This window comes from Notolepis coatsorum (genome assembly GCF_963971535.1).
Source record: "Notolepis coatsorum genome assembly, chromosome: 16".
NCBI classification, from domain to species: Eukaryota; Metazoa; Chordata; class Actinopteri; order Aulopiformes; family Paralepididae; genus Notolepis; species Notolepis coatsorum.
In genome coordinates, this window is record NC_140180.1 from 60,438,688 (window position 1) to 60,582,866 (window position 144,179).

General features: G+C 42.4%; 7 protein-coding genes and 2 pseudogenes across 14 annotated transcripts in view; 5 read left to right on the forward strand and 4 right to left on the reverse strand.

The window, feature by feature from the left end:
• gdpd2 (glycerophosphodiester phosphodiesterase domain containing 2) overlaps window positions 1–11,223 on the reverse strand; it is a 118,467-nt gene extending 107,244 nt beyond the window's left edge. For all 3 annotated transcript variants that reach the window (XM_084332168.1, XM_084332169.1, XM_084332167.1), the window contains exon 1: window positions 11,086–11,223. The gene's annotated coding sequence lies outside the window, so the exon portion shown is untranslated. The remainder of the gene's footprint in view (window positions 1–11,085) is intronic.
• On the forward strand, window positions 11,205–29,248 carry pdzd11 (PDZ domain containing 11). 3 transcript variants are annotated; one of them, XM_084332171.1, is made up of 6 exons: window positions 11,205–11,336; window positions 12,559–12,665; window positions 12,899–13,039; window positions 13,969–14,067; window positions 28,284–28,344; window positions 29,170–29,248. In XM_084332171.1, the coding sequence occupies exons 2-6, from the start codon at window positions 12,573–12,575 to the stop codon at window positions 29,202–29,204; spliced, it is 429 nt and encodes a 142-aa protein (XP_084188297.1). In that variant the 5' UTR covers window positions 11,205–11,336; window positions 12,559–12,572; the 3' UTR covers window positions 29,205–29,248. The 3 variants fall into 3 exon arrangements, with proteins under 3 accessions (XP_084188297.1, XP_084188299.1, XP_084188298.1); XM_084332173.1 differs by lacking the exon at window positions 11,205–11,336 and adding an exon at window positions 12,091–12,143; XM_084332172.1 differs by lacking the exon at window positions 11,205–11,336 and adding an exon at window positions 12,110–12,194.
• A 1,881-nt stretch (window positions 29,249–31,129) lies between these two features.
• stard14 (START domain containing 14) lies at window positions 31,130–37,301 on the reverse strand. Its single transcript, XM_084332170.1, has 6 exons — window positions 36,596–37,301; window positions 36,357–36,504; window positions 34,450–34,553; window positions 33,685–33,802; window positions 33,479–33,531; window positions 31,130–32,338 (listed from the first exon to the last, which is right to left on the reverse strand). The coding sequence occupies exons 1-6, from the start codon at window positions 36,788–36,790 to the stop codon at window positions 32,150–32,152; spliced, it is 807 nt and encodes a 268-aa protein (XP_084188296.1). The 5' UTR covers window positions 36,791–37,301; the 3' UTR covers window positions 31,130–32,149.
• Window positions 37,302–43,923: 6,622 nt separating this feature from the next.
• Window positions 43,924–55,081, reverse strand: rab41 (RAB41, member RAS oncogene family). Of its 2 annotated transcripts, none has more exons than XM_084332520.1 (8): window positions 54,896–55,081; window positions 53,628–53,686; window positions 52,910–52,963; window positions 51,611–51,716; window positions 49,821–49,932; window positions 48,645–48,738; window positions 47,425–47,491; window positions 43,924–46,041 (listed from the first exon to the last, which is right to left on the reverse strand). In XM_084332520.1, exons 1-8 carry the CDS (start codon window positions 54,972–54,974, stop codon window positions 45,977–45,979), a joined length of 636 nt encoding a protein of 211 aa, XP_084188646.1. In that variant the 5' UTR covers window positions 54,975–55,081; the 3' UTR covers window positions 43,924–45,976. The 2 variants fall into 2 exon arrangements, with proteins under 2 accessions (XP_084188646.1, XP_084188645.1); XM_084332519.1 differs by lacking the exon at window positions 51,611–51,716 and adding an exon at window positions 52,493–52,598 and having other exon boundaries at window positions 54,896–55,075.
• Window positions 55,082–57,391: 2,310 nt separating this feature from the next.
• Window positions 57,392–111,477, reverse strand: arr3b (arrestin 3b, retinal (X-arrestin); the record flags this gene model as incomplete). The annotated part of the gene is made up of 15 exons (XM_084332042.1): window positions 57,392–57,408; window positions 69,138–69,187; window positions 71,697–71,720; window positions 71,829–71,909; window positions 75,997–76,134; window positions 76,632–76,704; window positions 78,480–78,564; window positions 78,706–78,841; window positions 78,977–79,053; window positions 79,160–79,219; window positions 90,594–90,787; window positions 90,913–90,957; window positions 91,117–91,177; window positions 100,774–100,804; window positions 111,461–111,477. 15 exons carry the CDS (start codon window positions 111,475–111,477, stop codon window positions 57,392–57,394), a joined length of 1,089 nt encoding a protein of 362 aa, XP_084188168.1.
• Window positions 111,478–115,442: 3,965 nt separating this feature from the next.
• Window positions 115,443–116,420, forward strand: LOC311242979 (heat shock factor protein 1-like; the record flags this gene model as incomplete). Its single annotated transcript, XM_084332043.1, has 1 exon — window positions 115,443–116,420. One exon carries the CDS (start codon window positions 115,443–115,445, stop codon window positions 116,418–116,420), a length of 978 nt encoding a protein of 325 aa, XP_084188169.1.
• Window positions 116,421–125,872: 9,452 nt separating this feature from the next.
• On the forward strand, window positions 125,873–126,733 carry LOC311242980 (heat shock factor protein 1-like; the record flags this gene model as incomplete). The annotated part of the gene is made up of 1 exon (XM_084332044.1): window positions 125,873–126,733. One exon carries the CDS (start codon window positions 125,873–125,875, stop codon window positions 126,731–126,733), a length of 861 nt encoding a protein of 286 aa, XP_084188170.1.
• A 6,981-nt stretch (window positions 126,734–133,714) lies between these two features.
• LOC311242981 (heat shock factor protein 1-like) lies at window positions 133,715–134,694 on the forward strand (annotated as a pseudogene). The gene has a single exon. The product of its transcript is annotated as a heat shock factor protein 1-like (transcript).
• A 1,167-nt stretch (window positions 134,695–135,861) lies between these two features.
• LOC311242982 (heat shock factor protein 1-like) lies at window positions 135,862–136,841 on the forward strand (annotated as a pseudogene). The gene has a single exon. The product of its transcript is annotated as a heat shock factor protein 1-like (transcript).
• Window positions 136,842–144,179: the final 7,338 nt, after the last annotated feature.

Consider the following 144,179-nt stretch of genomic DNA (forward strand, 5'->3'; position numbering starts at 1 on the left):
TTGTTGGAGAGTTGCTTGGACAACCAGATTGGCCTGAGTATCTTGAATGCTACCTCTGCTTTGCTGGTGTGTGCCTCTATGTCCCTCTGCTCCTCCATCTCTGCTGATGATACTCCCTAGATAGGTGAAGTGCTCCACGTCCTCTATGGCCTCTCCCCTCAGTGTGATTGGATCATGTGTTTTTGGATTTAACCTCATGGTTTTGGTTTTTCCGGTGTTGATCTTGAGTCCAAGCTGGTCACTGTTAGTCTGTAACCTATCTGTCTTCTGTTGCATGTGTGTGTGGTTTTCAGATACTAGTCAGTGCAAGGTCGTCTGCGAAATCCAGGTCCACGAGATGGGTAAACAAGGTCCACTGGATTCCTGTCCGTTGATTTTCAGTTGTTCTTCTCATGATCCAGTCAATGGCAATGAGGAAAATCAAAGGAGAAAGAAGACAACCCTGCCGCACCCCTGTTGTGATAGCAAAGGTGTCTGACAGTTTGCCCTTGCAGATCACCCGGCCATTGAAATCCTGGTACATGTTCTTTATTAGGTTGATGATCTTAGAGGGTAGGCCATAGTGACCTAGGAGTTTCCAAAGCACTTCCCTATCTAGGCTGTCAAAGGCTTTTTCAAAGTATACAAAATTCATGTACAGGGAGTTTTGCCACTCAACACACTGCTCGATGATAATTCTTAAAGTAGCAAGGTCTGTGCATGACTTATCCTTCCTAAAACCTGCTTGCTCTTTCCTCAACTGACCACCTAAGGCTGCTTGTATCCTATCTAAGATAATCCTACAAAGAACCTTGCTAGGGACGGACAGGAGCATTATGCCTCTCCAGTTGTTGCATTCACTGAGGTTTCCTCTTTTTGGAATGGTGACCATTAAGCCCATTTTCCATTCTATTGGGATTACCTCTGTATCCCAGATCTTGTTGAGGAGGTGGTATAGAACCTCTGTGGTCGCTTTGGGATCAGCTTTCAGAATATCAGGGGGGATGTTGTCAACTCCTGGTGCTTTTCCAGCCTTCATCTTTTTGATGGCTCTGGTTATTTCATCCTTAGATATCCTCCCAAAGTTGACCTTCAATGTTTCTGATGGGACACTGCCGATCTCTGGTGTTATTAAAAAAAAAATGTATACTTTATTGTGTCAAAGAAAGTCACTTTACATTTAGGTATAGTATGTGTACCCACATACTCATACATAACTGCACATATCCATACTTACTTACACACACACAAATGTACATACGCATATTTTAAATCTTGACACTTTTTTTTATTTTTATTTTTTACCCATCACCCATACAAAAACAAGAGACAAAAACACAAACAAAAGGGTGAGTACCAGTATAGATCCTGGACTGGTATACCTAGTATCCATCCATGGTATACATCTAATATCCATCCCTACTCGTCCCCACATACATATATAAAAAAAAAATTTATAATAATAATAATAATAATAAATAAATAAATTATTAGAACGGAAATAAAGTAAAAAAAATAAAAATAAATAATAAGTAAAAAGGCTTGAATTTTCATTGTAGGTGTAGGCCTAAGGGGTGTTCCCCAACAATTGAGTAGTAGATCAAGATATTACTGTTTCATGTTACTTAAATCCTCTTCTCAAAGACTGATCTGTCTGTCATCTAGTACCTTTCCATAGTTTAAAGAGACCCCATCTTTTTCCCAGCATATTTTCATTCTTATTGATTTTGTAGGTTACCTTTTCCATACTATATATGTCCTCTACAGTTTCTAACCATTTGTTTACTTTCGAGGGTTCAAGTTTTTTCCAAGCTCTTGTTATTTGCTTAAGTGCTGTAGCTCTCAAAATAAAATAAAAGGTATAATTCTTCTTTTTGTAGGTTTTTGGGGCGTGTTCCTAACAGTATATCATGTTTTTCTAGATACCCCACTTTCTCGAACATCTGTTCCATTATGTGTAAAATATCTGACCAGTAGATTTGTATATATATATTTTTTTGTATATGTGTATGGTCAGCATTCTTCTCCCCACATTCCCTCCAGCAGCTGGGATTATTTTGTGCGAATTTGGACATACTCGATGGTGTTCTAAAGCAGTGGTTCTCAACTGGTCTAGCCTCGGGACCCAACATTTTCCTTAGTCATTAAGTCGCGACCCAACAATTTTGATGATTTATGATTTATGTAAAAAAAAATTGCAGTAATACGCAATCTTTCAAAACATGAAATAAACACAAAAAAGTGCAACAAAAGTGCAACTATTGCTAAAAACCCAATGAAATAAAATATATGCTTCTTAGCAGATTTCTTAGCTTAACATAACAGACCTAAATTTGGGGGAACTAATGGGATAACTGGGGTTGCAACAAAAGTGCAACTAGGGCTAAAAACCCAATGAAATAAAATAATAATAAATAATATGCTTCTTAGCAGATTTCTTAGCTTAACATAACAGACCTAAGTTTGGGGGAACTAATGGGATAACTGGGGTTGCAACAAAAGTGCAACTAGGGCTAAAAACCCAATGAAACACATAGAGGAGGAATCAGACTGAGGTTAAAAATATCTGCTTACCGCCCGGCAATCCCATCCATCTTTCTGGCGAATGCACGTTCGTTGGAGGGGAGGATGGACGATTTGAGAGCGAGGGTCCGATTCCAGCGAGATATGAGAGACTGTAACGCTATGTGCTTCACGGAGACATGGCTGAAGCCAGCGACTCCAGACCATAGCGTCTCTCCCTCGGACTCCTTCACCGGCTTCCGAGCGGATCGCACGGAAGCCTCCGGTAAGAGCATCGGCGGGGGTGTCTGCCTCATTACCAACAATGGCTGGGTTAATCCCAAGGAGGTAAAGGTACTCTCCCGTTCATGCTCGCCGGATTTGGAACATCTGGCCATTCAATGCCGCCCATTCCACCTACCCTGAGAATTCACGGCCATCATTTTGACTGCAGTATACATCCCTCCCCAGGCAAACACCGCCAGGGCCCTGGCGGAACTGGCGGAGCATCTCAGCATTCATCAGATAAAACACCTGGACGCAGCCATGATCGTAGCTGGCGATTTCAATCAGGCAAATCTGAAAAAAGTGATGCCATCCTTCTTTCAGCACATCGCCTGCTCCACCAGAGGGGAAAACACGCTCGACCACTGCTACACCCCGTTCAGAGCCGGCTACAAAGCTGTACCGGCTCCGCCACTAGCGGGGGCGACTAGCACGTCCGACCATGACTCCATTTACCTGATCCCTGCCTACAGACAGAGATCACGTGACACCGTCGTGTCACGTGAGGCAAAAAAATGGTCCGACCAATCAGAGGCCACACTTCAGGACGCTCTCGAGGACGTAGACTGGGGGATGTTTCAAGGAAGCGCCAGTAACGTCAGCGAGTTCGCAGACACGGTCGTGAGTTTCATAACATCACATGCCGACAGTATTATCCCCACAAAGAAGTTGCGGGTGTTCCCAAACCAGAAGCCGTGGGTGGATAGTACTATCAGAGCAGCTCTGAAATCTCGCACCACTGCCTACAACCTGCGCAGAGAGTCAGGAAACATGGAGGAGTATAAGGCTACAGTCTATACTCTGCGCAAGGCTGTTAAACTTGCAAAACGGACGTATGCTGACAAAATGGAGACACAAATGGCACAGAATGACACAAGAGGCTTATGGCGGGGACTGAGGACGATAACTGACTACAAAGTCAGCGCCCCCTCAATGGGGAGCGACGACGCCTCTCTCGCGGACAAACTCAACTCTTTGCGTCGGCTGTTGTGGAGGGGGGGGGGCATCCGCGGGGGGACGCTCTCTCATTGTCGGTACACAGTGTGAGAAGAGCATTTATGCAGGTGAACACCAGAAAAGCTGCTGGCCCAGACGGAATAACAGGACGCATACTTAAGTCCTGTGCTAACCAGCTAGCCCCTGTGTTCACCGCCATATTTAATCGATCCCTGGCGGAGTCAGTAGTCCCCACCTGCTGTCTACCATCATCCCTGTACCAAAGAAAACCTCCCCAACATGTCTCAATGACTACAGACCGGTGGCACGCACATCTGTGAGGGGGACACACTCTCTCATTGACGGAACACAGCGTGAGAAGAGCGTTCATGGGGGTAAACACTAGGAAAGCTGCAGGCCCAGATGGGATAACAGGACAAATACTCAAGTCCTGTTCAAATCAGCTGGCCCCGGTGTTCACCACTATATTCAATATATCCCTGGCCGAGTCCATGGTCCCTGCCTGCTTCAAGGTGTCCACTATAATCCCTGTACCAAAAAACTCCTCCCCAGCAGGCCTAAATGACTACAGACCGGTGGTACTCACCTCTGTGGTCATGAAATGCTTTGAGAGGCTGGTCAAGGATTACATCTGTGCCTCCCTCCCTAGTAACATCAACCCATTGCAGTTTGAATACATGAATGGTTCCTCAAGGTTTTGTGCTCAGTTTCTGAAACACCTGTTCCACAGGCCAATCGAAGATAGTAAAGGCTATGGCACATGGCCAGCATCATAGTCTGACTCATTAGGCACACATTAATCTCTTCACAAACTTGGTAAGGTGAAATATGTTGACACTGAATACAAAAGAGATAACTGGTAAGAACCAGGGACGCGGCAACTGGGGGTGCGGCGGGGGCTGCAGCTCCCCCCGCTGGCGGGGAGTGTAACTGCAACTGCAAGGTTGTTTTGGCTTTATTTATTCCATTGTAACCGAGGCTACTCAATGTCACAGAGCGGAGCGGCACTGCAGATTTACCCTACTCTTGGAATTCATTGCCAGATCGTCATAGGGGCGCTGTCTCGATAATGCAGTGTTGTTAACAGCGTGTAGCCGACGCATGAACCGGTTGGGATTCGAATAGACGCGGCCTGGAAGCGTCAACGCGGAACTGGAAATCCGTTGGTAAAAAAAATAGACGCAGTCTGGAATCGTTTTGGGACGCTGAATTTGCAGTAAAGGAATATATATCTGCGGTTTCCCTGGCGTGAACAAGCCAGCAGAACTATCCGAGCCCCCGGGAGGGTGGTCGAAGACCTTTTGCATGTCGGCGATCATGTATGCGGGGAACGAATTGCAGAGGGAGGGCGCAACAGGTGGGGTAAGCTGGGCTGTGATGTGTGCATCAAAACGGTTACATGTTTGTCTCGCACGCTCCGCAGAGCTGAGCGTGAGAGCGCGGTCTCTAGTGAACGAGAGTGTTGGTTTACCAGAGTGGTAAACCTATGACGTTATTATTATATCACTTCTCAGCACACCCTCATAACACGTCTCAGACCCTGTTGAACGCTCTGACTCAATAGTATCCATCTACAGAACGTCAGCCCCAGCACTCTCAGGCCCCACCCACGCTGAATGTGATTTGACCAAAGCAGAGTATACACACAGACAGTGGAGCTGTTTGCAGATAGCAAGCATTTTGACTTGTTGCGTGGTGGCGATGTCTCGCAGACAATACAACTACAAGTATAATTATATAATATATATATTTTATTAAAAATATATATATATATTTAAAAAAAAAATATCAAAAACGATCAATATCTCAGCACCCCCACTTCCCGCGGACTTCCCGCGGCCCTGGTAAGAACTGATGAATGACTGAATCAAGATTGCAACATGTTTCTCTTTCAATTTGAGTAGAGCGGTTGTACAGTACTTTCAACATTTCAAAATGTGAAATGCCTTTGTGACAGCAGATATTCTACTATATTCTTGTGTCTCAATATCATCCACAGCAGCCATGTGCTGCCTTGCAGATAGGGATACGAAAAAATAAAAATAAAAACAACAACAACAACGTGCATTTCATCATCAAAGCGTGCTTCAGCATCTTGTTAGATATAACATTGTAATCTGTTATCTCGTCAAGGCCTATTGAATTTCACCACAACAGGCTTCAGAACAAATCACAGCACTGAAACTGCCCTTACTAAAATAGTTAGCGACCTCAGGCTAAACTCCGATGCTGGCAAAGTCTCAATTCCTGTCCTATTGGACCTTAGTGCAGCGTTTGATACGATTGACCATAATATTCTGTTATTCTGTTTCATTATTGTCTGTGATGAGGCCTATAAGGGTTGTGTTGTCTGCATATTTGTATATTTTGACGGAGTTGTGGAGGGATATGAGCAGGTTGGTGTATAGGGAGAAAAGCCAGGGTGAAAGGACGCAGCCTTGGGGGGCTCCTGTGCTGAGATATAGAGGGTGGGATGTGATGTTGTTTATTTTGACCTTCTGTTGTCTGTTGGAGAGGAAGCTATGGATCCAGTGACAGACCAAAGCCTGATGGTGCAGGCGGCCATCTTATGTTGGTTCAAAGTAATAGAATTTATTTCTAATTATCTGTTATCTTGGGCCATCCCTATCTGTGTTTGATGTCGTCCCCCTGTCTGGTTGTTGTGTGTGTCATTGCCTTTTGTGTCTAGTTGTGCTTATGGTGTCATTGCCTTTTGTGTCTAGGTTGTTATTGATTCTGTGTTTTGGCCTGGCCCTGCTAGGTGTTGATCGTTGTTAATTAGTGTTGGTATTTAGGTGTCTGTTTGTCATCACTTCCTCGTGGCGTCATTGTCTCCTCTACCCTCATCGTACCCTCACTTACTCCGTGTTCCCTTGCCCTTCGTGCCTCTCCTTGCCTTGTTTCATGTTTGTCTGTGCTGTAAGTAGTTTATATATCCCGTTTTCGTTCATCTTTGTTTTCCCGTCCACTTCAGTGTTGTTTTGTATTATTTTGTCGTCCTAGTAAACCTATTTATATTTCCACGTATCCTGCCGTCTCTGCCTCCTTCTTCCCGTTCTGCAAATTGCGTTCTCACCCTCACAGCACCCCCAATCCTAACAGAAATCGATAAAAAAAAAATAACGATTAAATAACGAGATTTCTTGTTCTTGGCACTCAACGCATGGCATGAACTAATGAGATTTCTCGTGGCTGGCACTCAAAGTGTTAAGGGGAGAAAGTTCTATGTTAAGCTTGGAGACAATGTATCAGAGAAACATGACAGCAACTTTGGAGTTGCACAAGGAAGCTGCCTTGGTCCCATTACTCTTCTCGCTAATATGCTGCCCCTCTGGGACATCATTAGAGACCACAATGTATGCTTCCATAGTTATGACGATGATACGCAGCTATATATCTCCGCAGAAACAAATAACACTACAGCCATACAGTCCATTACAAACTGTCTTTTAGCAATAAAGAAGTGGTTGAACAATAACTTCCTAAAGTTAAACGAAAGCAAGACTGAAATCCTATTGATCGGCCCAAAAGCGAAAAGGGAAGTGCTGTATGGAAACCTGGGGAGTCTGACATTATAAAGACTGAGGTTACAAGCCTAGGTGTCATTTTGGACTCAGACCTGACCTTTAAGTCCCATATTATATTAATAAGGCCATGAAAACATCATTCCTTCACCTAAGAAACATAGCGAAAGTAAGACCATTAGTAAATAAAAAGGATGCAGAGACACTGATTCATGCTTTTATCTCAAGCCGGCTTGACTATTGTAATGCACTGTTCACTGGTCTTCCCAAAGCAACCATTGGGAAGCTTCAGCTTATCCAAAACTCTGCGGCTCGATTACTAACTCATACAAAGAGAAGAGAACATATCACTCCAGTCCTAGCCACTCTGCACTGGCTGCCAATAACTTATAGAATTGATTTTAAGGTCCTTTCCCTGACATATAAAGCTCTTAACACAATCTGCACCGGAAACTAGTTAACTCGTTATTGCCCACCATGCGTTCAGCGCCAGAAACGAGTTAACTCGTTTTTGGGATCGTTATTTCGTTTATTCGCTATATCTATTCATAATTCATATAGCTGCAGCCTCTGGTATACCCTTCAGACCCTGTCTGAGCTGGCAGGCGGTCAACACCGCCCTCTACTGCCATGCGGAGCTATTGCATCTCATTGAAAATGGGCTGGTGTGTTTTAGGAGCCGATCTGAGCCAGGCGGGCAGGGTTTAAATACTCAGGCAAGCCAGTTCTATACAACGATGGCATCGAACAGTAACGCCCGTCATTGTGAAACGGTCGGTAGCATGGTACGGACCTCCACGAGCAGTATTTGGAATTGCGATCAGATATTTGGATTATTTCTTTTGCATTACATCAGATACAAGGTAAGAACACTATATATAAATTTGATCGTTGATCTGACATTTATTTCTACCGCGATCACAGCTATCTGTGTGTAAGTGTATGTGCTTATTACCGTTGACTGTGGTGGGGGGGGGGGGGTCATTTCATGTATGCACAACGAGATATAATAATGATAATCTAGCATTGATTTCAGGATGATTAGATAATCAGCCAAAAAATTATAACGTGATGACTGGATTACAGTAAAATGCCTTTTTCTCATCTTTTTCCTGGAATTACTCAAAAGCACCCAAACCATACTCTATTCAAAACGGTATAAAATGGAAATGTACGGATGAAAAAACAATCTGTTTTGGGCATGTTGACTGGAAGCAACTCACTGACAGTCGACGGCGTTATTAGACCCATAGATATAATATAAGATATATTTTAAGCACTCGCAAATGTCGCAGTCTAAAACTATATCCATTGAATAAAGACCTGGCGATGAAGGGGGATCCGCGCCCCCTGCTGCTGGCGGTCAATGTGTTAATGAGCAAGGCCCAAAATACATAGCAAATTCCCTAGTTAGTTATCTGCCCTCAAGAACGGTACGGTCATCCACTACAGGTTTATTAGACACACCCAGAAACCAAAAGAGGATCGGGCATTTGCCAACTATGCCCCAAAACTATGGAACACGCTACCATCCAACACACATCAGGAACGCCAGCTCCATACACATCTTTAAAGGAAAATTTCAAACGTACCTATACAGTCTAGATTACAAATAGTGTACCATGCCTTAGGGAAAGAGAGTATCTTATTGAAATGTTTTTATTAATTTTATGTATTGATCTTTTACTGAAATGTGTTATTTTACTGTGCTTTGCCTATTTGCTGTACTTTTATTACTGTTGTCTTATTAATGTGATGCTTTACATATATACGTATGTTTGTGTACAGCACTTTGAGCTGCATGACATCATGTATGAAAGGTGCTTTATAAATAAATCTTTACTTACTTACTTAGAAATCGGTTTCGTCTGGAGAAGAGAACATATCACTCCAGTCCTAGCCACTCTGCACTGGCTGCCAATAACTTATAGAATTGATTTTAAGGTCCTTTCCCTGACATATAAAGCTCTTAACACAATCTGCACCGGAAACTAGTTAACTCGTTATTGCCCACCATGCGTTCAGCGCCAGAAACGAGTTAACTCGTTTTTGGGATCGTTATTTCGTTTATTCGCTATATCTATTCATAATTCATATAGCTGCAGCCTCTGGTATACCCTTCAGACCCTGTCTGAGCTGGCAGGCGGTCAACACCGCCCTCTACTGCCATGCGGAGCTATTGCATCTCATTGAAAATGGGCTGGTGTGTTTTAGGAGCCGATCTGAGCCAGGCGGGCAGGGTTTAAATACTCAGGCAAGCCAGTTCTATACAACGATGGCATCGAACAGTAACGCCCGTCATTGTGAAACGGTCGGTAGCATGGTACGGACCTCCACGAGCAGTATTTGGAATTGCGATCAGATATTTGGATTATTTCTTTTGCATTACATCAGATACAAGGTAAGAACACTATATATAAATTTGATCGTTGATCTGACATTTATTTCTACCGCGATCACAGCTATCTGTGTGTAAGTGTATGTGCTTATTACCGTTGACTGTGGTGGGGGGGGGGGTCATTTCATGTATGCACAACGAGATATAATAATGATAATCTAGCATTGATTTCAGGATGATTAGATAATCAGCCAAAAAATTATAACGTGATGACTGGATTACAGTAAAATGCCTTTTTCTCATCTTTTTCCTGGAATTACTCAAAAGCACCCAAACCATACTCTATTCAAAACGGTATAAAATGGAAATGTACGGATGAAAAAACAATCTGTTTTGGGCATGTTGACTGGAAGCAACTCACTGACAGTCGACGGCGTTATTAGACCCATAGATATAATATAAGATATATTTTAAGCACTCGCAAATGTCACAGTCTAAAACTATATCCATTGAATAAAGACCTGGCGATGAAGGGGGATCCGCGCCCCCTGCTGCTGGCGGTCAATGTGTTAATGAGCAAGGCCCAAAATACATAGCAAATTCCCTAGTTAGTTATCTGCCCTCAAGAACGGTACGGTCATCCACTACAGGTTTATTAGACACACCCAGAAACCAAAAGAGGATCGGGCATTTGCCAACTATGCCCCAAAACTATGGAACACGCTACCATCCAACACACATCAGGAACGCCAGCTCCATACACATCTTTAAAGGAAAATTTCAAACGTACCTATACAGTCTAGATTACAAATAGTGTACCATGCCTTAGGGAAAGAGAGTATCTTATTGAAATGTTTTTATTAATTTTATGTATTGATCTTTTACTGAAATGTGTTATTTTACTGTGCTTTGCCTATTTGCTGTACTTTTATTACTGTTGTCTTATTAATGTGATGCTTTACATATATACGTATGTTTGTGTACAGCACTTTGAGCTGCATGACATCATGTATGAAAGGTGCTTTATAAATAAATCTTTACTTACTTACTTAGAAATCGGTTTCGTCTGGACATGGCCTTACTTACAATGAAAACGAACACAGAAACATAGCACTTACTTCTCCCACCATCTAATTGCAGAGTTTGATTGATTGATTGGAAATTGTATTAACAGATTGCAGAATGGGTACAATACAGTACGGCTCAATACACACAATTGTTAAGGGGATGCAGACCAGAGAAAGACTTTCGTCTTGTTTACATCAGGGTCCCCCATTTCCAATTCATAATGACATATGACATACACTACAGATATAAAAATCTAATCTAATCATGACATTTATGACATGCAGATGCAGTTACTTTATATATCTATATATAGGATACTCATTTAATACATATTTTTTGGAATATCTAAAAGATGCAAGATGCAGCAGCAACAGTGGGCAGCATGTGCCCACTCCCACAGAAATAACATCGACCCAATCAACCGTGACATACCTTGTATAGCCAGCCACTGGGTCCGGGCTTCTCTTCAAAACCATACACTTTTCTGCGCCTGGTTGCTGTGATGACCACTTTCTTCTCCTTGCCTTTACTTTCTCTCTTACATTCCGTGCTCTTTGAATAGCAAATCCGTGGACGGAATGTTAAAGACTCATGAGTGCGGGGTGCGAGTTTAATGGGTGTGCGAGGCGAGCACTGTGTGCGGGAGGGAGAGTGAGCATGGTGTCCAACGGAATCCAACACAGGTAAAGCAGATTGTTGACAGATTGATGAGCACTGCTCTACCCTACTGGGAGAAATGGCTGGCTTTTTTCTATGAGCAATTTAGCACAACAGGTTGGGTGACGTCAGATGTTATTTGTCGTGTGTGTTGCCTATATGTAGTGAACTCTAAAATAGCTGAGCATTATATGGGAGTTTAAACTGTACATGTGGAAGTTATTAGGACTAACAAATCTCTTTCAGCAAATTATCCTACCTAATCAAGCCATAATCTCGAACACAAAACTCAACCGAAGGCGCTTTCAAATCTTGTTTTTCTCCTCAATTATAATATGTAATTAATAATAATAATAATAATATGCTGATGTAGATGTTCCCATGTGCCTATAGTGTCGCTTAATGTACATTATTTAAAAGCGTTAATGTGCCCAGTTAAAACATGGCTGAGACGACAATTTAATGTAACTATACTTTTATAGTTATGAATACTAATTATTTGTGTTTCATTAAAAATATAAACACGTTTTTTCAGGTTCGGATGTGGTTTATTACAGCCATCTGCTGGCAAGTCTGAAATTCAATTGCATCCCCCCCTTACACAATTTAGCTTCTTCGCCTCTCGTCTCGATATATCTTTTACGCCACATATCTTGTATTTTTGCAGTCTATTTTAAATAGTAATAATAAAAACCAAGTGACGACCATTTGTTAATCATACAAAAAATAAAGAATTGTGCCCGTCGCGTTGGTGTTTGGTGAACTACCCCTTTAGTGTGATTCCAATGCGCACGCGCCATGCGTGGCTTTGTTTTGATCTGTCCGACTGACTGGTGAGGGAGATTGTTGTCATATCTGGCTGCATGTCGATAGCAATGGTGATGGTAATCGTATACCGTCAATTCAGTATGTTATAGCTCAGACTGAGGTAGATAATGCTGGCTGACAATTATCTGTACGGAGGGGATCATCAGCAGACAGCCACAGTAATAGCTGATATATCAAGCTAACGTTAGCATTACGTTAGCCTGCAGGTGTCCATTGAGTCATTATTAGCTAACGTCAATACTAACATCTCTACACGTAAAGTCAATTTACTCTACATTTTCTTGCCAGCTAACAGTCTGCAAGTTTCTTTTCTTTTGTGGATTTGTTTCCCTTGTCTAAAGCTGAGACGAGTTTGTTAACGGAGCTAGCTTGCGAAATTTAGGCTAGCTAATGTGTATTTTTGTGTGTGATTGTTTTAAGATTTAGTGAAAAGCATGGACCAGAAAATTCCATATGATGACTACCAATTGCCAGTGGTGTTCCTGCCTTCGTACGAGAGTCCACCAGCATGGACAGCCCCGCAGGAGGTCTGAGCTGCACCCGATCTGTTCATGATCATAATGACAATGTTGTTGTAGTTATGAAACACAATTGCCACAACTCCAGGAAAAGTTGAAAAGATTTGTTTACTAGTCATATATATTGCATACCATATAAAACGTTGGTTTTATGCCATATAAAACGTTATGGTCGTGGAGATGACTAGGGTCACCATGGACAACATTAGTTCAATAATGTTTTTTTTCTGTGTTGTGTGTAGCGGATCCACCACCCTGAGTACAACAATGAGCTCACCCAGTTCCTGCCACGCACTGTTGTACTGAAGAAACCTCCCGGGGCTCAGCTAGGCTTCAACATCCGTGGGGGCAAGGCCTCTCAGCTGGGTATCTTTATATCCAAGGTGTGTGTATGGCCTCTCAGCTGGGTATCTTTATATCCAAGGTGTGTGTATGGCCTCTCAGCTGGGTATCTTTTTATCCAAGGTGTGTGTATGGCCTCTCAGCTGGGTATCTTTATATCCAAGGTGTGTGTATGGCCTCTCAGCTGGGTATCTTTTTATCCAAGGTGTGTGTATGTATGGTCTCTCAGCTGGGTATCTTTATATCCAAGGTGTGTGTATGGCCTCTCAGCTGGGTATCTTTATATCCAAGGTGTGTGTATGGCCTCTCAGCTGGGTATCTTTATATCCAAGGTGTGTGTATGGCCTCTCAGCTGGGTATCTTTATATCCAAGGTGTGTGTATGGCCTCAGCTGGGTATCTTTTTATCCAAGGTGTGTGTATGGCCGCTCAGCTGGGTATCTTTATATCCAAGGTGTGTGTATGGTCTCTCGGCTGGGTATCTTTTTATCCAAGGTGTGTGTATGTATGGTCTCTCAGCTGGGTATCTTTTTATCCAAGGTGTGTGTATGGTCTCTCAGCTAAGTATCTTTTTATCCAAGGTGTGTGTATGGCCGCTCAGCTGGGTATCTTTATATCCAAGGTGTGTGTTAGTGTGTATGGTCTCTCAGCTGGGTATCTTTTTATCCAAGGTGTCTCTCAGCTGAGTATCTTTTTATCCAAGGTGTGTGTATGGTCTCTCAGCTGGGTATCTTTATATCCAAGGTGTGTGTATGGTCTCTCAGCTGGGTATCTTTATATCCAAGGTGTGTGTATGGCCGCTCAGCTGGGTATCTTTATATCTAAGGTGTGTATGTATGTATGTGTATGCCCTTAGAGTCTGGATATTAGGAACACTTGATTTGATTATATAATATAAAGGTATTATTTAATTTGTCATTGTTAATTTCACATCTTGGTCTCTAACTGATTGTGTGTGTGTGTGATGGTAGGTGGTTCCAGAATCGGATGCCCACAGGGCGGGGCTACAGGAGGGAGACCAAGTGCTTTCTGTGAATGAGGTGGACTTCCAGGACATAGAACACTCAAGGGTGAGTCACAATAGCACTTGTATGTTATTTGTGTTGTGTGTCGTCACCTCATTTCCGTCCAGGGTTCCCGCAGATATGTATAAAGTCTTAAAACGTCTTCAAATATATTTCTTTAAATCGATGCAAGCTGTACATTGTATCAAAAGTTATGAGCTTCATAGGCTTGTTACGAATGTAACTGGGCAACTTGGATAGCACAAGGTCCATGAAACTCTTTATAATGTTTGATACAATGCACGGTTTGCAACTATTTCCATATGAACATATGAAGACACATTTAATTATACTGTGAGCATCCTATTCTGGAAAAGGACATGTATCATGGTTTTTGAAGGCTAACGAAGGATGCAGCACAGTGCTAAGTTTCTCAATACTAAAGTGATCAGTGAAATGATGGTCTGTACTAGACAACATCATGTCAGCCTGGGTTTAAAAAAAAGTTAACCTGTCCTTGAATGAAATACCATACATATAGTACACTGTAAACCCTGTATCTTTAGTCTGTTTACTTTGTTTCTACATTCATCTATTTGAAGAATCCTGCAAGGAATTGCCTTTCCTATTGCTGAATATCAATTATAATCTATCTTATTCTGGGTCTACTTAGGTGCTTCCTATGTACCATAAAATGTTTTCAAAAATGTATACAAGGTCTTTATAGGGTTGCCATGGTCATTAACACATTGGGTGCTAACGATGAATGACGAATTATTGCTTGGTTGCCACCACTCGAATCAATGAGAGGACGAGCATATTTGAGAACGCTTAGACTATATCTTAAATTATGGCTATGGGTCTAATACACCCGTCGCTTATCAATAACTTGCTTGCAGTCAACATGTACGAAACGGATTGTTTTTTCATCAGTACATTTCCGTTTTATACAGTTTTGAATACGAGTATAGTTTTGGAAATTTCTAGAAAGAAAAAAAGATTCTGCAGTAATAGCCATTTATTGGAATACACACAACACGTTGTAATTTTCCGGCTGATTTATGAATCGTTTTCAAATAAACGCTAGATTATTGATAGTATATGTGTACTTATGCACGCTAGAGAAGCAGGCTGAAAAATCTATTATCAATGCCGTGCCTGGCGCTAACATTACGCACACACTGTACACACACAGGAGACACGTTGTGAACGCTGTGAAAAAACTCTGATTAACCCAATACTGGTAAAATAAAGTCCTTACCTCAGATCAGATGTTCTGCAAAAAGATTAATCCAATTCCTGATCGCCATTCCAAATATCGATCGCGTTTATTGATCCAACGTTATACCTCAAAACACATAATCGACGCTTCTTCCAGTGCCCTCAGTGGATGCAATAGTGTCAGGTTACATGCCTCAGAAGTCAAATGTGGAGCCCGGAGTTTTTTTTCTGATGCATTCCCATTGACTCCATTCCAATGAGTGCAATACCATCCGGGAGACGATAGGGGGCGGTATTTGCCCTTTTCGAGCTCAGAGCCATTCACAATGATAACGTGAGGCTGGATGGATGAAAAATGAATGGATATCGCTAATAAAATAAATAACTATTAAATAACGAGATTTCTCGTCATTGGCACACAGCGCATGGCGGCCAACAACGAGATTTCTCATCGTTGGCACCCAATGTGTTAATAATCAACTTAATGACAACATCTGTATTTATTGATTTTCGATTTTCGATGTTTAGTATCCATTTGTTGGACAGTTGGAGTTGATGTTAGGTTCTAATAAAAAAAAATATGTATATATATTTAGTAATAGTATATATAGTAATATATTGAATGGTGATGCCTGTATTGTGATGGTAGCACCTACTGTAGGGATGTGCATAACAGTTATTTTGATAGCCGGCAATCTGCTGTCATTAACCATATATTTTTTTCGCTTTTACTTTGTGGTTCCAAGTGGTCTGCTGTGCACACAATCTGTCAATTTCACATTCTAATTATCTCTCTCTCAACATGACAATTTACATTTATCTAACGTTACCAGACGACATTCATACAACATAGGCTACATACAGCGATCATCCATGAGTTCTTCTCATCATCACACAACAATGCTTGGTAGTTCATAACGTTAGCTAATTACAAATAAAACAGTGTGCTTGCATGGTAACTGTGATTTACTCATCATTTGTAGCAACACTGACTGAAACTCTGAAACTCATGTCCACATTACAGTAGAGTCCCCATCTTCATTTGCTAAATCCGGGGTTGTGTTTCAAGTTTCAAGTTTCAAGTTTCTTTAATAGTTGTCATACAGAAGTACAGAATACTTTTGTACAAAATGCTTCTTACTGTTGCGCTCCAGAGACTGTGCAAGACAAGATAAGTATGAAATAAAAACATAGTAAAATTAGAAGTAAAAAAAAGGTCACAGTGTTCAGTTTAGACATATGTACAATGTTCGATGCAGAATAGACGTAGTTACCATACAATATACAATACTTGCGCGATTGTGTTGTAGTCTTATATTATATATCTTATATTATACAACGGCATGCACATTTCTCGATTCTGATTGGCTGAAACAGTCCATTTACACGTATGTATAGGGACCATTCCACGCTCCTGGTCCCAGGACCCGCCCACAACCGAATCACATCACTCCGCGTCTCCGCCGTGCGGATTCTTCAGAGAAAACAAGATGGCGGACAATAATCTTTAACAAATGGATATGTTGATAGCGTCATAACGACTAAATATAAAGCGATTCTGTCACGGCGAATGTCTTAGTCCTTTAAACAATGTTGGATGATGTAATTGATGGATCGTGAGTCATTGTAGAACAAAAGAAAAATCGCTGATTGATTGATTGATTATTTGCAATTTTATTAAAAATTTCTTCTTCCCCCTGACTGCAGCGCTCACTCTCACACTGTCCGACGCTGGCGTACCCACACACACACACACGCACACATTCACATTCACATTCACATACACACACACTCCTGTCTGCAACGGCGGGGGAGAGTCAGACTGAGAGAGAAGCCGCTGAGTGCTGCGCTGTTTTAAGTGAGCATGGTCTATTGAATTGATTGATTGGTTGATTGCTAATTTTATTACTGTACGCCTGGTTTCCAACTGGTTAAGTTTAGGCCCTCTAAAGTAGGTTTAAAAAAATAAATAAAAAAATTGGGCGAAGAAAACTTTTTTAATTTGTTTTACCTACTTTCTATAGAAGCATCTAAGAATGAAGTTTGCGCAAATAATATTTTGGGAAGGGAGAACTTTGTTTTGAAATAAGTTCCACACGCTAAAAAAGTTCTGCACGTGCATTCCGTTAGTGGTTAAAATAACGTTGCATTTGTTCGGTACACAGCGCGTACTGAACCGAAGGTCCCGCACTGAAACGGTTCGGTACGAATACATGTACCGTTACACCCCTAATTATATTCTACCTCACCATGGGACATGGGAAGCCAATGAAAATATAATGTTTTAGGCAAATTTGCACATATGGCGGTTGGACATGCAGAGACGGAGATTGTGAACATGATGACGCAGACCCACTCTCGCTTCCAAAAAAAGCATGCATACCATTTTGTTAATTTGTCCGAAGCAGCCCACAAAAAAGGCACTACTATGAAAGGCACACTTTAGGTGGCACACAGAATGCACACGCTCACAGGCTCGAGACAATAATGACTGGAAAGTGTAATACACGGGTCATATTCCACAATTTCACAAGCTGCTGTATTGTCTTGATCTTGACATAAAGCCAGCTAGGAGTTTGGGAAAGGTAATGGCACCTGATAGCACTGTCTTGAGAAGAAGGGATACTCGTGTTCCACAAGCAGCTAAAAGCTATCCGAATACAGTGATATTTCACTTTCATTTGTAATTCTACAAGTTAATCTTGGACTTGGCTGGTCAACCTAGCTGCGGTAGATTTAAATCCATCCATAAATAAACACAATCTACCATGGAACCAACACGCTGCACTATTGTTTTGACGTTGGCGTGTTTCTCATGGCTAGGGCTGCAACGATGAGTCGACGTGGTCAATGGCGACCACCATGAAATCTTGTAATTTAATATTCATGACTAATGCATCGTATCGTTACTTATGTTTTGTGGAGTTCCACAAATCATGTGCAACCCAGATTCGGCTAAAAAAAGGGACTAAACACGTTTCGCAATTATGCCACATCAATGTGGAACGCCCTACCCACAGCCGTAAAAAAAAATGTGAATCCCTACCCACCTTCAAAACCGCTCTCAAAGAGCACCTACGGGAGGCTGCTATTCCAAACTGGCCCCCGTAAATGTCTGAACCCACCCCCTCCTAATGTACAGTTCCCTCCCCCTCGTATGTACATATTTACGGTTAGGATCTCTGTTTAACAGTACTGTATATTTGCATATCTTGTATGTCACAAATGTAACAGTACTGTATGTCATAAATGTCATGATTAGATGATTAGATTAGATTTTTATATCTGTATGTTGTGTATGTCATAAATGTCATGAATTGAAAATGGGGGACCCTGATGTAAACAAGACGAAAGTCTTTCTCTGGTCTGCATGCCCTTAACAATTGTGTGTATTGAGCTGTACTGTACTGTACCCATTCTGCAATCTGTTAATAAAGTTTTCAATCTTTCAATCAATCAATCAATAGATCAATCAATGTGCTGACGTTCAAAGTCATACAGTACCATGCGCAACATGTCATCTAACTAGTGCACAATAAATGAATCATGTTCGAAATAACTTCTCTTAAACGACTATTCGTGATTCTGCCTAAAGCCAAGACTCAACAGTGCGCATTTCACTCGCATTTGGTAACTTTAGTTATTGACATCAACTCGTCAACAGTGAGGAATGGAAGGGTCTCTCCTCTCTCTCTCTCTCACTCACTCACTCACTCACTCACTCACTCACTCTCACTCACTCACTCACTCACTCACTCACTCACTCACTCACTCACTCACTCACTCACTCACTCACTCACTCACTCACTCACTCAAAATATTCTATAATAATAATTATTCTGCAATACAAATTATTAAATTTGCTATAAGCTATTCTCCCTCTCTCTTGTGTGTGTGAGTGAGTGTTGTGTGTAAATGTACTATAGGCTACTCTTTTTGATCAATCCCAAATCGATCAGCACTTTCGCACCTACTCCCGAACTACGCATGCGCAGATGGATGAACCTAGACTCCGTGGGCAATCTGCGCATGCGTAGTTCGAGAGTAGGTGCGAAAAAGTGACTATAGCTCAGCCGAGAAAGTGCAGATCGATTTGGGATTAGTCGCTCTGTATTCAGAAGACTCCAACGTATAAAAGTATATTGGATCATGTCTCCAGCACCCCCACAGCTGTAGCTACAACCACTTAATGGCAAGGCTCTCATCCACATTAATTAATTTTCTCCCCCCACTCTCTCTCCCATGAACTCAGAATACTGGTGTGTTGCGGTGTTCTATTGTTTTATTTTTTTATTGTTTTTCTTTTTTGAGGGCACTCCATCCACCCCCCCCCCCCCCCCTCTTTGTGGGACAACTTTATTATTTATTATACATTTTAACTATTTACAGTGCAAAATACAATAAGAAAAATAGTGACATTTCATTGCCATCTCGGAGGGGGGGAACTCAGACTAGACATTGACAAACAAATTACAACTAAGGACAATGAAGGACAACAACGAATACACATGACAAGGGAAAGGGGGAGGGGGGGGCAGAGAGGGGAGTAAAGTAGGGGGTGAGGAGGGGGATTGAGAGAAGGGTGGGTTATGGAGTGGATGGCTCACAGGTCAATCTCATGTGATTAGGAGCCTAGATTATCCACAAGCAATTCCCAGATGCTATTAAATTGTGAGACTTCGATGTGATCCACGGTTGAGATTGTTTCCTGTGATATGTAATTTGAGAGAAGGCCCAACCATTGCCCAGTATTCAAATTTTTTCTTGTCTTTCAGTTTAAGAGGATAGTTTTCTTGGCGACAGCTAGGGAAACGAGCAGGGGTTTGGTGTTCTGGAATATTAAATTGATAGCAGTAGTATCCCCGAGTATTGATTGATTGATTGATTGAAAACTTTATTAACAGATTGCAGAATGGGTACAATACAGTACAGCTCAATACACACAATTGTTAAGGGGATGCAGACCAGAGAAAGACTTTCGTCTTGTTTCCATCAGGGTCCCCCATTTTCAATTCATCAGGACATATATGACATACATGACATACAGATAGTCAGTACTGCTACATCTATACATTTATGACATACCAGATTTGCAAATACAGTACTGTTTGTGATACAGAAGGAGTCAGGAAAAGGGAGTATATACATTTGACGTAGAAACTGTACATTGGAGGAGGTTGGGTGGGGGGGGGGGGTTGGGTACACTGGGATATTGACAACCATACTGGGTAATCTACATTGGAGGTGGTTGGGGGGGGGGCACACTGTATATACAAGCAAAACTGTACATTGAGGGGGGGGGGGGGGGAGACACTGTACAAACAAACAAAATTGTACATTGGACTATTGACAAAACCATACTAGGTAAATGACTGTACATTGGAGGGGGTTGGGTTAGGATATTTACAGGGGCCAGTGTTGAATTGCAGTCTCCCGTAGGCAGAGGGAGGGGGAGAGAGGAATGCTGCAGCTCATGACCCGGGATAGTGTATTGATGACGGAATTCCAGAAGTCTTGAACAGGTGGGCAGAGCCAGGTGGCATGGAAATAGTTGTCTGGGGTGTTGAGGGTGCAATGGGAGCATACATCTGTGCTTGCAAATCCCATTTTCTGTGCTGTGTGATATGTACTCTGTGTAACACCTTATATTGGATTAATTGAAGGTTAGTGTTGTTAGTCATTGTGAATGTGTTAGTGCAAATTGGTTCCCAGGATACGGCATTGGGAGAGAAAGCCAAGTCCTGTTCCCATTTTGTGAAGGGGAGATGGAATGTAGTGTCTGCGCTTGCCAGTATTTTGTATATCTTTGAAAATATTTTCTTCTGTGATGTTATTTTATTCATTGCTAATATAATTGGAGGTGGTTCAAGATAATTTTGTGTAGTGTTAATTTTTTATTTCAAAATGGATTTCAGCTGTAGAAATTGGAAGTGTTGGTCTGTCCCAATGCCATATCCTTCAGTCAAATCTTGAGAAGTGATTAGGCTGTTGTCTGTGAAGATGTGGTGAAGATGAGTAATGCCTTTTTGTTTCCAAGCTGGGATGTATATGGGTGATTTGCCGAGTTGAAAGTCAGGGTTGTGCCAGATTGGGGTGTATTTACAGGGGGTTAGTGTGTTACCAGTGATTGATCACACAAGAGAGAGTGAGAATGGCTTATAGCAGACATAATAATTTTAGAATATTTCAGCTAACTAAGTGAAATATTTATTATCAACAACTATCCAGTTAGTTTTTATAGAGTAACGTTTGGAGACTGGAGAGTGTGTGTGTGAGTGTATTGGGCTCAGCATCCCCTCCTATTCCTCACTGTTTGAGCTGGAGCGAATATGAACCTAACTTCGCCAACTTCACTCTGCTATGAGCAGCTCCAGGATTAGTTTAACTGTTTTGGGACCAGCTTAGTTGACATTAGCAGCTATCGTTAGTTTAGGTCATTGAACATGGAATTTGTAATGTCCTTCCACTGCTTGCTTCTTTTGTCATACGGACACTGGAAAATTACTCCGCTAGCGATGTCTGTGTTGTGGTTCTTCGTTTAGCACCACTTGTGGAGGGACTGCTTGTGTCCACTTTTTAAACCCAAACCATGTACAGATGATGGACGAAGCACCTTTCTTTCAAACAAATTATTATAGTTTGGAACAGGAACACGAGATCTGCACCACACTCGCTGACATCCACTTCACCATTTTTTGAAAATAATGGACCAACTTCTTGACTTACTAGTTTATTATCTTTTAATGGCAGTTCGCTAGCTTTGTGTGTTACATTTGTAAATCTGAAAACGTTTAATTTTTTTTACATTAAAAGAGCCTAAAGGTAGCCTTCTACTGGTACATCCGGTAGAGTCAAATCTCTACCTTGGCACGGATTTCCACCAGTATACCGGTTCAAGTTCTATCTCTGTAGTGTCTTGCATAGTCCACATTTCCTTTTCCAATAGCAGCTTTATGTTCTGCTATTCTCAGTTTATGATTACGCTTAGTTTGTCTTATGTATATGAAAATACCATGGCCACTTTAACATCTAGTAGTCATATGCATCGTACTCTGTGCTCGGTTGATTGAATTATTTAGAACCCGCACACCATGCTCCAAAAATACATTTAATTCAATTTGAAATGATGCATTCATTGTACAAGATATAGGTCAATTGTCCGCCCCCATCAACTGGCTGACTAATCAGGGGTACTAGTGTGCCCTCTAGTGGGCGGAGAAGTATGTTGGGGACATTACTTCATTTTCAAACAATGAATAACAACAATACATAGAGAATAACATTAATCTAGTATCTCCTTTTTAAAAACAAAACAAAAACAAAGTACCCATATATGAGATGCATAGAAAACTTTCCTGTGCAAATTGTACATGACAATTTCATAACCAAATGCACCCTTTTGTGTTTGTACTGTATAGTACAATAAAAATAATAAAGACAAATTATTAGATGTGTTTTTTGGAGTATGGTGTGCAGGCTCTACATAATTCATTTCACTTTAACATATATATATATTATACCTATGTGTCGACATAGAGTTTATTTATGAACTCCTTCATTTTATATTTTGCACCTGTCTGAGGATGATGAAATGTCTTTGTAATATGTGTGTGAGCAATGCGTACACCTTCCACATTTGTAATTGTCATATACCTCCTGAGCCAGCCAATTCATAGAGGGGATGGACTCTCTGTACATGGAAGAAACCACAGCATCTCTGATTTTCCTGCCTCTCAAAGCTAAATCTGGGGCTAGACCCTGCAAATCCTCATACATTTGGATCAGACCCTAAGATATTCCAATGTTTTCTGATATATCTTTTTTTACTTCTTACATGAATATATTCAGAAACAAAGGTAATTGGATTTTCCTTTTGTCTATATGCCCTGCCAACATATTCCTTCCTGTAACCTCTAATTTCCCATCTTTATTATGGTATTCCATTGTGCATTTTAAGGAAGGATTTGTGTTACTCATTAACAAAATTAGTATTTAGAATAACTACACACCCTCCTTTATCGGATGGTTTTATTATAATTTTAGGGTTAGAGCTGCAGTTCTTTTAAATCTTTCCTTTCCACTACACTAATATTCAAATTTTGTGGGGTCTGTCTGGATTTAATCAGCACTTCAATATCTATTTTAACAACCTTACTGAAAGTGGCCAATGTGGGATTAGGTGCTCCAGGAGGGGGTGCTTTAAGGGTAGTTGAACGCATCACTGTAACAATCTACTATCAAATGAAATGCATTAAACTTATTGGTGGAAACATAACATAGTCCATTGTTCAGTACCTTCTCTTGATGTAAAGTTAATGTATGGTGAGAGATTATGTTACAAACTGATTCGCTAGACTAGGAACCAACCCGTAAGGGGATGCTTGTTGGGGAAGAGGAAGGAAGAATAGAAAGAAAACAATAGAGCACTGGCGTATGTTTCAGCAGTGTCATTTCCCCCTACTCGTCCTCTTCTTCCTCTGTGGTGGTTGCAAACGCCAATGTCCCCCCCCCCCCCAAAAAAGGTCTTCTACAGAGGACTCACTGTTCTGGCCCTGGTTACTTGTTTCGTCCTCACTAATCAGCAGGTTAGGTTGTCGTCCACTTTGTAGTCCCCATCGATTTTTTTCCAACAGTTGTCTCTCCTTCTGTCTTTCCAGTCATGGTCAGTTTCTTTCCAGTCATGGAGTTTCTTTCCAGTCATAGATGGTATCGTTCTTGTAACACCCTCATGCACACACTCACTTTAAACATTGACCTTAAACATTAACTTTAAACACTTTATTTTTTTTTAAGATTCTTTTTTTGGCATTTTATTGCTTTATTGGACAGGCCCGGCAGAGAGGAAGGATGGGAGAAGATATGTGGAAGGACATGCGGCAAAGGTCGCGGGCTCCGGGAGTTGAACCCGGGCGTCCACCCTGGTGCCCCAACTTTAAACACTTTTTTAACATTACACCATATTTGATCTATTCTTACAAATTTGGACTACTGCTTCTACCTAACTTTAGCATTTTGTAGGTTTTAGCTTTGTATATATTGTATATTTTGTATAGTGTTTGGTCTTCTTTATTCTTACTTTTTTACTGTATGAAGCACAGTCTCAGGAGGGTCATACAGAACCAAGCATTTCACTATAATGTACATGTACCTTATATGTGACAAATAAAACAAAACTTCTAATTCTAACTAATCTTCCTGTTTTTGAGACTCACCGATGGTTTACATAATTTTTTTTTATCTAGGTACTTTTTCTCCCCATTTTTCTATTTTTCTCCCATCCCCAATTTCGTATTGTCCAATTCTACCCTCCCCTGTCTCGAACGTTGTTAGGCCATGCCTCCCACAAGCCGGCTGCAATGTGGACGAAGCCTTGCATCACATGTCCCCTCCGGTACTCGAGGAGGCAGCCATCGCATCTTTTCACCTGCACAGTGCGATCTCTCAGCGGTGAGGGTCTGCGTAGGAGGGATACGCCGCCCTCGTCGCTTCCTGATTCTACTGCGCAGGCGCACCAACCGACCTGTAGGAGTCCCTGTCCACAACGTCCGATCCCCACCCACCAGCTTCCCACCCCCTAATACTGCCAATTGTATTAGTATGAACGACCAGCCAAGCTGGTAGCAACGCCGAGAGCTGGGCTCGAACCCAACATCTCCTGCGTTGGTGGCGAGCGCCTTGCCCACTGCGCCACCTAGCCGCGCCGATGGTTTACATCTTGTGGTGAACCCTCTGTATTCACTCTGGTGAATAGATACGCCTACCTCCTGGAGGCGTCTATATTAATCCCAGCCGAAGAGTGCAAGAGCGCTTCCTCATTTTGCCCTGATTGGCCCCGGTAACGCCCTCCAAATGCGCATTTTCTTTTTCCCCGCTCAGATGCCGAAATGGAATACATGTATATTATCGCGACGCAGACCAGATTCATTCGCAACGCCATAATGTTATTTCCCTGTACATTGCAACGTTAACACTTTGACTGCCGGGACACGTCTTTTCACGTCTTTGCTGGCCATGCTAAAGTTGCCGGGGGACGCTGTACAGCGTCCTTATATCAATATTTCAAAAATCTGCGATCGGATTCATATTCCCCCTCCGCTGGCCTGAGATCCACCAGCAGGACCCACTGAGCTCTCTGGCGGTTCAGGAGCGCCATCTGGTGGCCGATCGGCGCAATCGCCACACAGGATATTGAATAGAGGTTGTCATGACGACCGTAGTACTTCCGGGCGCTCGCTATGGTTCATGGGACTCTGGCTCGTCACGCTACACGGTGATCGATTGGCAATAACTCGATAAACAACATGATTTGGACGTATATACCATTATACAAGCTGGAGATGGACCGGGTAAAAATATATCCCATAATGATAAAATGTCTACTCGACGATGATCGCCCAACGGCGCGCGGAGACTGGGGTGAGGTTTAGCGTGTAACGTTACCGTCTTAGATACTAACTGCTATTATCAACATTTGACCCACATTAGATGATTGGTATAACGCTGCCCACGGAATTATAAACGCCCCCTCGCCCATCCGGTCAACATCAGATGACGTGTAGTAACTTCTAGAAGTACATCTAGTTGGAATTTTTTATATCGCGCTGATTGCCATCAAACTGTATTTCATCATCAATATAATGCATTTGGGGCTATATATCACGTTCTGGAGAAAGCTGCAGAAAGAGATGAAAACATACTTATACATTAGACCATACTTTACTATGAATATGTGAATGAAAAAGTTTAACGTTGCTACACAATGAACAATACATATAGGACTTTGAATGGGCCCTAATAATGGCAATGTAGCAATAGAATTTAAAAAGTTATAGCCCTGCAAAGAAGGGGAGTTTCTCCATAGACAAATAGCGCTGGCAATCTATGGTATATCATTAATTTAACCCAAGGCAACCAAAGTGTTAACACAACGCAGCTGTCAACTGTACTTTACATATTATCCAAACGAGGACCACATAACGCCATAACACGCCATAAGGTTATTTCCCTGTACATTGTAACGTTAACACAACGCAGCTGTCAACTGTACTTTACATATTATCCAAACGAGGACCACATAACGCCATAACGTTATTTCGCTGTACATTGTAACGTTACATATTATCCAAACACCACATAACGCCATAACGTTATTTCGCTGTACATTGTAACGTTAACACAACGCAGCTGTCAACTGTACTTTCATAACGCCATAATGTTATTTCGCTGTACATTAACACAACGCAGCTGTCAACTGTACTTTCATAACACCATAACGTTATTTCGCTGTACATTAACACAACGCAGCTGTCAACTGTACTTTCATAACGCCATAACGTTATTTCGCTGTACATTAACACAACGCAGCTGTCAACTGTACTTTGTAACGTTATGTTATTTCGGGCATTCATAACGTTATTTCGCGCGACTGTACATTGTAGCCCAGCTGTCAACTGTACATTGTAAGCAATGCGCATTTCCTTTTCCTTCGCCCAGGTGCGCGTGTTTGCAGAGCTAAATATTCAGCAGGACTGCCAGACAATGGGTCACACAGACAGAAATGAGTCAGTAAATAGTTGGCAATAGGAGTTCCAAGTCCATTGATGCTACGTTACGTATTATAGCAGTGTGACATATAAGCCTATGGCGTGTTCTGTGATTAATGTGATTGACCAGCGTTAATGTGATTGACCAGCGTTGCGACCAGCGTTGCTAATATGAACCAAAGGCTTTAATATGGCGCGTTCTGGCATCTGTGATTAACCGTGTTGAATGGGGGTCTGAACCATGCGAGGACCTCATGCGCATGCGCGGCGAGCACCTGGGCGAAGGAAAAGGAAATGCGCATTGCTTACCGGCGAATGGGGAAGAATGCGGAAGCACTCTTGCACTCTTCGGCTGGGATTAATATAGACGCCTCCTGGAGAGCCTTGATCTGGCCAACTGTTGTGGGGTTTTTCTTCACCAGGGAAATAATTCTTCTGTCATCCACAACAGTTGTTTTCCGTGGTCTTTTGGTGTTGCTAAGCTCACCAGTTGGTTTCTTCTTTTTAGAATGTGCCAAACAGTTGATTTGGACACACCTAATGTTTTTGCTCAATCTCTCTTGATTATTTTCAGTTTTCAGCCTAATGATGGCTTGCTTCACTGATAGTGACAGCTCTTTGGACCTCATATTGAGAGTTGACGGTTACATATTCCAAAATTAAAATACCAGACTTGAAATGAACTCTAGACCTTTTATCTGCTCCTTGAAAAAGAGGGAATAACACACACACCTGGCCATTGAACAGCTGAGCACAAATCCATTGTGGGGTACAGAGCCAAAATAATGAATATTGTGTTGTAGGAGCAGTTCAGCAGGCGTTTGCCTGCCCAAAGGGCTGGGGAGCTTCCTGGCAGGTCCTCCAGGGATGTAGACTAATTCAGTAGGTAGATGCCCCGTGCACACCGCTGTCCACCTTTATTTCTTGGTGCAGGTGATGGTAGGAGACATGAGTCATTCAACAAAGAGTTCACTCATTGATGTAACTAATAGATTTGCTGGGGAAAATGTTTTTAATGTATAGGTATTTCAACTGCAATAGAGGTTGATTCTGGCGTTGACATGTCTGTCTCTTCAGCCCCGCGCAGCAGAGCACACTTAGGTCTGATACCATGAACTTACGTCACTCATGGTTCCTCTTGTGCTGGGAGAGTACTGTACCTGCCCTGAAGCAGGAGCTGAAGAAGTACCTCAGAACGGGGTTCTAAGAACTACGATTGGACACAACAAAAAGGGGCTACTTCTGCCAATAGTTAGAACTATGAAAAGGTCCCTCTGGTCTGAAAACACCTATTGATCTGAGCCCCTGTGAGTTCTAAGGGTGTGATCATTTGTCTCCCAGCTCTGAATTCCGTCACCCCCATCCATTTTCTTTCTTTTCAAAATTCACACGTGGGAAAAGAATGACATGAACTGTACAATGATGCATCAGGGTTCTCCTTTACAGTCATTTGTGTGGCAATCCAAAGTCAAGCGTGTGTCTGTGTCGATCTTATGAAGTTTTCTTCTGTGTCTTTAGGCTGTAGAGATTCTGAAGACTGCACGAGAGATTCTGATGAGGGTGCGCTTCTTCCCCTACAGTAAGTATTGCTCATCTTCCCCACTAAGTGGTATCTAGTGGATAACAGCATGGACCATGTAAAGAATGCCTTATCTATTGCCTGGTGTGACATCCTATACTCTGCCAGATCTTATAACAAAAAGGATGAGTAGCTGATGAACAGGCTAAGTAGCTCTGAGGCAGCTTGTTAGGCTTATATTATTATTATTTTACAGTATTGTTTTGGATAAGTTCCATATTGATTGTGACTTTCAGTGAATGTAGAATTGAGACACCAGCAAGCTACAGTATCTATTTGAGCTATACTGCTAAATAGCTAGGTCACCCTCCTTGCATGTATTGAACTGTGGAACAGATATAATTACACCATACACACAGCAATCAGGAGTCAACTGATTATGGGGGTGTCATTTATAGAAATGCTGCTCCTACCACTCTTAAAACCCTGAACACCGTCTCATCATTCTGCCCTCAGATTTATTACTGGTGATAGCTATGATACTCGCCATGATTCTCTGCTGAACTATAGACAGTTTAGGGCTATGATCTTAAACCTCCCTGGTACATTGTGTAAATGTTTTAACGGATTTGTATCTGTGTTTTGCTTTATTTTTTTATTTTTTTTCTATGCCTAATTCTATTGATGTGTAACTGACTGTTCTGATCTTTTTTCTTACCTTTATATTGATCTGTGGTTTAATTATATATTTTAACGGGAATGTTCAACTCGACATCGTTGCAAATAGATTTTCAAAACTGATTTTCTGAGTTGAAATAAAGGTTTGAACTGGTGCTTTGAAAAATGGGCTCTAATAGCCTTTTCCTGTCCCTGTTTCCCTGTCAGACTACCAGAGACAGAAGGAGAGAACCGTCCACTAGGTGGCAGCAGACCATCGGAGGAGAGAGAGGGGGGAAGAGAGAGAGAAATAGAGAGAGAGAGACACACCAACAGAACCTGATGCCCTTGACACGTCATCTTCAACCTCCACAGACTCCAGCCCCCATCCTCTGTGATGGTCTCAGGATGAGTGATCAATGACTAACAAGGCCCATCTATGACGAACAGGTGCCACATGCAAGAATTGCATAGAATATCAACCCATTGCCTGTCCCTTCCACACAGACACCCAGCACCGTGTCCTCCGCTCCAAGGCAGGATGGATGTTATTCCATTATGGACCACTCAAAGTACATATTTGCCTCTATTGTAAATGAGAGCTGCCCTTAATTGACCAATCTCACGCTCCGCCCTCTCTTAACGGAAAGCAACGCTTGTGGTAAGAGGGTCAATAAAAAGGGGCGGAGCTTGGAGATAAATCCATTGGTTTCTGAGGCTTGCTTAAAGGTTTGAATGAATAGAGAGGCTGCACGGTGACTGTTCTGGTTTGATGAAAGGCTCTCTGTTTACATTGGAGAAGCATTGTTTGACATGCTGTTTTTAATTATATGTACAAAATACATTACATTGTAGATTTTAGTATTGACATACAAGCTACTGTAATGTTCACTGACCCTTGATAACAACTGTATGATCTTACTACCCCACACCTGGCTGCAGTCAGAGGCTGTTCAGAAAGGAGATGGAACAAATCCAAGTAATTTCCTATAATTTATCACGTGAGCTACACGAGGCTGGTTTACTGCCCCCCGCCCCCCACACTTGCTGTAGTTATCTCTTGTTGTGTATGAAATATACAGGTTCTGCTTGTATAAATATATTGTGACTTTATAAAATGTACAATGCATTAAGGTCTCGAGTCGACATTGCCTTGATACTGTAAAAATACATTTAAAATAACATCTAGAATATTTTAAAGAACAAACCTTTTGTATCAGACTGAGGCAAATAATATTAACTCGCACTGTAACTTATGTCAGTCGATGGTACTGCAGTACATCGGCATGCAGTCATTTCATATGTTGTAAATATGTTTGGAAGATAATTGGCCTGTGATTTTGTGTTATTCTTTTTGTGTCCCCTGACAGTGAGTAGAAATTAGAGAACCGGTTTTGTCCATATCATCTGCTGCCTGACTCACTTTTCCCATACTGATCCTGATCTTGTTGACTACAAAATATATATCTGTGCTTCTAGTTGTATAGTTTAGGGGGGGGGGTCCTTGACTAAAGTCATATTATAGAAACAAACATCCGTAGTGCTACATCCCTGCACTCCTTCAAAACCCACCTTCACCAAATTTGTAAATTACTCTGCCTGATTTCCCCTTCTTTCCTTTTGATTATTTTGTTGCGTTGTTCCCCTTCCCTTAGCTGCCCCCTCCTGTTTAAGCGCCTTGGGTCTCCTGAAAGGCGCTATATAGATTTAAGATATGATTTTGATGACTATCAATAAGTTGATTTAATAGGCAAATGTGTAAAATTGTGTTTCCCACATGCAGTCATGTAGAATGGCCTTATTAGATCTAGTGCCTAACAGATAATCATTTTCAGGAAGCAATTAATTCACTATGGGGGAAAAAAGACTCAGTCAACCAAGACCTTGTCAGTAGATGTAGATAAGTTCAACAACTTATCAACTAAGAGGGCCCTAGTATTTATTTGTAAAATGATATGGACTGTATGGAATTAGTTTGAACCTGTACAGAAACACAAGTCTTGACTGTGAGAAAGCATGTGTAACTGGGTGTAAGTTTTAGCCTCATTGTGACAGCTTGAGAACGGCATCCAGGTAAGACAGGCCGGTTTGCTCCAGTAACAGTAGTTCAACCCGTTATTCCACTTCAGACTTGAGTTTCTGCCAGTCATTCTTACATACTGTACAGTAAATCACAGTGATTACAAAGGCGTGTGCACCTTCTGTTTATTCTTGAAAACACCAAGACAATATGTCAATTGTCTTTATGTAGGTACAGTACATATTTCTCTGAACTTTTGACGTGACATTACTCAAGACAGCATACATAACCAATGGATTCTTCATTCAGTGCCAAAGTACAGGGTCTACATAACCTTTCATAATGGATGTGACTACATACACACATTGATTGTACAACATATTAATACAAAAATATTTACACAAGATCCTTCAGTGATCATCTATCTTCCTGTCTATGTGGAAGATAGAAGCACAACATTGTTAGACATGTTAGTCAGTAGGCATCATACATTTACTTAGAAATGATAGTCTTACAGGACATTAAAAAAGTCTTACAGGACAAAATATATATACAGAGTAATTGTCTGTTTTTGCTTTTGGCTAATGATTAAGAGTATTTGTGTTAGTACAATAAAACATTGCAGCTGCCGTGCAAGGTTAAAATCAATGCCCAAGCCTTGAGCAATGTACAAAACAAGAAACATTACCTAAAATTCAGGGGGCTAACCAAAATTACATTTAACATGAGGGTAAATAAAATGGTTGTCCACTTACTTCCCCCAATGGTTACTTATAAAATCGAATAGCTGATATACATATTAGGCATAATGCTTCATATACCGTAGAATTTCACTTCATTTGACATCATTCCAAAAACCTCTATGTATTTAATGGTACATGGCTGCAACTAGAAAAATAAACCCAGATGAAACAAAGGTTTTCTGTCTTAACACTTCTGTACTTGGTACTTGCACAGCCTACAGTAAGCTGATCTGAGAGTTGATCTGAATGGCAACTTGTTCCATCTGTCAAAACAGCTGTAAACATTTTGCTCGCTCGCTCATCCCAAGAAGGCTGATAGAGAAAACACATTGATTTGGGGACAGACTGGAGACGGGGATTAGAATGAGGTACCATAGAGAGGTATGGGCCTCGAGTCTTGTATGAGTTGATCTTCCAGCCCCTCTAGGCCACTCCTCACAGCCGCTCAGCTACTGTCCTCGTTCTGACTCACGTCCACGTTCTCTAGAGAGTCCGCCCTCTGGATCGACAGCTCTGCTGGGTCCATCATGGGCAGCACGTTCTGTTCTGGGTATATCCAGGGCTTCTGATCCGGAGAGTTCTGCTGTTTCCACTCAGGGTAGTTCTGGCCCGCCTTGTGCACACACTTCATGACCTGGCAGGAGGAGAGGCAGAGAGGAGTGTCAGACGTCTGGAGCTGACTAGAACAATGACAATCTTGCCACTCCTTTGTGTTCCGTCAACAAAGCTGAAGATAAAACTGGTCAAGTATATCAGATCGATTTCTTCACTCATGTGGCAGGCACTGGGGCAAGTACTATTTAGACCTCTGAATAGATCATGTATTTCCTTTGTAAGCTAAGCAGGTAGAACAATGAATTTGTGCGGTAGTATGTGTATTGAGGGTAAGATGGTAAACGGGTACTGACGAACCAGAGGTTGTGAATGGGGCTGGGACAGGGTGTGATATGGTAGGGTGGTTTCGGGGTGCTCAGGTGGAGGATGGATGTACATGTACCATATTAAATCTTTAACAGTTGTGTAATAAATAATTTGTTAATGAACTGGTAGCAGATTCTGTTTATTGAGGTCTATGATTTTGTAGATGTTGACTCGTTTGTTTAACACAAGGCTTAAAATGAACAAACAATGAAGATATCTAATCCCATACAGTATAATATAACCGGACAAAAAACCCAAACTAAGACAATGATTATTAACGCAATCATTTGAGTGTTTCAACCAACACACAGGCCTATAGGATCTTTACTCATTTATATTACAATGTATTATAATGGCGGTGAAAGTGGACAGTTGTTTGTGGAGAACACTTAATGATTAATTAAATAGGTCACAGTTTCTGTTCAGCTTTGGCTGCGAGTCACACAATCTCAAGTGTTGAGCGCATTGATACACCGGTCTAAATAGTGTCAAGCTGCAAAAGGAATGAAACCTGGAGAGCAGGTTCCACAAGGACAGAGTTGACAACTCTAGCTGAGAGACTTCATTGTTAAAAACCTGAGAGACCTCATTGTCAAAACCTTACCAGGACTGGGATGCTATGGTTACCATTGTCGCTTAAGAGACGTGAAACCCACACTTGCTTATGCGCACAACGATTTCTAAATCACCTCAAAGATCTAAATTTGCCTTTAACGATTCTACACTGTAGCACAAACACATAAAAAGGACTTGATCTTAAATCCCTTCTAGCCTTACTGTCGGCTACAAGGAAACCTGGAGATTTTAGCTGAAAAGAGTTTGTAACAACCAGAGATGAATGTTAGATACATACCCTGGGGGCTAAAATCTGAGATGCTGTGTTCACCACCAACTTCGGAATAGAACCTGGGGCAAAAGCAAATTCAAAATCAAGGATTCATTTAAAAAAAAAAAAAAAAAAAAAAAAAAAAACCACAGTGCTTCGTCTTTTCATTGCAAATTGTAATCCACAGGATTTGATAACTTTGAAGCAATGCAAAGTTATCGGTTAGTTCTCACCTTTGGGGTCAGCCTGGGAGAGGTAGGTGAAGGAACAGCTGTTGGGACCAATGGGCTTAATGAGGTAGCCAGTCATGATGGAGAGGGCTCTCACCAAGTCCTTACAAGGAGGATGTTTCTGTAATCCAACCAAAGCATGCATTTCTCTTATTACAAGCCAATTTCACCAATTAGTTTAGGCTTTCCAGTCCTAAAAGGAATTAAACCTGGAGAACGGGTTCTACAAGGACAGATAACTCTAAAAGGAATGAGGGATTGGTTTAAGATAAAATAAGATATTCCTTTATTGATCCCCTTGGGGGAAGTTCAGGCATAGCAGCATGGGGGAGGGGAGGTACAGGTAGTAGAAGACATACAGGTACAGGTCACAGAATTATAGTAAAGTGGAGAAGTAAAAATAGAATAAAAAGGCAGTGAAAACAATATACAATATAATTAACTCTGGACATGCGCATATGGCCAACAAGGTGCGAGATGAGGGTAATTATGTATGCTTACAAACATGTTATCAAATATGGATAAAGTGACTGTTTGCGGATGATAAATGAGCCATTACAAAAATCACTGTATAGCCTACAGTTGGGAACCCGACGGATCATGTCGTCGGGGGGCCTTGAGAAATGGCTTTCTTCTGCATTTTTTTGCATTGTGGTGCGCCCAGCAATGCACAATGCAAAAAAATAAATGCAGAAGAAGAAAGGCAGCCAGACATTTCACCTACAGCGGTTGCTAGGTGCCCGGGTATCAAGGGAGGAGACCACATACCGGGTGTTTGACTGAGAAGTTCACAATCACATACTCCCCGTCCATCACTTGCCACGAACGCAGCGTCACCACGTCTCTGTTCCTCAGCGGCTTTGGACAAAGCCCTATAGGAAGCGAGGGCAACAGATTCAGATTGACTGGAAAGGAGATTTCTTCTCACAAACAGTAGTTCTTCCACCATGCTCGAGTGTAACCTTACATTGAGGAGAGGAAACGGAGCCAGCGACTGCACCCTAGTGTGTTGACTATAAATACAATGTAAAAACAAAGGTCCCTCATGCTTCACTCCTAGGGGCAGCGTGATCGCCCCCACAGCAGACAGCACTGTGATACTCTTCATACAGAAATGATATGTCAAAGAGCCATGTTAAAAGCTCTCGTCTGGGATTTTGAGTGTAGAAATATGATCAATATGTTACAATTATTTAGACACTAAAAAAAATACATCTCTTACAAATGTATTATCTCACTTTAACTTCATGCTGGTCCAGTTTCTTACATATTTACAAAACACAAACTACTCGTAGCTTTGAAAGACATTTAACAAATCATAATGAGCTGCAAGTCTTATCAAAGAGAGAAAAGAAAATACCTTAGAATAAAATTATAATAATAAAACAAACCTAAACAGAGCCACACTCGATTAATTAAAAATGCAATTAAAAGTCTCAAAATAAATTAATGTGAAAGGCTGCTATTATTATTGTTATCATCATCTAGGTTCTAGGACATTAGCAGCAGTCCTGGAATTTGAGTCATTCTCGGTAAACATGTTGGCCTGATGAGAAAGGGCGGCATGGTGGCACAGTGCTTAGCACTGCTGCCTCACAGCAAGAAGGTCCTGTGGCGTTATTTTTTCCCGTAGCCGCATTTCTCGGAGACGCTCTCTGATTGGCCGACACCTGTTTCTACACTGGTTAAGCTTAGGCACTCTTTAAGGTTAAGGTTAGAGTTTGTCTTAGAGTGCTTTCTCACTCACCATTCCGGTCTGTACCGTCCTCATTCCGGGTAGGGTGCGAACTCGGTGCAAACCCCCCCCCCCCCCCCCCTCTAGTTTGTGTACACACTTCAGTCTTGGTTCGCTCCGGGTTCTGTTTACGGTTTGAGCGTCTGATTGGCCAGGTCATTTCTGGTCATGTGACATGTACGCCCAATCGTGGGACCGCAAGTTTCTACACTGGTTAAGCTTAGGCGCTCTTTCGAAGTTGGTTAAGGTTAGAGTTTGTCTTAGAGCATGGCGATAGAACGCCTGCCCTGATTCCGACGGTTAAGCTTAGGCACTCTTTCGAAAGTTGGTTAAGGTTAGAGTTTGTCTTAGAGCATGGCGATAGAACGCCAGGTAGTTTGCAGGCTGTTAAACCCGGAAATGGGCAAAGACACAGCTCGTCACGCGATTGGGCAAACATGTCAGTGGCCAATCAGAGAGCGTCAGTCAGTGGCCAATCAGAGAGCGTCTCCGAGAAATGCGGCTACGGAAAAAAATAACGCGTCCTGTGTACTTGATTGATTGAAAACTTTATTAACAGATTGCAGAATGGGTACAATACAGTACGGCTCAATACAAACAATTGTTAAGGGGATGCAGACCAGAGAAATACTTTAGTCTTGTTTACACTTCGAACCCCAGCAGGGGGCCTTTCTGTGTGAAGTTTGCCTGTTCTCCCTGTGTTTGCGTGGGTTTCCTCTGGGTACTCCAGCCCCCCCCCCCCCCCATAAAGACATGCATTGATTAGGCAGTGAGGGACTACAGGTGAAAACTAGCTCAGTCATTCTGGCACATTTACATTGATGTGGAAACTGAAGAATGATGTTGATTAGTGCACTGTCCCTGGGTAAAAAAAATATATATATATATATATATATACAACAACGGAATGTTCTATGATATAAACTTGCTCGGTGCTTACATGAGTAGTAGCCCACATCAGCGTTAGCAGAGAGGCGCGCGATGTCATAGCTCTCCATCATGGTGGGATCCCACTGCTTACGATACCGGCCGTCATGAAGCACGTCATACATGGTGGCTGCCGACACGTCGTTTATTGTCATCTTACACTGAAACAAACACACACGAAACAAAATACAAGGTCAAATGAAATAAAAATATTTGAATGTTACTTACGAGTTTTTTTTAATTACTATTTACCTTGATCTTGTGAACTTTTGGTCGACTTTTTTGCTCTCCCGGACTGGTGACGGTCACAGCTGGTGGCACCACCTCGGACCAGACTTCCATTCCTTGTTTGTTATACTTGTTGATCCAATTATCCTGTGATGAGCATTGCTTTCTGAAGTCGGAGAAAACCGCATCGTCTGGTAGAATACACGCCGGCTGAGACATCCTTCTTTATGGCTGAATGTGGAGCAGAAAGCTTCCCTTGAGTAATCGGTCCAGTATCTTCTAATCTCGGGGAGAAAGTTCACGTGTTGTTCAGCCCTAATGTTACTGACTGTTCTCGCCACGCCTGGCGAAAGTGTTCTCCTGTGCCGGTAAGAGGAACGTGGTTAACATACCTACTGATTAGGCCTCGCCGATCAAGTTGGACTAGATTGTTTAGATTAATGACCCATCCCCGTTTCTCTGCCGCAGACAATGTCCTCCTCGCCGTCACACGTCACGACTTCCGGAGCGCGTACAGGTACAGGTGCGCCAACAGGCCATTACAGTATCACACGCAGAGAGAGAGAGATGGACGGCTTCCCACTTTGCCAAAACAAGTTTCCATTTGAAAGAGAAGAAAACGGGACCCGGCCACAGTCATAATAGGCTACGCCACTCTTCAAATTGTTGTCTATTAAGCCAAGGCTGGTGTTTTACGGACCGCGCACAAAGAAGTGCTTAGTGTGCTCAAGGGCAAGAGGAACGGCTCTCAGGTATAAATTATGACCTGCCCAGCCCAGATCTGATGGTGCGTTCAGGTTCACTCCTCCTACACTTGTTCGTTTAGCTGATACATTACTTATCCAAGTTGTAAAATCATCCTATAGGCCAATGTATGCTAGTAAACTCTCATCTAGTTTAGATTAGAAATGTAATGTGTGAATGAATGAACGAATGCAAACTTTATTTAACAGATTGCAGAATGGGTACAATACAGTAAGGCTCAATACACACAATTGTTAAGGGGATGCAGACCTGAGAAAGACGTTTGTCTTGTTTCCATCAGGGTCCCCCATTTTCAATTCATATAGACATTTATGACATACACAACATACATGACATTTATGGCATAGGGACATATAGGTATTTAGTACTGATAAATTTTTGTGACATAAACGGTATTCAAATATACAGTACTGTTACCCCTAGATCCTGACAGAGTATATACATATGATGGGGAGGGGACTGTACATTAGGAGGGGGTGGGTGGGTGGGAGAGAGATATACATACGGCGGGGAGGGAATATATACATGCGGTGGGGAGGAGACTGTCTATTAGGAGGTGGTGGGGGTTTTGGGTATTTACGGTGGCCAGTTTCGAATTGCAGCCTCCCATAGGTGCTCTTTAAGAGCGGTTTTGAATGTGGGTAGGGATTCACATTCCTTTACAGCTTTGGGTAGGGCGTTCCACATTGATGTGGCATAATTGCGAAACATATTTAGTCCCTTGTTTGAGCCGAATCTGGGTTTAACATGATTTGTTGAGCTTCCTCTGGTGTAGTGGTTGTGGTATTCACTGACCTTTGGGAAGTATTTTGACATGTACATGGGTACCTTAGTCGTATAGTGTATCTTGTAGACCAGGCCCATTGCAAGTTGCTGTACTCTGTCGTCTACTCTAAGCCATCCTAGGTTGTCAAAGTGGGCAGGGGTGAGGTGGGTTCTGGGGGTAAGGTCAAGTAGTAGTCTGACCAGTTTGTTTTGTGATGTTTGTAATTTTGTTTTAAGCGCCTTTGAGGTGCTTTGGTACCATGAGGTGCATGCATAGTCATAGTACCCTTGAATGAGTGCTCCTGCCAGAGTCTTCAGGGTATTCTTGTTTACCAGAGAGGAGATCCGGTACAAGAATCTAGTTCGTTGGTTGACTTTTTTTTATTACATTGGATGCCATTTTGTCACAGGAAAGATTTGCCTCTAGGATGGAACCCAGGTGTCTCATCATGTCACGTCTCAATTTAGCTATGGGCTAGGTCTATAATACGCTATGTTAAATTCAGTATTTTTTTCTTCAAATAAGCGCTAGGTAGGTTATAATAACTGATTCTTTTTAATACTGCGAAAAAATCGAACGAAAAGCAAATCATCCGAATTTATTCAGTCAATCAATCTGCACGGTGATTGATTGATTGAAAATTGTATTAACAGATTGCAGAATGGGTACAATACAGTACGGCTCAATACACACAATTGTTAAGGGGCTGCAGACCAGAGAAAGACTTTCGTCTTGTTTACATCAGGGTCCAATTTTTTTCAATTCATAATGAATTGTAAGTAAGGGTGCAATTAGCACCGTGCAATCCATTCTTTGTGGATCCCGCCCTCAGTGTATTTATTGAGTATAAATAAATATTGAATGAATGAATGCACACGCAACAAAGGTTATCCAGACTCCCAGAGGCACCAGCAGCTTTAAGCTGAATACGATTTTTTTTATAATAACAAATAGCCTCTGATAGGCAGGTGATTTTGCACATTGTGTGCACTTTTTGACGAGGAACGTGATGGTGGTCTTAGTTTTCCGATGCGATCCGGGAACACCACTTGGCAGAAAAACATCTAATTGACTGAAAACAGCAGCAGATGTTTTTGGCCTGCCAAGGGGTGTTCCCAGGGTTTTACATTTAGTCATTTAGCTGACGCTTTTATCCAAAGCGACTTACAAGTTTTGTACAACTCTATCAGCTGAGTAACAATGTTCATCAAAGTGTTGAGTGCTACAATGTAGGTTAGTATTAGGACAAGTGCATAACAGTATGGTTAGTTGGGGTTATTTAATTTTTTTAAATGTCAGGTATTGATTGAAGAAGTGTGTCTTTAGTCGACGGCTGTCCTAACTGTGGTGTCGTTCCACCATTGTGGGGCAAGGACAGAGAATAGGCGGCTTCTCTTTGATGACCCTCCTGGAGCTCGGATAGGGGTGGGTCTGAGGCAGCCAGCAGATGCAGAGCGTAGAGGTCTTGAGGGTGTGTAGTTAGAGACCATTGACCGGAAGTAGGTGGGAGCCGCTCCCTTTGCCGCACGATATGCCAGGTCGAGGGCCTTGAAGCGGATTCGTGCGGCAGCCAGGAAAGGAGAGGAAGAGTTGAGTATCATCGGCATAGCAATGATACGAGAAGGCATGAGATGTGATAATGTTACCCAGAGATTTGGTGTAGAGGGAGAAGAGGAGGGGTCCAAGGACGGAGCCCCAAGGGACACCTGTCAGTGTCTGCAGGGGGCCGACAGGGACCCTCTCCATGACACTTGGTAGGAGCGGTCGCTGAGGTATGATGTAAGCCATGTCAGCGCAGAGCCAGCCACTCCCATTCCTGCGAGGGACGCAAGGAGGATCTGATGGTTGACTGTGTTGAAAGCTGCAGACAGGTCCAGGAGAATCAGGACAGAGGAGAGGCCTTTCGCTTTTGCTAAGTGAAGAGCCTCTGTGGGCCATTTCTTTGTCCTGAAGCCTGACTGATTAGGGTCTAGGAGGTCGTTCTGTAAGAGATAATCAGTAAGTTCAAGTGTTTTAGAAAGGAAGGAGAGAAGAGAGACAGGACGATAGTTGTCTATGACGGTGGGGTTCATGGTTGGTTTTTTTATGAGCGGTGTGACTCTGGCTTGTTTTAGGGAGGTGGGGACCACCCCCGAGTTGAGGGAGGAGTTGATAGTTGCGGTTAGGAATGGGAGGATGTCTGGTGCTATGGTCTGGAGGAGTGGGGAGGGTAACTGGTCCACCTGGCATGTAGTGGGACGGTTCGACGTTACCAGTGTCAGGGTCTCAGCATCTGTAATGGGAGCAAATGATGACATTCATTTGGGATGGGTGGGGGTTGGGAGAAGGAGCTGCGGATGTTCTCCACTTTTTTCTAAAAGAAAATCGCAAAGTCTTCAGCAGAGAGAGAGAGGAGGGGGGAGGAGGGAGGACATGGTAGGACTGGTAGCGTGCAGTTTGCGAAGGTTCTTGGCAGATCCTGTGGTGAAAGAAAGAAGCTTTGACAGTTGCAGTGAATTGCCATTGCAGAGGGTTGCAGTGAATAATTCAGCTTAAAGCTGCTGGTGCCTCTTTGGGAAAACTTTTGTTGCACGTGCAATGGGTGCTCTATTTACGCTGGGCAGATAAACTCACTCTTGCTAAATCTCTGAAGTTTCCTACTGCAGCTTTAATGGTCATGTGGTAGTCAATGCCTTTTTATTTTTGCTCTTGTGTACCCAATTTAGTCATTAAGCCAATTCCCCCTGGTGATTGTGCTGCCCCACTGTTGGTCTGGGGAGGGTGTAGACTACCACATGCCTCCAATACATGCAGAGTCACCCAGCTACTTCTTTTCACCTGACAGCTAGGAGTTTCACTGGGAGACCGTAACACACACAGAGTTTCACACTATCTCCCCCAGATCCCCTCCCTGCTGAACAGACTGCTGAACGGACCCGTAGGAGTTGTTATTGCAATGACCAGGACTCATACCCCACCAGCCTCCCACCGGGAACATTGTGTTTGTAGGGACGACTGACCAAGCACAAAAAAACCCACTTGATTTATTTCCATATCTTGTGACAAGACCATAAAAACTAGAAATTCACAACAACAACAAAAACGAAGTAGAAATACATTATACAAGCTTTGTAACACAAAGGTTAATGGCAATCGAGAAAATTATCTATCAAATAGCCTAGATTACTTGACTTTGGGTATTTGAAAAGCGCTATACAAAATAAATGAATTATTTATTATTAGATCATCTGAGTACCGGATCAAGAATCAATTTGAAATTAAATTGTGAGATTCCCAAAGATTGAGATAGAATAGAATAGAATAGAAATACTTTATTCATCCCGAGGAAAATTTGGCACTACAAATCGCTCACAGTAAACAGTAAACATTTAGGTAGACAAAAACAAGTCACGAATAAGAATAATAAAAAAATAAAAAAAGCCTAAGAATAAAATACGGTCCGGGATATACATTTCCTATGTTATGTATATACATTCTAATATAAAATATACAGTAAAAATATATAGAAATATACAGTAAGTGTACAGTAAGTGTAATATTGAACAATGTTGGTTTAAAAGTAAAAGTCCAGGAAGATGGTACTGTCACCCTGCGCTCAGTGATGCATTGTAAAGTCTGATGGCTGTCGGAATGAAGGACTTCCTGTGCCACTCAGTGCTACATCTTGGGAGTCTAGCACTGAACCGTGTCCACATCAACTCCTCTGATGGAAACGGGGGCCACAGATGCACTCCTCCTCCTCCCCAGATCCACAACCAGTTCCCTGGTCTTCGTCACATTTAGCTGAAGGTGGGTTTTTTTGCACCATGTGACGAAGTCCACCACCAGTGCCCGGTATTCCTCCTCATCACCGTCCTTAATACATCCCACTATCACAGAGTCATCAGAACATTTCTGAAGGTGGCAGGACTCTGACTGATAGTGGAAGTCGTTAGTGTATATGGTGAAGAGGAAGGGAGAGAGGACTGTTCCCTGTGGGGCCCCGGTGTTGCTGACCAGTCTGTCCGACACACAGCTCTGTAGGCGCACATACTGTGGTCTACCTGTCAGATAGTCAACAACCCAGGACACCAGGGGGGCCTCCACCTGCATCGCCTCTAACTTCTCACCCAGCAGCCCAGGCCATGGTGTCAAAAGCACTGGAGAAGTCAAAGAACATGACTCTCACAGTGCTCCCCGGCTTGTCTAGGTGAGTGTAGGCTCGGTTCAGTGGGTAAATGACAGCATCCTCTACCCCCAGTCAGGGCTGGTAGGGGAACTGGAGTGGGTCTAGGTGAGGTTTAATCGCCGGGCGAAGTTGCTCCAGGACTAACCTCTCCATGGTCTTCATTATGTGAGAGGTTAGAGCCACCCGTCTGTAGTCCTTGGACATGCTGGAACGCAGGCACTTAGGGACAAAGGGGGAGGGAGGTGGTTGCTGGAGTTGAGGGGCTGAGAGGTGGACAGGGCAACTGGAGTTGTGTCAGGGGGGGGGGGGGGGGGACTGAGACTAGCCGGGGCTGCTGTGTCAAACCTGTTGTAAAACAGGTTTAGCTCATTAGCCCTGTCCATGTCTCCATCCACTCCCCTTCCCCCCACCGGTTTAATGCCGGTTATGGTCTGCATTCCAGTCCAAACTGATTTTATATCATTATTCTGGAGTTTCCTCTCCAACGTCCTCCTGTAGTTGTCTTTGGCCTCTGAGGTTGGTTTTCAGAAGCCCCTGAACTCGTTTGACCTCCTCCCTGTTACCTACATTGAAAGCCCTCTTCTTATCGTTCAGTAGGGCTTTGAGTTTGATCAGATCCCACCCCTAATTAGGGTTAACACAAATTAGGATTAACCGATACTGCATGTAGAAAAGGGGAGTAATTCCATGACATTTACAGAATTGATCAGACATATTACCCCTAACTTCTCCAAAATGCAACTTCTTTCAGTAAAACTTGAAGTTTACCAGTTTATGAAGACTGCCTGAAAGCACCATCACAGTTTACTCCATAGCCCCACCCTCTACTGCAAACACGACTAATACCCGATGACAAGGCTTACATATTTAGCAGGGTAAGACTTCGGGTCATTATCTTTTGTGTGGTCCCATACAAGTTATGTTTTTGTCTTTGATCAACAAAAGATATTAACTAACGAGTTATGTACAGGCTACATATAGGCGTATGTAATCAAGTTATTAATGTGATTAGTCTAACTGTACACACTAATGGAGGCCTGATATCAAACCTACCGAAGTCGGCCCATGTCACCCCACTTCTTAGGGACCTGCACTGGCTCCCCATTGCTGCACGTATCCGCTTCAAGGCCCTCGACCTAGCATACCGTGCAGCAAAGGGAACCGCTCCCGCCTACCTCCGGTCAATGGTCTCTAACTACACACCCTCAAGACCCCTACGCTCTGCATCTTCTGGCCGCCTCAGACCTACTCCTATCCAAGCTCCCGGAGGGTCATCAAAGAGAAGCCGCCTATTCTCAGTCCTTGCCCCACAATGGTGGAATGAACTACCCATCCCAGTTAGGACAGCCGAATCCCGTCCAATCTTTCGCCGTCGACTAAAGACTCACTTCTTCAACCATTATCTGAAATGATTAAAAAAAAAAAAATCTAACCCTGACTAACCTTACTGTCATGCACTTGTCCTAATAAACTAACCTACACTGTAACACGCAACACTTGATGAACATTGTTACTCAGCTGATAGAGTTGTACCCTTCTTGCTGTCTTGTCGTACAGAACTTGTAAGTCGCTTTGGATAAAAGCGTCAGCTAAATGACTAAATGTAAATGTAGTGGACTGGTCAACAAGGAAAGGGATCTTGGCAAAAGGGGCTTTGGTGAAATATCTTTATTTTATTCCATGTGATAGGCCTACATTTGTTTCTTTTTAACTCCTTTTTATACAGCCGATAGCAATAGTACATTATTCACACAAACATTGCTAAACACGAGTAGACAGCATATTTCAAATGGACACAGTTCAGAAGAGCACAGAGCTGAGGATTCAGTCAGTGACAAGTAAGATCAGCTAAGGTTAAGATGGTTGTTCCATGTTGTAATTAAATACTTTATCTACATTTGTCTCCTAATCATTTTTAAAATGTTTACATTTCAAAACAAGCTACAGAAAATGCACAGGTGTGTTGTGATATGATATACAGTATATATGGCTAGTTAGTTGGTTTGTGTTAAGACTGTTTGTGTGTCCAGGGACAGTGAGAGGTGAGAGTGACGACTTTTCTGTGACTGTAAGTCCATCTAGAGTCGGCACACGGCAAGAAGGCGTCTCCAGCAGTGTGACGAGAGAAAGACAAAACCAGGCCTAAACATTGCCTCAGGTTCCGTGCTCGAGGGCACGCAAAAAAAACAATAAATAAAAATAAGTAATTCCCCACGTGTGCCAGTATCTGTAATTTTGGTCAAGCATACAATTTTATTCATGTGTTTTTTGAGTTACAAAATAAATAAACACATAAAACCAACGGTCCAACACAGGTGATAGCAATTAAAAGGCTACTGTAATTAACTTCTCTGCATTTTCTTTTCTTTTTTAACAGCAAGGGTGTTAGTAAGCATTAGCTGTATCCAAGGACAAACTCTTACCAGCTCTACAAAACAACCATTGAAGCCATGAGCCAGTCAGCAGGCCTCTTTACTCTACAATATTGTGGCTTGAATCAGTGCACAACGTTGGTGAACAGACAAGCAAGGCATCCGTGTTCTTAACCATATAGAAATCCTGCATGCTGCATGTTCCTGCAATAGTGTAATCAACAGAACAATATATTAATGGGAGGGTGGGTGGGGAGATGGCATATGGGCTGATAGTGACACGTTTCCATTAGTGTGAAAAACTCTCAATGTCGACTCACTCCTTTTCTACTCTAAAAAAGGCCCATATGAGAACTTAAAAACACCTCCTCTCCTTTGATGGGTTAGTATGCGTGCAGATATATTTATATAAAAAAAAAATTGCAATGACAGTTGCTATAGTTTCAAAGTATACATTAATAGTTTCAGGTTATTTGCCATAATGAATCTTGGAATAGTTTCCCTTTAATTCAAATGCATGTCCATTTTCTTACTGGTGGGTTATACAGTACATCTCTTCTGCAGCGCCCCCTTGGGGAAACCTGCTGAAAATGAACATGTCAAAATGCAAATTGTAAAGTGTACCAACTCCTTGTGGTAGTCTTTGGCTGCTCGTGCCTCAAAAAGATCTTTAAAATAATGTCTCTTATACATGGTCCCATAAACCATCATTAAACTGATTTAAGCCAAATGTGGCAATGACGCTTTAAAACAAAGTGTTAATTTGTGAGACCCTTCTCCAGAACAAAGTACATCAAAAATGGGGAAATAAAAAATCAGTAACAGATTTTTATCTTACAGATACAATATTCAGAGTTTTCGTAGTCCAAACTCTCCATTGGAAGTAAAAAGCAAAGTATCAAGTAATGGAGACCTCAGCCTTGCAGAGTCACTTAAATAATCCCAAGCAATATTACTTTACAACAATAACAAGAGTGATAGCACTTAGGCTCCAAACGGAATAACTCAAAGAGCGGTTAGATATGTCAGTCTGCAATCCTATATGATGCCATGCAGTTGGATGAAAATCTGAACATATTACTTAACCTATTCCTTGTTTTAGATGTTTACTTTTTAAACCATTTTGTATTTTTTTTTAACCCGTTTAGATACAGAATAGCACATCCACATGGTTAACTTTACTCTGGAAAAGTCACAGAGTTGAAAAGAAAGGTCCTCCATCCCGATGGCAGTGAACCATAGGTGGGGAGAGTGGCCACTGAGAGAAAAGCTGTTGTTGGGGAGGAGGCAGGTCAGGTGGAGAGGGTGGTGGTGGTGGAGGGGTGTGAGATGTACTAGCATGAGCAGCTGCTCTCGGTGACGGCCATCTCTGGTGGCTTCTCCAGTTTGATGTCGATCACTGTAAGGTTAAGGGAAAACCACTTTAAGAATTCACATATACCGTCTACTAGATGGAACATCAGGTTTGACCGGGGGCTATTTGGTTGCCATAACAATACCATCTCCATTAGCCCACATTCAAAGTGAGGTCGATTCTGCTTGGGCTGCAAAGTATTTGCTATCCCTGCATATAGTGTATAATCTTTAACACATTCCCTGCCACGCACTTTCAGCATCTTATACCATTCTCTGCCAGTACTGTGCACTGTCACCTAATATGTTTTCATCTGGTCAGTCTATGGAGATGTTCACCTTCTTTGCAGGGCTATAACCTTTTAAATTGTATTGCTAAATTGACATTACTATGGCCCATTCAACATCGATTATCCATCGTTCAGGATGTAGGAACGTTTGACTTTTTCATGCATACGAAAATACCGTCTAGAATATAAATATGTTTTTATCGTTTTCTGCAGTAATTCCTAGAACGTGAGATATCTGGCATAAACGCATATAAAGATTATCAAATGCCGTTTGTTGCCGATCCACGCTATATTAAAAATTTCAACTGTACATGATCCTAAACGTTATGACTGATCATGCGCGGATGAGCGGAGGGGGTCGTTTATAATTCCGTGATCGTCGTTAAATGCTTTATGTAGTATGGGTGATATATAGATCAGAGCAGTTTGCATGGATAATAATAAACAAACAGGCTGAAAGTAACGTCAACGTCCTCTTCCGTTGGGCGATGACTGGAGCAAAAAGATCCCAGTTATTTGATGGGGATCGAGTCGATCCATTTCCAGTTTGTATAATAATAATACACGCCCAAAACATGTCGATTATTGAGTTATGGCAGCGATGCATATCCACGGTGTGTGGCTAGAGTCCTGCAACGATATGCGAGTGGCCGGACGCATTTCGGAGACGCACCGAGATCCAACCGGCCATTTCCGGTTTGGCAACTCGCCGATCATCCACCAGGGGGCAGTATTGAAGCGTTGCAGAGTTGCGCCAGCTTACACAGCATCAGACCAGGCTCCGTGAGGGAAATATGAATAACATGGCGAAAATATGAAATGTGATCTCAATAACGTCATACGCCGTGGATTGGCAGAATTCGCATGAACTTGAAACCCGTCGTACGACGTTTATGGCGCAGGATGTGTTAACGTAGGAAGGGAGTACACACATGCTTCAACCGGTCCGGTGCTTCTCAGGCTAGGACTGGAGAATCAAAAGACAAGAGTTTAATTGTACCTAAATAAATAAAACTAAAAATGTCCCGTGTGCTCCAGTAGCCTACTCTTTATACAATTCTCTTTTTTAGTGCTAAAGCCACTGAAGAGATAAGACGTTGAGCTCAAAAGCATCCAGTAACAACATTTTGAAAGGATACTGTCTTCTTTGCTTTTCTCTGGTGTGCTGTCCATCCCAGGCAAGGCTGCAGCAACACGACGGAACAGCTAGTAAACAAAAAAAAAACGATCTGAGGAACTACAGTTGAATACGTTTGCAACAATAGTATCACCAGAATAATTACATTACACAGGTCAAATTACAAATATGGTTACATCATATGATGCTGAAACTAAATCACTTTAATTACACTACATCATATGCTGCTGAAACTAAATCACTTTAAGTACACTACAAGACTCTCCTAGGCAATTTACTGGTTGCTAACTAGCAAATACAAAAAGCAGTTCAAGCAGTGAAGCAAGACGGAATATTGATTATAATTTTGTCTATTCGAGACGACAGCATCCAAGTAAAAGGTTAACAAAGTGCAAACCCTCCCGACGGCACAAATCCTTTACATTCATGCAGAACAGTTGACAAGTGCAAGTATTTATGTGAATGAAGACAAACGCCATACAAACAAAACAAACAGCCTGCGCTAAACATCAAGGAAGCAAGGATGGAACGTCTAAAAAACAAAGGATGAAGGAAAGCGATTGGTGTCAAACTGACGTGTAACATGAGTGATCGGACCAGTCACGAGGAAGAGGAGGTGAGGAAGACAAGAGAAAGACTCGGAGGGCAGACTTCGGCTAAACTACCCTGAGAGCAAAGTCTCTACCTGTTTCACATTGTAGCCAGTCTTTGCGCTGGTTTCAATGAACATGACATTCAGTTCCTTAGCTCTCTGCTCGCCCTCCTCCGTGGTGATCTGTCTGCTTGGTCAAAGGTCAAAGCAGAGAGGGGGAGATGGACCGACACAGACAGATATGGACAGAGACATCGCAAAGGAAAGGCCAAAGAGAGAAAGAGAGAAACAAAAATAACTCAACACAGATTCTGGTTTCAGTAAGAGAGAGAGGTTAGTTTAGTTATACCAGAGAGAGAGAGATAGACAAAGGGACGGAGAAAGGCTGCTGTGCAGAGGAAAGATGGAAGAGCAGGAGACGGTTAGAGAGAGACAGCGCCAAATCACTCACTCATAAACAGGCACACTCTGATCCATATAAATGAACAAATGGGAGAGATGCAAACTCCAGACATCACAAATGAGTCTTCCCTAACCTGAGGCACGGCCGTTTCTTTATTATTATAATTTTTTTTAAAGGCTCTAGGGCCATTTGTCAGCAGACCCCCTGCAGTTGTTGGGACACCAACCTGTTTGACGTTATAGCCAGCCTTGGCACTGGTCTCTATGTACATCACATTGAGCTCACGAGCTTTCCTCTCTGCACCCTCAACAGAAACTTGCCTGCCGTGGGTTCCGGGAGGGGTAAGGGAGGGTGGTGGCATGGGGTAGGGGGGGAAAACAAAAAACAAATATTTCAAAGTGACGTGGAGAGACGAGACCAGGAAAGATAAAAAATTATAATAAACATCTGTGTAGAACAGAAATCTGATAAAATCATATGAAATAGACAGACAAATAGATGGAATTAAAGAGCTCATTCGCCAATTTTCGATCTCAAATCTACGGTTCTGTTGTGAGGCGCACACGTGATAATGGGATTGTCAGTGTCTCGAGAGGCTCATTCTCAGACGGCCCAACTCCAGGAAAATTGAAGTAAAGAGTTGAGGAAATGATTTCGGCAGTTGATTAAAGTGCAGACAGCACTGGGAAGTTTTATGTCCAACTGTCTCATGTCCTCCTCACAAGAGAACGACAGGATTCAAGTCAATAATTGGCAAAATGCTACTTTAAGGTATACAAATTAATAAACAAAATACACGTGATGTCATAGATGCGAAGCTGTGGTCTGCGTTGTGTGTCTAGATTTGACAGCACAACACACACTCGTGATGAAAGAGTAACCTCAGAATGTCAGTCAAATGTAATGTGTTCTACCGAATGTTCATACTGTGGTGTTGAGATGGTTAACCCTGGGTGGTGCTGAGGCGGTTAACCCTGGATGGTGCTCTGTGTTGCGTTGTTGTTGTCGACATGTCAAGTATAGATTGAACTGGTCTTACAAAGTGCCATGTCAGTGGCTAAGTGTGAGTGAATTAATTAATTACTGACAGAATAAATTAATGACTGAGTGAGTGACATTGCCGGTCATAGAGGTGCTTCGCATCTATATTAAAAAAAAAAAAAAAAATGCTGGACTATGCAATATACCCAGGAGTGATCAGGCAAAACTGGATGAGATGCCAAATTACATTGAAGGGAAAAACAGGGGAATCACAGCTTTGGCAGAGTTCATACAGATGATACAACTACACATTTGGGCAAATTCTATTATGATTTATAATGATGGAAACATTGCATTCTAAATCATTCACTCTCAATAACAACCACCACCATCATCATCATCCAAGCGTCTTACACAATACCTTTTGTCGGCCAAATCCGTTTTATTCCCAACAAGCATGATAATGACATCACTTCCCCTCTCCGTTCTGACATCATCAATCCACTTTGAGGTTTGTTGGAATGAGTTGAGATCTGAGAGGGTGGAAGACATATTCACAGTGCACATCAGTAGCATGGAGCCAGCACAGACAAATAATAATTCTTACTGGTTGGCTACAATAAAAAAAAAACAAGCAGTTATTACTGTTCATTAAAAAGGTGCTATACGACAGGAAAACTGCACATAATAGCCATGCGTTAGTAAGCAGAAGGGTACAGTAGGAGAAGCTTTGAGGAGGAAGGAAGAGCCACACAGTCTTTCTAAAGTTCCCAAGCATTAGGACTGGCCGGCTTCTCACTGTTCATGCGTTGAAGATTCAAATGGTTCCATTTTCAATGCACTATTAAAATAGTAACAATAATAAATGACAGGCCTATAAAAATGTCTGTTAAAAGTTCCTGCAGAGTATGGCAGAATTTGGTTCTGCAATTGGAGTTTGTTCAGGGCATTTGGTTTTAGGGGAGGTATAGCAGGCTCCAGCTCAGCTGTACTGCATTCCATGATGTTTTGGGGATTATTGTTCAGAATGGTATTCAACAACATCTGCTTAGTTCCATCAACTGTTGGAAGTGCAAATGCAACTCCTATAAGTGATGTAAACTTACCTGTGGGCAAGGAAATATTGAGACTAATGTCCATGTTCAATTCATCCAGAAAATATGAATGCCTTCTGAATGCCAAATTGGTATCTGCACCCCAGCCCCATAAACAAATGTTCCAACATTGGAAAGGTTTGGGCCAGCCTGAAGACGTAAAGGACCAAGATAGCCTCCTTCCAATGGTTGAATACTGGGGTTGGGTACAGAGTTACATCGGTACTACGGAGTAGCGATTAGCGTTAGATCAATCAGTGCCACATTTCGGTACCCAAGACCCACCTAGTTGGAAAATAATCCGAATTCCAATGACGCGCAATTCTCATTTCATAATAGACACAGACCAGCGCGAGCAACAGGTCCAATGTGTCTAACATGCTTTGCATCCTCACCATTCCTGTATGTCCATGTTGCAGTAAAAACTTAATTCAATGACGTGCAATTGTCATTTAATAATAAACACAGACAACAGGTCCAATGTGTCTAACATGCTTTGCATCCAGTCTTTGGAAAGACCAGATGAGGTCAGAGAAGTTTGATAGTACCGAGGATGGCCAGATAATGTTATGATATTTAAACTTTAAAATGTATTATGTAAAAATAATACATAATAAATGTATACATAACCATGCAACGTAAACATTTGTTGTAGGAACGGTTTGGGAGAGGGAGGGGTTTTAATTTGTGTGGTGTGATAACAATGTTGAAATTGAGAAGTTTAGACTTTAGTTTAGTTTTACAACAGAAATAACATTTTGTTAATGAAAGGTACCGTCAGGTACTGGCATCGATTCCCTGGTACCGGTATCGGATCAAATATGAACGGTACCCAACCCTATTGAATACCGGTTTTCACTTATTGGTCAAGTTTCACTGGTATTTTCACCTAAAAAGTTGTTTATAAACCTAAACCCTTACCTTAAATGGATAAAAATAATTAGAAATATAGCAAATGTTTTATTTTGCAGCTAGTCCAACAAGCAAGGACCCCCAGACCCCTACAACGCTGACACACTGGTGATGTCATAAAACACCACATAGTTAAGAGCACACACCCCTGACTAACTAGTGATGTCATAAACCACATGATAGTTAGAGCACAACCCTGACTCACTGGTGATGTCATAAACCACCACAGCGATGGTAGAGTCACGGATGTAGCTGGGTATGAGGCTACGGAAACGCTCTTGTCCGGCAGTGTCCCAGAGCTGGAGCCGGACCTGAGGATTGGAACGGAGGAGAGAAAAGACAAGGGAGAAAAAGAGGAGACAGATGGAAGGAAGAGATGAAGAACAGGAAAGACATAAAAGGAACTGCAAGCCAGGCAGCAGAGGTGAAAAATGACCTTTCATGGAAGAATGGGGGAAATCATTCAGATGTCAAAAGGCCGGGAGATCAGCTTGTGGTTGATGGTCCTTTGATAAGACTGAACATTTATTCTCTGCTCACAAGGAGACGTGAGAAACAGGGATGTCCTCAATTTAAGAAATTCTTACTTCACCAACAGTCATAGGGTTTTGTAAGCCAACTGGTTGGTTGATTTCATGGACAGATCTGTAAAATGGTGTCGCACATTATTGACCTGCAAATCAATACGGTCATGCAGGATGACCTCTTCAAATCTAGGCTGACTGTGAATATGATTTTTCTGCCAGATGTGTGCCAATAATTTTATAGCAAATAACTCTGAATGGAGAGAATTTTTTTATATAAAAAGAATAAAGTCTCAGTCAACTAAGACTAATGATTCATTGAAAAGGGAGCAGCCTTAATCTGAAGGCATTTCCCCAGTCCTTAAACAAGCCCCATGTGGAACAGCATTTAAGAAGCACAAAACCCCTCTGGACACTGATCTGGTGGAGAGTTCCACCAAAACGTCACCGCTTCAGTGTTTCCACCCCGATAGCTTTGTAAGTGTATTCTCACAGATTCAGTCCAGCGAGGTTTGCCAGGCTGGTAAATGCTGTTCAAGGCAAGGCAAGGCCATGATACCTACTGGCTATGTCATAAACCACCACAGCCGCGGCTGAGTCACGGATGTAACTGGGGATGAGGCTGCGGAAGCGCTCCTGTCCGGCCGTGTCCCAGAGCTGCAGCCGAATCTGTGGCCGACCGTGCAACAAACGCGGGAATGGGTAGATTTCATGACCGAGCCAAGGAATGGAAGGAAAAACCAAACTTAAAATGATGATGAGACTAAAAAACAGAATCATAGCTACAACAAAACGAATGGTAAGATGAACCGTGAGGTCACATAGGTAACTATACAACATAAGACATGATGAGCGAGAAACACCTGGTGATTTCTACATAAAAGGAAGACTAAAAGCATGCTTTGATCAAGTTATTGTAATGAGTTAGCATAGGTGCAATGGAAATATTTAATAAAAAAACGGAAGAAAACATTGCTTACCGTACGATCTTCTAAGTACATGGTTTTCGACAAAAAGTCAATACCAATTGTCGCCTGCAAGGCAATAATTGCATTTAGGCCTCATCATAAGCATTATAACACACACTTCATGACTTCAGTATGGGACATATTAACACTTTCAGCGCCAATCACGTAATATTACATGTTTGCTCGCCAACCGTATGCCAAAACGTATGCCGTTGCTGAAGATCAGAGCATCAAAAAACACCCCCACCCCCCCTTGATGCATTCATGATACCTATTACCCATTATATACCTTTGATTTTGAAATAGTAACGTGTCCAGGCGAGCAACACGAACGACTTTAGCAAAATTCACACAGCGCTCCATAACTTAGCTTTCAGGAATTAGCCCGGATCACTCTGGAACTATACAATATTCACCACGGGATAACACGTAAAACGTATACATGAAAAAATTTACTATTTTTTACACGTTGGACGAGACAGTGACTGTCAAATGAGCCATAGTATTGTCTCCATAGCTATAATATAATAATAATATAATCGTGACACACAGTGAAAATGCCTATCTTTTAGTGTGGCCCATTGACTACAGGATGAGGAAAATAGCTGGCGCTCAAAGTGTTAATATAAAAAAATACATTTACAATACAGAAGCTGGGAATAATGGGCACTGGTTACAGACGCTGGGAATAATGGGCACTGGTTACACGGAATGACAACTTTCTAGTTACCTGATAGGTGTTGTCGAAACTGTCATACATAAACCTGGTGATGAGAGAGGTCTTTCCAACTATACAAACAAAAATAAAGCAAAAGCGTTCGTCAGTCCATGTATCTTGGCACAGAGAAAATCAGCTGGGCCTATAATTATGCAGCTTCCGCTTCATTGCTGGATGTATGTATGTGAGCCCTATGTGACTGGCCATGAAGACTTAATAATATAGCCAAGAAGAGATGAAATTAACATAGACATGGTTTTTATCTGGTTGTGCAAGGAGGAGTGTCATCATATCTAACTATAAACAGTGTTGTCATCATGGATGCAATGTGGACTATTGAACACAGGCGCTGAGCTGGCAATTGGGGTGGAGCCACAAATCTTACATCTTTACATGATGGGAATTTGCTTGATTAAAAAAAATATATTTATTTTGCGTTGGACACAACGTTATGGGTGAACTAGTCACGAGTGTGTCTACGGATATAATAGCACCATGATGACCATCGTATGCCAGTAAATACACTGCAGAGAAATGGCCAGAGTTGAATAAACGATTATTTCTGACCTGACCGACTAAACTGGTCGACGTGGCTTCTTCGCAGGATGCTGTGTTAGCAGCTAGCATAGCTACTGACTGAGTTAACTAGCGGACAGCTAACTAGGCTAGGTAGCTCACGTTGATTCGCTTCTTTCATTCATCCGGCCAGGCCAGTTGGCTACAGAACTAGTCTATTTGTTTTAGCAGGCAATAACATACAACAGTGCCTGGATGTTCAATGCGCCTCATACCCAGCACAGCTGAGCTAGCTAACTGTAGCCTCTGTTAGCCAGATGATGCAGCTCTTAGATGGTGATGCTGGTGAGCATCATCTACCATCAGCCAGAACACAGGCACCATATAGTATGACCCTTCCATTTAGAAGAAGCCACGTCGGCAACGTTACATTGTTTCAATAGTTATAGTTAAGACAATGCTATTCGTGTTGGCTATCTCACGCTAGCCTTCAAATGAGCAGTCAGGTATTAGTTTAGTGATGTGACATTAGCTAACGTTAGCTAGCTCGCCAATGACATCACCGAGAGACACACAGTCAGGACCCTCACCTCTCTCTCTCGGCCTTGTTCCACAGCTAGGAGCTGGGTTAGCCAAGTGCTACCGCTAGCTACTGATGCTGCCTGTGGGCAGTTTGCTAGCTAACCAGCTAACTGCTAGCCACTTATTTTTTTTAGCAAATTCACACAGAACAAATTAAAACATGAGCCAAATATACTACTTACCACTTTGCTCGCCTAAGAATACGAGCTTAAACTTTCGTAGAGGGTTGCCAAACTCTCCACCGCCGGTCGTGGTTGACATTTTATCAAAATACAAACAGCTAACAAGCTATAGCTAATGATGTCTGGAGTCTGGACTGTAGAGTAGACGAGCAAGTAGTGTATCTGGCGCTAGCTAGCCGAACGTTACTGCTATTGAGCTGTGTCAAGCCAGTTTAATTAAGGGATTCTACTTCCGGTCTGAAATGAACTAAACATTTAAAAATAAAAGTTTTAATTGCAATTTGTATTGTAAAATGTTTTCTGCGTAACATGTTGATGAAACAGTTAAAAGACAGAGCAAAATACATTTAATTAACCAAAATTCATACTTCTTCAAATTCCTCCAAATTCACAGTTATATTAAAGCTAATACTACGATGAGCTAGTCAAGATGAGAAGCAGGCTCAGTCACAGACTCATACACCCTTGACACTCAACTGTCCTTCGTACCAGCGGCCATCAGGCTCCACAACAGTGGGCAGGGACTGCTGCCAGCAGCTGGAGGACTAACGACAGCAGATCTCAAGAACTACTAGGGAATGTCTGAGTGATCACTGAGTGTGTCTGACTCCCACCTAAATGGACAATACGTACCTTATGCACACTGCACCTGTGTATACTGTATACTTACTTACTCATAGTATATATTTAGATTAGTGTATTGTACCTACTGTATATTTATTGTAATGCAAATATAACTGATAGGGCATACAGACCCTCATTCATTCTATATGAATTGAAAATGGGGGACCCTGATGGAAACAAGACAAACGTCTTTCTCAGGTCTGCATCCCCTTAACAATTGTATGTATTGAGCCGTACTGCATTGTACCCATTCTGCAATCTGTTAAATAAAGTTTTCATTCATTCATTCATTCATTCATTCATTCATTCATTCATTCATTCATTCATTCATTCATTCATTCATCTGCACCTTGATTTACACTGTGTGGAATAAACTCGCTTGGTCATAGTTGGTTGGTTGTTACAGATGTATTAGCTTACAGGAGATTTGGCTTGAGAAGACCCAACAAACCCCTGTTTTTATTTGAATGATTCGTTTTTTTATTGAATGATTCGTTTTTATTTAATCAGTTTGCATGTTTATCATGAGGATCAGTATTTATTTGAGTGTTTATTTAGTTATTTTTAGTATTTAATGGCTATAACCGGCCCGAGTACTGTATTTCGTGCTTCCAATTCCCACGGAAATATTACAATGTATGAATGAATGAATGAATGAATGAATGAAAAAGTTTTTTTTGAACATGTATTCTTCATATTCCTTCCAACAAATCACAGTATCTAGCTCCGTCAAACAGAACAATCATAACAACAAAAAAATGTATTTAAACAATTAAAAAAAACATTCAAAAAAAGGAATTATAAACAAAAAGTCAAGAGCAATGTATTTAGTTAGCAGACATGTCCAAAAAAGGAGTAGAGGGAAGCTAAGCTTATAGATCCCTACCCCCTTACATTTACATTTGTTCTTTTATTAATTTTACTAGTTATAACATAATTTAGTATAATACAATATAGAATATACTTTTAGTACGAAAAGAAAAAAAACTTGATTCACATGACAGCAGTGAATACAGTACAGAACACATAACACAATATAGCATTACTTTGTTTATCCTCATTACTCATCATTTCTGTATTTCTCTAATGTGTATTTTTTAAGCTGCTTTTTAAATTGTGCCATATGTTTACTCAGTTTGATGTATTCAGGTAAAATATTCCACAACTTCACTCCACAAACAGATATGCACATGCTTTTCAGCGTAGTGTGTACCATTGGTTGTTTAAGATTCCCTCTCCCTCTTAAACATTAGCAAATATATGAATATACAAATGTCAGAATTAGGAATCATAGAGGAGAGCAATGCACACACTAGATAATACACACATTCACACCCACACACAACATATTCAAGGTTAGACTATTTTCTCATGACAACAGGGGACAGATACAGGGTGGAAGAATGCAGGATAGGGGTGACAGATATTTCAGATCATAACGCAATATATCTGACAGTAAATCTTAAAAGTAGACGGAGAAATACAGTTTGGAGACTGAATGTAGGACTATTAAACAACAAAGGTTTGGTTAATGAAGTGAAGGAAGACATAATTAGATATAGAGAAGAGAACGATAATGGGGAGGTAGATCCAAACATTTTATGGGATGTACTAAAGGTAGTAATACGGGGAAAATTGATAGCAAAGATGGCATTACTCAAGAAGGCTAGAATAGAGACATACCAGAACTTGATAAAGAAACTGAAAGAATTAGAGAAAGAACACCAGAGCTCAAAGAACCAAGGGAAGTAAAGGAAGTTAGAGGGAAGATAAACAAAGAGCTGCAGACAGAAATAGAGAAGAAAGCTAGATACATGAAACAGACATACTATGAAGGGGGACCGAGAGCGACCAGACCGTTAGCTATACGAATCAGGACACAACAAAAACTGAACACAATACACACAATAAGGGACACAAACACAAACAAAATACTGAGAGAGCCAGCGGAAATAGAGAAGACATTTGAAGAATATTATAGGAAACTATACACACAACCGATAGCGGCAGGAGAAGAGGAGATAGAAACATTCTTAGAAAAATTAGATCTACCATCGATAGGGAAGGAACAGAATGAAATATTAAATGCAGAGATCACAGAACAGGAAGTTTGGAATGCGATCAGTAGAGCAAAGAGTAGTAAGTCACCGGGTAGCGACGGATTCCCCTCGGAATTCTACAAAACATTTAGGCAGGAACTGAGCCCCATATTAGAAGCAGCATTCAGACACACAATGGAAAAAGGCACAATGCCACCTTCATGGAAAGAGGCCATAATTACTACAATTCCAAAAGAAGGGAAAGATAGAGAATTGTGTAGCAGTTTCAGACCTGTGTCCATACTTAATGTAGATTACAAGATGTATACATCAATAATATCCAAAAGATTTGAGACATTTATGACAGATATAATAGACGAAGACCAGACTGGATTCATTAAAGGAAGGCAGACACAGGATAACATAAGGAAGACAGTGCAGATAGTAGAGGAGATACAAAAGAAAGGAGGGAGTGCAGTATTAGTTAGCCTAGATGCAGAAAAAGCCTTCGACAGTGTAAGCTGGATATTTCTATATAAGGTATTGGAGAAATTTGGATTAGACAAAAACGCTATGAAAACAATTAGGGCATTATATCAAGAACCAACGGCTAGGATTAAGGTGAATGGTAGTCTGATGGACCGGATTAAACTAGAGAGAGCTACCAGACAGGGTTATTGTCTTTCGCCGACACTCTTCGTTGTATTCATCGAACCACTGGCTCAACTAATTAGACAGACCAAAGACATCAAAGGGTGGAGATAAGGGGGACAGAACATAAATTGGGACTGTTCGCAGACGACGTGATAGTATATATGAGACAACCAGACACAAGCTTCCCGTCACTGATGGATCTACTGACAGAATATGGATATTACTCAGGGTATAGACTTAATGTGACGTAGACACAGACATTAGCACTGAACTACACATCAACGATATAGATCAAAGAAAAATACAAAATCAAATGGGGCATGGACAGGATCAAGTACCTAGGGGTGAACATCACAAGAGGGATGGAGGGTTATATACGATGCAAACTATACACAGATAAATCAGAAAATCAAGAGAGACCTAGAAAGATGGACAGTAATGCCCCTAGATTTCAGCTCAAGGATCGAAATCATTAAGATGAACATATTACCAAGGTTGTAACTGAGGGGTTACAAAACCCTGACTGTATTAAAGATTGTGATAGATTAAACCACTACTACTTATTATTATTATTACTTGCCAGACAGTACAGTTATTATATGGCAGACACTCAGAATAGACGGCACGGTGACAAGGAAATATCATTTATAGTATTTATTATTATGCAGCAATATACAAAATGGGAATTACTTAGTCGCGCTTTTATGGCGAATAATATGAGAAAGTCAGTGAGTAGCAAAGTCAGTGGGAATGAATAATTCCTAAGCTGGGTATACTAGACCAAACGCCGCCTGGCGTGGGATGGCAATATAGGGGGGCAAACGAGGGTACCGCTGGAGACAGGTGATATCCTCCCAGAGTTGTAAGCTCTAGGAGAAGGAAGAAGGCACGGATACTCAGTCTGTTCACTTGAAGAAAAGGGGTTCTCATACGGATCCGGTCCTTATAATCCAAGTGCTCAGTAGCAAGGTAATAGCTGTAATCCAATGCTCGATAGCAATGATGATAGCCAGCCAGCTTCGTCCTTGAAGCTAGCCCGAGGTAAGATCTTCAAGGTAGTTAATCCAAACGACAGTGGGTATTAACGATGCTCTTCTCCACGGTAGTACGTTCCACAATCACTATAATCCAACCAATAATGGTTCTACAATATCGCTGCGGTAGGTTCCAATATGCACATGTCCAATAGTTCTGCGACTAGGCCCTCCTCGTGTGCTGGCACTAATTACTAAGTCCACACACACTTGCTAAGGTTTACACTAGCTACTAAACGAACGAACTGCTTGTTAATGCTGCACACCGAACGAACTGCTGTAATACGATTCACACTAAAATGACGACTCTTTACTTCACATTAAGCTAGGTCGAACTTGACGTTACTGCATTAGATCTGACACTTTCACTTGTTCACTTCGCATGTTAGGTTTCACTAGATTAGGTTCACACTACGTTAGGTTCACACTACGTTAGGTTCACACTACGGCTGCTGCGCCTTCCACAATATATACTCCGAGGGCTTTCTAGTGCCAAGCCTCAGCTCTCGTCTGGAATCAATGCGCCGGCACCAGGCATGTCCCAACATGTCCAGACTCGCCTTTGAACCTGACTCAGGGGCGCGGTACTTGGCGCCGCGAACGTCAAGGGCATTATCCAATGAGGAAAGCGAATATTACTATGATTCAAACGGAGGCTTAAAGGGATATAGCTTATATATATAAATAATATACAAGTTATATAAAACAATAAAACGTAGATTCTCAGTATTAATCTGGCCCTTCACAACAAAGGTTATTATACCTATTTCAATCTCTACCTATATTAATACCACAAAAACAATTCAGGGAATGGGATAGACAGATATCAAGATTCATTTGGGAGGGGAAAAGGCCAAGGATCAGATATGTGACTCTACAATTACCAAAGGAGAAAGGAGGGATGGCAGTACCCAGTTTAGAAAGCTATTACTATGCAGCACAGCTTAGAACAGTAGCATGCTGGTGCAATGTGAATTATGAGGCCAAATGGAAATATATAGAAACCAAAAGAGAGGGATTCAAAGTACAGACACTGATAGGGGATAGGGAGCTGTTCAGAAGACAGGAACAACTACTAGATCCAATTACTAAATTCACTATAAACATATGGAACACAATAGTAAAGAAATACAAGCTAGAAAAATAATCCAAGATACTGAGATGGATAGCACACAACAACAAATTCAGACCAGGGATAGAAGACCATGGGTTCAGGAGATGGGAACGGGGGGTATAACAGCAATGTGTACAATGACAGAAGGAGGGGAGATGCAGACTCTACAAGACTTGAAAGAAATATACGGACTAGAGAATAGGGACCACTTTAGATATTTACAGATTAGAGACTACTATAACAAGGAAATAAAGCAAGATAGAGACAAAGAACAGAATGGGGTAATTAAGATAATGGTAAAGTCATACGAAGGACGGAAGGGAAGGGTGATATCCGCACTATATCAGGCAATAATGGACAGTAAGGGAAATACAACATTGTATGTAAAAGAAAAGTGTGAGAAAGAGTTAGAAATAGAGATAACAGAGGAGGAATGGTATAACACATGTAAGACACAACAAACAACCACAGGATCAAGGATATGGAGGGAGTTTGGGTGGAAAAACATAATTAGATACTTTATAACACCAGAAATACAGGGTATTACACACCAGCAAAGAAACCATGTTGGAGGGAGTGTGGACAAGAAATAGCGAACCATGCACACATATTCTGGAGATGTCAGAAAATAAGGCACTACTGGGAAGAGATAGGAGGGGTAATAAATGAAATAATAGGATACGAAATACCCCAGGGAGGCCAAGTGTTGTATCTGGGGAATCTATCACAAGAAGGAATCCAAGGGGAAGACAAATACTTGATTAAGATATTGATAGTGGCAGCCAAAAAAGCTTTAACTAAGCTGTGGTACAAGGTAGAAGTGCCGACGAAGGACCAATGGGTAGAGAGGGGATACAGGAAATGGAGAGAATCACACATCTGCTGAGGCTGCAAGAAGAAAAGTTTGAATGGAAATGGGGAAAGTGGGAAGAATATAGGAGGGGAAGGAACGACATCACAGGGGATTGAAAAGGATACAAGGAAATTAATGAAAATGTAAATAAATAATGCAAATATAGAATGGACCGAAGGACACATGCCACACGTTTTCTTTTCTCATTTTTGTCTATTTCTTTTATATTTATGTACTGTTGATATGTTGAAATGTATTGTCTATGAATGTTGTCTATGTATGTTGTTGAAAAAGAATGAAAATAAAAACTTAAGTTAAAAAAAGAGACTGGTTCGGCATGGGGCCACACATCCTGAGGGCCTTCTACAGAGGCACCATGGAAAGGATACCGATGGGATGCACCACTGCATGGTTTGGAAACGCCAAGGACTGGAGAGAGTATATGGTCAAAAAGATCTGTGGATGCAAACTACCTACCATAGACAGTATATTGACTGAGTGGTGCATCAGCAAGGCACAAGGGATCCTGAAAGACCTCAGCCACCCAAACCACAAACAGTTTGAGCTCATGCCGTCTGGTCTTCAAAATGCAGAGGCATAATATCGGTACTGCAGTATAGTTACTATGGAAACAAGTAAATATTCAATTGCATTAGGTACACAAACTTGTACCCATTATTTTTTTTCTTGTTTTATTCAAATGTAAAAATGTACATCTCATTTAATTATGCTCAACTCTAATTTTATAAGTAGTTTATAAGTAGAACCATATAATCCTGCTACCTTGAAAAACTCATATGGTAAAAGACCATGTAAAATAATGCACTGGAACCAGGCAGTGATCACGTGACTCCCCAGGTCTATGGGTTTAAACCAATTTGTTTATGCAAGAGACTTTCCCTTATCATTTGGTATACAGTATGGTGGGTTGTTATGACAACCTTTATTTAAAATCACATTGTATCAAGCCTACACTTATCAGGCCCTTATTTCACATGGTCACAGTCACCATCATAATAATTGATGATACTCTTTTACATATGTTCTATGGTTTCTTTTCTACACTTTAGTTAATTTAGATGTTTCCCCAATTATTATTATTATTATTATTATTATTATTATTATTATTATTATTATTATTATTATTATTATTATTATTATTATTATTATTATTATTATTATTATTATTATTATTATTATTATTATTATTATTATTATTATTATTATTATTATTATTATTATTATTATTATTATTATTATTATTATTATTATTATTATTATTATTATTATTATTATTATTATTATTATGATGTTTATTTTGCTTTACTGCCAGATACTTGATCCAAAGCATGCATTTGTGTCAATGTCAGTGCTTTTATTTTGAAGGCCAAACTTCTGAACAGGAAGTCTTAATTAAGCTTAATTAAGTTAGCGTGACACAACAAGGCTATTGTTGCCTTCTACGCACGGAAGTGAAATAGCGCAGCCAGGCGGCCATTACCAACATAGACGGTTTCACTGGAATTCTGCTGTTAGGGACAGTTTGGACTCTAGTGTATGTCCTGTCATTTATTTCATAAGCAAACTTTGCAACAGAATGCTCACACTTTATGAGGTTCCACCTGTGATTTCCCCCCATTATAACTGTAAGTATTACAACCGTGAATGAAGGAATGAATGAATGAATGAATGAATGAATGAATGAATGAATGAATGAATGAATTAATGAAAACGTTATTTAACAGATTGCAGAATGGGTACAATACAGTACGGCTCAATACATACAATTGTTAAGGGGATGCAGACCAGAGAAAGACGTTTGTCTTGTTTACATGAGGGTCCCCCATTTTCAATTCATAGTGACATTTATGACATACACGTGACATCATGACATTTATGGCATAGGGACATACATGACATACAGGTATATAGTACTGTTACATTTGTGACATATATGATATGCAAATATACAGTACTGTTACCCATAGATCCTGACAGAATATACATATGATGGGGAGGAGACTGTACATTAGGAGGGGGTGGGTGGGTGGGAGAGAAATATACATACGGTGGGGAGAGAATATATACGGTGGGGAGGCTGTCTAATAGGAGGTGGTGGGGGGGTTTGGACATTTACGGTGGCCAGTTTCGAATTGCAGCCTCCCGTAGGTGCTCTTTTAGAGCGGTTTTGAATGTGGGTAGGGATTCACATTCCTTTACAGCTTTGGCTAGGGCGTTCCACATTGATGTGGCATAATTGCGAAACGTGTTTAGTCCCTTGTTTGAGCCGAATCTGGGTTTAACATGATTTGTTAAGCTTCCTCTGGTGTTGTGGTCGTGGTATTCACTGACCTTTGGGAAGTATTTTGACATGTACATGGGTACCTTAGTCGTATAGTGTATCTTGTAGACCAGGCCCATTGCAAGTTGCTGTACTTTGTCGTCTACTCTAAGCCATCCTAGGTAGTCAAAGTGGGCAGGGGTGATGTGGGTTCTAGGAGTAAGGTCAAGTAGTCTGACCAGTTTGTTTTGTGATGTTTGTAATCTTGTTTTTAGCGCCTTTGAGGTGCTTTGGTACCATGAGGTGCAACTGCAAGCATAGTCGTAGTACCCTTGAATTTAATGGTGGTTTAGATGATTTAATTCTTATACTGTTACAACCAACAAAGGTAAATGTTTGAACATAATCGTCATTTCTACCCGTTTCCATGGTAACTACCACAGTAAAACTCAAAGTAGTGTAGGCTACAGTTCAGAGAGGTTGTTAAACATGATTACCAGTGCAGTGCAAGGATAAGATAGGATATATATGTAACGGTTGTGACAATGTCACCTCAAACTTTGATGCCCAGAGGGAGTTTAGAACCCGGCAACAACACAGCTATACCAAGAGGTGAATTCACTTCTTTCTACCATGTCTATGCGTCTTTTGAGGATGTGAGAGTGAGTTTAACCCATAGCACCGCTACTCACCCAGCCCTTCTTGACTGCGCTTCACGATACCATCCGTTACATATGGAGTTCAAATTTGGTTACTTTAAAGGGGAACTATCTTATAAATGGCCTTTTTGAGTGTTTAGCATTGTTTCCTAGCTATGTGAACTTATATTAATATGATCTATGTCTCAAAATTCTCATATTGGCGCATTCTTCCAATTCTCCTCTCACAATATTCACCCTCACTGAACTGAGTCATTTGAAAATGTGCGCGATATGTGATGTCAGAAAGACACCGCTGCATGTTAATGTTGAGATAGAAGATGAGCTGCACACAGTGGCTGGACCGGACCTGCAGCCCAGGCTCAAAACGGCTCGAGATCTTGAGGTAGAAAAATGCTGTTTTTGAGGACTTGATTAGAAATACAAAACAATGAATAAAAAAAATATATATATATTACAGAGGTGTTCCATAGACTCACAGGAATTGTGTAAAAGTGCCCAAATAGTGAAAGAAATAGTAAAATAGTTCCCCTTTAATTAAATACAATTTTGCAAAATAGGGCTACTAGTAGATTATGGCAAAAATCATAATCACAATTATTTTTGTCAAGTCATGATTATTAAACATGATCACTCATTGATTTGAGAACATCATATGACGACGACTGAATTTGTTTTACCTTTCTTCTCGACCAAAGGCTGCCTTTCTGTCAACTTACAAGTTACCAAATACATTTCAAAATAACTGGAGAAACTGCTGTGGCTCCCTCCTCCCTCTCAACACAAGCTGACTACTGTTTGGGCTTTGGGGGAGGTGGAGGGGCAGAGCGCACCGCTGTGAAGGAAGGGTGTGCTGCGTTCACAACACAAGACAAAGTGAGAGCGACATGGCATGCGGCTCAATACTTGTTTTATCTCAATTATCTTGTTTTCATGGTTGTGGGAAGACAAAGTCCCAGCCCTAATGAACAGTATAAAGTAAAGTAAAGCCAAATTACACACGACTGCATAGGGAGGCATTAAGGGTAGCTTCTGTGCTGCTGACCACTCCGTAAATAACTTTCAATGTTCAATTGTACAGAAAATTGCAACATTCGTGGATGTGGATGATTATGATTAGCCAATAGGCCTGTACAGTAGTTGGAGATGCTGAGAAAAGCAGACTGGAGTGAGATTATAGGCTCCTATAGCTTTTGTGAATATGTGGCTGTTTGAGGCACGGGTTTGAGCCTGTAGGGCCCTGGATTGCTATAGGGAAATGTAACTCCAAGTAATAGCCCATGTAAGAATGCAGATGTAGGCAAGTTAAATGTGAGCAGTGCCGTCCCCAGCGAGATGCCAGTGGGGTTAAATTACTCCAGTGTCCGATGATGCTGAGTGAGTGTGTAGCGTTAGCTAATGTCAGAAATGCACTATACCTATGTGATGAGACATGGGTCTCCCTTCTCTTGCTCAACCCCTTTACAGACTAGTGCATTTGCCGTTTGAAACGCACGGATGTTCGTGCGTGGAGTGGGCCGATTGCTTGGCCCCAAAAGTGCTGCTTGCAGAGTTCTCGAGAGCCGCAGTATGGCTGCTTGCAGAGTTCTCGAGAGCCGCAGTATGGCTGCTTGCAGTGTTCTCGAGAGCCGCAGTATGGCTGCTTGCAGTGTTCTCGAGAGCCGCAGTATGGCTGCTTGCAGTGTTCTCGAGAGCCGCAGTATGGCTGCTTGCAGTGTTCTCGAGAGCCGCAGTATGGCTGCTTGCAGTGTTCTCGAGAGCCGCAGTATGGCTGCTTGCAGTGTTCTTGAGAAGCACAGTATGGCTGCTTGCAGTGTTCTTGAGAAGCACAGTAGCTCTCTGGAGAACTGCTCATCAAATCAACTTCACACTCGACACTGCACTCTCTAGGGTTCTCTGATTTGATTTGACTTTGAAATTCATGTTATTTGATCTGAGAGGTAAAACATTTTTCATAACATTTTTCAATAATGTTACAAGCTCACTGTCTGGCAGCAAGCAAGCTCATTGTTATAGAGCTAGTTATAAACCATAGCTCATATATTTGAGTACCTAATTGAAGCTTAATTGGTTCCTTGATTCCTTATGATGGCCAATAAATCAATAGATTTCTTAGAATCCATATTCAGCGTCATCTGAGTTGATGGGAATTCAGTTGGATTGAGCTCTGATTTGCTTTCTGGCTTGGCCATCTCCATCTCTGTGTGCTATATATATTTGTTTACTTTGTACCGGATGCTATTTAAAATGTAACTAAGTGCAATACTCAATTACAGTCCCCCAAATAGTAGGAGGAGTTTTCAGCGGCTAACTGGCCCTGTTGGAAAACGTTGACTTCTATAGATCAAGGAAAATGCAATCCTTTAACATCAGAATCATAAACCAACCAATGCACATGATTTGTCTTGGTGACACAATGGTGCAGACATTCAGCAACTTCACATTTGATAACTTGACACAAGTTTCACAGTGTAACAGTTTTTTTCCGAATATTTACACATCCTATAAAAATATAAGTCAGCTGTTTTATCAGCTGTTCAAGGAAATATGAGAGCATTATTAACATGATTTAGTGTCAAGAACATACCGGTCTGTCATCATTCTCAGCCATATACAAAGGGATTTGTCGTAATTTTCTCAACATTGAAGAAGATTTGTCCAAAATGTTTTTTAATATAATAACATAAATGGTGAAAACATTTTACAAGGACAAAATAATGAATGGGGAAACAACATGTTTATTATTCTGGTGTTTTCATTAATTTACACATTCAGTCATCCTATTACACAGGCCTAATAATACTATAATACCAATAATACTGTACTAGACTACTAGCAGTACAGAGTTCTTTAGTTGCTGTATATACCATACAAAAAAAGCTACACTGCACTGCACTCTACACTATATGGGATAGCCTTTTACGAAAAACGTGGAATAAACAATGGTTTATTTGTTTTTCAAGCTATAGTGGAAAAGCCACAGTCAGAGAATGGTTGCTTAGAGATGGAACTCAGCCAGTGCCTTTGTGCAGTTCCTTTGCCAGTGACATGTTGCGCTGACAATAATGCCTGAGAGAAACACATTTTGGGGGGGGGGGGGGGATAATATATATGTAGTATCCGTCTTTTGCGTGTTTCTCTCTTTTGTGAGCGCCTCGATCCTCTGAACATCTCTATCCGCCTCTCTGTCGGCAAAGTGATCTTCCTTCGTGAATTCTGTTTTTCTGGAATCCTCTGCTGGGGAATCTACTCGAGTATGATGTCTGATCTGTTGGGGGATAGTGGACAAAAGGCAACGTTAGTGACGGAGCATTGGCCTTTGAATTCAACATTGAACAAAGCTATCTTGTGCCATATGTTGCATTACTATGTGTTTTCATAGGATTCCATCACAGACATCTTGGTCGGCAAACAACAGGTGATTATTACAAAAGGGCAACTATGGTCAATGAGCCGCAGTATGGCTGCTTGCAGTGTTCTTGAGAAGCACAGTATGGCTGCTTGCAGTGTTCTTGAGAAGCACAGTATGGCTGCTTGCAGTGTTCTTGAGAAGCACAGTATGGCTGCTTGCAGTGTTCTTGAGAAGCACAGTATGGCTGCTTGCAGTGTTCTTGAGAAGCACAGTATGGCTGCTTGCAGTGTTCTTGAGAAGCACAGTATGGCTCTCTGGAGAACTGCTCATCAAATCAACTTCACACTCGACACTGCACTCTCTAGGGTTCTCTGATTTGATTTGACTTTGAAATTCATGTTATTTGATCTGAGAGGTAAAACATTTTTCATAACATCTTTCAATAATGTTACAAGCTCACTGTCTGCCATGGCCCTTGAAGAAATTACCGGCCTGAATTTCCTGAAAGATAGAACGTTGTGAGTGACCTCACCTGAACTACTGAGGCATTTACTCTACTAATGCGCTGCAGTTCCTGAAATACACAGGAGAAAAGCATCAGCTGTGTGTCACAAGCCAACCACACATACGTGGATAAACAGACATCCACACCAAACACGCACATGGATGAACAGACATCCACACCAAACACGCACATGGATAAACAGACATCCACACCAAACAGCACATGGATAAACAGACATCCACACCAAACACACACATGGATAAACAGACATCCACACCAAACACGCACATGGATAAACAGACATCCACACCAAACACGCACATGGATAAACAGACATCCACACCAAACACGCACATGGATAAACAGACATCCACACCAAACACACACATGGATAAACAGACATCCACACCAAACACGCACATGGATAAACAGACATCCACACCAAACACGCACATGGATAAACAGACATCCACACCAAACACGCACATGGATAAACAGACATCCACACCAAACACACACATGGATAAACAGACATCCACACCAAACACGCACATGGATAAACAGACATCCACACCAAACACACACATGGATAAACAGACATCCACACCAAACACACACATGGATAAACAGACATCCACACCAAACACACACATGGATAAACAGACATCCACACCAAACACACACATGGATAAACACAACAGACATCCGCACCAAACACACACATGGATAAACACAACAGACATCCACACCAAACACACACATGGATAAACAAACATCCACACCAAACAGTAAACACACACATGGATGAACAGACATCTATACACATCCATTTTTACATAATTTGGATAACAATAAAAAGGTACTATTATCACACATTACCTCATGCATGAAATAACCACAGCACACATTTCACGCATGTCACACTACACAGTTTGGTTACGTTTCTCTTATCAGGATGAATGTTTGTCACCTTCAGCGGTATACTTACACTTCTGCTCAAGTCATAGCAACAAGATGAGGCATTGAATGAAACAAGACAAAAAAGGATGAGTTGATGTGATCAGATAACATGCTGATGTATCTCTCTTTTCATCCTGGTGTTGTTCATCTGTCACATATATTCTCACCTGTTGGCTTGGGGGCCATCAGGACCAGCGGAACCTCAGCAGTGACATCACTAAAAAAAAGAAAAAAATGCGAAATGCGATATTTACTGAATAATAATAACTGATTATTGCAACACACTTCTCATCGGGATCCCTAGCAAGAACATCCAAAAGCTACAATAGATTCAGAATGGCGCTGCTATAGGATCCTGATGAGAGTGCGGGAAAACCACCACATCACACCCATCCTCAAGTCCCTTCACTGGCTCCCTGTCTCACTCAGGATCTAGTACAAAGTCTCCCTGCTTACTCACCAGTGCCTCCAAGGAAACGACCCCTCTACCTTAAAGAACTGATCACCCCTCAATCCTCCTCACGACACCTCCGCTCCGACCAAGCTAACCTCCTTCAGCACCCGAGGACCAAACTCTGCACCATGGGAGATCTGGCTTTCTGCTCATCCGCTCCCAGTCTGTGGAATGCTCTCCCTGACCATCTGAGCGCACCACAGACCGTGGATGCTTTTAACACTTTGTATGCCACTCACGGCTATTCTCGGGTTTACGCGGGTTTACGTTTTATTAGCGATCTGAAATCATATTGCATCACGCGAGCCTACCGTTGGAGATCCAGGGACTGCCGGCGCTCAGATGTGAAAAAAGCGCCCCCTATCGTCTCCCAGATGGTAAATCACCCTTTTGGAATGGACTCAATGAAAGTGAATGGGAGAACGGATTTCTGACTCCACATTTTACTTCTCACTGATGCAGCCGGGGTCTACCAGAGTTCATTCTGGAGCCTCTGAGCCACGGCGAATATGGGTTATACTGTACACACGATGGATCAATACATTTATCGATTTTTTCGAATGGCGATCGGAAATTGGAATAAACCATTTGGATACCATCTGACCTCAGGTAAGGAATCTATGTTACCAGTGTTAGGATAATCAGACTCGTTTTCACGGATATATAAGCGTTTATGTGATATGTGATATGGCTGTTTTGACTGTAAAAGCCATGAGGAAATAAGAGCAGCGATTATCAGCGCACGGCACGAGCGTGCGTGCGCACACATATACTATCGATCATCTAGCGTTTATTTGAAAACGATTCATAAATAGGCAGACAAATGACAACATTCTGGAATATTCCAGTAAAAGGCGATTATCATAGGCATGGGTTGTTTTTTCCCCAAAAACAGGTGATTTTCAAAATGCTATCAAACGGAAATGAAGCGATAAAAATACAATCTGCCTCGACAATGTTGACTGAAAATGATTATTTGATAAGCGACGGGCAGATTAAACACATAGCCATAATTTAAAACATAGATTAGGCGATATGAACGTTAACATTGGCCGTGGATGGTGGCATTCAACGGGGTAAAAAGGAAAACACGGCCGGCACTGAAAGTGTTAAAAAGGGCCTCAAAACACTTATTTTTAATAGAGACGTTTGTTGATTTTTATCTAGTTTTAGCTCCACACATTCTATGTTTTACTAGTTTTAGCCCTTCTTATTTTATGTTCTTTTACTCTTTTACTAGTTTTAACCCTTCTTATTTTATGTTTTTTACTCCTATTTTAGTCCCATTTCTTTCTTCTTCTTTTTTTAAGTGGTCAATGCAATGGCCTCCGGAACAATAATACAGCATTCACATTAGGGCTGTCTTAAATACTTCGAAGCTTCGAAGCTTCGTTCGATGAGCATGGGATTCGAATATGAAAATAAAATTCGATTATTATTATTTTTGTGTGCAAAATCAACTCTGCCTCTCTTTGTTAACTACAACAAGCAATGTTGTTTGTTATTTAAGATGAGGTCGGACTCTGCACTGACATATTTGTGTTCATTGTGCTGCTTTTATAAAGCCTCAAATGACGGCTTACAATATTTCATGAAAGCAAAGTGTTTTGTTTGTCTAAGATATAAAAAGGTTTAACCTTTACAGCACTGACTAAGTTGAACAAAGTGCTCAACATTAAAAAATAAAATAAAAAAAATTAATTATTATTATTCTTTTATTTCGAAGCTTCGAATTAAAATCGAATCTCGGCCCCGAAGCTTCGAATTCCAATTTTTCTTTTGAAGGTCAGCCCTAATTCACATTCTTAATAACAATAACAACCCTTCTTGTATACAGTCAAGTCCTTTTTTCCTTCACTTCCTTCTCGTTTGTGAAGAGTGAGAATGTTCACCATTTCTTCCCTTGTTTGTGGAATGTGAAAATGTCCTTCAATTATTTTCCTTTGACCCAAGGTCTTTTGTTTTTAGGGTTGAAAATAAAAGAAATAAAAATGAAAAAATTTAAATAAAATAAAATAAACTATATACTAGTTTTTATGTTCTTCTGTAGCGCCTTGAGATTTGTTCCACAAATATAAAGCGTCCCTACAAATCGAATATATTATTATTATTATTATTATTATTATTATTATTATTATTATTATTATTATTATTATTATTATTATTATTATTATTATTATTATTATTATTATTATTATTATTATTATTATTAATAAAAAATTATAATAAAACACTGGAAGTTAACGAAATGCAATCGGTTCTTCTCTCTTACCTCGATGTCAGGCCTCCTAAGAGGCTGTGGGTAGAGAGGAGGAAATAACAGAATTAAAACACATTCAACCTACACAGCTTGACCTGAAATGTAATGTCATGCAAAAATGTTGCTAATGGAAGCTGGACTTACCCTCCACCTGATGCTATCAAGGTGACCTTGACTTTGTAGGAGATGATGATTCCCTGCATATCCTTGTCCTTTTCTTGACTCCTGTGAGAAGACAGAAGTAGTTGATCTGTCATAATTTAGAGACTTATATCATCATCTGTATCCATGGGATCAGGGTACAGTAAGCCCCTGGGCGACAGTTCATTGGCTGGGACTTATAATAGCTTTGACCAGAACTCTCATTACTCTGCACGACCAGAACTCTCATTACAGTGCATGACCAGAACTCTCATTACAGTGCATGACCAGAACTCTCATTACAGTGCATGACCAGAACTCTCATTACAGTGCATGACCAGAACTCTCATTACAGTGCATGACCACCAGAACTCTCATTACAGTGCATGACCACCAGAACTCTCATTACAGTGCATGACCAGAACTCTCATTACAGTGCATGACCAGAACTCTCATTACAGTGCACGACCAGAACTCTCATTACAGTGCATGACCAGAACTCTCATTACAGTGCATGACCAGAACTCTCATTACTCTGCACGACCAGAACTCTCCTTACAGTGCACGACCAGAACTCTCATTACTCTGCACGACCAGAACTCTCATTACTCTGCACGACCAGAACTCTCCTTACAGTGCATAACCAGAACTCTCATTACAGTGCATGACCAGAACTCTCATTACAGTGCATGACCAGAACTCTCATTACTCTGCACGACCAGAACTCTCATTACAGTGCACGACCAGAACTCTCATTACAGTGCATGACCAGAAATCTCATTACTCTGCACGACCAGAACTCTCATTACTCTGCACGACCAGAACTCTCATTACTCTGCACGACCAGAACTCTCATTACAGTGCACGACCGGAACTCTCATTACAGTGCATGACCAGAACTCTCATTACTCTGCACGACCAGAACTCTCCTTACAGTGCATGACCAGAACTCTCATTACAGTGCATGACCAGAACTCGTCTTTCTCTGGTCTGCATCCCCTTAACAATTGTATGTATTGAGCCGTACTGTATTGTACCCATTCTGCAATCTGTTAAATAAAGTTTTCATTCATTCATTCATTCATTCATTCACAGTGCATGACCAGAACTCTCATGACTCTGTATGACAACTAGTGTGGCTTTTAGAGATAACATGATTAGAAACTCACCACTATTGAAGCTGAGGGGGACAAATGTTTTCACATGGTAACAATTTAACGTTTAAGCCTAAAACCTGCTTGTAATCCAGCCTCTACTTGTCCGACAGCTGTTTTGATTGATGCTGCCCATAGCCAGGGTTCAAACACAATTAGAAGAATGCACTTAGTAGAGTCTTAACAGTTTCCCCACTTTACTGGTTAGATGACGAGAGAGACGAGAGTTGCCTATATTGCCAGTCTCAACAGACCTAAATCCATCAACAATTGTGATACTACCTCACATTGTACAAAAAACACATTTGTCAAGTTTGGTGCAAACCGGACAATTCACAAGTAACACATCACTTCCTGTTCGCCTCTATCTTGATTAACGGCAACTAACAAATACCTTGACCATTCATACACAGATATAAATTGGGGTGGGAGAAAAGGGTAGAAAAGCAAAGAAAATTGCACAATTAATAAATAAAATGAAATATATATATATTTCATTTTATTTATTAATTGTGCAATTTTCTTTTTTTTCTACCCTTTTCTCCCACCCCAATTTAGTCGTTATGCCAATTCCCCCCTGGTCATTGCGCTGCCCTACTGTTGATCTGGGGAGGGTGTAGAACTACCACAGGCCTCTTCCGATACATGTGGAGCTGCCAGCTGCTTCTTTTCACCTGACAGCGAGGAGTTTCACCTCCCTGCTGAACAGGGGCCCTGACCGACCAGTAGGGGTCGCTATTGCAATGACCAGGACGCGTGTATATTTTCCCTAACGGAGTTGCACTTCTGCGTTCGGTTTACGCGATCTGATTGGCCATTGACGTTTTTTTCAGCGCCAATCGCGTTACTCCTAACAATCGCGCCAGCAGGCTGTTACCCTAACCCTAACCGTAACCAACTAACCCTAACCCTAACCTTAACCAACTAACCCTAACCCTAACCCTAACCTTAACCCTAACCTTAACCAACTAACCCTAACCCTAACCTTAACCAACTTCGAAAGAGAGCGAATTCGAAAGAGTCGCCAAGCTTAACCAGTTTGTTAGGAGTAACGCGATTGACGCTGAAAAAAACGTCAGTAGCCAATCAGATCGCGCAAACCGAACGCGGAAGTGCAACTCCGTCAGGGAAAATATACACGCGACCAGGACTCATACCCCACTTGCTTCCCACCCACGAACACTGCCGACGACTCATACATAGATATATATCACTAGATGACTCACCCTCACTGCTGGCCAATGGAGACCGACATTGCCACATGGCGGCCATCTTGTGTGGGTGGAGCACGGCCACTCATAACAAGCATGTCTATGGTGCATGTACTATTGAAATAACCATAGCTTGCTCAATTTTCAACCGTTTGGTTTGTTAAAAATGTCAGAGATGTAGTTATCATACTGCATACATATACTTATAAATAAAAATAAATAAAAAAATTCTTCCAAGGGGGAGCTCCAGTAGCTCACCGCGTACCTCGGACGCTATTTCGGCGTCGGGGACAACCGTGCGCGTCACGGATCTGGGGTACACGAGTTCGACTCCCGGACTCGCCGTATTTTCTCAGAGTGTCTTTCCCCCGATCTATACCCCATTCAACCTGTTTCTGTCGGTCATGCTTGACCAGAAAAAAGCGATAAACGCTAAAAGAACCAGCTGACTGGTCAAAGTTTAAAAAAAGCAAAAAAAATCTTCCAATCAAGAATCATAGCCACGTTTGTAATAAACAAAACCGTTTGTAAATCCGTCAAGATGTCAGCGAGTTAAGAGTATTTTTGTTTGTGCAGATCATCACCTTAAAGCAGTAGTCCACTCAAGCAAGATGGCCGCGGTGAACTACGCAGGAGACTCCACCTTGAGCCATCTAGTGATATCTATGGGGACGACTGACCAAGCCGGATGTACCGCTGACACCGGGATTTGAACCCTGGTTCTCTGTGGTGGTAGGTGAGTGCTTAGACCTCTACACTACCCCGTACACTGGTATTTTTGAAACTGTAGCTTTGGTTAGTTGTTTTGTCCACACGCAAACTACATTTTAGGTAACCGGACTAAAAACTCCTGCCTGCCATGATGAAATCTTTTTTAAACTGGCTCTGTCCACACTCCACACATATATGATATGATTGAAAACTGAGTATTTTCTCTACAATCAGGACCATGGAGAGCACCCTGCAGCTCCCCTCATTTCACGTGTCATGGGAGTATCAGATTCAGATTGTATTTGTCACATCATCTATGCGTACAGCACAAAGGAGTGAAATAATTTCTGTAATTGGCTCCTTGGCCTTGCAGTAGCATCATCAACAAAATAGGACAACATAGAAATAAATGAGTCCTTAGTTACCATGGCAACCACCACAAAATGCAGTAGATTATGATATTATGCAACATAAAATAACATCACATATAATAATTTTCTCTAAATATGTTTGTTTTGTAGCAAGTAGTTTAGTTGTTGTTGCCCATCTTTAGTGTTACAAATGTCTCCATTCAAAAAGAGGGCTATTTTTTTTATTCTCTCTCCTCATTATATAGAATGTCTCTGATGTTAGTACTTGGATGGAAGAGGATAGATTTTGCTGTGCTGTCTGGCACTTTCCTGTTTCTCTCTCCCTTACTCTCCTTTGCAACTGTGCATAATTTCCTTTGTATGAATTCACATAAAACGACTATATCCACAATGCAAATTAATTTAGAGAACATAGATAATAAAGCCACAGATGAAAGGGACTTGCCAACATGGTAATAGCTGTATTGCATAAGAAGCAGCATTCACACACCTACAGCTCCAGAGCTCCAGTGTTTTCTATGTTTTTGTGTGCATTGTTTTGCTTGTATCCTGTTGTCTTTGTTAAGCTGTATAATTGTATTGGTTTTTGTCTAAGTAGGCACTTATTCATTCTCCCTCCGTTGCACTAGTGTGAGTTTGGAATAGTTTAGCCTCTAAAAGCCCTGCTGCCTATGGTCACGACCCAGAACGCTCACACTAGAGCTCTCATCAGAGCCAGGCTTACAGGGTGGTGGACGCCAGGTTGGTGTCCCCATCCTTTAGCCGCCCGTCCACCGCAAGACCGCGCTTCTCTTTGTTGTTGGCCAGCAGGGGAACCACGGTGAAGTCCTTCTCAAACGTCGAGTTGCCATTTATTGTCTCCCTGGGTACGGCGATGAAAGGAGAAGGCGTGACTTTGTTTATTAAAATGATGCACTTAATCATACTACATTCAATTGTGCAATTTTGATTAATCTAACAAGGAATGTGTACAATGTATGTTCAGGGTTTGGGTAGTGATGGATTACATGTAGAGCTCAAATTCGATGACTGTAATCAGAAGAATGTTTGAAAAGAGAAAATACATACAGTAGATATGGACCTGCATGTTATTGTACAATGTCAGTCATAATTGCTATTCAAATGACAGCCTGTACATTGGAATACATTGTACGTTTACAATTACATTTACAATTACAATTACAATTGTACACTGTAAAAGTAATCAGGCTATGTTGATGTGTTGGAGTAATCCAATCTAAGATATTACCAAGTACTATTCTAAGCAGGTAATAAACAATGTAACAGAATACATTTTGAGAGTAACCTTCCCAACCCTGTGCTTATTCGAATGCAAGTCGTCTTGTCTTCTTGTCTTACCCAAATTCCTCAGAGAAGACAGGCTTGACATAGGTGTCAGAGGAGTAGAGCACTACGTTTGTTGACTGTTCAACTGGTGACCAAAAGAAAGTGTCCTGTCAGAATCATGAAGGGACATTTTGTTCACACACACAGGTACACACAGACACACAGGTACACACACACACACACACGCACACGCACACCCACACACACACACGCACACGCACACATACACATACACACACGCACGCATGCACGCACAAACACAAAAGGTAGTGAAAGTATTGCTTTTCTAATCTCAGTTAAAACGAGCCCAAAGACAATTCATTTGAATGGGCCTCAATTCAATTTCATTAAAATGTTTACTAGAGAATTTAAGAAGATATAAGAATACAATTTCTTTGTTGTCTAGCCTCTTAACAAGCGGGCAGAAAAGTGGCAATTTTTTTACTTGAACTTGAGGACTGCATACTTTTTTTGCAAACCAAAATACTATACTTTATACTTTATGCATGAGCCTGGTCTCTTTTGAAAGATAACATTCTGAAGTTTCTGATACAATAAAGAAATTTCACTTTTAGTGTTAATCATGAAATAGAGTAACATAGGTCTTGAGTTGTAGAAAAACTTGTTACTCACGTTTTTCTGTAGTAGTTGCAATATCCAAAAGTATATATCCAAAAAAATGGTATGGCTGGGTCCATAGCCTGAAGTCTTATGTAGTACATCTCCAAATTTCATAGAAATCCGTTCAGAAATGAGTGATTAGGAGCGATTTTGGTAAACAAAACAAAAAAAGCTCTGCCAGTTTCAGTTTTCACATTGACTCCAATGCATTCAGTGATTATTTCTCTTCCTGTTTTCACCATAGATCCCTGATTCGCTCATCCCCACGTGGGGTATCATTGGAAAGCCACACTCATTGGTTACAACCCTGTCCAATAGGTTTCGAGATCGCCAAATGATTGACGGAGCTAGAACCTCAGGAGTCGGGGGTGGTATAAAAAAAAAGAAAAAAAGAGTCTGCCGTGTACTTTGGCGCACGTCTTACATATCGGCATGTAACTCGAGAACCGCTCAACGGATTTTGTCGCCTGACAAACGGCAATTGACAGGCAATAAATAGGGTTTTAATTCGATATATATATATTGTATTAAAAAATATGCACACCCAGGGCGGCTAGGTGGTGCAGTGGGCAAGGCGCTCACCACCAATGCAGGAGACGCTGGGTTCGAGCCCAGCTCTCCGCATTGCTATCAGCTTGGCTGGTCGTTCATACTAATACAATTGGCAGTATTAGGGGGTGGGAAAAGCTGATGGGTGGGGATCGGACGTTGTGGACAGCGACTCCTACAGGTCGGTTGGTGAGCCTGCGCAGCAGAATCAGGAAGCGACGGGGGCGGCGTGCCCTCCAAACGCAGACCCCCGACGCTGAGAGATCGCGCTATGCAGGTGAAAAGATGCGACTGCTGCTTCCTCGAGTACCGGAGGGGACAGGCTTAGTGGGAGGCATGGCCTAACAGCGTTCGAGACAGGGGAGGGTAGAATTGGACGATACAAAATTGGGATGGGAGAAAAAGTTGATAAAAAAATTTATAAAAAATATGCACACCCGAGCCGCTAGAGGTCGGCAAAGTGGCGCGTCGCGCCGGTGGGCAAATCGTCCTCAAGAGGGCCTGTATACGGGCCGCTGCGTGTTAAGAGGCTAGAAACACAAGGTGAATAAGAATTACACATATTTCTTGTCTAGAAACACAAGGTGAATAAGAATTACATGTATTTGTTGTCTAGAAACATAATGCGAATAATAATTAAATGTATCTGTTGTCTAGAAACACAAGGTGAATAAGAATTCAACTACTCACCATTGATCCTGATTTTCTTCACCACTTTACTGGTCTCATTATTGGCCTTTACTTTGATAGTGATTGGGTCTCCATGGTAGTAAACCTAAGAGTGTTAAGAGCAATATATGATTTAATTCACCTTCATAAACCTTCATAAATAAGATCATGTGACGTAATACAACTCAACGTCATGATCAAACTTGTCATGATCAAACAAGTGTATACAGAGAATTTCTATCCGTACCTCCTTTTCAATGGAGATCTCCATATGAATCGGTTTGTCAGTCATCATAAATTGCCTGCTGATTTCAATCTTGGGTCCAGGTTTATCGCTGTTTGGTGCAAATTGGATTTTACGAATCATCAGACGACAGGTGTCCCTGAGACCGGAAAAATTGACAGGTAGGTCAGGGCCAAGCTTGCATACAGTACTTGCTGTATGTCTTCATTATAGGTATAGCATAGGGATAATAACCCACACTGCAGAACTGGACTGGATATATCATTTAGCTTACTTCTTTACAATCTCCTCATCTGGGTTGTATTGTTCGTTGGCAATGTAGCCTTTCACCTCAAAGTCAACACCGCAGGCCTGCAAGGGTAGGAGAAAAAACATGTGTTTTTGTTGATCAAAAGTTTAAAAGTGGCTCACAGGAGTGAGAAGGGAAGGCAAAAAGGGAAAGGGAGTATGGTAGTACCTTGCCGGTATCCCCTGGTCCAGGCTGCAGTGACACTGAGCATGGAAGGTTCACTGGCATCTGAGAAAAACAAGAAAGGTGTGACAAAGGCACCATTATAAAGATGCAATAAAGATGCAATAAATACAATTTGAGTGTTATAAATGTTTGTTAACCTCTTAAGCCTTAGCCATATTTTCAGAAAATTTGCCTAAAAGTACATACCCAAGTAAATGGAAGAATGCTCCACTTCTACAAGGTCCATTTGTATGTTCTTGGTATCTAGGGACATCTATGGACCTCAGGGAATGTATTCCCAGTGTCAGAAATATTGTGTCTGTTACTATGCTTGAGTAAATTGTAATGAACCAAAGGAGAATATAAATTATTATTACAATTTTAATTTTCATCTTTGATGGTGCTAACATTGGTCCTCATTCTCGAACGTGTTCGTAAGTGCCTTGGTAAATATCTTGCTGAAAATTTTGTATCAACAGATTTGCGGAAATCCTCCTCCGGATTCCTGAATGTGTAAAACGGTCTTCGTAAATGGGCAAAAACTTAGGCAGCTGTGCTCCGCTGAATGAACTGACGTCACATTCACGTCTCCAGGCATGTTCATGTTCATCTTCATTTGCATACAGACTAGGGCTGAACGATTAATCGATTTTAAATCTATTAGCAAATAAATAAAAAAAAAAATATTTAAAACCGCATTTTTTTTCTTCTTTTTTTAAATTTAACCAGGAAGTCCCATTGAGATACAAGATCTCCTTTGCAAGTTGTTGTTATTGTTGTGTTGTGAAGTTTAGACTTCAGAGAGGGAGAGTAAAGTACAGAAAAAAAGGTACCGTTGGGTACCGGTATCGATTCCCAGGTAAAAAGAAACTGTTTCAGGCTCGGTGTCCCGAACAGACCCACCGCGTAGGCCAGATGCAAGCCGCATTTTACAATAAACCTCTGTGGGGCTGCTTAAAAATAAAATATTATAATTGCAAATTTAATCGCAATATCTGTCTGAAAAATCGCAATTAGATTATTTCCCAAAATCGTGCAGCCCTAATACAGACACGCCCCGCCAGCTCATTATAAGTTCAAGTTTCTTTAATAGTTGTCATACAGAAGTACAGAATACTTTTATACAAAATGCTTCTTACTGTTACGCTCCAGAGACTGTGCTAGACAAGATAAGTATGAAATAAAATAAAGTAGCATGTAAAAGAAGTAAAAATAGAGGTCCCAGTGTTCAGTATAGACAATGTTCGATGCAGACTAGAAGTAACTGAGTTACCATACAATATACAATATACTATGCAATATACTAATATACAATACCAGAGCAGAAATGGGATGAGGTACAATTTAGGTACAATTTACAGTAAGGTGTACGAGTTGTAGTGCAAATCCTTTACCAATAAATATAAAGTGTGTTTAGGTGATCTAAAGTGTGGAGAGTGGGTGCTGCAGTGTGTTGTTTGTTTAAAGTGAGTGTGTGCGTGTGGATGTGTGTGCTGTGTGCATTTGATGGTTGTTGCATAGTGTTTATTGTTCGTTGAGCAGCCTGATGGCCTGGGGATAGAAGCTTCTTCTGAGTCTTTCTGTGCTCGCCTTGAGACTCCGGTATCACTTGCCTGACCGCAGCAGTTCAAAGAGGCAGTTGTTCGGGTGGCTGGAGTCCTTGATGATTCTCTTAGCCTTACCCCTGCACCGCTTGTTGTAAATGTTCTGGAGGGTGGGAAGCCCCCCTTCAATTGTGCGTTCCGCTGAACGTGTCACTCTTTGTAGTCTGCTTCGGTCTTGTGCAGTGCTATTCCCAAACCAGGAGGTGATGTTGCCAGTCAGGATGCTCTCTATTGTACATGAGTAGAAGTTCTTAAGGATCTTCTGACTGACTTGGAACTTCCTTAGGCGCCTGAGGAAGTAGAGGCCTTGTCGTGCCTTCTTCACAACACTGTCAATGTGTGTGGTCCATGTCAAGTCCTCGGATATGTGGGCTCCGAGGTACTTAAAACTGTTCACTCTCTCAACCGGTGCCCCGTCGATGCTGAGGGGGCTGTAGTCCTTGACCCCCGACCTCCTAAAGTCCACAATCATCTCCTTTGTTTTGCTGACGTTCAGGGAGAGTCTGTTCTCCTGGCACCATCCCGCCAGGACCTTGACCTCTTCCAGGTAGGCCCTCTCGTCGTTTGCAGAGATCAGGCCCACCACTACTGTGTCGTCAGCAAATTTGATGATTGTGTTGTTGCTCCGCTGAGCCACACAGTCATGTGTGTACAGGGAGTAGAGGAGGGGACTCAGAACACAGCCCTGTGGGGCCCCTATGTTGAGGATGATGGATGAGAAGGTGCAGTTGCCTGCTCTCACAACCTGGGGTCTGCCCGTCAGGAAGTCCAAGACCCACTGGCAGAGGTCGTAGTTCAAGCCCAGGTCCCTGAGCTTGGCTATGAGTTTGGAGGGGACTATGGTATTGAATGCTGAGCTGTAGTCGATGAATAGCATTCTCACATAGTTCCCCTGCCTCTTGTCCAGGTGTGATGCTGCTGTGTGCAGCACATGGGCTATGGCGTCCTCCGTGGACCTGTTGGGGCGGTATGCAAATTGCAGGGGGTCCAGGTTGATGGGGAGGGAGGAACAGATGTAGCCCTTCACTAGCTTCTCAAAGCACTTCATGGCTATGGAGGTGAGAGCTACAGGGCGGTAGTCGTTGAGGCAAGTGGGCGTAGATTTTTTGGGTACAGGGATGATGGTGGACTTCTTCAAACAGGTGGGGATGACAGCCTGTTCTAAGGACAGGTTAAATATGTCAGTGAATACCGGGGCCAGTTGGTCGGCACAGACTTTTAGGACGCGGCCGGGGATACCGTCCGGTCCTGCTGCCTTCCTGATATTCACGTTCTGTTATTCTGAACACTGAATCTCCATCAGCAGCGCCCCCCCCCCCCTCCATTGCAGTGGTTTGTAGGCTGGTGTTGTTATTCACCGCCTCAAACCTTGCATAGAAGGTATTGAGATCATTTGCTAAGGAGATGTCACTGTTCAGCTTGAGGGAGGTGCCTTTGTAATCTGTCATCGTTCTGAGGCCCTGCCACATGCCTCTAGAGTCAGCCTGTTCAACTTTGTCCCTATAACGCCGTTTTGCCTCTATTACTGCTCTCCTGACGTTGTATCTTGCCGTCTTGTGTTCATCCATGTTGCCTGTCACAAGCCCGGTGTTGTATGCTAAGGTGCGCACTTTCAGAGCCTCACGGACGGATTTATCTACCCAAGGCTTTTGATTTGGGTAAATTCTAATTGTGGTAGAGGGGATTGTTTCTTCTACCAGAGTACAGACAAAGTCAAGCACCGTTTCAGTGTATTCGTTGAGGTTGTCTGTGTTATCACGAAACACATTCCAGTCTGTGCATTCCAGCGCAGCCTGTAGTGTCTCCTCTGACGTCACAGTCCGGCGTGCGCTTGATACTCTGTTTATACTTTGGCAAAAGAAAGATGGCGGTGTGATCGGACTTACCGAATGGACTAAGAGCCTGTGACTTGTACCCATTCTTAAATTGCGAATATACATGGTCTAATATGTTCTCGCCTCTGGTGGGACAGGTCACATGCTGATAGAAATTCGGCAACACCTTTTTAAGACGCGCGCTGTTGAAATCGCCCAGAACCAAAATAGCAGCGTCTACGTTAGCTGTCTGTTTTTTGTTTACCTCGTCGTGTAGCTTCGAGAGTGCGGCCCCAGTGCTTGCTTGTGGTGGGATGTACACTCCGATCATGATGATGGACGTTAACTCCCTCGGGAGAAAGAAGGGTCGGCATTTGATGGTGATAAACTCCAGGGCCCTCATGCATCAACGTGTTCTACGCACAGATCTGTGCGTAACCCGTGCGTACGATCATTTCTAAGCAAAGAGTGGGATTCATCAATTTCGATTTGAACTTGACTTCGTGCGTACATCTACGCACATTTCAGACCTGGCGTACCTAGCTCCCAGTGGTAGAATATCGTTACTACGCATAAGCACTCCTCAGTCCTGCATTAGTTCCAAGGCGGAAATAAAGTCACTGGCGCGTGTTCTGTATGACCCCCGTGATTCATCATAGTTCATTGTGAAACAGCGATATTAGTGTAATTATGGTCAAAACCCTATAAATAGCATTTGGAATAATAGATCTTTCTCTCAGAATGAATGCAGCATGTCATATATGTTACGATGAATTGAAAATGGGGGACCCTGATGTAAACAAGACGAAAGTCTTTCTCTGGTCTGCATCCCCTTAACAATTGTATGTATTGAGCTGTACTGTACTGTACCCATTCTGCAATCTGTTAATAAAGTTCTCATTCATTCATTCATTCATGGTTTATATAGCGTTATCGGAATATACGGGGTGTATGCTACTGACTGACTGCGCTCCGCGTAGCTTGATTGATTGATTGATTGAAAAGTTTATTAACAGATTGCAGAATGGGTACAGTACAGTACAGCTCAGTACATACAATTGTTAATTGGGGATGCAGACCAACTTTCGTCCTGTTTACATCAGGGTCCCCCATTTTCAATTCATCATAAATCATAAAGCTCAACTCGTTATTATTTTGCGCACAGACCGCCGAAACACGGGAACGTTTTGATTATATTTAAAAGGCTTTACGTTAAACGAAACAAGTGGAATTTCGAAGCTGTAAGCAGAATAAGTCATATGAATATAGTGTTCTTCCCCCTTTAGTTTTTACTGTACAAGAAAGAATAGAAAACGCATTGCAATGACACCATGCAGATAGTGGACAGACTATATGATGGAATTCAAGTTCATGTATTGAAAGGCAGGATACATCATACATGCAGTGAGATTCATTGTTCTTGTATATGCTCTCGTATTATATTGTTTATATAGGCTACCCAATACTGACATCAAAATAGATTGTAGTAGTATGCCTCTAGAAATCATGCAGCAGGTAGAAAATTGACGGGAGATCCATCGCGATTTGGAATAGAATTGAGGAGAACTTTAATCCGTGGGTATTAATCAAACAACACGGGAAAAGGCAGTCATATTCCAGCGCGGTCTTTATTAGCCGACAACAAAATAGATGCCTCTAAAAATCATATAGCCAATCGAACACAACTAATAAAGGCATTCATATTGTACAGCACGGTTATAATGACACACAACACAACCAACGCCAAACAGTGGTCAACGAACGGTCTTTATTAGTATTTTGAGCTGTCCAGGCAGAATTGCAGCAATGGTCTTAGGGAGCCGTTGATATCTGACATCACCGTTTACAAATCCGCCTTTTATTTATCCACCTCCGTTACGAGGACCTCCACCTCGGTGTCTGTGTAGTTTCTCTTTTTCGTTCGCTTTGCCATCCTCCAACATTCCACGCACAGGGATTCCCTCATGGTATTTGAAGGGGAGGGCCTGACCATATTTGGTTGGTCGGGGCGGTTTTGGTATGCAAATACGTGAAAGCGTGCACGAGCTGCGGCGCAGGGCCAAGGTGGGATTCATCATGACAGGTGTGCGTAGAGCCTGCTTACGCACGTGTGATGAATGCCGACTTCCCTGTGCGTGCGCTAGTTCTAAATTCCGTGCTTACGTGTGGAAGTAGGTCAAGGTCAAAGTCCACGTTGATGAATGAGGGCCCAGGTCTGGGGAGCAGTGGTTAGACCAGGGCCCTCATTCATCAACGTGGACTTTGACCTTGACCTACTTCCACACGTAAGCACGGAATTTAGAACTAGCGCACGCACAGGGAAGTCGGCATTCATCACACGTGCGTAAGCAGGCTCTACGCACACCTGTCATGATGAATCCCACCTTGGCCCTGCGCCGCAGCTCGTGCACGCTTTCACGTATTTGCATACCAAAACCGCCCCGACCAACCAAATATGGTCAGGCCCTCCCCTTCAAATACCATGAGGGAATCCCTGTGCGTGGAATGTTGGAGGATGGCAAAGCGAACGAAAAAGAGAAACTACACAGACACCGAGGTGGAGGTCCTCGTAACGGAGGTGGATAAATAAAAGGCGGATTTGTAAACGGTGATGTCAGATATCAACGGCTCCCTAAGACCATTGCTGCAATTCTGCCTGGACAGCTCAAAATACTAATAAAGACCGTTCGTTGACCACTGTTTGGCGTTGGTTGTGTTGTGTGTCATTATAACCGTGCTGTACAATATGAATGCCTTTATTAGTTGTGTTCGATTGGCTATATGATTTTTAGAGGCATCTATTTTGTTGTCGGCTAATAAAGACCGCGCTGGAATATGACTGCCTTTTCCCGTGTTGTTTGATTAATACCCACGGATTAAAGTTCTCCTCAATTCTATTCCAAATCGCGATGGATCTCCCGTCAATTTTCTACCTGCTGCATGATTTCTAGAGGCATACTACTACAATCTATTTTGATGTCAGTATTGGGTAGCCTATATAAACAATATAATACGAGAGCATATACAAGAACAATGAATCTCACTGCATGTATGATGTATCCTGCCTTTCAATACATGAACTTGAATTCCATCATATAGTCTGTCCACTATCTGCATGGTGTCATTGCAATGCGTTTTCTATTCTTTCTTGTACAGTAAAAAGGGGGAAGAACACTATATTCATATGACTTATTCTGCTTACAGCTTCGAAATTCCACTTGTTTCGTTTAACGTAAAGCCTTTTAAATATAATCAAAACGTTCCCGTGTTTCGGCGGTCTGTGCGCAAAATAATAACGAGTTGAGCTTTATGATTTATGATGAATTGAAAATGGGGGACCCTGATGTAAACAGGACGAAAGTTGGTCTGCATCCCCAATTAACAATTGTATGTACTGAGCTGTACTGTACTGTACCCATTCTGCAATCTGTTAATAAACTTTTCAATCAATCAATCAATCAAGCTACGCGGAGCGCAGTCAGTCAGTAGCCTACACCCCGTATATTCCGATAACGCTATATAAACCATGAATGAATGAATGAATGAGAACTTTATTAACAGATTGCAGAATGGGTACAGTACAGTACAGCTCAATACATACAATTGTTAAGGGGATGCAGACCAGAGAAAGACTTTCGTCTTGTTTACATCAGGGTCCCCCATTTTCAATTAATCGTAACATATATGACATGCTGCATTCATTCTGAGAGAAAGATCTATTATTCCAAATGCTATTTATAGGGTTTTGACCATAATTACACTACTGTTGCTATTTTACAATGAACTATAATGAACTACGGTTCATAGAACATCCAGTGTTATTATGCACAGAAGCTCATTTCCTTGTTGTAATAATATATTCTACCACTGGGCGCGAGGTACGCCAGGTCCGAAATGTGCGTAGATGTAAGCACGAAGTCAAGTTCAAGTTGAAGTTGATGAATCCCACTCTTTGCTTAGAAATGATCGTACGCACGGGTTACGCACAGATCTGTGCGTAGAACACGTTGATGCATGAGGGCCCAGGGGTGCCCAACATTTTTTGAACCAAGATCTACTTTTTAATTTACCACCTAGCCGAGAGCTACCAGCCAAAATTTTATATTGTAAGCCGTCATTTGAGGCTTTATAAAAGCAGCATAATGAACACAAATCTGTCAGTGCCGAGTCCGACCTCATCTTAAATAACAAACAGCATTGCTTGTTGTAGTTAACAAGGAGAGGCAGAGTTGATTTTGCAAAAAAAAAAAAAAAAAAAAAAATTATAATCTAATTTTATTAATCAAGATCTACTTTAAATCAGCCCGCGATCTACCTGTCGATCGCGATCGACTGGTTGGGCACCACTGGGTTAGACAATTCCTTTGCGTTGCCTATATGGTGAGAGGGTCTGCATTGCACAGTGTTGATCCTTGTATTCAACAGGTAGTGCAGAACCGATTTAATTGCGACTGATCACAATTGGATTAGATTAAAATGTATTGTCATCATCATACAGCACAAGTACAATACAACATCCAACCAGAGTGCAAATGTAATAGTAAAGTGCAATTAAATTGTACTTAAATTGTTCTTTATTTAGTATATTGTGTGATTTTGTGTGAAGGGCGGACTAGCAAAGTAAGATTTTCATTGTACGGCAAACTGTTTAACTGTGCACATGACAATAAACAATCTTGAATCTTGAATCAATAGGCGGGGTGGGGGAAACTGTACAACTGTACAAGCAAAACTGTACATTGGAATATCGACGAAACCTTACTTGGTCCCAAGAAGAGGGTCTTGTGTATTATTGGGTTAGGACATTTACTGTACATTGGAGGGGGTTGGGTTAGGACATTTACAAGGGCCAGTTTCGAATTGCAGTCTCCCGTAGGTGGGTAGTGATTCACATTCCTTTACAGCTGTGGGTAGGGCGTTCCACATTGATGTGGCATAATTGCGAAACGTGTTTAGTCCCTTGTTTGACGGGTTTAACATGATTTGTGGAGCTCCCTCTGGTGTTGTGGTCGTGGTATTCACTGACCTTGAACTATTTTGACATGTACATGGGTACCTTAGTCGTGTAGTGTATCTTGTAGACCAGGCCCATTGCAAGTTGCTGTACTCTACTCTAAGCCATCCTAGGTAGTCAAAGTGGGCAGGGGTGAGGTGGGTTCTAGGAGTAAGGTCAAGTAGTAGTCTGACCAGTTTGTTTTGTGATGTTTGTAATGTGATAAAGTGGAATAGACTAAGAATAGATTAACGAATTCCATATAAATCTATAGTTCATTAACAATGCAGCAGCTAATACTGTATCCTGCACACACACGCGCGCACACTCCCAGTATCTACACTAAGCTGCCTGCCTCACCTGCTGTATTTTAATAACCCAATCGCACGATATAGTGAAATAGACTAAGAATAGATGAATGAATTCCATATAAATCTATAGTTCATTAACGATGCAGAAGCTGATACTGTATCCTGTACACACATACACACGCATGCACGCTCCGTAGCGCAACAGCGATTTGCGACTTGAAATGATAACAATAATCTTTTATATTATCTCTTAAAATGAGATTAGATTAGATTCAAATGTATTGTCATCATACAGCTCAAGTACAATACAACGAAAATTTTTTACACTGGCTCTTAGATGTGCGCAAGCAATGTAATAAATAAATAAAACCAACAATAAATAATATAATAATAACAAGACGGTATATGGAATATTAATACAGTATATTCCACTATACAGTAGCTATATCCGCGGTGATCGGTTTAGTTCTTATTTATTTAGTTTGCAGTGTGTGTGTGTGTAATGCTCACAATGCCTCATTGAGTCACGACTATAAATGCAAAACGTAATTATAAATTATACAAATATTGTCGTATTCATTATCATTATAATTATTTAATTCCACGGATGTCTGTAGTATCGGCAATCCCCAATGACTTGTCCCAAAGAAAGCTGTTGAAACCACGAGCGCACACCGGTCTGTCCGACTTATGACTGCCTTTTCGAGTAGCCTACGTAAATCCTACGTAAATCCTACAAAGAATTTACAATACGAAGCCGTTCGAGAATGCCGAATAAGTACGTACTGTAAATCAAATTATGAAGGAATTCTTTGGTAAGTTTTACGTATGTCCGTTCGAGAACGTCAGGACCATTGACCAGACGTGAGATGTTGATCTTGAGATCAAGTGTACAAAAAATCTAAGCAAATTAATAAAGGGTAGATAATTTACAGGTTTTTTTGTAGACAGTACCGGACACATGCAATTTTAAATATGAATATAGAATATAGAATATCAGGCCTATTAATTACCTTATTATGGCCAAGTGATACATCTTTGGATCAAATCATCTATGGCCAAATCTCCTCTTTCCAATGGCAGAGTTCAATCTGGATTTAGTACCACCAGGCGCCCATAACAGGGCAGCAAAGACCGTGAATGAAATCTACTGTAAGTACAGTTACTTTTTTGTAATGAAAAATGCTCCGGCATTTTTCATCAGATTGAGACGTGTTTTTTTTCTAGATGTTCACAGAAAGGTAAGGAAACAAACTACGTTCTATTTTATGGTAATAACATTCAGGTTTGTTCGTGAGACATAATCACGAAAAATAACGTTCAGAAAGGATTTCACGCCAGACGGCTCCAAGTTTGACAGGGGCTGGCGTGAGCTGGTTAGTGTAGTTTTATGAAATTTGAAAGCCCATCGAAAGCCCTGGGTCTCTTCTTTCATAGGACTACAAACACATCTGACGGCGTCATTTCCTTGCGTCAATATCCGCCAGTGAGATTTCTATAAACTCATATTTAGCTAATAACACTTCAAATCATTGGTAAACAAATGTAGGGCTGAAAATATACACTTTGACTGCTGTTCTGATAGGGTTGGGGTCTTTACTCTTGGCTACATTTGAAAAATAAATGCTAACTTAATTAATACAGACTATACGTGAAATAAATATCGGCCCGGTACCGGGCCCGTCGGGCTTAACACATTGGATGCCATGCCTCATCGTTAACCCCTGATGCCACCTATTAACCCCATGTAAACGGTCACCTTGTTTGTAGAGCTAAATCTATATTCTATATTATAGCCATGGATTCAATATTATAGTCATTTGACACTGGGTTTCTTCCGGTCAAGATGCAAAAAAGAAATTTTTTTCCATCCATACGTTCCCGTTTTATACCGTGGTGAATATGAGTGTTATTTCGGAATGATCCGGACCAATTCCTGAGAGGCTGGTTATAAGCCGCAACGTGTATTATAGTAAATGCATTGGCGTTTTTGTCCCTACACACGCTACCTTAAAAAAATCAAATGCATATGTCGGTATTATGTTCGGTATTATGTTCCATCATGAATGCATGAAAAGGGGGGGGGTGTCTTTTCTGATTATTCAAGCGTCGGTAACGGCATTCGCATTGAACACTAGACATGGTTACCAGCCCGATCGCTAAGAAGGCATTGCAGGATCAGGCTAGAATCAATCTACGTCGAATCGCTCTTACCTTCGGCCGAAAGTAATCCAAAAAGAATATTCCAATTTCTTGATCGCCATCTGGTAGATCCAATCCCCATTTGATCGACGTTATAAACGACAATAACATACGGATCAAGCATAATTGACAGGCTTCGATGTGACCGGCTGAAATGTGCCGCTTCCCGAGAACAAAGAATGAAATCTGAGACCTGGAGATTTTCCACAGCAGAGGATACAGTGTTAGAAATGTAGCTCGATACCGCCGCCTGGTAGGATGCGGCCGGTACTGCACCTTCGGATTCCCACTATGCATTTTCAGCCCACACACATCACCCGAGAATGAATCTGGTATTAAAATCGATTTTTTTTTTTAAAACTACCCAGAAACGAGAATCTTCGTTTACGGCACTGAGCGGTTGGGGCACAGAAACGAGAATTCTCGTGAACGGCACTCAATGTGTTAAGCCAAGGGGTTATATATTAATAGGCACGCAAAGAAATTATCCTTGGTTAATCAATCTGGTCTCACCTGGAAGGTAAAAGGATGCCCTTGCTCCCCAACCTTTTTCATGAGGATATCTTGCATTGGAGTGTTGGGTGGGTTTCCACCTGGGGGTGGATATAGCTGCATACGCTTGATCCAGATGTCTCGCCTGAAGGACAAGCCAATGACATCCAACTCCTCACTGCCATAGCGGAAGGCACAAGCAAGGTACGCAAATACTGCAAAGGCAATGGACATGTCCTAGCACATGAGTCACTGTGTTGGGTCAGTTGAATTGAATTGCTCTTCAGTTTACAAATGTTGTTTTTAACCTAAAATAAACCATGAACAATAAAGAAAATACCTTTTCTTCCTTTAAGATCAGCAGGGTCAATTTTAAGCACGCCATCTAACAAATGGGAATAGAGAATATCACTTCATTAAAAATGACACACACACACACACACACACACACACACACACACACACACACTCACACACACACACACACACACACACACACACACACACACACACACACACACAATCCAAATGTTTTGCTACTCACCGACTACTTCAACTGAATCCACATGGTCCACAAAGTCTCTTTTCCCCAAATACAAGGTCATCTGGAAGACAGAAAGGAGAGAGATAAGAGTTGTGGAGTCATTTCTGGTCATTTCTTGATTGTTACTGTCGTATATTCTATGTACATTTCTAGGTTAATTACAGTGCACACAGGTTGCTAATTGGATAGAAGAAGGATAGAATGATAGAATGGTTCCCCTTTGACTCCAATAGCCAGCAGGGAATAACTGTGCAGTCAGACAACCGAGCTCGAATACAAACTCATATTATTTATTGCCGAGGGGCCCAAAGGTGGAAAAGCAGGTTATTACATACAGGGATTATTTCATATTACATCAAGCATAAAATGCACAAATGGTTATTGATGCTTACACATCAAACAAATCTGTACACACATATTCACATGGTTACTCAATGAAAAGGGAATGTACTGAGCAATACGCATGGTTATTCTGGTCCCAACTAGGGACCTTACCTTTAAACTAAACATCACCAAAACAGTGGATCTATGGTTTACTCACGTATATTTGCAAAGCACATTCTCTGGTGGCAGCAGTGGGTTGGAGACCAGACCTGGGTGTCTGGCCTAATGAATTAACACTGTGTTCTGGTTTTTATACTAGCCATGACATCACAAGTTTAGACTGGGTTTAGCCAGAATTTACAGTCAACAGAGGTTCCCACACTAAGCATAGTGAAATTGTGAAGTAGTTCTCTAGAGACTCTCACATAATGTGACACAAACAGTTTAGCATAGTGGTTACTTTACACAGACACATTGGTTATGAAATGCACAGTTTCCAAGTCAATGATACCACATTCCACCCTTTGACATTAACTAAGGTCATAAAAAATACATTGACTTGAGTTTTAAACATACTAACCACACAATTTAACATAAAAACAAAATCATATATTTCTCTTTTTCCTTTTTCTCAATTTTCGTATTATTCTTTTGTACTCATCATCAAGTCTTCTTTCTTCTTTTCCCGTCAATCCCCTTGTCTATATTGCCCCCACCCAGGAGGCTAATAACCCGCTTATCAGCTCCCCCAATTAACTTATCCTGCCTTTGTGATTCTGTGTTTTGCCACATGCCATCACTGGGCTCTGATCCTCCGGCTCATTAGCCAGAGGCTAGGTTACCAACCAGAAATTTTGAATATACTAAATGGAAAGAGAACTAACATAATCAAAGGTAAATTGAGTCTAAAAACACACAACTTAAAACCAGTATTCTTAGTCTATAGAAAATATGTTCAACACTTTTAGATGATCTGGTGATATGAGAGAAAACATACATTAGTTTCACAATATTTTCATATAAAACATTAATTTGTTCTCTAAATTAATATTCCTTCCTGCTAATTTTTTACTTAAGACAGCTCAATCACATTTGCATAATTAATCAATTGGTTTCTCATTCCTACCCCTTCTCCCCTATGACCATTACTTGTCAATGGTCATACTTATACCGTTTCATCACACCTCCACCTTCCCACAGCTGCAGTCGGGTCCGAGAATGGCAGAACAACACCCCACAAAAAAAATCACAATCTTCCCTTTCGTCTAGTTTCCCTAACCTATGTGTATGCCATTAACCGTCCCTGCGTTGTGTCCAATCTACCAGCCCTCCGTTTGTGCATTCTACCAATCTCAGCTGTCACACAAACAGAGACCATCAGTGATCTCCTGTTCAGTTACCCCCCTGTTTTTCACACCCCAATCAAATTCCACATTTCCCAGAGGACCTTGCTTACATATCCTGCACAGTCTCAGACCGGCTCCGCCCCCCTCCTGTGCTTGCCAGCTAACAGCTGTAGCCATGTTTCAGGCCAGGTCACATAAGAGCGAACTCGTCGTAGGCTCCTCTTGCCTACGACTGTCCGCCTCACAGGCCTGCAGGTCAATGGTTCTCTTTAGTCAGATATTGTTTCCCAAACTCACGTACCACATCTGTCCCTACAAGCCCAGCTTGGCCTCCCCCTCAGGGGCCATGTAGGAGGCGGGGGTATCTGTTTACAAGATTCCTCTTCCCACAATATGGTATCACTCACCCTTGGATCGAAAAGAAACAGGGAAACAACTGAACACTTGGCCTACTGTGTCATAATCTAATGTAATGTATTGTGGCAACCCCAAGCCACCCCTGGGCTTGGTGATTGATGGGCGTTACGTAGCGACCCAATGGCTGGGCGCTGCCCATGTTTGGGCGTCCGCTTCCGGACGCACCTGTCGCTAGAGAACCATCAGGAGTGATTATCGAATCACGGCGCGGTGCGCCTGTTGAGGAGGGGGGACTTAATGGAGCCGAGGAGCCCCCTCTCAGTCCCCCGTAGCAGCGCAAGGCGAGAGGCCACAGAGCGGAGACGCCGCCCGGCCGACAGATTAACGCCAGCAAGCGATCATTATTTAAATAGAAAATAAAGAGTATGATTTTGGGAACTGCAACCTGTCTGTGTGTTGTTTATTCTGCCACCCCTACACCTGGAATTGCCACAGTATACTCATCCACTTTGCTCCTCCTATTACGACCTCTGCTAATGTGTTGTTCATGCATTCTCTCCCGACCGAGCTGTGAGGAGACAAAAGCACAAATACAAATTCTGATTACATATCAATTAATAACATCCCAATGATGAATTCATACACATGTGATTGAGCCACTTATCTTTCCAGACATCTTGTCCTGACGTTCCTCCAGCCTTTGCCCTTATGGCACATGTCCCATCTCACCCAGACCATGAAAAAAATAATTGGGAAATAAAAGAAAAAGAAATTAAAAAAACCACCAGTAACACATACTCCAACCACACATGTGGCATTTCCACTTGTGAATGCTTTCATGCACACCAAGAAAACATTAAAGGAAAAATCAAAATTTTAAATCAACCACACACAGCTCTATCACACCTGTGGTGACACTCATGCACTCGTTTCACACACATCATCATCACTCAAACTGAACAAAACAAACATGTCTTTGTGACCTGACACCTCTGAGTTAGCACAGTCTTCCATACAGGTTCCTCCATCCCATTCAAACACATTCAGTCCATACAATTTTAAATAGAAAGAGAGAAGCTAAAATCAAAAATCCAACCATCTTACATCAACCTTGTTTTGAGACCCAAAGGAATCAAACAAATTTAAACTCTCACACACCTCCAAAGAAAAATTAAATAAAATCGCAAATTCCACTCTTATCTCACACACAGCTTCAATCACTTCACTGAAACTGAAAAGACATATAGACAAAAAAACAGATGACAACCAACACCCACAGATATTAGTGAAACACTACAAAGACAAACTCTCACTCAACCCTGTTTCACTCAACTTACTCATGCAAACTCATGTCATTCAACATATAGCTCTCAAATACAATAGAACACAACTCATTAGTCAACATTCAAGTTTACAAACAATTGTTAGTTGTTCTTCCTCCTTCTCTACTCTCTTCTCAGCTAATTCAGTTTACACCTTTTTTATACAATACAGCTCTCACTGTATTCCTACACCTAACATCCAGAGGGAGTCTAGGAACCCCCTCTTAACGATATAATCTCAAAGCATTCCTAGTACCCTGAGAGTCTAAAGTTATTCCCTCCAACCAAATAGTCAGCCATTCAATGTCATAACCCCACTTGAATGACTCCTCTCTTGATCTCTCCTCTCCTCACACCTCAACTGTTCTCTGCATTAGCTCCAAATACCTCATCTCCTGCTACTTCTATCACCAACATGTGACCCTCATTCATGCATTGTCACTGTACAACCACTTTTTGTCCTGTGTCCCTGTTGTAAAAATAGCCCTTCTGATTTCTTCCTACTTCCAACTGCTCTCTTCCATCTCACCTCCGACCTCTACTCCCCCTGCTTGTAACTACAACCATAAACAACAGATTTACGCCATCCCCCCTGGCTGTGACTAGAATAGCCACTATATACACCAGCTGCATACCGTCTTGACCCCCCTTGGGCATACAACCTTACCAACCCCCTGCTCCTATGCCCTATTCTAAGACATTCCTACCACCCCTTTGATCCTCCTGAAAACAACAAAGGGTTAACACACACGCTTTCTCCCTCCAGGGGCAGCTGTCCCCCAGAGTTAAATTATCAATGCTTCCACCCAATATCATTACTTTAAACACAAAACACATAAAACTGACAGTGCCTTCTATTCACTATCAATACCCTACTATGGAATGAAAACAATCACACACTTATCAAACTATCACAACTATTATAAACAGATCAACATAATCATTATCCAAAAAAAATTTCATTGCAGAAATAAAATAACACAACATCACAAAACAGACCTACTTAATCATTAAAAACGTCATTATATTACAATACTTAATAAACACTATCCTATTTAAATCATCATCTAACAATTCAACATCAATGCATTGCATACAAACAGCTTAACCCAAGTCAGACAATAACCTAAACAAACACAGCACCATTATTCTAAACATAAACATATTTAAAAAACATACTATCCAAACAGATTTAAAAATCTACAATTCAACACAACATTACTTAAGTAATTAATTTACAAACATAAGCATTCCATCAAAGGCCATTGTTCAAGAATAGCCTCATCCTTCACACAAGTTTCCAAAAATGATTTGTTACAAATGCGTACTCAAGACTTAAGTGCTGCAAGCCAGTCCCTGGAAATGATATATTCATACACAGCTGCCAAAATCATACCTACATGCTTTGATCGGCCCTCTGTTAGCAGAGCGCACACCTGAATCAATTGTCAGAAGATCCCAGCAAAACTACTTAATATGTCAAGCAGTTGTATTGGGGCGCCGACCATCTCTGTGACACCTGATCCATCAAAGCTGTACATTCTGACATGAACTAAGCACAACAATACACATACAACACCCTATATCTACTACAGCCCATGTAGCAAGCTTGATAATACTATTGCAACCTAATTAGAGGCACACATTAATCAAAAACTTCTGTATGCTGTATGCAAACTTCTCCATCCTATGCACATGTGTGATATACTGCAGTTGTACCTATTTACATAACGTATTGCATTCGCTTTGACCCTTTCAACCTCCGTCCAGTTAAGAGTACCCCTCTCCCGTTCGGGTGCACTCCTTCCCTTACTTAGATACACCTCTCCCCAAATGAGTTCAGGTAGACCGAACGTCGGGACAACCGGCTTCTCAGGGCCGCCTTGTACCCGACGCTGGACCCCTTTCCCCCAACAGAGATGCAGGTCTCCACTTCCGGGCCAAGGTCTCCTCTCGTGAACGGAAAAAGTCCCCTTCTTTTACCTTCGGGTGCAGTATTAGGCTGGGTCTCTTTCCACTTCTTAGGTCTTACTACCCAGATTTCTCTGAATCGACACACCTTAGTCCTCTGCTTTCCAGCATTTCCTTTTCAAAAACACTGATCACAGAAGCACAACTCGCCTACTAACTCATTCGGTTTCAGCTTATTGTGGCCTGACTGTACATTGAGCCAGATGCATTTATGGTCTCCTTGCCATATGCTATCTGACCGGCCGGCGACCCAGTCGATCGCGATCTCACAGTCCGTCATCAAGTCAGGACCCCAAGTGGCTAACTGTCCATAGTACTATCAGCCACTCAGTTTAGAAACCGACGGTCTTATCCCCACCCCACTTGCTTTGGGTATGGAAACTTTGACCGTTTTCACCAGCTTGTTCACAGCAGGTGCATTGCCCCTCTGGCACATCGCCCCTCTGCTAGGTATGGATTGTCATCCATGTACCACACAGTGCCCACATTTCCTTACATGCGACAACTGTGCCGTCTAGACGGTTCCACGGTAAGATATTGGTCATCTTTCTAGACACGGAGGCCTTTCAGTATCTCTTCAGCACTATAGTGTGTATTATTTTAACGTGCCTACGGAGCCTTACGGCTCCACCGCCGCCTGTTGGAGACTAAGGTTCAGGGAGCCTACCCCCCTCCCTAATCCTTCTAACACATCTAAACATCAAGCAACATGTCATCTAGTGTAGAGCGCCCATTCCAAACCCAGCCTATAGCTACTCTCAACTGCACCCCCTTGTTAAGGACCTACTAACGTCACTTGAGTAAAACAACATTGCTTACTTGACACTCTTAATGTATATATACTGTTCCTCCTATTAATGATACATTCACTCATAGCAGCCAACTTGTGTGTTTAAACTGGATCTAAGCAAACGAAACCATTCCCTACTGAAAGACTCACTGCATTGTTTGCAGTAAAAACCCCGGAATCCCTCATTCCAGCATAACTGTGCTCTCAAATTTGACTATTCTCCCATAAACTAATACCACACATGTGTATGACTTCCCCCCCTTTACACAAACTTGTAGCATACAAAAACACAAATAAATCACTTCCAGAATACCGTTACAAACACAGCAAAAACACATAGTCAACTCACCCTGTTGTCCCATGAGCGAATTAATGAAAAAGCATCCCCAACCCGGAATAGCCCCTGTATCAATACGCACGCGCACCAGAGCAAGCGGTGTATTCCACGACAATGTACTAACTATCACCTCAAAATACTCTGTTTGGTCATAATACATTGCAGCGACGTTCACCGCACACTCCACACACCTCTAATCATTATTACCAAAACTCCGCCACACATTCACACTACGTCAGAGGCGTCCTACTCCAGCAAATAACTCTCAATCAACGTCATCATTCAGCAATCGCTTCAAACGCCAACATACCATACATAACCTCTCCACGCAACTCTGATTACAACATCGCACAAGCTCTTATCACGGCGCTACCCAACAAACGCACATCTCAGCTAAGCACCTAGCCAGCATTATTCCGCGAGACTCGACAGTCCGCTCCAGTCCGCTCAGCACTATATCAAATCTACTTCTATTTCTGAACAACCTATCCAAATTACAAAATGCCTTAAGTGCCTTTCTATCAACGTCCCTTCTGACACAAATCATTAAAGGAAATCAAACCGCTTATCTTCATTAAGCGCCAATCCACAGTCTTACACGAATCATAAACCATATTGCTTTTACCCGTTCTCCGCCCATCTGATTCCACTCCGCAATACCAACGAGCGCTTCCACTAACCTACGTCATCAGTCGGCGACTCTCGCTTCACAATAACATTGTCTATTTGATCACTACCATAGTAAATATTGAGTTCAATACAGAAGAAATACCATAAACGTGAAGCATGATTCGCTTACTAATACACATACCTTGCCCCCGCTTATCACCAGTATTATGGTATTATTGACGTAACGTCCATATTTAACACGATTACTACCGCGGCTAACTAGAAGCTAACTGCGTTGGGTAAAAACATACGAAGCCAACTACGTTGGGTAAAAACACACACGCTAACCGGCTATTTTCCAAAGCCAACAGGTAATCCTATTTTAGATTCGTTTCAGACTTGTGTATCATATTTAATTGCTATTTACGTCAGTTACATATAACACACAAGCTCATAAACTAATGCTCCAAAAACCGTGGTACTAAACGTCTCCTTCTGTGATTATCATATGAAGATACTACATGTATCCCCACACGGTCACGGCCAGGCTACAACCAGCAGTAACTCCTTCATATAATCAATCAAACCCCTTTCTTGATCAAAGGCGAGCCAAGGGCAGTAGAAATAGCATTTTCACATATCCTCAGAATGTGTGTATAATACTAAACCCTGTTAGACCTTACCCGGTATTTAAACTCCACCGTTTATATGCTTGATTAGAGAGCCTATTTTGTCCCCTGCACGCTCACGGCAAAGCTCACAAAATAGACACCCCCCATCTTATCCCATACTCAATTTGATCGTCCTTCTTTGCCTTTCCTCCCGAACAAACGCGAGCCGAGAGGCAAAAAAAGATATAATAACTTACTCCCACATGCTCACAGTTACTGAAGTAGTTCATTATATTCCCACAAAATCGAGCGCTTTTCTTACTTATTCTATTCCCTCTGTCGCCACACCGCTCCACCCTATCCCTGCACGCAAAAACCCATATTCTCCCCCTCTGGGCCTCCCCTGGCTACACAACCAAATTCCAACCACCCTCGTTCTCCTATTCAGACAGCAAGACTCTGCACCGTAATCCCTTAATGAACATATTAACCCCGGTTTATTCCTGCATGCTCCCAATAAGAGCTTGGGGCAGCGCAGAACAGGTCACGCGCACCATTTTGTCGTATATTCTATGTAAATTTCTAGGTTAATTACAGTGCACACAGGTTGCTAATTAGATAGAAGAAGGATAGAATGATAGAATGGTTCCCCTTTGACTCCAATAGCCAGCAGGGAATAACTGTGCAGTCAGACAACCGAGCTCGAATACAAACTCATATTATTTATTGCCGAGGGGCCCAAAGGTGGAAAAGCAGGTTATTACATACAGGGATTATTTCATATTACATCAAGCATGATGCACAAATGGTTATTGATGCTTACACATCAAACAAATCTGTACACATATATTCACATGGTTACTCAATGAAAAGGGAATGTACTGAGCAATACACATGGTTATTCTGGTCCCAACTAGGGACCTTACCTTTAAACTAAACATCACCAAAACAGTGGATCTATGGTTTACTCACGTATATTTGCAAAGCACATTCTCTGGTGGCAGCAGTGGGTTGGAGACCAGACCTGGGTGTCTGGCCTAATGAATTAACACTGTGTTCTGGTTTTTATACTAGCCATGCCATCACAAGTTTAGACTGGGTTTAGCCAATCAGAGTCACATTCAAATATGGAGTTGTTCCAATCAGGTGTCTTGATACCAAAAACAGGAGGCCTAGGTCTGCCTGGCCAATCAACAGTTACATTCAAAACAGTGTCTTCCATCTGTTGGTCTTTCCAAATATGGTCATGTCATTTTCACACCCGGCGTCCTGCTGTTTGTGGCAGAGAGGCTACCATGTAGATGAAGCAGACATTTTGACCTTTCTTGTGTACTATTTGATTTTCCAATGTACATGGTTCGTGCAATGAACTATAGATATCTAGTATCAACCCAGTGTAGTCGTTGTCTCCAGTTTGATACCAAATCTTCCATAGGAAACAACACAAACCCTGTATTTTCCAGACTATCTATATAAACACAGTTTTAACAGAGAAGTAGCAGAATTGTCCCATTCTCTTCACAGACAGTTAAAATTGTACTGACATTCAAACATCCCTTTTCATCTAATAAGTCAGATTAATGTGATATAGTTATTATTCCAATATTGTTTTTCATTCTAATCTAGTATAATGTAATTACATTTTCCTTAGCCAGTCTGTGACCTCTGGTCTCTGTTAGACCAGCTGTCTCTGCTACAATCTGCTCACAGTGAGGTGTGACCTTTGGTCTCATTGTTTTAGCGCTGACCACATTAACATCTTCATTGTCTTGTTATCCTGAGAATTTACAGTCAACAGAGGTTCCCACACTAAGCATAGTGAAATTGTGAAGTAGTTCTCTAGAGACTCTCACAGAATGTGACACAAACAGTTTAGCATAGTGGTTACTTTACACAGACACATTGGTTATGAAATGCACAGTTTCCAAGTCAATGATACCACATTACAAACCCCATCACTCCTAAGGCCACAAGGAAAGAGAACACGTACCCCTCCATTACCACTGGTCTTCTTGAAGATCCTGCAGTGTGAGGAAAGACTGAATTAGTCGGAATAGGAGCTCAGTCATTTAAGGCTGTTTAAACATACTGGGGAGGGGGCGCCCGAGTGACGAACCACGTAATGCGCTGCGTCGCAACACGGCAGACCCGGGCTAGATTCCCGCTCCTTGCCGAATGTCTTCCCCTGCTCTGTCTCCCATTCCTCCTCTCTCTCTCTTTCTCTCTCTACCAGACTGCCCAGTAGCAAAAACCCAATAAAAAATCTACAAAAACATAATGAAAGGACAAGTAACATTAAAAAAAAAAAAACATACTCGAGATGAACTCAATATTCCCAGGACCAAGTCCAAAAAGATGCTTTCTCCACCGTGTAGTTCAATGTGTCTCAATCAGCCGAGTGGCGTCGTGGTGACTCTTTGCAGGAATTATGATTGCTAATCTTTCTTCAATCTTAGAATGGGGTTTTAGACAATGAATTCTAAGGTCATAGGTCATATGTCATTGTGTCTTACACCTACCACTCTGCTGTCAGTTGTCAGTTCCCATTATAGGATGACCCCAGTCACTCGCTATGGCCGTGGATTAGTGGTCAAGGGACACATGGCATCTGCTGCTATTTATGTGAACATATCTCTTATGTAATATTAAATTGATGTGAAAATGACTGGCACCTGAAGTAGCCAGGCAGCGTCTATGCTTTAAAGGTGACATGCATTATAAATGTCATTTTTCAGTCTCTAGCATTGTATTATAGTAATAGGAGTTAGTATCAATGTGTTTTTGTGTCTAAATACCATATTGGCGGATTGCTCTCATTCAGCTCAGACCATTTCCTGCTTGATTTAATTAGGTCGTTCTGATTTGAGGCGCATGCTGACGTCAGTGGGCGCTGGGTAAGCGGACAGCCCACACAGCGATAGCAGAGCGAGTGGAAACCACTTCCTCAAACTGCAAGGCAGATAGTGAAACCCGACACCTAGACTGCATGCACTCATTCTCAGTCCCGCTGAGTCCGGGGCTCTCTCTCTCCCTCTCTCTCTCTCCCTCTCTCGCTCTCCCGCTCTCCCTCTCTTTTTTTTTTAATAAACCTTACAGATGTCTTCCATAGACTCACAGGAATTGTGTAAAGTTGCCCAAATAGTGCTAGGAATAGCAATGCAGGTCCCCTTTAAGCAAGTGGCTTGTCCTTCCGCGTTGCTCTGATTGGCCACTGATCTACGCTAGTTTCGCCCCCACGCTAGTTTTGCTTGATGGAATCACGTTAATATAGAGAGATGAAAACAATACAATACGTTATTTCAATTGATATGAATAGCTAGTTACGTTAATATAGAGAGATGAACGTTATTTAGATTTGATATGAATAGCTAGTTACGTTAATATAGAGATGAACGTTATTTCGATTGATATGAATAGCTAGTTACGTTAATAAAGAGAGATGATAAATTAATTAAACGTAAAAAAAAAAAAAAATTTAACTAAGAGTGATTTGAACTTGTGACCATAGGCTCCACAGCCAGCTGACGGACGAGTTGAGCTAAGTGCGTCGATGTTAAAACTGAGTGACTAATGCATAATTTACACTTGTGCCAATTGCGTGCGTTTGTCTAATATGTCATGTTCTACGATACCCATTTCAGTGTGCGTGTGTGCGAGGGCTCTCGCATTATTATTATCTACGCTGCGTGTGTGTGAGGGCTCTCGCATTATTATTATTATTATCTACGCTGCGTGTGTGCGAGGGCTCTCGCATTATTATTATTATCTACGCTCATGCGCACGCTCATACCGGCGTGGGGGCAAAACTAGCGTGGGGCAAAACTAGCGTAGATCAGTGGCCAATCGGAGCAACGCGGAAGGACAAGCCACTTGCTTAAAGCATAGACGCAGCCAGGCGCAACACTCTTAGTTGTTCCGTGTCAATGTTGACTTGACATTTCACCTAAAAGGATATGTGAAAAGCCTGTGTGTGTCTGCTGTTTCACTACTCAGTTCAAGGTGCTCTTCACTGCACAGATCTGGACCCTACAGACTTGGCCGATACAGTCTTGCCCCCTACAGACTTGCCCCCTACAGACTTGGCCCCTACAGACTTGGCCCCTACAGACCTGGCCCCTACAGACCTGGCCCCTACAGACTTGGCCCCTACAGACCTGGCCCCTACAGACTTGGCCCCTACAGACTGCGTCCCCTACCCGTGTTCATACTCCTAAAGGGATGACTCACATCCCTTTATTATATAAATGGATCAGTAAACCATACGACAGTAATCCTTTTCATTGCTTGCCTCTTCCTATTGAGTGCTTAGGAATCCTTTTAAAACATATTATTATTTGGCTCAAACTGCTCCTCTGAAGTCAAATCCGCAGGATTTGTCTTAGTCAGGATTTATTTGTAACCTGTAAATCCGAGGTGTTGAAGGAGTGACAGATGCCCTACGTGCCGCCACTAAGATGCTGGGTTGAAAGGTCATGACCCGTTAGCTGCTTAGCTTCTTTGTTTGTGCTTGTAGATGGATCTATTCCTCAAACCTCCTCAAGGTTCAGTGAATCCTATCCTTAAATCCAATTAGCCGGTCAAACAACTCTATGTAATAGCACTGTAATACAAACTGGTACTTTAATCATAGACTGTTGCAATATTCTATGTTTAAACTTTAATCATATACTGTTGCAATATTCTATGTTTAAACTTTAATCATATACTGTTGCAATATTCTATGTTTAAACTGTAATCATATACTGTTGCAATATTCTATGTTTAAACTTTAATCACTGTTTTACAACATTAGTGATTGGTTAGGTAGTCTAGACCAGTGTTTCCCAACCGGTGGTACGCGTACCACTAGTGGTACGTGGGTGGTCCCCAGGTGGTACGTGAAAAGATTTTGAAAAGTAAAAAAAAAAAAAAAAAAATTATTAGAAATTGTACAGGAAAACTGTACCCACATAATGAATAATGCATAATCTGTAATAATGTAACCAAAATTGGGGGCATTCAAATTAAGTAATCATTTGCTGGCTATAATTATATTATTATTGGTGCTGAGTTCAGCTTCCCGCCCGCCGGCGCCGGACTGTCTGTCAGCTGTCAGGTATTCATTGAAGCGCTGGTGTTTATTGAGATAAAAATCATAATGGATCAATGGCTGAGTCGAGATGGTTCATCCAGAAACAATGTAAAGCATATAAATTATGTTCGCTTTGCAGTTGGATGAATAGACGGATGTCAGTGGGGAAGCACAACTGATTGCGTTTGTGCGTTACAAAGACACTTTGGAGATGAACGAGCACATTCTGTTTTGCAAGAAACTCACGGGGAGAACTACTGGACTGGACGTTTTTAACGTTATTGACAATTTTTTCTCTCAACACAAGCTGGATTGGAAATACTGCTCATGTGTGCACAGACGGCGTCCAGAGTTAAATTATGTTTTGAATGATGCCGTAAAAGTGATCAACTTCATACAGTCCAGGCCTTTGAATCATAGACTGTTTCAGTCACTTTGTGAAGACGGTGGGTCAGACTCAGAACATAAACAGCTCCTGCTTCACACCGACGGTTATCCCGAGGGAAGACGTTACAGCGAGCAGCTGTTCGAGCTGCGGAATGAAGTGAGGGCATTTCTGTCTGAGCACACACACCCCCTTGTGGCGATGTTCGACGACACAGACTGGGTAGCTCGGCTGGGAAACCTCTCTGACATTTTCAGCAAACTCAACCAGCTGAATCTCTCTCTTCAAGGTAAAGACACAACTGTTCTTAGCTTGTATGACAGGCTCAAGTGTCACATTAATTGGTGAGTTACTAACTTTTTTTTAGTCTTTAAACAATGGCTATTATAATTTATATGATTAGTTATGATTGAATATATGATTTAAGTGTCACATTAATTGTCGCATTGGGTCACAAAGACAAAAATCTCCTCTTCTCTATCTCTCCTCATCACTTCTCTCCTTCTTCCACTCCCAGGTTTCACCTTAGCTACACACACACACACACACACACACACACACACACACACACACACACACACACACACACACACACACACACACACACACACACAGCCGGTCTGCCACAATATATAGACTATTAATTTATTAATTATACATCCTGGGCATCACCACGATTGATTGCGTAGTAGGTGGTACTTTTGGTTGGCTTGAAATGCTTTGGTGGTACAGTACTCAAAAAAGGTTGGGAACCACTGGTCTAGACGAACCAATGTTGACCGATAGTTGAACCCCATTTCAATAATAATGAAAAAAAAACATATATAATAATTTCAATACCAATACCAGTATCAATATCAATTGCAATACAGCTGGAAGTCAATTAATGCCAGAAGGAATAGCGTTGGAATGGCATAAATCATTTGAACAAGTAGCAACTGAAAACATTTGAGTTGAAAGCTTAGGTACTCACTTTGTCATGGCTGTTGTGAAGTTGTTGAGGTTGTCTGCAAATAAAAAATATATAGAAAAGATTGAGTTGTTAAAATGTGGAATGGGGCATTCCATATTGATCACATATTTATTACAGCAGCCAATCAAGATCTAATCCAGTGAGGTTGACCATGTGTTTAGATTAGGGGTGTAACATCTCAATGTTACATTCAGTAATTTAAAACTACTGTATCTTGACGATTCTCCTTTTCTTGTTCTCTTCCCTACAGTAGGTTTCTCGTTTAACTGGTGATATAGTATGGCTACTGCAATTAGCATAATAAGGATCATAATAAGTCATTTCCAATGACTTTGAAATGGATATATATATTTTCACACCCGCATTTAGACAAAGTTGAACAGTCTTTGGTGTTTGTGCTTATTAACACAGAGCATCAGTTCTTTGCTTATAGTTAAATTGTAATGTTGTAAATAATTTTCACACCTCTCCAACCAAGTGGGCTTCAATAAGAATCAACCTCTGGTAAGAACATAGGTCACCATCTCTGGGAGTTGTTAAAGAAAAATAGATCAAATAATAATAATAATAATAATAATAATAATAATAATAATAATAATAATAATAATAATAATAATAATAATAATAATAAAACATCTCTTGCTCAAAACCAGTAGAGAATAAAACAACCCCCTCCTCCCAGACAAGATCAACTCACTGGAGAAAAAGTGTCAATCAATATCCAATAATAACTTTACAGTCTTCAACAAGCAGTGATTCAGAAGTGATGGTTTTTGTACACTATATCATGTACACAATACACACTGTATTTTGTGTAGCAGAATCAGCAGGTCACCACAATCTGTAACGTGTTTTAAAATTATGTTTGAGTGTTTTAAAGGATTCTATTTTTCTATTTATATACAGTGATATTTATTTCTATTATCATTATTGTTTTCTCTTCTTTGTACTTGTGATTGTAAATACTCTCAATGTAATTTTGAGTCTAAAGATCGAATGAACGTTTAGCTAATTATCATCTACGTGTTGAGGGTCAGTCCACTTACCTTGTCCTCTGGTCCCAGAATTGTGTGTAGTGTGTGAGAGCATCGTCCCTCCCTGGGCCTTTATACCACAACCACTCAACCACACACCCCTCCCTCCAGCTCATCCCGCCCGCCGAGGAAGGCTGCTTTATGGAGACAATCTTATTAATTCATTAGCCTATAGTGCTTTTTTTGGTCCACAAGATTTTGTTTAAAAATAACATTTAAAAATACTTGGAACAGATTAGGCATTGGAGTGATGTTAAAAAATAAAGCAGAGGGTGTATTATTGGGCTGTTTACATATAACGAAATAACGATGGTCTTACAGCAGCCTCCACCTACCTGTATATGTGGCTAATTCTGTCTAATTCTAATTCTGTCTGTGTCCATTTTTGGCTCGACCTTTGAGTTGTTTATGTCCACAGAGAAGGATATAATCAAATCAGGAGCGTCTGTGTGTTTGTGGATGTGTGTGTCAAGTCAAGTCAAGTCGAGTCAAGAGTTTTATTTGTCACGGCATACAAGTATACAATGAAATGGGGGGGTCTTGCATGTGTGTGAATCCACGCAATATCTTGCAAACTACGGGGCCGATCAGCCTGTGCTAAAAAACGAATTAAATAATTTTAAACAAATTAATTAATATAAAAAACGTGAGCACTCCATGGCAAGCATGATATGAGATGTGATTTTGTCATCTCAGATAGGGCTGTCAGTTTATCGCGTTAATTAGATTAATTAATTACACAGCAAATTATCGCGTTATGAAAGTTAACTCAAAATTACCACACATTTATTTTTTTATATAATTTTTTTTATAATCATTTTTTTTATCTCATTCATTCCATAAGAACGTAGAATACACATTTACAGACTTTTTTAATATGGTCAATTTGCATGTTCTTGGTATCTGATTCTAGGGACATCTATGGATCTCAGGGAATGTATTCCCAGTGTCAGAAATACTGTGTCTGTTACTAGGCTTGAGTAAATTGTAATGAAATGAGAATATCAATACATTTTTTTTAATATTTGACTGTGAATGACACCATGCTCAAATTGACCAGACCTGAAAAATCTAAGCAAATTAATAGATGGAAGATGATTAAACAGAAGGTTTTGTAGATACAGTACTGAATTCTGCCATCCGGACACATGCAATTTGAAATATGATTATAGAATATAGAATATCAGGCATAAAATGGTTATGCGATTAAAATGCGATTAATTAGATACATTTATTACAAATCCTGTAATTAATTAGATGCATTTTTTTAATCACCTGACAGCACTAATTGTAATGTCCACTTCTTGGTTGAAGGAGTAAAGTGCTTATGTAAGTTAGTAGCTGCCCCAGGATGGCTGATTAATCGCATGATTGTCCATAGTTAATAGTGATTAATCGCAAATTAATCGCATATTTTAAATCTACCTTAAACTGATCTTTTTCTTTTTTTGAATTTTTTTTTTACCAGTGGCCGATGGCCACTAGATACATTTGTTGGTACACATCAGGTAACTTAGAATGAGCAGAAGTTGGGGAGGAAAGAGGGGAGAAAGAAAGAAAAAGGGAAAAAAGAGAGAAAGGGAAGGGGGGGAGGTGACAAAAAGAGAGGAGAGAAGAAGAAAACATAAAAGATAAAATAAGAAATAAACATACAAACAAAAATAAGACTCAATAATAAAAACAAAGACAAAATAAAACAAAATAAAATTAAGACCCCCCAAAAAATAAATAAAGGGGGGACATCACATAGGGTCAGACATAAGACAGAACATAAAACAATAATACAACATATCAGACAGGCTAGCGGCTGTTCCTGGGGAGGGTCCGTTACATTTGATCATTATTACTTTTAGCAGAAGTCAGATCGTGTGTGTTTGACATACTCTGTCCATTTCGACCAGATCCGGTAGAACTTCTCCTGCTGAATTCTTATTGAATATGACATCTTTTCCATTATGTAGATGTCATGCGTTACGTCTATCCAATCATCTACTGTGGGTGCCTTTGGTTTTAACCATCTTCTTGTGATAGCTTTCTTGCTTGCTATCAGAAGCATCATTATCAATTTTTTGTCATTGAAGTCCCATTTTTCATAGGGAATATTTCCTAGGTATAGGGTGTCAAATTTGAAGGGGATGTCAATCTCATAGGTTCTTATGTATCTCTTGCCAGTATGGTACCAGGGTTTGGCATTCCCAGAATATATGTGAATGATTGGCTTCATTTAGCCCACAGGATCGCCAGCATTTTCCCCCCGTCCCCTGATGTTTTTTTTGCCATGGGGTGATCATTTCGCATATTGGGTTCTACTTTCACCCCAGCTTCCTAACAGAATGACACCACCATTGCTGAACCCAGCGAACAGATTGAAAGGCACTATGAGTGTGCTTCTAAAGCTAATGGAGGGCGATATGGCTAGCTACACCCCAGCCAAATGGGTATTTTTATTTAAAACTATCCAATCCGTAGTGGACCAGAATCCAGATCAGGAGGCAGAGATGGGGAGGCTGGCCGACCAGGTCGCAATCCTCATGGAGAGGCATAATTGCCCCCCAGCCTCTGATCTATGTAGTATTCGTGGTCCTGCAGCTAGCCAGGTTCAACCAGCTAGCATAACCCTCACGGTTAGCCTAGCTCCTGAAGCTAACCAGGTTTTCCCAGTTAGCACAGTCCCCACTGCTAGCTTAGGCTCTGCAGCTAGCCAGGCCCTCCCAGCTAGCATTGTTCCTGCAGCTAGCCAGGCCTCCCCAGCTAGCACAGTTCCCACTGCTAGCTTAGGCTCTGCAGCTAGCCAGGCCTCCCCAGCTAGCACAGTCTCCACTGCTAGCTTAGGCTATGCAGCTAGCCAGGCTTCCACAGCTAACCCAGCCCCCACTGCTAGCTTAGCCTCTGCAGCTAGCCAGGCCCTCCCAGCTAGCACTGTTCCTGCAGCTAGCCAGACCTCCCCAGCTAGCACAGTCCCCACTGCTAGCTTAGGCTCTGCAGCTAGCCAGGCCTCCCCAGCTAACATTGTTCCTGCAGCTAGCCTGGCCTCCCCAGCTAGCACAGTTCCCACTGCTAGCTTAGCCTCTGCAGCTAGCCAGGCCCTCCCAGCTAACATTGTTCCTGCAGCTAGCCAGGCCTCCCCAGCTAGCACAGTTCCCACTGCTCTGTAGCTAGCCAGGTTCAACCAACTAGCATAAAGCTCACTGTTAGCCTAGCTCCTGAAGCTAACCAGGTCTCCCCAGCTAGCATTTCCCCCACAGTGAGTCCAGGCCCCACAGTTAGCCTAGCTCCCGCAGCTCGCAGACCTCCGAGAGTTAGCAAGGCTCGGAGGTCTAGCGAGGCTCAGGCTAGTATTGCTAACAAGGCCTCCACAGCTGGTCCAGCTTCAACGCCCAGCTCAGTCTCTACGCCTGGTCCGGCTGCAACGCCGGCTGCCGCCGCTCCCCTTCCGGCCTCCACGCCACTCCTCGTCACCTCAACTGGTCCGGCCTCCACGCCCAGCCCAGCCTCTATGCCTGGTCCGGCTGCTACGCCGGTCCCTGGCTCCTCGACTGGTCCTGGCTTCCCCTCTGGTCCAGCCCTACGCCGCGATCGGCGACCTGGTCCTCGCCGTGGTCCTCGCCGTGGTCTTCGCCGTGGTCTGCGCTGGATCCTATTCCGGGGGTTGTCGCCATCGCACCTCCGTGCTGGCTCTCCCGATCCGGTTCCTAGTCCGGCGACGGGAGGGTCCCTCGTCCGGGATCCTGCTCCGGGGTCCTTATCCTTGCCCCTTGGCTCCAGGTCCCCTGACCGGCTCCCTGTTTCTCTCCCCGCCTCCCCTCTCCGGTCCTCTGTCCCCATCCCCACCCCCCCTCGTCAGGCCTATGTTCCCAGCTCCAGCCCCCCTCTCCGGGTCTCTGCTCTCTCGTCCTGTGGGGCCTGGGTTAAAGAGAACGGTAACACTGGACACTCTCTGCCTCCTTTCAATGGTCTGAACGGTGGTACTGGACACTCTCTACCTCCTTCCGGTGATGTCATGCCACCCTCTAGTGGTCACCAACAAATGATGCACGCTGTGATGATAAATATCCTTAACACTTTGAATGCCACGAGGTGGCGCCAGAGGTAGCGCTTCAATGCCACCATCGGCGCCAATGTTACGCTTAATATCGCCTAATCTATGTTTTAAATTATGGCTATGTGTCTAATCTGCCCGTCGCTTATCAAAGAATCCTTTTCCAGTCAGTGCTGTCAAGGCAGATTGGTTTTTTATCGCTTCATTTCCGTTTGAGAGCATTTAGAAAAGCACCCGTATTGAGGTAAAAAACAGTTCATTCTGGGCCATTCTATGATAATCGTCTTTTACTGGAATATTCCAGAACGTTGATATTCGTGGGCCTATTCATGAATAGTTTTCAAATAAACGCTAGATGATCAATATTATACGAGCCGCGCACGGATAATCGCCGTGTTCATTTCCTCTTGGACTTTTACAGTGAAACTGAAAGAGCCCATTTCACAAAACAGCCTATATCTTCATCAAAATTAGTCTGATTATCCTAACACTGATAACATAGATTCCTTACCTGACATCAGATGGTATCCAACTGGTATATTCCAGTTCCTGATCACCATTCGAAAAAATCGATAAGTGTATGGATCCAACGTGATACAGTAGTACACATGATTCCGCGGGGCTGAGAGGCTCCAGAATGAACTGTGGTAACCCCGGCTGGATCAGTGGACTGGAAAATGTGGAGTACCGGATTTTTTTCCCCATCCATTTTCATTGAGTCCATTCCAAAATCCCTTATGTCATCCTGGAGACGATAGGGGGCGCTTTTTTCCACATATGATCGCCGGCGGCGCTCGGGTATACTCGGGTAGGCTCGCGTGATGCAATATGATTTCAGATCGCTAAAAAAATAATTATAAAAAAAATCTCGTGAGTGGCTTTCAACATAACTATCGGAAACCCGAGATATCTCGTGTGTGGCAGTGAAAGTGTTAACAGTCATTGCATTTATTGTTGATGTTACAATTGTTATCTGTTTAGTTTGTTCTCTGTGTTTGTATCTCTGATTCTGTGTGTTGTATAGCCTAGTCCTAGTTCCTGTTGTGTTGATTGTTGTATGAGTTCTTATGCCTTTTTTCCCCCAGCTGTCGTCCATTACTTATTAGCGTTTATTAGGGTCTGTATTTATTGCCTGTGGTTTGTTGAGATGTTTGTGGTGTCATTCCTCCTGTTACCTGTTTCCTGCCCACATCGTTGCTCTCCCTTGGTGTTATAATAAGTGTAGTGTTTTAAGTGTAGTGTTTGTTTTTCATTCTCCAGTTTATTGTTCTTTTGTCTTTTCGTTTGCGCCGTCTACTTTTGTTTGTTTGTGCTCCAGTCTTTTGTTATCGTGCCAGCAAGGCTGTGTCGTATTGTCTGTTTTGTGTAGTGCTTGGTGAACTTCAGTAAAGACTCATTATCTACACGAATTCTGCCGTCTCCGTTTCCTCCATTCACCAGACATTCTGCAGTTTCGGTGCTCTCCTATCATTTCGCATATTGGGTTCTACTTTCACCCCAGCTTCCTAACAGAATAGCAGGCTTATAAATTACCTTATTATAGCCAATTTGCACATATATATATATATATAGATTAGGGATGCTCGATATTGGCTTTTTTACCGATACCGATATTCCGATATTGTCCAACTCTTAATTTCCGATACCGATATCAACCGATACCGATATATGCAGGGTTCCCCCCCCCCCCCAAAAAAACTGAATAATTTCAGGTAACTAATCATTTCACTGGATATATATATAACAAATATTGTTATTGTTTTTTTTTTTTTTAAACCGATACCGATATTTTCCGATATCACATTTTACTGCCGATATCGGCCGATAATATCGGTCGGCCGATAATATCGGACATCCCTAATATATATATATATATACATATATTATCTTTCAAATGCCCAAGTTCAATTTGGATTTAGTATCACCAGGTGTGCATAAGAACAGATAATGAAATCTACTGTACTTTTTTATTTTCACTACAGTGCAACTGTTTTGAAACTAATTTCAGATCTAATTGTTGCTGCATGCTAACAGGGAAGAGAAACTAACTGCATTTCAATATTTGTCAAAAACGTTACCTTTTGTGCTAGAATTATCCCGAATAATAACAGTTATTGAAATAATTCATACAGAACTCTGAACCTTGAACCCCATAGAACGTTACAGGAAGTGTAGTTTTGAAAAATTCCAATGCAGATCCATATCTCTGGATCTCTGCTACAAAATGCCAGCAAAAAAACTACAATTCCCATGATTCAAGGTTTTACAAAATGGTCACCTCTTGCGGAATATACAGACATTTCTAAGAGGAAAATCGATCTAATACACACTTTAACCTATTCCTAAACTAATGTATTGATGATAATATACATTCTAAATGCTGTTGTGACATGGTTATGATGTTTATACTTGAATACGTTTGAAATAAAAATCGCTACTTTTATAGAACAGTCTGGAAAATATTGATTTATGACCACCCTCTCCCTCACACTTTCATAATTTCACTGTGCGGAATTGTCTATTTTTTGTCTATTTGTCTAATTTTTTATTTACATTTTTTTATTAAAAACGAAGGTTCGAACGTCCGTTCGAAAAACCCTGATGAAGTTTGAATCACTTTATTCAAATTGAGGATTTATTTAAAAAAAAAAATAATAATAATAACTTCGGGGACAGCCTTACCAAACATATTATTTATATTATTCAAATAGCCTTCAAACATGTTCCGTTGTGATGTCACAGTATGATGTCATAATAGCACATTCTAGAACATTTGTGATGTCACAGTATGATGTCATAATAGAACATGCTACAACATTTGTGATGTCACAGTATGATGTCATAATCAAACGTTTGTGTATCTATTTAACAATTCTCTCAGAAGATCTCATTGTGCATCTTGAAACAGTACTGAACAGATAGACAAAACAACAGATTGAAGCCTGCATTTCTCAACCAAGGTACCTTGCCTACCGTTTGGCTGTGGAAAGACACAATACAGAGACAATACAGACCCTCTCCCGTTGGCCGGCGGTGCACAGGCATCACCCACACTTTCACAATTTCCACGCGTGGAATTGTCTAGTTAGTTGTTAGCTATTTTGGGAAACGAGCTAACGACATTAGCAGAGCGCTAACTAACTAACTCAGACTGTCGACTTGTGAACGTTGGCTTTGTTTTATTGTATCCCTGTCGTTTTGGGAGCATGGAGTTTCACAGAGGTGGATCTGGAGGTGTGGTCTTTAGCGGCAGCAGCATTCCAGCTTTTCTGACCAAACTTTGGACACTGGTGGAAGACCCAGAAACTGACCCTCTCATCTGCTGGAGCCCAAATGGAACTAGTTTTCATGTATTTGACCAGGGTCGCTTCTCCAAGGAGGTTCTTCCAAAGTTTTGCAAGCACAACAACATGGCCAGCTTTGTACGACAACTCAACATGTATGGATTCCGTAAGGTGGTCCACATCGAGCATGGGGGTCTTGTGAAACCGGAGAAAGACGACACAGAGTTCCAACATCCTTCTTTCATCAGAGGACAAGGTCAGCTGCTGGAGAACATCAAACGCAAAGTCACCAATGTGTCCAATCTGAAGCAGGATGAGCTGAAGGTGTTTCCTGAGGAGATCCTCAGTGATGTTCAGCTGATGAAGGGAAAACAGGAGAACACCAACTCTAAGATCATCTCTATTAAACACGAGAACAAGGTTTTGTGGAGGGAAATTGAAAGTCTGAAACAGAAAGGCTCCCAGCAGGATAAAGTTGTCAACAAGTTGATTCAGTTATTGGTCACCCCAGTCCAGTCCAACAGAGTTCTGGGCATGAAGAGAAAGATCCCTCTGATCGACAGTAGCTCTGCCCACTCCATGCCTAAATACAGCCAGCAGTACTCCTTGGAACCATTGCAGTCCTCCCAAGCTATATCTGCTTCATCAGGAGGGTTTAGTGCAGCCAGTCTATTTCCTGCTGACATCCCTCTGAATTCTGGCCCTATCATCTCTGACATCACAGACCTGGAGAACCTCAACTTCAACTCCATCCCACTGTTTGCGCTTTTCAGCTCTGTACCCAGTGAAGACATCGATCTGGACAGTACTCTAGACATTCTGCTGTCTCCAGAGCCTGCTAAAGGAGTGGACGGTGGAAACGACTTCTAGAACCTATTCCTAAACTAACGTATTGATGATAATATACATTCTAAATGCTGTTGTGACATGGTTATGATGTTTATACTTGAATACGTTTGAAATAAAAATCGCTACTTTTATAGAACAGTCTGGAAAATATTGATTTATGACCCCCCTCTCCCGTTGGCCGGCGGTGCACAGGCATCACCCACACTTTCACAATTTCCCCGTGCGGAATTGTCTATTTTTTGTCTATTTGTCTAATTGTCTATTTTTTTAATTTACATTTTTAAATTAAAAACGAAGATTCGAACGTCCGTTTCGGAAAACCCTGACAAAGTTTGAATCACTTTATTCAAATTGAGGATTTAGTTTGAGGATAAAAAAAATATTATAATTATTTTATTTTTTATTTTATTTAAATTTTTTAATTAAAAACGAAGGTTCGAACGTCCGTTCGAAGAACCCTGACGAAGTTTGAATCCCAAAAACAGGCTTCGGGGACAGCCTTACCAAACATATTATTTATATTATTCAAATAGAACTCAAACATGTTCCTTCTTCTTCTTTCTTCTTCTTTAGAATTTCCGGCAGTGTAGTGATGTCACAGTATGATGTCATAATAGTCCATTCTAGAACATTTGTGATGTCACAGTATGATGTCATAATAGCACATTCTAGAACATTTGTGTACCTATTTAACAATTCTCTCAGAAGATCTCATTGTGCATCTTGAAACAGTACTGAACAGATAGACTAAACAACATAGATTGAAGCCTGCATTTCTCAACCAAGGTGCCTTGCCTACCGTTTTGCTGTGGAAAGAGACAATACAGACCCTCTCCCGTTGGCCGGCGGTGCACAGGCATCACCCACGCTTTCACAATTTCCCAGCGCGGAATTGTCTAGTTAGTTGTTGTTAGCTATTTTGGGAAACGAGCTAACGACATTAGCAGAGCGCTAACTAACTAACTCAGACTGTCGACTTGTGAACGTTGGCTTTGTTTTATTGTATCCCTGTCGTTTTGGGAGCATGGAGTTTCACGGAGGTGGATCTGGAGGTGTGGTCGTTAGCGGCAGCAGCGTTCCAGCTTTTCTGACCAAACTTTGGATACTGGTGGAAGACCCAGAAACTGACCCTCTCATCTGCTGGAGCTCAAATGGAACTAGTTTTCATGTATTTGACCAGGGTCACTTCTCCAAGGAGGTTCTTCCAAAGTTTTTCAAGCACAACAACATGGCCAGCTTCGTACAACAACTCAACATGTATGGATTCTGTAAGGTGGTCCACATCGAGCATGGGCGTCTTGTGAAACCGGAGAAAGACGACACAGAGTTCCAACATCCTTATTTCATCAGAGGACAAGATCAGCTGCTGGAGAACATCAAACGCAAAGTCACCAATGTGTCCAATCTGAAGCAGGATGAGCTGAAGGTGTTTCCTGAGAAGATCCTCAGTGATGTTCAGCTGATGAAGGGAAAACAGGAGAACATCGACTCTAAGATCATCTCTATTAAACACGAGAACGAGGCTTTGTGGAGGGAAATTGCCAGTCTGAAACAGAAAGGCTCCCAGCAGCAGAAAGTTGTCAACAAGTTGATTCAGTTCTTGGTCACCCTGGTCCAGTCCAACAGAGTTCTGGGCATGAAGAGAAAGATCCCTCTGATGCTGAACGACAGTAGCTCTGCCCACTCCATGCCTAAATACAGCCAGCAGTACTCTTTGGAACAATTGCAGTCCTCCCAAGCTATATCTGCTTCATCAGGAGGGTTTAGTGCAGCCAGTCTATTTCCTGCTGACAGCCCTCTGAATTCTGGCCCTATCATCTCTGACATCACAGACCTGGAGAACATACAGTCCATCAACTTCGACTCCATCCCACTGTTTGAGCTTTTCAGCTCTGTACCCAGTGGAGACATTGATCTGGACAGTCTAGACATTCGGCTGTCTCCAGAGCCTGCTAAAGGAGCGGACGGTGGAAACGACTTCTTGGACCTATTCCTAAACTAACGTATTGATGATAATATACATTCTAAATGCTGTTGTGACATGGTTATGATGTTTATACTTGAATACGTTTGAAATAAAAATCGCTACTTTTATAGAACAGTCTGGAAAATATTGATTTATGACCACCCTCTCCCGTTGGCCGGCGGTGCACAGGCATCACCTACACTTTCACAATTTCCCCTTGCGGAATTGTAAATTTTTTGTCTATTTGTCTAATTGTAATTTTTTTTTATTTAACATTTTTAATTAAAAACAAAGGTTCGAACGTCCGTTCGAAAAACCCTGACGAAGTTTGAATCCCAAAAACAGGCTTCGGGGACGCGTCTATACTTTCCGCAAGTGGCTTGTCCTTCCGCTTTCCCGTTTTGCGCTCTGATTGGCCACGCACGTTTCTGGTCATGTGACATGTGCGCCAATCGTGGGACGGCAAGTTCTGCGCATATTTCTGGGTCTAACAGCCTGCAAACTACCTAACGCTTAGTTTATCACTGGTTAAGCTTAGGCAACTCTTTCGCAGTTGGTTAAGGTTAGAGTTTGGAATCAGGGCAGGCGTTCTATCGCCATGCTCTAAGACAAACGTTAGGTTATGACTATAACCAATTTCTGTTAGTATAGCGACGCTCCACCAATGTACAGTTTCTACGCCTAATGTATATACTCTTTTCTTTCTGGACTCTTTTTGTATCACAAATACAGTACTGTAATTGCAAATCTGGTATGTCATAAATGTATAGATGTAGCAGTACTGTCTATCTGTATGTCATGTATGTCATATATGTTACGATGAATTGGAAATGGGGGACCCTGGTGGAAACAAGACGAAAGTCTTTCTCTGGTCTGCATCCCCTTAACAATTGTATGTATTGAGCTGTACTGCACTGTACCCATTCTGCAATCTGTTAATAAAGTTTTCATTCATTCATTCATTCACTCTCTGCACTGTCCTCGCACACGTGCACACGCACTGAATAAAGACCACAATGTACCTTTAATCCCAATATTTGTCTGACCACACCCCTATCAGCTTACCCATATAAGCAGGGGTGGGGCCACCCACTCGCCTCCTTCGCAAGCTTTCACCACAAGGCGAGATCAAGGGCTGCAGCGGCGTCGGACGCCGAGCGTCGCTATACTAACAGAACTTGGTTATAGTCATAACCTAACGTTCTGTATTGTATTAGCTCTCGCTCGGCGTCACTCTCTGCACAAGGGAGGCCGAGCGAGAGCCATCGGCCGACAAATACACCCCGCTGAAAGCCCCCCACAACCATCAGAACAGGGAGGGCCGAGCCCCCCCGACCCACCCTAATGGAGGGCACCCCCCCTATTGGGGCTTCACGGGAGGGCGACGGACCCGACCGTGCGAAGAGGCACTCAAGCAACTCAACGCACAGGGTGAGCAGACCGTGGCTTGACCCCACGACTACACACACGCACAACCCGCATGCCACCCGGGAACGAACGGAGGAAACAACCTCGTTACTGCCCCCAGAATCACGGGGTCAAGGGCAACCCAACCCCGTGGCAAGGCCGTAGCAGCGGAGCGCGAGGAAGACCCAGACCCACCAAAGGGGGCCCGGAGAAGTCCATGATGCCAGCATCAAGACCCCACCAGGTGGGCACTTAGTGACCCCGCCCCCCACATCGCCAGCGTATTCGGACAAAGGCCCCTCAGCCGAGCGGGCCCTGTCCCCCCAATAGTACACCGCCTGGCACACTGACCCTGCAGAACAGGCAGTCAGCATGGCCGTAAGCACACAAAAAAGGTTAACCAACGGAAGCAGGCAGCGCACCGGGGAAAAACCAGGCAACAGGCTGTTAACCCTAGCCTGGAGACTGCGGACGAGACAGGCGCCAGAGGGGACAGCTGAACACAGCCGCCCCGGCGGAAGGGGCGTATGCTGGCGTTGTTGCATGACCAAGCCTCCATTTAAAAAAAAAACCCACCCAGAGGGTTTGAGGCAGAGAAGGCTGACACGATTGGCAGACGTCATGAACGTGCAGGGGCACCCTCAACCGGTGAACCCGGGAGTTGACACTGCTCCAACACACCAGGGAATCAACCACCTTGGTGTTACCCAATGCGGCGGTTGTTCCTATAACCCCTCAAGAAAAAACTCCAAAACACACCTGCGAGTATACACCGGCTATACCGCAGTACAAGTGTTTCAGTTTTCAAAAAGGGTTAACCCAGGCCTACGGGTCGACGAAACATTACTTCGGACCGGGCCTGGCGATACGGGAAGCACAGGGTCACCAGAGGAGGTCAAAGACCACCCCAACAGGCCCCTCTTCGCCATGCGTGAGAGAAGAGCGAAAAAGAATGGAGAACCAGCCCCAAGCACACTGTACTAGGTATTCCCAGGCGGTCTCCCAACCAAGTACTAACCAGGACCAACCTGTGTAGCGGCCGAGATCCGACGAGATCGAGCGTGTACAGGTTGGCATGGCCGTAAGTCATTACGACAGTGCTGAGTAAAAGATTTACCCAACCAGGGTCTCCATAGCGCTTAACCCTGTGACACCCGGACCGACCTGGCATTTTTCCCCCTGAAAAAAGCCCAAGTCCCTCAGGGTACCAGAACAGCAGATCTGCATCCCCGGCGGACAACGGGTTCAACTGATCCGGACCAGCGTGACCAGAACCAGTCCCGTGCCCTAACCACGCCGACATGCCTACTCCAGGAGAAAGGGCAGATATGCGTGTTGATCTTAACATGAAAAGAAGGCGCCACCCAGACGTTCGGGCGAACCGCGCCCGGTGGCCCACCCCCAGGGCGTGAGACCCCTCTACATATGTTCAGATCCATTCCGTCATCATCCCCCAGACATGAACGAGAATCCGTCGATAACCAACCCAGGTCGTGGGATGTGGTCGTCGGAAGAGGAAAAACCTCCATCCCAGTTGCTTTATAAAAACGCCGTTTTAACCTCAAGCAACCAAGGCGTGCCAGTCAGTCCCTGTTTACAGCGAGCTAGCACTATACGTGCGTCGGGACACACCCACATCAATGCACAGGCTATTTAGACCTGTCATTGAATCCCCAAGGCGCCCAGGGGAACGACAAGAGGGGTGTGACACTTCCTAACTCCAACTCTTTTTTAATAGAAAAGAAGGAAGCACCAACAGTATGTATCCCAGTCTACACAGCCGGGGGTAAAAATTGTTCACATCTTTACATCCCACCACCCTCCCATAGGAAGGAGACGGGAATCCCCAGAGAGACTTCCCACGCGAGCTGTACAGATTGAAAAGAATATATTGCACCTTGAGCCATGTAAAAAATTGGTTTTAGGGCTCTCCGGGGAAGAGGCACTGAACCCATACACACTCAATAATCGAATTGAATCGAATACATACACAATAGAATAGGACACCTTCTAGAGGGTCCACTCACCTTGACAATCTGAGGAGGAGGCTCTGTACTCTGAAGGAGGCTCCCTCACATGGAAGGAGGAGTCCGAACTCACAGAAGGCCCGAATAGGCGCTTGGTGAGGAGGAGCCCTGACCACCCCCCGAAAACAGATCCATCACATGGACCTGAACAGCACACGGAAGTCCTACCAACAGAGACGCGCACGGTGACGTACTCTATGGCGGGGGAATTCCTGCGGTGCACACGCCCAATATTCCAGGCCGTGGGACCAGGAAACTCCCTCCCCCCCCCCCCCCCCCCCCCCCTCACCCCGTAACGTGCCGAACCGCAACGTGACAGGAACCTTGAAGGACTGATTGATTGATTGATTGATTGAAAACTTTATTAACAGATTGCAGAATGGGTACAATACAGTACAGCTCAATACACACAATTGTTAAGGGGATGCAGACCAGAGAAAGACTTTCGTCTTGTTTACATCAGGGTCCCCCATTTTCAATTCATCAGGACATATATGACATACATGACATACAGATAGTCAGTACTGCTACATCTATACATTTATGACATACCAGATTTGCAAATACAGTACTGTTTGTGATACAGAAGGAGTCAGGAAAAGGGAGTATATACATTTGACGTAGAAACTGTACATTGGAGGAGGTTGGGTGGGGGGGGGGGGGTTGGGTACACTGGGATATTGACAACCATACTGGGTAATCTACATTGGAGGTGGTTGGGGGGGGGGGGGGCACACTGTATATACAAGCAAAACTGTACATTGAGGGGGGGGGGGGGGGGACACTGTACAAACAAACAAAATTGTACATTGGACTATTGACAAAACCATACTAGGTAAATTACTGTACATTGGAGGGGGTTGGGTTAGGATATTTACAGGGGCCAGTGTTGAATTGCAGTCTCCCGTAGGTGTCCCTTGAGAGAGGTTTTGAAAGTGGGTAGTGATCCACATTCCTTTACAGCTTTGGGTAGGGCGTTCCACATTGATGTGGCATAATTGCGAAACGTGTTTAGTCCCTTATTTGAGCCGAATCTTGGTTTAACATGATTTGTGGAGCTCCCTCTGGTGTTGTGATCGTGGTATTCACTGACCTTTGGGAAGTATTTTGACATGTACATGGGTACCTTGGTCGTGTAGTGTATCTTGTAGACCAGGCCCATTGCAAGTTGCTGTACTCTGTTGTCTACTCTAAGCCATCCTAGGTTGTCAAAGTGGGCAGGGGTGAGGTGGGTTCTAGGAGTAAGGTCAAGCAGTAGTCTGACCAGTTTGTTTTGAGATGTTTGTAATTTTGTTTTTAGCGCCTTTGAGGTGCTTTGGTACCATGAGGTGCAAGCATAGTCGTAGTACCCCTGAATGAGTGCTCCTGCCAGAGTCTTCAGGGTATTCTTGTTTACCAGAGAGGAGATCCGGTACAAGAATCGAGTTCGTTGGTTGACTTTTTTTATTACATTGGATGCCATTTTGTCACAGGAGAGATTAGCCTCTAGGATGGAACCCAGGTAGGTAATTTCATCTTTCCTTGTGACAATATTGTCACCCACTGTAACTGAGAAGCCGTCGGTCTTGCTGAGTTTGTTATTTGAACCGAAGAGAATGGACTCTGTTTTGCCCATGTGTAATGATAGTTTGTTATCAGCGAGCCATATGCAGATTCTGCCTAGTTCCGAGCTGAGGGTTTTTTCAACCTGTAACTTGTTCTTGTCAGAGACCAGCAGGGCTGAGTCGTCCGCAAACAGGAACAAGTTGCAGTCACAAGCTGACGACATGTCATTTGCATAAATTAGGAACAGTAGCGGTCCTAGTATGCTTCCTTGTGGAACACCACAGCTCACTGTGAGGGGGGGGGATAGGGTACCGTTTACCTCCACCATCTGTTCCCTCCCCTCAAGGTAGGATTGCATCCAGCTCACTGATAGACTATCAAAACCAATTGCTTTTAGCTTGTCAATCAGAATGGAGTGATTGACCGTGTCAAAGGCCTTTTGTAGGTCCAGCATGACCATGCCGCAGTATTTGCCTGCGTCCACCTCTTGTTTGATGTGGTCATTCAAATAGAGAAGGCATGTGTCAGTGGAGTGGGATGTTCTGAAGCCAGATTGGAATTCGTAGATTAGATTTTTTTCCGCTAGGTACTTTTCGACCTGTTCGTAGACTATTTTTTCCATGACTTTCGAGATGGAGGTGAGAATAGAAACAGGGCGGTAGTTGCCTGGGTCTAATTTGCTGCCCTTTTTGTGCAGAGGGGTCACCCTCGCAATTTTGAAGTCCTTGGGGACGTGTCCCTGTTTTATGGAGAGGTTTATTATGTGTGTGATGATTGGGGTGATGGCGGCTGCTGAGTCTCTGAGGAATTTGGAGGGGATGTTGTCGTGGCCAGTGGCCTTGTTAGGTTGGAGGGCGCTCAGTTTATTGAGTACCTCATCTGTTGTTACCATTTCCAGCTTGAAGTCGTCCTTGCGGACCCCTAGGTTTTTGTAGTAAGCTACTATGTGTTCTACCCCATAAAGCCCTGAGTGGGAGGGTAGTTTGTTTACCAGTGTTGTGGCTATGTTTGTGAAGAAAATGTTTAAGTAATTGGCTACATCCAGCTTGTCTGTGATGAGCGTGTTGTCCGTTTTTATGTTTATGTTTGAGAATCTGGTTTTAAGTTTTTTACTGCATCCTAGTTGATTATTGAGTAATTTCCAAAGTTCACGTGGTTTGTTTTTGTTTTCCTCAGTTTTGTCATTGATGAAATTCTTTTTTGCAGTTTTTATCATGGAGTTTACGTCCTGATAAACAGAAAAAAGGGGGAGAGGAAAGGTTACCAGTTCACCCCTTTACGACCCCACACCCATGATACGATGTAATGACAAAAAGAGAGTATGACACAGTCATAGTCAGCTCTATGAAGCGTTTGACAGCTTCACACAGCGCATGAGCTAACCTGCTATCTGATTTTTACTAACGAAAAAACACAGAATAGAGAGGGCTCTCTAAGAGCCCCGGTCCAAACTTACACATGTGCTTCTGTGGCCAGTCCAACCCAGTTGTAGGTCACATGACACACACAACCCATCATCACCTACAAAAAATGGCAAAAACACTCTACAGAGGAACGCCGTTTTTCATAATGAGAGAATACATAATTCTCGATTAGTATCGGCCACAGGCCTTGCTAAGCACACACGAAAGCGACCAACAATCTTTTCTTTTAGGAAAATAAAGGTTCTCCAGCAGATTTAGCACAACCTCAGCAATCAAGCTAAGGGTTACATCGTATCCCTACCACACATTGACACAATGTAGTGCAACAACATGTCCACTCTGATAGGAGGATGAAGAAGTCCCCAGGGAACCGGGGGGAAAAACACAATCCTCCTACTTTACCCTTAATACGGCCAGTTAAAACAGGAAAACCTGTTAATATGTGAACACACTGTTTATTGTCATTACAGGCTGAGAAAAGAACCATTCTTTACTCATTTGTCACTAAGCATAGCTTCATAGGTTAGTTAACCCCCTTAGTTGTGAGTACACGGTACATATAAACACACATGATGTTTCTCACACAACAACCAGATCATTTTCACATCTGTAACAACAACCCGATTTGCACGGAGAAGCTAATTACCAGTGACAAGACAATTCACACATAACTCGCGTCGTATCCTAAATGTAGTGCAGCAACACACGTTTTTGGAAAACATCGTTATTTACAAAACATTTAGAAGGTAAAGCCAGAAGACGTGTATAAGGTCTGGCCAAACCTTGCCTACCCGGAGCGTAGATCAACGAAGTGCAGTCTCAAGGCCCCGTAGTAAACACAGCCGTCCTGTGTTGCCGACCCGGCCAGCGTCGCCGCTCCAACCCGTCGCTACGGTCCCCTTTGTTGACGCAATCCTTGCCGTCCTGGCTCAGGGCAGGGTCGACGAACATCCCCTGTCAAAGATGACGTCGTAGTCAAGAGTGTAAAACATGTTATAATCAAAGCACGTTCAACAGAGTTGCATTAAGCTAACGGCCGCCCTAACCGTCGGACGCTACCGCCCCCGCCCGCGAGCCGCCGAGCGAACGGCGCGCGCGACCAGAGAGTAGCTTCGAATCCCCCCCGCCTCTCCCCGTGAGGGAGAGGAGTCGGGAACCGCGGCGGCGCGCGAGGTGCCGGAGCCACCCCGCGCTGGACCTAGGCCGATAGCAGCAAGCTAACGTTCCCCAGCCTAACCTAGTAGGCCACCTAGTGATCACAGCAGGCTAGCGCCGCAGCTAACAGCTGACTGGCTAACAGTAGGCCACCACTAGCACGTAAGCTAAGCAGCTATCACCTGAACGTGTACACAATGATATAACACTCACCCAGACAGGCCGCCGTTCTGAAACCCTCCTCACTTTTTAAGAGAAAAGAGAAACAAGATGTTAACACAGTTTTACAACTGTGATTTTACCACACCCGACGGAGCCAGCACAATACCCAACTGGCCTGTGTAGCTGACTTTGAACACAGATCTTCCGCTATCGAACATCTATGCCCATATCTCCTCGTGAGGGAATACTCTCATTTGGATATGAAAGAAGGGGCCTACACGGTGACAGAGAGATATCCACTCGTCCAGAAAACACAGGGATCACCAGTGTTAATGGTCGTGGCCCACTAGTTAAAACTATAATGGGCTTCAGACCAAGGTCTTCTGTCGCCTAAGAGGCTGAACAAAGGACCCTAGCCTGGGGCCGGTTTTCATAAACATTGTCAATTAGCCCCCATAGCACTAACAGACAAGTGGAGCCTGCCAGCAAAACATAACTCACCAAACCCGGAACCCACCGCTTCTCACAACAGTGGCGCGTCCTACAGCCCAGCTGTGTCTTTACCGCAACCAGCACACAGCAAGGACTGCAGTTGGAAAAGCATGTAGCGGCGCAAACTCCCAATACGAAAACCGGTGGAGGATTTTTAGAATGATCATCATCTTCCAGACACTCCAGTACGAAGACAATATCGCCGTATTTTCTCGAAAATAGTGAGAGAGAAAATAAAGATATGATGTCAACGTATCCTTGTTTTCCAACTCTTCTCCTACCATCACATCACTTCAAGTGTGGGGATCTACCGAGGCACTTCCTTGTGGTGAAAGCGAGAAGGAGGCGAGTGGGTGGCCCCACCCCTGCTTATATGGGTAAGCTGATAGGGGTGTGGTCAGACAAATATTGGGATTAAAGGTACATTGTGGTCTTTATTCAGTGCGTGTGCACGTGTGCGAGGACAGTGCAGAGAGTGACGCCGAGCGAGAGCTAATACGATACAGAACTAACCTTACCAACTTCGAAAGAGCGCCTAAGCTTAACCGTCCAAAAACTTGCCGTCCCACGATTGGCGCACATGTCACATGACCAGAAACGTGCGTGGCCAATCAGAGCGCAAAACGGGAACACGGAAGGACAAGCCACTTGCGGAAAGTATAGAGGCTTCGGGGACAGCCTTACCAAACATATTATTTATATTATTCAAATGGAACTCAAACATGTTCCGTTGTGACGTCACAGTATGATGTCATAATAGACCATTCTAGAACATTTGTGATGTCACAGTAGGATGTCTAATAGCACATTCTAGAACATTTGTGATGTCACAGTATGATGTCATAATAGCACATTCTAGAACATTTCGATGTCACAGTATGATGTCATAATAGGACATTCTAGAACATTTGTGTATCTATTTAACAATTCTCTCAGAAGATCTCATTGTGCATCTTGAAACAGTACTGAACAGTACTGAACAGATAGACTAAACAACATAGATTAAAGCCTGCATTTCTCAACCAAGGTGCCTTGCCTACCGTTTTGCTGTGGAAAGAGACAATACAGAGACAATACAGACCCTCTCCCGTTGGCCGGCGGTGCACAGGCATCACCCACACTTTCACAATTTCCCCGCACGGAATTGTCTAGTTAGTTGTTGTTAGCTATTTTGGGAAACGAGCTAACGACATTAGCAGAGCGCTAACTAACTAACTCAGACTGTCGACTTGTGAACGTTGGCTTTGTTTTATTGTATCCCTGTCGTTTTGGGAGCATGGCGTTTCACAGAGGTGTGGTCGTTAGCGGCAGCAGCGTTTCAGCTTTTCTGACCAAACTTTGGACACTGGTGGAAGACCCAGAAACTGACCCGCTCATCTGCTGGAGCCCAAATGGAACTAGTTTTCATGTATTTGACCAGGGTCGCTTCTCCAAGGAGGTTCTTCCAAAGTCTTTCAGGCACAACAACATGGCCAGCTTCGTACGACAACTCAACATGTATGGATTCTGTAAGGTGGTCCACATCGAGCATGGGGGTCTTGTGAAACCGGAGAAAGACGACACAGAGTTCCACCATCCTTATTTCATCAGAAGACAAGATCAGCTGCTGGAGAACATCAAACGCAAAGTCACCAATGTGTCCAATTTGAAGCAGGATAAGCTGAAGGTGTTTCCTGAGAAGATCCTCAGTGATGTTCAGCTGATGAAGGGAAAACAGGAGAACATCGACTCTAAGATCAACTCTATTAAACACGAGAACAAGGCTTTGTGGAAGGAAATTGCCAGTCTGAAACAGAAACACTCCCAGCAGCTGAAAGTTGTCAACAAGTTGATTCAGTTATTGGTCACCCCGGTCCAGTCCAACAGAGTTCTGGGCATGAAGAGAAAGATCCCTCTGATGCTGAACGACAGTAGCTCTGCCCACTCCATGCCTAAATACAGCCAGAAGTACTCCTTGGAACCATTGCAGTCCTCCCAAGCTATATCTGCTTCATCAGGAGGGTTTAGTGCAGCCAGTCTATTTCCTGCTGACAGCTCTCTGAATTCTGGCCCTATCATCTCTGACATCACAGACCTGGAGAACCTACAGTCCATCCTCAACGCACAGATCAACTTCAACTCCTCCTCACTGTTTTGAGTTTTTCAGCTCTGTACCCAGTGGAGACATTGATCTGGACAGTCTAGACATTCTGCTGTCTACGGAGAGGACGGTGGAACCGACTTCTAGAACCTATTCCTAAACTAACGTATTGATGATAATATACATTCTAAATGCTGTTGTGACATGGTTATGATGTTTATACTTGAATACGTTTGAAATAAAAATCGCTACTTTTATAGAAGTCTGGAAAATATTGATTTATGACCGCCCTCTCCTGTTGGCCGGCGGTGCACAGGCATCACCCACACTTTCACAATTTCCCCTTGCGGAATTGTCTATTTTTTGTCTTTGTCTAATTGTCTATTTTTTTTATTAATTTTTTTTAATAAAAAACGAAGGTTCAAACGTCCGTTCGAAAAAACCCTGACGAAGTTTGAATCACTTTATTCAAATTGAGGATTTAGTTTGAGGATATAAAAAAAAAATTATAAAAGAATTCTTTTTTTATTTAAATTTTGTTATTAAAAATGAAGGTTCGACCGTCCGTTCGAAAAACCCTGACGAAGTTTGAATCACTTTATTCAAATTGAGGATTTAGTTTGAGGATAAAAAAATATATATATTATAATTTCTTTTTTATTTATTTAATTTGAAATTTTTAATAAAAAATGAAGGTTCGAACGTCCGTTCGAAGAACCTTGACGAAGTTTGAATCCCAAAAACAGGCTTCGGGGACAGCCTTACCAAACATATTATTTATATTATTCAAATGGAACTCAAACATGTTCCGTTGTGACGTCACAGTATGATGACATGATGGCGCTGCTCCGACCGGCTGCCTTTCTGTTCGCTCCGTCGAGACTGTGCTTACTTTTGTTAATATTTATAGTTTTAAGAGTTTTGTCTGTACCAACAGTAGGTGCATTTAATGTGTATGACCGTCAGTCACTTATAGACATCGGATTACGGGAAACTTACCGATTGGATTACTCACTGGATCAGCTTTCCGAACCGCAACAATGGCCTGTGGAGATTCTCAGGAAAATGGGACCAGATCCCGACCCCAGGAACAAAGGAACCAGACGGTGTGGGAAGAGAGCTGGGATCCGTAACAGGCTGAGATCCAGACGACACCGAACGCCATTACCCAGTATATTGCTAGCCAATGTACAATCAATTGACAATAAACTGGACGATATCCGAGCAAGGATTCAATACCAAAGAAACGTTAGGGACTGCAACGTTCTCTGCTTCACCGAGACGTGGCTCACGCCGGACGTCCCAGACCACGCTATCCAACCGGCCAAACACTTCTTCATCCACCGCAAGGATCGAACAGCAGAATCCGGTAAACAGCGGGGAGGTGGAATAGCCTTCATGTTGAACAACAATTGGAGCGATCCAACTAACGTGAAGGAATTATCCAACCACTGCTGCCCAGATCTGGAATATATAACCATCAAGTGTCGTCCTTTCTTCCTCCCGAGGGAGTTAACGGCGATCGTCCTGATCGGAGTGTATATTCCACCGCAAGCCAGTAACAACGTCGCGCTCTCCAGACTCCACGACGAGGTAAATAGAATACAAGCGGCGAACGTTAACGCCGCCATTTTAGTGCTGGGTGATTTCAATAGCGCCAATCTGAGAAAGGTATTACCTGACTTCTATCAGCATGTGACTTGCAACACCAGAGGCGGTAACATCCTAGATCACTGTTACACGCAATTTAAAGGTGGCTACAAGGCTCATTCTGATAGTGGCTTTGGTAAATCAGATCACGCGTCCATTTTCCTTTCACCAAAGTACAAACAGAGAATCAAAAGCACTCCCGTAGTCTCGCGAGAGGTGCAGAAATGGGATTTGACGTCAGAGGAGACACTCCAGGCTGCGTTTGACTGCACAGACTGGAACGTGTTCCGCGACACAGATAACATTAATGTCTACACGGAGACAGTGCTGGACTATGTTTGTACTTTGGTGGAAGAAACAATCCCCACTACCAAAATGAGAGTTTACCCAAATCAAAAACCCTGGGTAGACAAATCCGTCCGTGAAGCTCTGAGAGAGCGCACCAAAGCATACAACAACGGCCTAGTGGCAGACAACATGAATGACCACAAGGTGGCGCGATACAACGTAAGGAGGACAGTGACAGAGGCCAAACGGCGCTACAGGGATAAAATTGAACTCCAGTTTGAACAAGCTGACTCTAGAGCTATGTGGCAGGGGCTCAAAACGATGACAGACTGGAAAGGCGCCTCCCTCAAACTGAACAGTGACATCTCCTTAGCAAATGACCTCAATACCTTCTATGCGAGGTTTGATGCTGGTAATAACAACACCAGCCCACAAGCCACGGCAATGGGGGGGGGGGGGGGGGTCTGCTGCTGATGGAGACTCAGTGTTCAGGGTAACAGAGCATGAGGTGAGGCGGACCTTTAAAAAAGTGAATATCAGGAAGGCAGCAGGTCCGGACGGCATCCCCGGCCGCGTCCTAAAAGTCTGTGCCGACCAATTAGCCCCGGTATTCACTGACATATTTAACCTGTCCTTAGAACAGGCTGTCATCCCCACCTGCCTGAAGAAGTCCACTATTATCCCTGTACCCAAAAAATCCAAGCCTGCTTGCCTCAACGACTACCGCCCTGTAGCTCTCACCTCCATAGCCATGAAGTGCTTTGAGAAGCTAGTAAAGGGCTACATCTGCTCCTCCCTCCCCATCAACATGGACCCCCTGCAATTTGCATACCGCCCCAACAGGTCCACGGAGGACGCCATAACCCATGTGCTGCACACAGCAGCATCACACCTGGACAAGAGGCAGGGGAACTATGTGAGAATGCTATTCATCGACTACAGCTCGGCATTCAATACCATAGTCCCCTCCATACTCATAGCCAAGCTCAGGGACCTGGGCTTGAACTATGACCTCTGCCAGTGGGTCTTGGACTTCCTGACTGGCAGACCCCAAGTGGTGAGAGCAGGCAACTGCACCTCCTCATCCATCACCCTCAACATAGGGGCCCCCCAGGGCTGTGTTCTGAGTCCCCTCCTCTACTCCCTGTACACACACGACTGTGTGGCTCAGCGGAGTAGCAATACAATCATCAAATTTGCTGACGACACAGTGGTGGTGGGCCTGATCTCTGCCAACGACGAGAGGGCCTACCTGGAAGAGGTCAAGGTCCTGGCGGGATGGTGCCAGGAAAACAGCCTCTCCCTGAACGTCAGCAAAACAAAGGAGATGATTGTGGACTTCAGGAGGTCGGGGGTCAAGGACTACAGCCCCCTCAGCATCGACGGGGCACCGGTTGAGAGAGTCAACAGCTTTAAGTACCTCGGAGCCTACATATCCGAGGACTTGACATGGACCACACACATTGACAGTGTTGTGAAGAAGGCACGACAACGCCTCTACTTCCTCAGGCGCCTAAGGAAGTTCCAAGTCAGTCAGAAGATCCTTAAGAACTTCTACTCATGTACAATAGAGAGCATCTTGACTGGCAACATCACCTCCTGGTTTGGGAATAGCACTGCACAAGACCGAAGCAGACTACAAAGTGACACGTTCAGCCGAACGCACAATTGGAGGGGGGCTCCCCACCCTCCAGAACATTTACAACAAGCGTTGCAAGGGCAAGGCTAAGAGAATCATTAAAGACTCCAGTCACCCGAACAACTGCCTCTTTGAACTGCTGCGGTCAGGCAAGCGATACCGGAGTCTCAAGGCGAGCACAGAAAGACTCAGAAGAAGCTTCTATCCCCAGGCCATCAGACTACTAAACGAACAATGAACACTACACAACAACAACCACCAAACGCACATAGCACACACATCCACACGCACACACTCACTTTAAACAGACACACTGTAGCACCCACTCCACACACTTTATAGCACACACCCACTTTAAACAAACACACTGTAGCACCCACTCCCCACACTTTATATTTATTGATGAAGGATTGCACTACAACTCGTACACCTTACTGTAAATTGTACCTAAACTGTACCTCATCCCATTTCTGCTTTGCATTATATAGTACTGTACATTAGTACACTGCATAGTATTGTATATTATATGGTAACTCAGAACATTGTACATATGTCTATACCGAACACTGTGACCTCATTTTCTTCTTCTAAATTACATGCTATACTATGTTATTTGATACTATCTTGTCTAGCACAGTGTCTGGAGCGTAACAGTAAGAAGCATTTTGTATGAAAGTATTCTGTACTTCTGTATGACAACTATTAAAGAAACTTGAAACTTGAACTTGATGTCATAATAGACCATTCTAGAACATTTGTGATGTCACAGTATGATGCCATAATAGCACATTCTAGAACATTTGTGATGTCACAGTATGATGTCATAATAGCACATTCTAGAACATTTCTGATGTCACAGTATGATGTCATAATAGGACATTCTAGAACATTTGTGTATCTATTTAACAATTCTCTCAGAAGATCTCATTGTGCATCTTGAAACAGTACTGAACAGTACTGAACAGATAGACCAATTCTCTCAGAAGATCTCATTGTGCATCTTGAAACAGTACTGAACAGTACTGAACAGATAGACTAAACAACATAGATTAAAGCCTGCATTTCTCAACCAAGGTGCCTTGCCTACCGTTTTGCTGTGGAAAGAGACAATACAGAGACAATACAGACCCTCTCCCGTTGGCCGGCGGTGCACAGGCATCACCCACACTTTCACAATTTCCCCGCACGGAATTGTCTAGTTAGTTGTTGTTAGCTATTTTGGGAAACGAGCTAACGACATTAGCAGAGCGCTAACTAACTAACTCAGACTGTCGACTTGTGAACGTTGGCTTTGTTTTATTGTATCCCTGTCGTTTTGGGAGCATGGCGTTTCACAGAGGTGTGGTCGTTAGCGGCAGCAGCGTTTCAGCTTTTCTGACCAAACTTTGGACACTGGTGGAAGACCCAGAAACTGACCCGCTCATCTGCTGGAGCCCAAATGGAACTAGTTTTCATGTATTTGACCAGGGTCGCTTCTCCAAGGAGGTTCTTCCAAAGTCTTTCAGGCACAACAACATGGCCAGCTTCGTACGACAACTCAACATGTATGGATTCTGTAAGGTGGTCCACATCGAGCATGGGGGTCTTGTGAAACCGGAGAAAGACGACACAGAGTTCCACCATCCTTATTTCATCAGAGGACAAGATCAGCTGCTGGAGAACATCAAACGCAAAGTCACCAATGTGTCCAATTTGAAGCAGGATAAGCTGAAGGTGTTTCCTGAGAAGATCCTCAGTGATGTTCAGCTGATGAAGGGAAAACAGGAGAACATCGACTCTAAGATCAACTCTATTAAACACGAGAACAAGGCTTTGTGGAAGGAAATTGCCAGTCTGAAACAGAAACACTCCCAGCAGCTGAAAGTTGTCAACAAGTTGATTCAGTTATTGGTCACCCCGGTCCAGTCCAACAGAGTTCTGGGCATGAAGAGAAAGATCCCTCTGATGCTGAACGACAGTAGCTCTGCCCACTCCATGCCTAAATACAGCCAGAAGTACTCCTTGGAACCATTGCAGTCCTCCCAAGCTATATCTGCTTCATCAGGAGGGTTTAGTGCAGCCAGTCTATTTCCTGCTGACAGCCCTCTGAATTCTGGCCCTATCATCTCTGACATCACAGACCTGGAGAACCTACAGTCCATCCTCAACGCACAGATCAACTTCAACTCCTCCTCACTGTTTTGAGTTTTTCAGCTCTGTACCCAGTGGAGACATCGATCTGGACAGTCTAGACATTCTGCTGTCTACGGAGAGGACGGTGGAACCGACTTCTAGAACCTATTCCTAAACTAACGTATTGATGATAATATACATTCTAAATGCTGTTGTGACATGGTTATGATGTTTATACTTGAATACGTTTGAAATAAAAATCGCTACTTTTATAGAAGTCTGGAAAATATTGATTTATGACCGCCCTCTCCTGTTGGCCGGCGGTGCACAGGCATCACCCACACTTTCACAATTTCCCCTTGCGGAATTGTCAATTTTTTGTCTTTGTCTAATTGTCTATTTTTTTTATAAATTTTTTTTAAATAAAAAACGAAGGTTCAAACATCCGTTCGAAAAACCCTGACGAAGTTTGAATCACTTTATTCAAATTGAGGATTTAGTTTGAGGATATAAAAAAAAAATTATAAAAGAATTCTTTTTTTATTTAAATTTTGTTATTAAAAATGAAGGTTCAACCGTCCGTTCGAAAAACCCTGACGAAGTTTGAATCACTTTATTCAAATTGAGGATTTAGTTTGAGGATAAAAAAAAAAAATATTATAATTTCTTTTTTATTTATTTAATTTGAATTTTTTAATTAAAAATTAAGGTTCGAACGTCCGTTCGAAGAACCCTGACGAAGTTTGAATCCCAAAAACAGGCTTCGGGGACAGCCTTACCAAACATATTATTTATATTATTAAAATAGAACTCAAACATGTTCCTTCTTCTTCTTTCTTCTTCTTTAGAATTTCCGGCAGTGTAGTGATGTCACAGTATGTCATAATAGTCCATTCTAGAACATTTGTGATGTCACAGTATGATGTCATAATAGTACATTCTAGAACATTTGTGATGGCACAGTATGATGTCATAATAGAACATTCTAGAACATTTGTGTATCTATTTAACAATTCTCTCAGAAGATCTCATTGTGCATCTTGAAACAGTACTGAACAGATAGACTAAACAACATAGATTGAAGCCTGCATTTCTCAACCAAGGTGCCATGCCTACCGTTTTGCTGTGGAAAGAGACAATACAGAGACAATACAGACCCTCTCCCGTTGGCCGGCGGTGCACAGGCATCACCCACACTTTCACAATTTCCCCGTGCGGAATTGTCTAGTTAGTTGTTAGCTATTTTGGGAAACAAGCTAACGACATTAGCAGAGCGCTAACTAACTAATTCAGACTGTCGACTTGTGAACGTTGGCTTTGTTTTATTGTATCCCTGTCGTTTTGGGAGCATGGAGTTTCACGGAGGTGGATCTGGAGGTGTGGTCGTTAGCGGCAGCAGCGTTCCAGCTTTTCTGACCAAACTTTGGATACTGGTGGAAGACCCAGAAACTGACCCTCTCATCTGCTGGAGCCCAAATGGAACTAGTTTTTATGTATTTGACCAGGGTCACTTCTCCAAGGAGGTTCTTCCAAAGTTTTTCAAGCACAACAACATGGCCAGCTTCGTACAACAACTCAACATGTATGGATTCTGTAAGGTGGTCCACATCGAGCATGGGAGTCTTGTGAAACCGGAGAAAGACGACACAGAGTTCCTACATCCTTATTTCATCAGAGGACAAGATCAGCTGCTGGAGAACATCAAACGCAAAGTCACCAATGTGTCCAATGTCTGAAGCAGGATGAGCTGAAGGTGTTTCCTGAGAAGATCCTCAATGATGTTCAGCTGATGAAGGGAAAACAGGAGAACATAGACTCTAAGATCATCTCTATTAAACACGAGAACGAGGCTTTGTGGAGGGAAATTGCCAGTCTGAAACAGAAAGGCTCCCAGCAGCAGAAAGTTGTCAACAAGTTGATTCAGTTCTTGGTCACCCTGGTCCAGTCCAACAGAGTTCTGGGCATGAAGAGAAAGATCCCTCTGATGCTGAACGACAGTAGCTCTGCCCACTCCATGCCTAAATACAGCCAGAAGTACTCTTTGGAACCATTGCAGTCCTCCCAAGCTATATCTGCTTCATCAGGAGGGTTTAGTGCAGCCAGTCTATTTCCTGCTGACAGCCCTCTGAATTCTGGCCCTATCATCTCTGACATCACAGACCTGGAGAACATACAGTCCATCAACTTCGACTCCATCCCACTGTTTGAGCTTTTCAGCTCTGTACCCAGTGGAGACATTGATCTGGACAGTCTAGACATTCGGCTGTCTCCAGAGCCTGCTAAAGGAGCGGACGGTGGAAACGACTTCTTGGACCTATTCCTAAACTAACGTATTGATGATAATATACATTCTAAATGCTGTTGTGACATGGTTATGATGTTTATACTTGAATACGTTTGAAATAAAAATCGCTACTTTTATAGAAGTCTGGAAAATATTGATTTATGACCGCCCTCTCCTGTTGGCCGGCGGTGCACAGGCATCACCCACACTTTCACAATTTCCCCTTGCGGAATTGTCAATTTTTTGTCTTTGTCTAATTGTCTATTTTTTTTATAAATTTTTTTTAAATAAAAAACGAAGGTTCAAACATCCGTTCGAAAAACCCTGACGAAGTTTGAATCACTTTATTCAAATTGAGGATTTAGTTTGAGGATATAAAAAAAAAATTATAAAAGAATTATTTTTTTATTTAAATTTTATTAAAAATGAAGGTTCGACCGTCCGTTCGAAAAACCCTGACGAAGTTTGAATCACTTTATTCAAATTGAGGATTTAGTTTGAGGATAAAAAAATATATATATTATAATTTCTTTTTTATTTATTTAATTTGAATTTTTTAATTAAAAATGAAGGTTCGAACGTCCGTTCGAAGAACCCTGACGAAGTTTGAATCCCAAAAACAGGCTTCGGGGACAGCCTTACCAAACATATTATTTATATTATTAAAATAGAACTCAAACATGTACCTTCTTCTTCTTTCTTCTTCTTTAGAATTTCCGGCAGTGTAGTGATGTCACAGTATGTCATAATAGTCCATTCTAGAACATTTGTGATGTCACAGTATGATGTCATAATAGTACATTCTAGAACATTTGTGATGGCACAGTATGATGTCATAATAGAACATTCTAGAACATTTGTGTATCTATTTAACAATTCTCTCAGAAGATCTCATTGTGCATCTTGAAACAGTACTGAACAGATAGACTAAACAACATAGATTGAAGCCTGCATTTCTCAACCAAGGTGCCATGCCTACCGTTTTGCTGTGGAAAGAGACAATACAGAGACAATACAGACCCTCTCCCGTTGGCCGGCGGTGCACAGGCATCACCCACACTTTCACAATTTCCCCGTGCGGAATTGTCTAGTTAGTTGTTAGCTATTTTGGGAAACGAGCTAACGACATTAGCAGAGCGCTAACTAACTAACTCAGACTGTCGACTTGTGAACGTTGGCTTTGTTTTATTGTATCCCTGTCGTTTTGGGAGCATGGAGTTTCACGGAGGTGGATCTGGAGGTGTGGTCGTTAGCGGCAGCAGCGTTCCAGCTTTTCTGACCAAACTTTGGATACTGGTGGAAGACCCAGAAACTGACCCTCTCATCTGCTGGAGCCCAAATGGAACTAGTTTTCATGTATTTGACCAGGGTCACTTCTCCAAGGAGGTTCTTCCAAAGTTTTTCAAGCACAACAACATGGCCAGCTTCGTACAACAACTCAACATGTATGGATTCTGTAAGGTGGTCCACATCGAGCATGGGAGTCTTGTGAAACCGGAGAAAGACGACACAGAGTTCCTACATCCTTATTTCATCAGAGGACAAGATCAGCTGCTGGAGAACATCAAACGCAAAGTCACCAATGTGTCCAATGTCTGAAGCAGGATGAGCTGAAGGTGTTTCCTGAGAAGATCCTCAATGATGTTCAGCTGATGAAGGGAAAACAGGAGAACATCGACTCTAAGATCATCTCTATTAAACACGAGAACGAGGCTTTGTGGAGGGAAATTGCCAGTCTGAAACAGAAAGGCTCCCAGCAGCAGAAAGTTGTCAACAAGTTGATTCAGTTCTTGGTCACCCTGGTCCAGTCCAACAGAGTTCTGGGCATGAAGAGAAAGATCCCTCTGATGCTGAACGACAGTAGCTCTGCCCACTCCATGCCTAAATACAGCCAGAAGTACTCTTTGGAACCATTGCAGTCCTCCCAAGCTATATCTGCTTCATCAGGAGGGTTTAGTGCAGCCAGTCTATTTCCTGCTGACAGCCCTCTGAATTCTGGCCCTATCATCTCTGACATCACAGACCTGGAGAACATACAGTCCATCAACTTCGACTCCATTCCACTGTTTGAGCTTTTCAGCTCTGTACCCAGTGGAGACATTGATCTGGACAGTCTAGACATTCGGCTGTCTCCAGAGCCTGCTAAAGGAGCGGACGGTGGAAACGACTTCTTGGACCTATTCCTAAACTAACGTATTGATGATAATATACATTCTAAATGCTGTTGTGACATGGTTATGATGTTTATACTTGAATACGTTTGAAATAAAAATCGCTACTTTTATAGAACAGTCTGGAAAATATTGATTTATGACCACCCTCTCTTGTTGGCCGGCGGTGCACAGGCATCACCCACACTTTCACAATTTCCCCTTGCGGAATTGTAAATTATTTGTCTATTTGTCTAATTGTCAATTTTTTTTATTTAACATTTTTAATTAAAAACAAAGGTTTGAACGTCCGTTCGAAAAACCCTGATGAAGTTTTAATGACTTTATTCAAATTGAAGATTTAGTGTGAGGATATAAAAAAATATATATACATTTTTTTTAATTTAAATGTTTTTATTAAAAATGAAGGTTCGAACGTCCGTTCGAAAAACCCTGACGAAGTTTGAATCACTTTATTCAAATAGAGGATTTAGTTTGAGGATATTTTTTTTTTTTAATTTTTAAATAAAAAACGAAGGTTCGAACGTCCGTTCGAAGAACCCTGACGAAGTTTGAATCCCAAAAACAGGCTTTGGGGACGCGTCTATACTTTCCTCCGCGTTCCCGTTTTGCGCTCTGATTGGCCACGCACGTTTCTGGTCATGTGACATGTGCGCCAATCGTGGGACGGCAAGTTCTGCGCATATTTCTGGGTCTAACAGCCTGCAAACTACCTAACGCCTAGTTTATCACTGGTTAAGCTTAGGCAACTTGTCATGTACAGAGGTCTATCGACCATATAAGATAGTAACTGGGCAGGTGGTACATGAGCAGAAACAACCCCCTCAGTAGAAAAATGCTTTTCAAAAACAGTCCCGGGTAGGCAGATAGTAAACAAAGACGTTTTCAAATGGTAAATTGGGTTTTATTGTAATGTGGGGGTTTCAACCCACGGCCTTTTCCCAAAGGGAAAAGGGATGTTATCAGTGGGGATTTCAACCCACAACACACATAAAGGAAAAGGGTAAGGGGAGAACAAACAAAGTGAAGAACAATGATAAGCAAGGCAAACCCGAACCACACAACCACATGCCACGTGGTTGGCAATCTGGGACCGAAGGAACACCACTCTAACCATGCAGTTCACCGTGTAGGACGAATCTAATATGGCCAACAATATACCTACCCCCCACAGGGTTTGGTCCATGCAGGCAGCACATAATCAAAAGTCCACATACCGTGGCAATTGGCATAACCAGTAAAGTAATAATTACTACACAAACAGTGGCAACCAGAGGCCACCTCACTCCACTTGGTCACTGGCAAAATGACACCATGATGCGCCGAGACGTGTGTGTGCTGTCAGGTATTTGGCTACCCATCCCTCTTGATGTGACTGCCATCAGCTGTTATTCATTAGGCAATCAGCACTCTTCAGTAGGGATGGGCAGCACCTGACAGGGAGAGAAGAGACAGCATTAACTCCCATGTTCAACACACACACATCATATACAAAACATGACACATTAAATATACTAACCTGATGTTCAGAAGGTGTCATAAATACAGTAATAATGGTAATGACCAACCCACGTACCCAGGTACGTCACACCTCCCCCCATAAGAGCGAACCTGTAGGGTTAGCAAAACATTATTACTTATTACCCAACATCCGATTAGTACCACACACCAGGGAAAACAGAAACAACAAAAAAAAAAAAAAAATTCTCCTCCCACAATCACCCACCAATGGGCACACCAGCACCACACAGGCCTAGAAAACCCAGCCTCCACCGCTTTAGAGCGAGCAATTGCTCGGGCGACACTGCTTCACGAATGTAAAAATGAGGTGGATACGATCCAGGTGATATGTCTTTCATCATCATCTCTCCAATAGATGGTTCGGGAATTACCAGCTGCCCCTGAACGCTACATACAGCAACCTCTTCCATCTCGCCAACAGATGGCCCCTTGTCCTCGGCGAGAGCCTCGCCCCCGACAGATTCACTCAACGTCAAAACTTGAGTTCGCACCCCGCCCTGTGCCTTGGTGACAACACAAGCAGAAAACACATTGGGGTGATTATCAAGCAATTCATCACAACACAAGTCAGTCAATGGAGCCTTTTCAACCTCCACTACAGCAATCACACTCTCCCCAGCGAACTTGTTCCCCATGACAAAATCAACACTCACACCTTTTGGTTTCTGGGCTGACTTCGTGATTTTGTCCTGTCGCTTCCTCAGCGTACGACATCCTTTTACCACATGGCCTGTCTCTTTACAATAATTGCACACCACCGGTCTCCTAGACGGCGGCGAGCGTGGCCGGATTGCTGACTCAATCAACGCATCGCACAGAACTTTCCCCCCAGCTATATCATTTCCCATGATAAAATCAATTCCGGCTACCGGAAAAGAGGAACGAACCGCCACGGGAAAACAACCTGTGACTAGTTTTGACCTCACATGTATCATATGTAACGGAGCGGGCGTGTAGCCCATCTCTATCCCGCACACAATAGCACTTGTATTACAAGACGACTCCACACTTAACGGCAATACATCCGCCAGCATAAAGGACTGTGAACCACCTGTATCACGAAGGATCCTCACCTCGCGCTGGTCACAGACCTTACCCGACAGTGACACAAAACCAGAAGATATAAAAGGATCAAAACAACTGTCCGGTTTCCCCCGCCCAGGGCGTGAGACAGTGCTAACCAACCCCACCACCTTTGGTTCCTGAGCTGGCCTGTCAGTATTTTGCCGATCGCGCACAAATGCATAACAGTCCGCCGCCAAATGACCTGGCTTGCTACAATAATTACAATGTCTCTTTTCAGACGGAGGCGAGCGTGGTCAAAATGATCGCTCGTCGCCTCCTACATACACATCATTTCGCACAGAACCATGTGATGCAGAACATTTTTTGTGGATCATTGCCAACTCGTCACACAAAACTGCAGCTTCCTGGAGGGTAGAAACCTTTCGCTCCTCCAACTGTATTATCATGTGTTCGGGCACAAATTTTTTAAATTGTTCCATGAGGATTAACTCGCTCAAAGCCTCGATCCCATCCACCTTACACGCTTCACACCAACGAGTGAACACCATCCGTTGTTCATGGGAAAATGCCACATGTGTTTGCGAGGGAGCTTTACTTAGTCCCCTAAACCGCTGCCTATATGCCTCCGGCACCAGTTCATATACGCGCAAGACAGCACCCTTCACTTTCTCATATACCATGCTGTCCTCCTTTGATAAAAACTGGCATGCATCCTGAGCCCTACCCGTGAGCTTATATTGCACTAATAGTGCCCACTGATCCTCCGGCCAATTCGCAGCCCCCGCTACCCGCTCAAAATTAACAAAAAATGCCTCCACCTCAGATTCTCGAAAAACAGGAACCATAGCAATATGTTGCCCAACATTAAAACTGCCCTGGCAACCTTCAGATGAGGGCGAAGAAGAGCCAACACTCTCCAGCTCCATCCTTTTCAGTGTAATCTGGAGCTCTCTATCTCTCTCCTTCTCCCTTCCTCGCTCTTCCCTGTCTCTCTCAGCTGCTCTGTCCTCTCTGTCTCGTACAGCCGATTTGTCCTCTCTGTCTCGTACAGCTGCTCTGTCCTCTCTGTCTCGTAAAGCCGCTTTGTCCTCTCTGTCTCGCTTTGTCCTCTCTGCTTTGTCCTCTCTGTCTCGTACAGCTTTGTCCTCTCTGTCTCGTACAGCTGCTTTGTCCTCTCTGTCCTCTCTGCGCAACAGAGCTCTCTCCTCCATCTGGAGACGGGCAAAACGCAGACTAGAGCGCGCATGGCCAGAAGACGTGGAGTCTTTATCCGAACCGCCCGCGCCCTCACTTTCAGCTCCGGCCGTACTACCATTCTTCCTAATAGCACCACCATCCGGGTTAAGATCACGTAAGGGAGAGTCAACCCATTCGCCAGTGTGTGCAACCTCCTGATCACTATGACTCACTACTCCCTGAGCCGTGCTAAACACCTGTTGCTCCACCAACCCCGCTATTACAACTGCCTTCATATCCGCCTTGGATTGGGAATTTTGCACAGTAATATCATAATGCCTAGCAATAAGGCCTAATTCCGCCTTAGTGCAACTTTCCACCTGATCCTATGTCGGATCCGCCAAGAAGACTTCAAAAACAAACGCCGACGCAGCCATATTATGTTTTTATGCGTGCGTAAAAAAAATATACATATATATCACGTCCTCACTTAATTAACCATGACCGTGCACAATAATAATAGACACATTCTGCTTTTATACCTCTAAACCAAAACAATCCAACTGACCACATCTACTAAATGAAAATAATAACAAATGGTCCTAACCACTCAACTAGGAGTCACCTGTGTCACTCTAGCCTATCCCAGATAAACTACTCCACTACCTGGATGAAAGGCTACACATATCTTCAGTCGCTTACCGATTTCATTGCGCGCTCCACCGGAATCACGACTTGTGCCCCCCACCCTCTAGCCAAGCAGGTGACCCCCCCCCCCTGTTACCTATGTGGCAGAAAAATAGAATGGTTAAGAGCATCACAACAATAATGGTTTACATCAATCAACTGTGCACGGACAATGGAACCCACTAACTTACCAATTTAGAAAACGCTATCTTATTACACCTGATATGCTTCAATCGACAAGTCACCCCGTTATTCTACCAACAAGGAACCATACAATTGCGCAAACTTAACGAGCCCCCATGTCATGTACAGAGGTCTATCGACCATATAAGATAGTAACTGGGCAGGTGGTACATGAGCAGAAACAACCCCCTCAGTAGAAAAATGCTTTTCAAAAACAGTCCCGGGTAGGCAGATAGTAAACAAAGACGTTTTCAAATGGTAAATTGGGTTTTATTTAGGGATGTCGGATATTATCGGCCGACCGATATTATCGGCCGATATCGGCAGTAAAATGTGATATCGGAAAATATCGGTATCGGTAAAAAAAACAAAAAAAACAATAACAATATTTGTTATATAAATATCCAGTGAAATTATTAGTTACCTAAAATTATTCAGTTTTTTGGGGGGGGGAAACCCTGCATATATCGGTATCGGTTGATATCGGTATCGGAAATTAAGAGTTGGACAATATCGGAATATCGGTATCGGTAAAAAAGCCAATATCGAGCATCCCTAGTTTTATTGTAATGTGGGGGTTTCAACCCATGGCCTTTTCCCAAAGGGAAAAGGGATGTTATCAGTGGGGATTTCAACCCACAACACACATAAAGGAAAAGGGTAAGGGGAGAACAAACAAAGTGAAGAACAATGATAAGCAAGGCAAACCCGAACCACACAACCACATGCCACGTGGTTGGCAATCTGGGACCGAAGGAACACCACTCTAACCATGCAGTTCACCGTGTAGGACGAATCTAATATGGCCAACAATATACCTACCCCCCACAGGGTTTGGTCCACGCAGGCAGCACATAATCAAAAGTCCACATACCGTGGCAATTGGCATAACCAGTAAAGTAGTAATTACTACACAAACAGTGGCAACCAGAGGCCACCTCACTCCACTTGGTCACTGGCAAAATGACACCATGACGCGCCGAGACGTGTGTGTGCTGTCAGGTATTTGGCTACCCATCCCTCTTGATGTGACTGCCATCAGCTGTTATTCATTAGGCAATCAGCACTCTTCAGTAGGGATGGGCAGCACCTGACAGGGAGAGAAGAGACAGCATTAACTCCCATGTTCAACACACACACATCATATACAAAACATGACACATTAAATATACTAACCTGATGTTCAGAAGGTGTCATAAATACAGTAATAATGGTAATGACCAACCCACGTACCCAGGTACGTCACACAACTCTTTCGCAGTTGGTTAAGGTTAGAGTTTGGAATCAGGGCAGGCGTTCTATCGCCATGCTCTAAGACAAACTAACCTTAACCAACTTCGAAAGAGCGCCTAAGCTTAACCGTCCAAAAACTTGCCGTCCCACGATTGGCGCACATGTCACATGACCAGAAACGTGCGTGGCCAATCAGAGCGCAAAACGGGAACACGGAAGGACAAGCCACTTGCGGAAAGTATAGAGGCTTCGGGGACAGCCTTACCAAACATAATTTATATTATTCAAATGGCACTCAAACATGTTCCGTTGTGATGTCACAGTATGATGTCATAATAGACCATTCTAGAACATTTGTGATGTCACAGTATGATGTCATAATAGCACATTCTAGAACATTTGTCATGTCACAGTATGATGTCATAATAGCACATTCTAGAACATTTCTGATGTCACAGTATGATGTCATAATAGGACATTCTAGAACATTTGTGTATCTATTTAACAATTCTCTCAGAAGATCTCATTGTGCATCTTGAAACAGTACTGAACAGTACTGAACAGATAGACTAAACAACATAGATTAAAGCCTGCATTTCTCAACCAAGGTGCCTTGCCTACACTGTAAACCTGCATGTTCAAAAGAATCAATTAGTTTGAGTAGGGTATACTCAATATTCTATGAAAGTTCTACTAACTTGAATGTCTTGAGTTCGTGTGACGTGTTCTTATGTTTTGAGTAAATAAAACTCATAGTTTTTGATTGACTTGGAACTATTCACTTATTAAGTAAGTATAATGTAAAAGCATAACTTAAGTACAACTTAAGATAATTAAGTAGATACAGACTGTAAACCGCATTATGTTTTGAGTAAATAAAACTCATAGTTTTTGATTGACTTGGAATTATTCACTTATTAAGTAAGTATAATGTAAAAGCATAACTTAAGTACAACTTAAGATAATTAAGTAGATACAGACTGTAAACCGCATTATGTTTTGAGTAAATAAAACTCATAGTTTTTGATTGACTTGGAACTATTCACTTATTAAGTAAGTATAATGTAAAAGAAGTACAACTTAAGATAATTAAGTAGATACAGACTGTAAACCGCATTATGTTTTGAGTAAATAAAACTCATAGTTTTTGATTGACTTGGAATTATTCACTTATTAAGTAAGTATAATGTAAAAGCATAACTTAAGTACAACTTAAGATAATTAAGTAGATACAGACTGTAAACCGCATTATGTTTTGAGTAAATAAAACTCGTAGTTTTTGATTGACTTGGAACTATTCACTTATTAAGTAAGTATAATGTAAAAGCATAACTTAAGTACAACTTAAGATAATTAAGTAGATACAGACTGTAAACCGCATTATGTTTTGAGTAAATAAAACTCATAGTTTTTGATTGACTTGGAACTATTCACTTATTAAGTAAGTATAATGTAAAAGCATAACTTAAGTACAACTTAAGATAATTAAGTAGATACAGACTGTAAACTGCATTATGTTTTGAGTAAATAAAA

Coding starts and splice junctions, on each gene's coding strand:
- pdzd11 (XM_084332171.1), top strand. CDS start 12,573: ATGGACCAGAAAATTCCATATGATGACTACCAATTGCCAGTGGTGTTC. Junction 12,666..12,898: donor CATGGACAGCCCCGCAGGAG/GTCTGAGCTGCA, acceptor TGTTGTGTGTAG/CGGATCCACCACCCTGAGTA. Junction 28,345..29,169: donor GGTGCGCTTCTTCCCCTACA/GTAAGTATTGCT, acceptor TTTCCCTGTCAG/ACTACCAGAGACAGAAGGAG.
- stard14 (XM_084332170.1), bottom strand. CDS start 36,790: ATGTCTCAGCCGGCGTGTATTCTACCAGACGATGCGGTTTTCTCCGAC. Junction 34,554..36,356: donor TGATGTGGGCTACTACTCAT/GTAAGCACCGAG, acceptor CGCTTCCTATAG/GGCTTTGTCCAAAGCCGCTG. Junction 33,532..33,684: donor CTCCCAGGCTGACCCCAAAG/GTGAGAACTAAC, acceptor CTTTTGCCCCAG/GTTCTATTCCGAAGTTGGTG.
- rab41 (XM_084332520.1), bottom strand. CDS start 54,974: ATGTCAACCACGACCGGCGGTGGAGAGTTTGGCAACCCTCTACGAAAG. Junction 49,933..51,610: donor GGTGGTTTATGACATCACCA/GTGAGTCAGGGT, acceptor CCACCCTCTCAG/ATCTCAACTCATTCCAACAA. Junction 46,042..47,424: donor AGAGAAAAGCAAAGAAGACA/GTATCCTTTCAA, acceptor TTAACCTTACAG/TGATCGACATCAAACTGGAG.